This window comes from Ammodytes marinus (assembly GCF_949987685.1).
Source record: "Ammodytes marinus genome assembly, chromosome: 13".
Taxonomy (NCBI): Eukaryota; Metazoa; Chordata; class Actinopteri; order Uranoscopiformes; family Ammodytidae; genus Ammodytes; species Ammodytes marinus.
The window spans coordinates 11,264,506-11,389,913 of NC_137217.1; the positions used below are offsets into that span (position 1 = coordinate 11,264,506).

Sequence of the window (125,408 nt, forward strand, 5' to 3'; positions counted from 1 at the left end):
TACATAAATCTGTGTCAGGATGATTGGTTTAGACACGCTGCATAAATAACCACATCTATCCAGGATGATCCCATGGTGCTTCAGAGCTGCCAACTCAGCTGGAGCAACGGCTACAGGAGACATTGCTACCCCCAAAAAAACGCACGCGTTGCGCACACACACACACACACACAAAACTGGGCTTAAATCTTAAAGCGAAAGAAGATGTGCAGTATATGTAAAAGCTCCACCAACTGCCTACACAGGGTAAATTAACTAGTTACGCAGCAAAAAGAGAAACCATGTGGACAAAGGACACATCCACTCTGTGTGGGCTGTGGCCCAAAACAGGGGAAAAAAACACAAGAGATCCAGATGTGTGGATGATTGTTGCATGGAAATAAAAGGGAGTTTAGATTAAACCAAGGAGTGAAACTTCACTGCACTAGGAGGACCTATGAAATGCCAGATCTCTCCATGTATAATTTAACGGTATGCTAATCACTTCCACCTCTCTCAAGCCAACTGATGAGATGTGTATCTGCAGTGGAGATGGATCTCAGCCTGCATGCTGCCATACTGTTGGATTAAACACTGCAACAAGGCCAAATCTGACAAACATCCCTCTCTCCCTTTTCCGTCATCTTTACGTCAGAGATATTATTGCAGCATGTTTCCAATTCCACGCTACAATATGAAAGAGAATTTTATTTTGTTTTGCATTCAGGCTCACTAGATTTCTATAGATGTATTTCTGCATTGGTGTGAGACAAATTATGCCATAATAATAATAATAATAATAATAATAATAATAATAATAATAATAATAGCTTTGTTTTATATAGCACTTTTCAAGAAACCCAAGGACGCTTAACAAAATGACAAGGGGATGAAAAGAAAGTAACATGAGCAAGGACTGAAAACATGTTTTAAATCAACACTAAAGACACAATAAAAACTGGTGGCTAAATTGAATGGGACAAAGTTAATTATAATGCCATCTGTGTTTTGGAATTGACTTCATTTTGAATGTGGCAACTGAATGCACACCACATGACAGATTATTTTGTCCCCACACGTCCCCCCGCTGTATGTTGGAATGAAGTTTGAATTATCGCTTCATGCATTTGACTAGCCTAGGAGAACAATATTTGTCTTACTTTTCTTCATCACAACTCCTTACTGCCGTTGTTAATGTAAGACAAATTCAAAACAATTAACCATGAGGATGAATGAAGAAGAACCCATCAAGGATTATACCCGGTAACATTTGCCAATAAATCATATATTTGTCATGAGAACTCAGCATACACCTTAAAAAAGGACTTTAAGGGGAGAAGACTGCATTTGCAGTTCAGTTCAACGGAATCTCATACACCCACTCTTAAGAGCAGTGTTGTTACAGAAGAGAGGGGGCTCTGTAATTGAATACATGAAGATTTAGCCCCAAACAATTCATTTCACAGGATTGAAGGTATCTAATTCTTCAATCATGGCTTGCCTGGATAAAAATATGTTGCTATACGTTTAGCCCGCAGACTATTTGTGTGTGTGTACAGTACATGCAAGAATGCCCCCAGTAAATCCCACGCACAAGCTGTTTGATTTCATACAGCTGTGCAGATAATAATATACTTCTGTTTTGGCATGAGATAAACAGATGTTCGGGGCTTTGTGACTCACACCTTGCTTACATCAGCAAACAGGACAGCTTCAGTATAGAAGTGGTTGGTTTCCCCTCAGAATGCTGGGATGTATCTGGCACATCATGACAACAGCAGAAAAGCAATCAGCTATCAGGATAAAATGATCTTGTTCAGCAGATGGCAGCCCAAAACTGTGTCACCATCCAGACATGGCTGTGCCGCATTGTGCTAAAATGACTCATAGCCGTTTCTGTGTAGGCTGCTTAAGAGACATTAGATATCTTGATCTCGTATGATCAGACATCTATGATGGAACACATTGAAACAATCCACCCAATTTCACATTGAACACTGTTTTAATCTCATTGTTGTCTCGTTTACATCTGTTCACTTTCAATTGTGGAAATTGTGTTGTAATTTGGCCTAAATCAAATTTTTATTAATCTCACAATGAGCCTGTTTGTGCAATAATGAAGTGTGCATTAGAATCGTGATCTGATTAATTTGGAGCATTTTTGCACATTTAGGGATTAACTCCTTCACTTGAAAGTAATAAATGCCTACTGCCAGTGCCAATAACATGTGATTATGATGCATCCTTGTTTACCATCTGTATTGTCACAGCAGATATACAGCAATGCATATATTCACTTAAACACATACACTATATTCTCAAGTCATACTGATAATAACAAATACATTTAACATGATTCTAAAAGTGTGTGAGTGCTTCCTCAGTTATCTACCAGCCAGGGAAAAGAAGCCCTGCTGCTAGTAAATCATAAACATGCTCAGGTGGCAGCAGTTTGTATCTAGGCCTATGTCTTTTTTTCTTTATTTTTTTGCAGCATGGATGTCCATGTCCCAGGGATAAATTTGTTGGACATAGACTTTATTAATTGCAGTGTTTCCTCTTAAAGTTCTTAATATTTATTACAATTGAATGACTCTACATACATGCATTTAAAGCAGGAATTTAAGGTTGAGTCAGCGATTCTGGAAATGCATGATGCATGCAAGATGGGACAGGGATCGGAGCAAAGCAAGCAGAGATACAAGACACACACACACGCACGCACGCACGCACGCACACACACACACACACACACACGGACACACACACACACACACACACACACACACACACACACACACACACTGATTAACCTCAGTGGGAATTGAATTTCTGAAAAAATAATAAAAGGATTAGAACACAAAAACAATTAGCCTACACGTGTTTGATTCATTTTCATTTGCACAAGTAAAACACGTAGACTGATGTCTATTATTAAAATGACATCACTCGATTTATTAGTCAAGCTTATGTGTTTCTGATGAGCACTGTGCCACAGCGCCCCCTATCGCTACCTAGTGCTCATAGCGGGCTGTCTGTCAGCAGACTCCTCCTCCGCCATGTTTGACTGTAAACATCCTGCCGATTTTAAAAGGACAGCGGTGAGCGGGAGGAAGGCGAGTGGCGCCATCTTGGCTGTTTTAATGAGTACAACAGGGGAGATTTGGCTGGGAGAAATAACATAATCATTGGATTTTCACTGTAAGAGGGGTACTGTCGGTAAGTTTGTTTGCAGTGGTAATATTTGTGTGGTGTTGTTTTGGGGTTACAAGACATAATGAGCATGCACGGTTGTGTTTATTTTCCGCGGCCTTCATTGTGTGATAAAGCCGTTAGCCAGCAGCTAACGATACAGTTGTGCTAGCAGAGGGAAAAAGTATTAGCAATTGTTAATGGGCGCCTAATTCCTGTGCGCTCTAGTGTATGCTCTTTTGCGAATTACCCGCTGTTTTCGGGAAGCCGTTCTATTGAGTTACTTCGGCTTTACCAGTTTTGCTTTGCACGCACAATTTATATTTTTGCTGCTTTTGTAGTTAGCTAGCGGCTAATTTAGTTCGTCCCACTTGATGGCGCCGACTATTTACTGGCGTCGACCACCCCATTGGCGGGTTTAATGCAATACACTTCCCTGAGTGAACACATAACCAGGCACACTTTCACAATAGGTAACGTATATATCCGTACAAATAAAGTATTTCTGATCCGCTTAAGTAGAGTGCGGGAAAAGGTTCGGTTATTACAACAGGCAGACATGTGCATTTCCAATGTTTGGCTCCCATTCCCTAACTGGGAAATAGGCGGAACTTCAGTGAAGTCAGCAATTGTTTTGATCAAAATCTCAATTTCTAATTGTTGTGACCGGTGTAGACCTTTTGTTAAAAACGAGAACCTATTAAATGTTAGTAAATTAGGCGGAATAAGAGACGAACAATATGTTTCGAGTGCGCTTCATCGATGTTGGAGCCAACGTTAGACCCTACCGACAGCTACATTTGCGTAACTTACTGTATAGAGGTAAATCTGAAATACAACCTACCCTCAACTTTATTAAATGTGCAGGCCAATAGATATTTTAACCAAAGATATCCGATATAACTAAAACCAATCTGTCACCTGGGGGGAAATGGGCTGAACGTTTGTCGTCGGTGTAGTGTTGCCTAATTCGCTATGAAACAATAATAAATAAAATGCCTTCCTTTTTAGAAATTGTTCAATCTGTAAACCCAGACTGGTTCTTGTATAACCCTACATTTACCAGCCAAGATGATTTGCATTTTTATTTGTATTTATTTATAGCTGTGGTAAGATGTTCTGATCAGTACTGGTCTGGACCAGAAGGATTTACCACCAGATTGCTTTTAACCTTCCGCTGGTATTATTTCTAAACCAGATATTCGTTTAGATTATTAAAAAAGTAAAAAAAAAATTTTTTTTGTTATAATTAATAAGCATCATTTGTAGCATCAAGCTACTGTGTATGCCCATTTGTTCAAAAAGTTGCCTTGTGTTTCAAACTGGGAGACATATTGCTGAATTTGGTCAAACACCACATTCATTCCTAAACGCCTCATTGCTTTGAGCATGCGCCTTGCCTTTGGTACTTTTTCCCTTTTTTATCCTGACCTTTTAGAATGGATCCTTTTAGTACATAAACTAAATCATTTATGCTTTACAGGTAGCCCATACAGCAGTGCAAGTTTGTCTGTGTGAGCCAGGGGAACCAGGGCAATGTTCTACGCCCACTTTGTCCTCAGCAAACGTGGGCCGCTGGCCAAGATCTGGCTAGCGGCCCATTGGGACAAGAAGCTGACCAAGGCCCATGTGTTCGAATGCAACTTGGAGAGCAGTGTGGAGAGCATCATCTGCCCCAAGGTAACACAACTAAAGAGCAGCCTCTGCATTAAAATGGCCCTGCTGCTGCAGGCCTTGTGTTCATTTTGCATGCTTGCATTTTGCTCACTTCCTGAGCTTTGTATTGCTTTTCCCTGCATTCTTTTTTCTGTTGCCTCCCAATCAGTACAAGTAGTTGTATTAAATATTTTCAAAACCCAAATTATTGGAATCACAACAAAAATGATGAATTTTAAATGAAGAATTGCATCTTAATTATGTCTTCAACTATGTCATTGCTACAGTTTAATTGCATTTAGGTTTTGTTTTTTTATAGAAACATGGCTCCTGCAAACACGACTTGACAGATTTTTTTCTGTGCGCTGTTCCTTTTTAGGTGAAGATGGCCTTGAGAACATCAGGTCACCTGCTCCTTGGGGTGGTGAGAATCTACCACAGGAAAGCCAAGTACCTGCTTGCTGACTGTAATGAAGCCTTCATCAAGATCAAAATGGCTTTTAGACCGGGTAAGGAGAACTGTCACTAGAGGAAAGAACTTTCTGTAGAAACCCGTTTGAGCTTTTTAAAGTGTTTATCCCTTCTTAAACCAGCTTGGTTATATGATACTGTAATGATCGACCACTTTGTGATACATTTTCCCATACAAAAACAACAGTTTTGTAAACTTTTCTAGTACAGCTGACTAAGTATGATTGTTCTTTGTGATGCTTAGGATGATTCTAGTCCAGTTGTGTGTTATAAGTACATTACTATTTATATCTGTTTTCAGGTGTGGTGGATCTACCCGAAGAAAACAGAGAGGCAGCATACAATGCCATCACCCTGCCTGAAGAGTTCCATGACTTTGACCAGCCACTCCCTGATCTTGAGTAAGTTAACTACATTCAGTGCTCGATGTCCTCCCCTCATTTCACATTTTTACAAGTTGAACAATGTATCGGTTTGTATGGCGAAAGCCTTGCTTCTGTCACTAGTGCTGGCGTGGTTCAGTTTGTGTCATTCAGTCATTAATGATTGTACATGTTTGAACCCCTTTTCAAACAGTGACATAGATGTGGCCCAGCAGTTCACCCTGAACCAGAGCAGAGTAGAAGAGATCACCATGAGGGAAGACGTCGGCAACCTCAGCCTCCTGCAGGATAATGACTTTGGTAGAACACACTACATACTATTGTGTACACTCATATCACCAACTACATACTGTATGTGGGGGTACTTAAAGCCTTTTCTCTGAAAGCGTTAATGTCAACATAAGTGTATCGTACTGCAGAGCCTATTTTGATTGTATAGTTTGTAGACAGATTACTTTCTAATCAGAATAATAGAGTTGATATGTAAAACAAAAGGCCTGCTATGTTTCATGTTTTATAAACGCATCCTGTTGTACTCTTCAGCTGACTTTGGTATGGATGACCGAGAGATGATGCGTGAAGCCAGCACATTTGAGGAGGATATCATGCATGGTGCCACCGCCTCTAACCTGTTGCTTGAGGCTGAGCCCGGCCCGGCTGCTCTCCCTGAAAAGTCCAACCACATGGAGTATGATGACTTTGGAGATGGCTCCTTGGGCAACACTGATGGAGGAATGTTGGGTGAGCACTTTTGTTTATTTATTATTGTTAATCTTAGCCTGACTATATTGTTCTACTGTTGAGGTTGTTCTTTGAGTAATTATGATTAGAGTGATTGTCTTTATTGTCATTTCCCAGTTGATAAGCTACTGAGCTCTGAAGATGGCGGTGGCATTTTTGACGACCCTCCAGCCATCCCAGAAAGTGTCATGTTGCCTCCAGACCATGGAGACGACGAGGATGACTTTGACAACCTCCAGTCACGTAAGTAAAGCAAAGTTATTATGTTTGCCTTTTTTCCAAAGCATAAAAAACAGGACTTCAATATTTTTCTCATGCATTCTCTCCATCTATAATATATGAATAATGTATGTAAAAGAGGGGGTACGACCAGAAAAATTCTCAACTTCTTCTTTGAACATTAACGATGGTATTTGAGTTACTTATTCCTGCTTATATGTTGCTAAGGATCCCATTTATTATTTTTATTGCTTATAAGTTGCCATGTTTTTTGTGTGTAGCTGGACCAGACAGCCCAGATTCTGGCCCAGTAGAACCACTGCCAGCAATGGCGGACCAGACTGAACAGACCACGCTGGTCCACAATGAGGAGGAGGCCTTTGCCCTGGAGCCCATTGATATCACTGGTAAGATTATCCCACCAACTTTCTGCAGACATGTGGTGTTTAAAAAGTAAAATTCTATTTCTATTCTGTACAGGTGTACACATATCTGTATTCATTTTTCATCTCTAGCATTTTTGGTGTCAAAGTAACTATCTAAATGCTTCACCCTATGCAACTTTAAATTGTGTTCAATGGAGCAAAGGCAGGAACTCGAGAATCTGTGCCTTCACACATTTCGCTGTGTATATTGAATGCTAAAGACTACGATGGTCTGATATGACAGTATATGTGTTATACACTTTAGATTGTGCTAGACGATTGGTCAAACCGTGTAGATTTTGCTTAACATTTTCTTCCAAGATAGCTGTCCCCCAAATGTCTCTGGCTTTGTTCAGCAGTTGCAGGCAATGTTCCAAATGAATGATCTGCAAAAACATCAACATCATTAATCTTTCATTGAAATACACCTGCCCTATGGAATCCTTCACACTATTGGACAGTGTAGAATACTTGCTGAAATGTTCCCTCCACGTTTCTAGTGAAAGAAACCAAGGCGAAGCGTAAGAGGAAGCTGATTGTGGACAGTGTGAAGGAGCTGGACAGTAAGACCATCAGGGCCCAGCTGTCTGACTACTCGGACATTGTCACCACTCTGGACCTGGCCCCTCCCACCAAAAAGCTGATGATGTGGAAGGAGACCGGAGGTGTGGAGAAGCTTTTCTCTCTGCCCGCTCAACCCCTCTGGAATGCCAGGCTGCTCAAGGTGAGCAAACGCTTGGTTATAAATATTTATGGATTTTGTAACTGTTTAAAGCTGACAGCTGTCTAGCCTGAAATTTCCAATAAACAATATTACCACTCGGGGGGGAACATAATGAGCAAGCCACACCGGGGGTCTCGTTCTCCACATAGGTCAGACCCCCACAGTTATAAGGAAGAGGAGATGGTAGATTTCTAATATTGTATCTATCATTGACATTCAGTTCAGGTTGTGGGATTTAAAATGAGAACAATCAAGGAACAGAAGGAGGAAAAAGTGATTGGTTTTTGTCTTCTCTATCACAGCCACACTCTACCCCTCCAGAATAATGAATGGAAAACATGTTGATGCATAATTCAGCAAAACACTTTGCTTCTTGTCTAGCACCCGTCCTCCCTAACAGTCTGTACATTTCTATCACTCTACTTACTGAAGTATAAAATCTGCAATATTTTTCATTTGTGTTTTTTTTTTTCAGATGTTTACACGTTGCCTGACGCCTCTGGTCCCGGACGAGATGAGGAAGAGGAGAAAGGGTGGTGAAGCAGACAGTCTGGACGAGTTCCTCAAAGAGCTGGAGAACCCAGAGGTTCCTCGAGAGGAGGCCATGAGTCAACACAGAGATGTTATTGGTGAGTGGTGCTGGATGAGATGAGAGCAGGTCAAAGCTCACTGCAGAGACGTCATCAGTGGCTGTTAGAAAACTCACACTTCAAACATTGTATTAACAATGTCCCTTATCCGTCCCTCAGACCAGACTATCATGGAGGAGCCCAGTATGCTGGCAGCCTCTGCAATGGAGGGCAGCAGGACGACCCTGGATGAGACAGTCATGCCTCCTCCATCCACTCCCCGCGGTGTCAAACGCAAGACCCTCGACAAAGAGGGCCCCCTACCTGTGAGTACTTCGTTTTTATTTTTCTGTCAACACGAGAGTTGAGGTTGCAATCCTTTTAATGTGGGAGGTGAACACTTAAGCAGTAGATGACATAAATGACTAATTGATTCACAATTCTTAAATGGTTTGCTATTCCAGACCAAGTTAGAATTTTTCATTTTGATTGGGTCATCTAATGTTGTTAAATGTTATCTCAGAAAAAATATAAAACCAGATGGGGATGTTTTATATTTTTAATATTAATTTCATCGATGAAATGGGATGAACACAAGACATAAATATTTCTGTTGCCTCCCTGGTGTGCTAATCTGATTGCATGGTGCTTTCCCTTTGTCAGATGGCTCCGTTGGAGCAGCAGCAGCAGGTGGCTGAGCGCTCCATCTTGTCTCAGAGGTTAGACATGCCTCAGGTGGATCTGCCTCCAGAGGAGAGCAGCCTGAACCTCACCCAACTGGTCCCTGAGCTGGACCTGCTCAATGAAAAGGACAAGGACGGAAAGAAGGATGATAGTGATGAAGAGGAGGTAAATGGGGCCACTTCTTTCTTTATTACACTGTTACAGACATAGTGGGTATTGTTTTTAAATGGTTAAGAAAGTGGTTGAGAAACCACTAACAATTAAGTAAAACGGAGCAAAAAGAAATGGCAACGCTTTTGGGTAAGATTCCTGGTAAAGATTTAGTTTAGCCTTCAGGGACTAGTGGTGTTGCTGCAGATTGTGTGCCAGTTGATGTTGATGCTTATGATTATGTCTTATCTTCCTCAGGATGAGGATGGTCAGACTGGAGACCAGGATCAGGAGGAGAAGAGATGGAACAAGAGAACCCAGCAGATGCTGCACGGTCTCCAGGTACAAAAAAGCTATTCCTATTCCTTTGTTCAAATCATTAAAAAAAACTATGTTAAGAACACTGAAAAAGGATTCATTGTAATTTGTTATTAAAGATTTAAACATGACATGATGTTTGTTTTTATCTTTCAAGTGCAAAATGAGTTTTGCTCTAGAGGTTTAAATCTGAGGCACTGTATTAAGGAACCAGATTCCTGGTATTTATTTTTCCCTTTAGCTGAAAGTAGGGGAAAGATGATCATCACTTGCATGTTATATTTGAACATAAGAGAAGTCAAAATAACTTAACACTTTGTGCTCCTGTCCCCATAGCGCGTCATGGCTAAGACAGGCGCAGACTCAATCAGCCTGCTTGAATTGTGCCGGAACAACAACAAGAAGCAAGCCGCTGCCAAGTTTTACAGTTTCCTGGTTCTGAAGAAGCAGCAAGCCATCGAGGTGAACCAGACCGAGCCCTACAGCGACATCATCGCCACCGCTGGACCAAGATTCCACCTTATTTAGACATTGGAACAACAGACAAACACTCTGCTTGCAACAGACCTACTTTTTTAATTACTCAACTTTTCTGCCTTTTTATTTTTTTCTTCCTGTCAGCCCATTTTCTTCTGGGGAAGGAGAGGGAGTAGTGGGGAACGGGTGGGAAGCTTTTTAAAAGTGGATTTTACTGTACTACAGATGGAATCATGCAGTATTCATTCGGTTCAAACGGAGTGAGGAAGAATGTTTAACAATTATATTTATAAAAAGCAACCTTTTTTCAGTCACCAATTTGTAAGCTTTGCTTAATTTCGTTTTGTAAGTTAAATTTCCAATGTGTGCTCACTGCTCATTCCATACTTTTTGTACCATTGACCCTCTCCCTCCTGAAATATTTCAGATTTTAGATAAAGAGCCCTGTATTTTCAAATGGAACCCCGTATTGACTACATGTTCTGGAAAGGTACTGTTTTATTGCTCAGAAGTGTAACCTCCCACCTTCTCCTTGTTGCACTTGTTCTTTCATGATAAACAAAAAGGTTAATCTGACAAAAAAAAATTGGTAAATCGTACATGGCATTAAATATCATGTTTCAGATGTATAATTCAGGCAGTTTATCAATTAAGTTTTATGTAATCTTTTTGTACCTTTTTATGTTCATGCTTATTCACCTATTTGCATTATGTAACTAGGTAATGTACTTGTTACAGTTAAGTTCAGTATCCCACCTTTTTAGTCTTCGGGTAACTTCTAGTTGTGATACATCTGTAAAGATTTGAAATAAAGTGTTTTAAGTACTTGGTGATTGGATATTTATTCATTTAGAATCAGAATTAGGTTTATAAGCAGGTAAGGTATGCACTCAATGAATTATCCATGGTCCGTTAATACAATAAACACTATCCACTAACATCGAGAAGATAAGGAAAAGCAAGTCAAAGAATATAAATTAAGAAATTGTCAAATTAAAATGTGTCAATATGTACAATAGTGCAAGAGTGAGCCATATTCTCAAAGGCAAATTATTCATGTGTGCAGTCTCAAAAGATGTTCATAAATGTAACTTAATAAGTGACATTGTTTAATGTTCTTTCTGAAACGAACTTAGTCTTAATTCACCTCTACCCAGTAACATAAGAAAACACTAACACTATATAATATAATTTTACTTTTCCACTGGTGGTAGTCCGGGTATGCAATTAATTCAGTAGCACTGAGGTGAGGGAATAGAGATTAGTGTTTTGATTACAGACTTTAGTTTCCAGTTTTTGCCCACCCATCCAGTTATACATTTCTATGCCACATAATAATCGCAGACTAGGGTCTTTATAATAAATCGCTCGTGTTTCTATGCCAGTGGTCTAATTAATAAAAATAAACTACCTATCTACCAAACAGATGTTGCGCTTTATCGCGATCCACAACGGTCAAAACTGGAGGGAAGCACACATAGCGCTTGTTTCTATACGGACAGTAACACGACCCACACATCTTTACCGGAAACGTCCGTCGCCGCAAACTTTCCTCCCTTTTTCCGCGTGCATCAGCTTGTGAATGGCTACTCGCAAAGAACCCTCTCCTGTTTCTACCGTTGCGATGGCTTCTACGAGCGGCACCTTGGACTCTCCTGTCAAACAGATCCAGATTGAAGGACTGGTGAGTGTCTCCTCGGCTCCGTGTTGCTACCCGACGTTAGCGGGCGGCAGGAAACCGGTTCCCAAGTGTTACTACTAGATGCTAGCTAATGTGTGAGCATAATCATGGCGGACAGATGATGAGAAGCGGTCCCTTGCACTGGCTTATGTCCGTGTGTCCTACGTTATTAAATCAAACACGGTGTTGACAAACATACATGATATTTACTGTTTTCCACCTCCCAACTAGCTAAAGGGATAATACTAGGCTAACAATGGTTGTCTCTCTAGTTAGCTGCTGTTTAGCTTTCAGGATGCTACAGAGGCGTTTCATTTATGCACCAGGACCTCCCCGGTTGTCTACGAAAGGAGTTCCATCTGGTTAATAATGTTGTTGCTCCTGCGTCCCTCTTATACAATCGTTATTAACCGTTTAATGTGAATATTATAGCTTTATTTTATTTATTTATTTAGATTTAACAGTGCTTATTATCATCAGACAAATTGCAGTAGGCTGAAGTTACTATAATTATTTGTATGCATTCATAATTCAGGTTTGAGTTTGTCATTTCGACTAAGTCCTTGGTTTTAAATACTCCTATGTGTTACTTTATTGATCCCTGTAATTAAAATAATTGTTTGATTAACGTTTGAATGTTAAATTAATTCAACAATATCTGTGGTAGCCTAAATGGAAACAAATACAAGCATGCGGACACATGTAGCCTATTTAAATTAAATCCAACTTTGTTTGCTTTTTTGTTTATAGATATTACATTCTACTGTTGAATCAACTATTGTTTCTGTGTGTTACTAGTCTTGTCAAGTAAATTGCTGACCTACCTGGAAATCGAACATCACACAGGCGAAATGTAGTTGTGTAGTACCTCTGTACAAACAGCAGAGGACAAACTTGCCTCGCTGCCACTATGCACATGTTATTTCTCCCTCCTCTTGCCCCCCCAAACTGCACTGGACAGCTCATTTGCCTGAACGCAGTAGCAGGACTTTAACTTGCCAGCTGCTGCCTTCCTTTTATCTTGCTCATTAAAGCTGCCCCAGAGACAGTCTTGGGCCCCGAGTTCTATTCTAAATATTTCACCTCAACCAACCGTGTATTACTTAGACCTCGAATGAGATTTGCTTAATTAATTTTTCAGCTTTTCTTATCAAGCAAACCTTTTTAATCGCAGCAGTTTAAAAAAACAAAAAAAAAACACACAGTTGAGATCCATTTAGTGTGCCACCTCATCTGGATCCAGGCTGAATTGTGAAAGTTGTCAATTTCATGTAGAGTTATGAAATGCGCTTCAAACTGAAAGCATTCGTATGCAGAGGTTGCACCTGCGTTGCGTCATGACCTGTCTGTCAGAAGTTTATCTGGAGGGGTTGCCCACAGACAACCTCTCCACTGCTGTGTGATGGATTCAGAAAATGTTTCCCTGCGTTTGAGTAGGTTCAGTGGTTTGAAGTTGCCACAGGAGCAGAGAGTTAGACACAGCGACGATGGCTTCCATTAAATGCCTGCTGAGATCACACAATAAATCTATTGTACGTTTGAAGACTTATTCATTTTATTCTGATGTATGAACCTCGTCATACACCAGCCTTGTTCACCTGCCATGCATTTAGGATGAGTCGGAGGCAGAGCCCGTTTAACAGGGCATGCGGCAATGTTATTGTACAGCTGTAGGGGGGATGGAAAAGGAAGGAAATATCTTTGTCAGAATTAGTTACATTTTAACATTTTGTTTGAGCAGTGGCAGCAGGCATTTTCTTTTTTTTGTAAACACAGTGTGCCAGAACTGTGCCTTCTTCCCCCTGGGGCTTTTCAACTTGCCTCAGGTCCTGTAGCCGGGGCTTGTCAGTTAGGTGTTCTCACTACATTATGTGACACAGATCAGCTGTAACACAAACAGACATGAGAGATAACTTACTACCCAGTGCACACACATATGTTACCATCTGTCCGGTGCACTTACTAACTACTGTTTTGGTCTATCTACCACTTCTTCATAATACAGCAGCTACCGTATTTTTTTAAACTTGTAATGTTCAAGATTCCAGTTAAGTGTGGTTTGATAATACACCGGTTAACCCCTTGAGCACCACTCTTTTCAAAAAATACAACAAAAGAGCAGCCAAGTAACCTGTTTAAGGCTGTTATCTAGATAACATTACACTGGATTACATGCTGCAATGTTCCCTGTTAATCCCTTGAGCACTCAAAAGGTAATTTGAATTCAGCATGGGACTGGACTCTGAATCTGAATCCAGTGCTTTTAGAAAGTTGCCGTTGCAAGAATGAGGCGTGCAGAAATAAATGGGCTACTGTTACTTCAATGTGCCGATTATATATATATATATATATGTATATAATCAATCAACATCTTCTGCTGCTATGAACATTTATTTTACTATGTATGCAGATCATCTCTGGGACCAAAATGTCTTTTACAATGAATTGACTTCTATCTTGTGTGTCTATCTGTCTTGTAGCCGGCGCTTGTGAACATTAATCAGGCCGCCACTCAAGAAACATTTTCTGCACTCTGATTTCAGCTGAATCCTCTGAGATGGAGTCATTTATCATGTAGCCTTTTCAGGAGTTGAAGGGCTCAACAGGAAATTGAGTCACTACAGGATTTGAAAGCATTCAGATTTGAGAAGTAGATTGGATACGGAAATCTGATTTAGTAAGCACATTTATTCTATTCTATACTGGATTCAGATTGGATAACATGCCATCAAACTGCAATGCCTCATATGAATTGGCAGCCCGCTGCTCTGTTTGAATGGAGATGCATTAGTCACGGACAATGCATTTCTGTTCTTTGGTAAGGCCCCATGTATAATCCTATATTTATAAATGCTTTTGCGATCTCTTACTCAAATCTGTCTTCTTCCCCAGTGCATACTATTTGTGTAATGTGTTAAAATGTTATTTCTCCCCCAAAAACGGCCTAAAAACAAAAGATGATGATGATGATGATGATGAAGAAAACATCCCATCAGTCCAACAGGTTCAATTGTGTAGACTGAAGTGGGAATCTACTATTGTCTTCCTCCATGGTTTCACCTGACACACACTCGTGTCATGTCCATGCCAAAGGGATATCTCCGTCAAGCAGATTACAGCCTAGCGTTGAGCATATGTTGGTCTGCACATCGTTTGCTAAAAAAAAAAAAACTCATTACGGGATTGTCTCTCTCCGTACTTTCTCATAACTTGAGCCTTGTTGTGGCGGGAATATGAGCCCTTCTTTTGTGTGAGCCAGAGAGAAGATTTACGATGAGAATTAAAGGCAGCCGACAGGGGATTTGGACTGCAATTGATTTTGCACAATTCAATTTTAAGCTTGTTGATTTATAATACGCTGTCCACATATCAATCTTGGGCCTCCCCACATGAGGTGGGCTCACCAGGCTAGCTGCTGGAACAGCTAGATCAATAAAATTGCATGCGGGTGACGGTGTGTATGAGAGAGTAGCAGGAGTAGACATTGCTGGAGAAATGTGTCTTACGTGTATGCGGGTTTGCATAAACCTGGAGCTTTCCAGGCTTTGCTTTACAATACCTGATGGCATTTACTCAGTACCAGGAAGCCATAACAACAAATCCTAGGCAACCCTCACTGCTTCCATCCTTACCTCCCGTTCTTTTAATGCAGGCACCTGTTAGTTTCAGCATTTCTGTAGTTTCAGGAGTTTTTTTTAAAAAGAATTGCGCTTTATTTACTTGACCTTCCCGGAGTTGTCTTTGGCCAATTGTCCGTCTCTCTCCCACCACCACCTCCTTTTGCCAGACGGACCAATTTAAGCGTGTGATGAACAGTTTGCAAAGAGTTAGTGAGCTTGAAAGCATTGTGTATCTGCGCTATCTGCTCTCGCTGATGGAGGGAAAGTTAGAAAAGCTATTTGCTGGCAGGAGAAGGAGCCAAAGCACAAATGGGATGAGGGCCTGTGTGTGTGTGGGGGGGGGGGGGGGGGCTGCTGCTTTGTACAGCGGCCAGCCATTCTGAGGGCTTCCACTGTAGCCGTCTTCTACCCGTGCCGCATCACTCCGTCCCTCCCTTCCTCCCTCACTCCCTCCCTCTCAACCTGCCTACCATTGGCTCACCTGTTTGCTCTCCCCTGGCTCACCCAGCCCCCCTCCTGCTCTCCTTGTCATCTTCTCCTTCATGCTCCTGGTTTCTTTCTTTCACATTTCCACCATTGCCTTCCCTCCTTTCCTCTCTCCCATTGCCCTGCTCCAGCGCTCTCTCCATGGCGTTCCCACTCTGGCGTTTTCCTCTTCATTGAGTTAATCAGCGGCTACACTGAGTCCTGTTGCCTCCATGTCACTACAGTTACGTATCTGCCGCCACCAGCGCCATTCAACGGCTCTGACCCATAGGCTGTGTCTTGATTCAGGTATTGCATGGGTATTGCAGCCTACGAAGGCTGCATTTGAAGACCGATTGCGTCATAGCGGCACGCAAAGGCTGTCCCGTTTGCAAGGCTCCTTGCAAGGCTCCTCATATGCGGCCGTGAAATGCAGCCTTCGTTTCACGGTTTTGAAGGCTGCATCAGATGTATCCTTCGTGGCCCAACATATCCCAAGATTCATTGCGTTTTTTTCAGAGATGGCATAAAATAAAATAAGAAATAACAAAACAGCAACGTGTTGCTCCATCTTCTTAACTTTTATCTTCCTTTCTTTTTTTCTTGTACTTTTTTTTCTTTTCGTCTGGTAGACAACTTATTTTTCTTTTTTCCTCCGTTGACAGGGCTGTCTCCGTTGGCAGCAATCAAGGTTGCTAGGCAGCACAGGAGCGGCGAGTCGTCACGCAAGGTAACGGCTTGTTACGTAAACCGGAAATGCTCGTAAACCGAGACCTACGGAGACCGTCTCATTTAACAAGGCTTGTTGGCCTTAAAACCGGCCTTAAAATCGGCCTTCATAGACCACGAGACTGCGTCCTACCAAGGCTGCAACACCTGAATCAAGACACAGCCATAGACTCTGTATACTCTGACCAGAGCTATTGCCTATTTGCCCCATATACTGTATGTTCTGTCGGCAGTGGAATCGAATCCAGCTTTAGCGTTACCGCGCTGGCCCAAACACTGCCATGCCGAACAGCTCAGTGTAAACAAGGCTTTATACTCCCTCTCTCTCTCTATCCATCCACCTACCCTGCACCCCCAACCCCTTCGGCCTATTGTCCAGACCTCCCACCCCACAGTCAGAAAAGCCAAAGCACGGGACGCAGGCAGACAGAAAACAAGATTTGTTTTTCTCCCCGCTCCACCCCATGTTGGCCCTTCTTCCCTCTTTCCCCATCCCCCTAGCTCTTTTACTTGTTGCACGACAGGTCCGGCACTCCATTGAAATAAATCATCTTCTCCCAAGGCGGATGCGTGCGCATGTGTGTGTGCGTGAGCCAGTGAGACTAGAAAGGGCTTTTCTCGGTGGTGGTGATGGGTGTTTTGTTGTGAGCATGGCCCGAGGACTACCACCCTGCTCTTGCGTGTATGTGTGTATTATTAATGCCTCTGGCTGTGACCTGCTCACACTGTTATCAGCGTGATTTATGCTCTCTTCCCTCGGAACTGTGCTTTCAGCTTCCTGTCCTTTTCCTTTTCATTTAGACTCCGGTGCCGTATTCTGTACTGTTTGCTGGGGGTTGCCTTCTGTTTTTGCTTGTCATTGTGGCTCACGATGGGTAGGTTGGTGTGTGTGTGTGTCTGTACGTGTAGTGTGTGTGTCCAGGAGTAAGCCATATCCCGTCCTTGCCGGTGAAGCAGCGTTAGAGCGTATACCATCTCCTCAATCATGTGGTGGCTTGTCCTATTGGCCCATTTTTATCTGGCATTAAAAATTAAACACACACAATGATGCATGGACACCCTGTCCAGATGAGGCACAGCGATGGGCTATATCAGAGTCCAAATATATCCTCCCAATGTACAAACGTAGCATTTTTCTAAAAGCTTCCCTAGCTTCAGGTAATGTTCTCTCTGTGTGCAGCGGCCTCCCCTCCCTCTCCAGTGTAAATTGCTAAGCCGTGCTGAATACCAACTGGGCGTTTGAATGCTCTCGAGTATGGTGATGCACCAGTGTTGAAGCCTGCATGTGGGGCTTTCCACTCAACTTAGCACTCAGCCACAGCCAGTGATTGTAACTTTCCCACAATGCCCTCTTAACACTGGTTTCTGTCAATGTTGTAGTTTCATGTAAGAGCTTAGTGATCAGTAAAGACTTGAGTGCCGAATGGTGGTTGAGAATTGATTATGCCATTTATTTTACAAGGGTAGTTTTGGTGATGTGGTAGATTTTCTGGAAAGCTGTGCAGTGCACCCACTCAAATTTGACTCCACCTCAATTTTGGGTAAAGACATAGATTATAAAGATGCCGTAGCCTATTTTTCCAAACGCAATATCAATTTATTTCCCACATCAGGGTTGCTTCCCTTCCCACTGGGTGTTTCCCTTGGCTGTGATTGACTGACAATCAAGGGCCATCGTTGCTAGGAGGCACGAAGTCGACCTTGATGTGCTCATGAATGGGGCAAGCCATAGCCCAGTAGCTATGAATATATGTATATAAGTCGATATCTGCTTCAAAAATCCAGTATTGGGTGGTTTGGTAATGTTTATATACTAGCTTCCCCTTGAAAGGAGGAAACTGGTTAAGCTAGCTCGCTAATGTTGTTACTGATTCCCAGTGAATAGATGCTACAAGAGAAGTATAACTGAAATTTCTTTGATTCTTTGATTACAATTTTGACAAGTCAGAGCAAACATCGTGCGTGCGTGCGTGCGTGTGTGTGTGTGTGTGTGTGTGTGTACTCGTGTCCCTGACAGACGGGTGCAGTGTTATAAGGCACTGGCGCCGCCAACGTTACAAAAATTGTGCCTGAAGCAATGTTTTTTTTCCCCAGAAAAAGATTTTGAGTATGACTTATTTATTTACTTTCCAGAGTGGAGGTGGTGAAACCAGGCAAGGTAAACCATGTAAGCATAGCACTTTTTAAAGGCTGCACACTGGCCACATAGAAGCGCTCTTGTTTGTGGGAAGAAAGAAATCCAATTTTTTCAATACAGTGAAGCAGTGTTTATGTAAGACCTGCACACCCAGTTCATCCATAAGAACCAAGACTTCAGAGCCAATGCATTGCAGTATTATTCTGAGCTGAACATGTGCTACCACATACTGGGAGTGAACTCTCTACATGTTTGTGATGCCAAGAAGTATTTTTAAAATTCAAAGAGTCATAACGCAGACTCTTCTATACCATAAAGTTGTGTGTCTCTCTTTTGAAAGATTAAAGCCCCCCCGCTGCACAAAGGAAAAGTTTGGAGCGGTGAAACGGCTAGTAACTGATTGAACTCCTAATAAACTATCTATATTTGAATTACTTTGATTCTCCACTGTTGTTTTAATATTGACTATGGCAGCAGTCTGACTTAGTGTAATGTATTAAGGAAAGTAAAAAAAAAAGGTTTTTCCTCATTAAATTAGTCAAAGCATATCATCTTTTTTTGTCAAGTTCTAATTGAACAGTATTTCATTTTTTTGAACATAAGAATACAGATTGATTGCACAGTAGAACAAAAAGCCCATTGGTATTAATTAAATAGTGTAAAATAAATCTGTAAAAGAACAGAGAAAAGGAATACTGCAGCGGGAGGGATGGGGGAGGGGGGAGAATAAAGCCAAGCGGCTCGCACAAATCAACATGACGAGCAGAGACGCTATTGAATTGGAAAACATAAATCAAAGGATGATATAATAAAATACCAAGCAAATTCTGGTAACAGCCACACAATGCACACACAATGGGGCACGATAAATAAATTGGGCCCGGTTCAGAAGAATGAAAAATAAAATCTATTATTTTTCTCCAGAGACTGTTATTAAAAGTAGCAGCAGCAGCAACAGATCCTCCGTTTGCTCGCCTCTGTTCTGCCGTAGTAGCACTTCAGTGATGGAGCGCTCTCTATGTCTCTATGTTTTCACAGGTGGTGCTGAAGATAATCAAGCACTACCAGGAAGAGGGCCAGGGCAGTGAGGTGGTGCAGGGCGTCCTGCTGGGCCTGGTGGTGGAGGACCGGCTAGAGATCACCAACTGCTTCCCCTTCCCCCAGCACACAGAGGACGATGCAGACTTTGACGAAGGTAAGCCCCAAAGCAAGCACACGCCTCCTTTCTGTTTGTTCTATCCAACCTCTCCGCCCGCAGCTTGAACAGTGCACACGCAGAGACGCAAAACAACATCCCCACACAGCCTTGAAGTTGCACCTGTTAAGGCACCGAATGCCTCTAAAAGCTTTCGCCTTGAGTTAATGGAGCGATGATGGGGTCTCAGTGCTCGACAATAAGGATTGCCCGACGTCCCGGGGCAATTAAAACGCCACGTCGGCCAGTAACTATGACAACTGGCAACCAGGAGTCTCGCTGACATTATAAAAAATAAAAATTATTAAAAATGTTTTATAGCGCCAAATACAAGTCATCTATCTATGGTCTATTTTCATAAAGAACTGATGCTGATTATTAAATAAACGTTAATGTTATTTATCTCTCCTCTGCTCCGTTTTGTGAAGGGGAGGGGGCGGCACACTTCCGCCGACACACACACATCTCGGCACAAAACCGGTGCGCGCCGCACTCAAAGTCAGAGAGATAGAGAAGAGAACTAATCGCATTACGTTGGTGTGTCAGAAAGTCCAAAAGCTAACTAGTAAATTGGTCGACCCCTACGGTCTGAAAATCAGCGAAAATATCCAAGTTTTTTAAATGCACCCAACGAGAATCTAGTAGTAGGGCTGGGCGATTAATTGAATTTCGATTTCGGTTACAATTTTGGCTTCCCTCGATCATGAAAACAAGATAATCGCAATAAAACGGTTATTGTGCGGCACGCCGGGTCATGTGTAGTAAATGCAGCGCACCATGTCATTATCATGTGACCTACTGGACTCCATAGCGGTAGGCCTATCGATAAGCTCAAACGTTACTGATTTCTGGGTTTTGAATATAGCGGAACCAGGTCCGTAGCCTGATAGAGCCGGCTTTCGGAACATAGACAGCGAAACTGAGTGCGTGCGTGCGTGCGTGCGTGCGTGCGTGCGTGCGTGCGTGCGTGCGTGTGTGTGTGAGTGAGTGAGTGTGTGAGATGCTGCTGGCTGCCGCGCGTCGCTGCTCAATTGGAAATATAGCCAATCTATTTTGTGTGAGTTAATGGGAAAAAAAATTGTTTTGCAGACTCTAAAACACATGAATAAATAGCTTAAGACTACTGACAACCCCGCTAAAATCCACTTCCCGTTCGGGCAAACAAAAAGCAATCTCAACTTGCCCGAACATTATTTTCACTTGCCCCGGGCAACCGTTATTGTCAACCCCTTTAGTTGTGTATGACTTCACATACCAGGAGGCAGTGGAAGCTTGAAAGTAAGCTAATGGAAAAGTGTTCAAAACAGCCTAAGCCACATTTTGAGATTTTGAATAACATAAAATCCAAAAACTTCTAAAACAGATTGTTGTAGGCCTAAAAAAATGTCTTACAGAAAATTGTTTAAAGAATTGCTGTTGTAAAAAGAATAAGGTAAAAAAAACATTGGTGTGACCAGTGTTTTTTAAGGGCTGTTAAAGTTCTTTACATGTCTCATTCGCAGTTATTGTATGTTCAGAAATTTTAAAACGACAAATGTTCCAACTTAAATAATATTTGAAAAATGGCCTCCACTTCCAGTATGACCCGTAACTCATCAATAGCACTGTCCATGATGCGTTTACACATTGTAAATAAGGAGCCAATATAAAAATTATTTGAACACCACAATAAAAAATATGTTTTTCGCGTGTTCGTACATCGTGAAACTCCATCCAATTTAGCGTTTTCTGTGTAATTTAAGTTCTGCCATGATTAATTGCCAATTTCAATGAAGACGGTTTTAATTAAATCTTGAGGGCCTGAGTTGACTTACCGAAAACACCGAAGTGGGGAAATGTCTCTGAAAGCAGTGTATCGTTTTGGTTCGAGAGACTTTGTAGTTTGCTGTTCTGTCATTGGACAGGTGAGTTTTAAAGTTCAGTTTTCAGACCTTGAGTCAAACTAATTAGTTTACACTTAAAGAAAAAGAAGCAATGACAGTACAGACAGAAATAACTAGTCCTTGAAAGCAAAACTTGTGGCTCAGAGCAAAGATAACCTCCAACTCTAAACATTTGACAAGAAGCAATATAATGCAAACATTTGCTGGTTCTCAGGATGTGTTTTTAAGAGAGAGATAGAGAGGTTGGCGGTCACCATTCTCAGCCCACTTCAATGCCACAAACTGTAAAGTAACAAAAGACTGTCGCTTCGAGGAGGTGCGGTAAGGTTTGTATCAACAGCTCGCTGAATGTCGGTGTGTGTTTTTCTCGGAGGCGTGTGTGTGTATAAGATGTCCCCAGGCGCCTTGTCGACTCTTAACTGAGCTAACTAGGTGCTGGGTGTCCTACGCTGTCAGTGGCAGGGTTGATGTGTGGGGGCAATGCTTCATGTATGGAAGCGCTCCAGTGTTTGTGTTACAGGTGGGGGGGTGCCAACGCGCACAGGATTAAATGCATTCTTTATCCACACAAGGGCGCTTTATCTTTCCCCTTCCCATCGGCTTTCACAGCGAGCGGCGTGTCCTCTGACCCCGGCCCTCCCTGCTATATCAAGCCTGGTTGTTACCCCCTTCCCGTTAGCACATCAAGACCCGCTGCAAGCCAGGCTGAGCGCATGGAAGGTGAGAAGATGCGGGAAAACACAGGAAAGGGAGAAAAATCCAGCTCTGACGGGCCTACGCCGCTAACAAGCAACTGTCAAAAATGTTGCCGGATACACAGGCAGCAATGGCGGCTAAAGGTCATTAGTGTCGGGAACAGCTCACTGTATGTGTGCGTGTGTGTTGTCTATGCGGGTGAGATTCTATAGCTTGTTGTGTTGTTGACTTTTGATGTGCTGGATTTCTTCCATCCGTCAATCCTTTTTAAGTTAACAAGGGCTTTCCAGAGTAACCCCCTTTTGGAAAATGTACAGAGCTTCACCAGGATTCCTCTCAACTCGGCTTGTGATGCAGCTGCAATATGTGACATGCTTCAGGTTATCTGTCACGACTGAACCAAATCCAAAATGGAAATGTGCCAGGAGTCTCCCACGTTGTGTATGCGCGGTTTGTTGATTTCAAATCTAGAACGGTACAGCACACATGGCTCTGTGGACCACAGTGTGTTTGCAGAAAGGAGTTGCACTCACGATTTCCTCTGCTGTATCACAGCTATATACATTATTAATTACATAAATGGGAAGAGATGGATTTTACGTGTGTTCATTTAGCTGACTTTGTTCTGATACTTGAATTGTCTGAATTGTCCACCCACACCCATCTGATCAGCCAGAGCTCACCCTCTCTACTGTCTAGTCTACAGCATTTTCTTCAAGTGTGAATTGGACTTTAAAACAATCGTTTCTTTAGAAAGAATCTGAGAACGTCCCCTCTGAGCATTAATATTTTACAGGGCCAGAGCTGGACCGTTCGTTGCATAAATGTCAACAGGCCACGAGTGTCTATCCTCTTCTCTTATCGTATCCTATGGGATGCATTTCTTTTTTGATAAAGTGGTTGATCGATTTAAACTTTTATTGGCTGGAAACCACATGCCTCCAAAATAGTGTTTACTGCCACATCAATAACGACAGACAACAGGGCAGTGACACCTTGATTAATGTTTTGGACAGTCCCCAAAGAGGACGCACTTCTCAGTAAAATACTGCAGACTGGCAGGAGCAGGGTAGCTGCCAGGAGCCCAGATCCAGTATTTTCACTAGACAGTTGTATGTTCCTGCAGATAAAATAACTTTAAGTAATGCCTTTTTATAGTTGGAGGAGTTGCAGTCGAGGCCAGTGTGCTTTGGAAGTAGTTGCATTTGTTCTGCTAGTGCTGAGTCCACAGCCTCTGGAATTAATGATTCATTCTGCAGTCTTATTATTCTCTCCTTATGTACAATGCTGCTTTTTTTCTGAAGTGGATAGCCTGAAGTAAGTTATATGATTGGGGAAAGTTGGCAGGAGAGGGGAGGGAAACGCACACCCACACACAAAAGCACACTCACATTCACACTGTTCACAGGTTCACCGTGGAAGCACAGCAGGAGTTTTGATCATAATGTTGTTGACCGTAGTGTCACTTTTTAATGAATTTTTCACAGAATTTGGTTTGAGCCGTGTTTTTCTTATCAAATTAGCCCTCGCTCTAACTATTGTACTTCTGATACCCATCAATTAGTTCTTACAAGCCTTGATAAGCCTTAAGATTAGGCTTTAGAAAGACTCAGCAGACCAGCACGCATTCTCTTCACCGCCAATCAGACACCCTGCTCACGTTTGTGTGTGTGTGTGTGTGTGTGTGTGTGTGTGTGTGTGTGTGTGTGTGTGTGTGTGTGTGTGTGTGTGTGTGTGTGTGTGTGTGTGTGTGTGTGTGTGTGTGTGTGTGTGTGTGTGTGTGTGTGTGTGTGTGTGTGTGTGTGTGTGTGTGTGTGTGTGTGTGTGTGTGTGTGTGTGTGTGTGTGTGTGTGTGTGAATCATCTTACACCGACTCATTGCCAGCTAGAGGCCCCTCGGATCAGAATGACTCCTCCAATCTATCTCCCAAGGAAAGATGGACAGGATTGGCAGCTACGTGACTGTGTGCCTTTTGTGTGTGTGTGTGTGTGTGTTTTGGAGCTAGCACGTCTGTGTGTCTGCTATGCTGCGTTTTCATCAACAGGTGCCAGTGTGGAGCTGCACACGTGTAGGACAGTCATTGATGGCAAATGTGACCAATATGAGTAAGAAAAAGACGAGATAGGGGGAATCGAGCGTGAACACAGCAGAATGGACCTCAGTTAAAACTTTGGCTGAACCTCAGGCCTCCTATATCCCATGTCCTTGCATACTCTGTCCTTGTATCAATGACAAACTGTATGGAAAGATACATGGAAAACTGCAGGTAGGTGTTATTTGGGCATTTAGTGCATTGCAGGCACGCAAGAAGCATCTTGATAATGTGCTTTGGCCTTCTTTTGTTGCAATATCAGCGATTAATACAAATGAAAGGCAACTGGCGATCCAATTGAGATTCAACACCAACGGTTGACTCTCTTTGGCTCTTACCGACCTCTGCACCCTGTCAACACATGAGCTATGCTTTTTTGGAAATGTCAGCGCACTTACTAGGGGTGGGAATCTCTTGGCACCTCACAATTCGATTCGATTCCGATTCAGAGGTCAACGATTCGATTCAAAATCGATTATCAACGCATCTCGATGCAATTATTTTTTTACCCACATACCCATGTGTGATTTTCAAAAATATATTGTATACTACTGAGTTTTTTACACAGTTTGCTAATCACTTCCTACTTTTGTAATCATTAAATACAATCAACAGATGAATTGCCTTCCCTAATATTGTATTAGAGAAAACGCTTTTCTTGTCACAAGTATGACTTTCTATGAACAGTGCAATAATTAATGCAGCTGGCATTTCAACACAAAATATGGAAGTATGTAAAAACTAAACCAATTCAGTTTAATTTTCTTTCTACTCTTCTACTTTCTATAGGATTTATATTCTATTATTTTCTATGTCATCTCAACACAAAAACTATTGCTTGGAATTCAGCTCTCATACAAAAACAGAAACAAAGCCGGTGCAGGTCATATGGTTTGCTGCTCTCAGCCCTTTTGTCGCCACTTTTAACAACTCACACTTGTGTGGTGTGCATGCGTAGTGCGCAGGAAATACTAGTATTTACGTATAAAAAAATTATTCCGATTATTGATTTATCTGAATCGTTCGAGAGAATTGCGATGCATCGGAGAATCGATTATTATTTAGCACTTTCAGCGTTTGACACTGCGTGTGAGCGTTTGTCTTCATCCTTTGCGCCATGCACCTTCTTATTCTTGTACAGCTGTACAAAGATTTTGTCTCACTTTATTTAATACTCTTTCGCTATCCACTATATAAAAAAAAAACACAAAGACTGTGGGCAGTTACAAACTAATGCAAGCTGATTGCTCACTGCCCAGTATCAAATAGTATAAATTGACTTAAGTGAGGAATTGTTGGAAAGAAGAACAGAGCTCAACATCTAGCCACTGAGATCCAGATATTTGTCATTTGAGATGGACTAGGACTAAAATATGTTAGGTTAAAATTAGGGCTAAAATGTAAATTATATCTTGACCATTAATTTTGAAATTAGAAACTAGATAACTATTTAATAGGGCTGGATATTGGCAAGGACCTCACAATACGATACATATGATGTATGATCTATACAATATATGGCAGTTGGCTTTTTGAGTCAACTGGTTACAGAAGCGAAGGTTGTAGTTCCTAACAATCCATCGGGAAATCGATACAGATATCGCAAAAATAGATATCAACATATTTTTTCAGCACAGCCCTGCTTCAAATCCCTAGGTTCAGCTGTTGTAGTTGCGATGTATTTGGGTTGGATATGACTTAATAAAATAAGTGAACACAGCAAACCTCACCAAATTGTTGATGTCGGTTGGTTAAACAACTGATAAAATGTAGCTCAGTGCAATTCACAGGCTTACAAAGCATGATTGGGTTGCCTGTCTGACTCGTAAAGAGGGGATTATATCAAACTAACCGTTGCTCAGTTCCACCTTTTGTAAGCGTGTTTGATATTCAACCCATGTCACTAGTATTCAGCAGCAGCAGGAGGAGATATCCTGAAGGTAGAACAAAATTAGCCCGCTCTTTCTCTCCCTTCACCCTCAACCACTCTCCCCCCTCCCTTTTTCCTCCTAATCACTGCAGGTAAGACAGCTGCCTCCACCCATCTCACACCATTTCCCTTCTTCCTTCCTTCAGTGCTTTTCCCCATCCATCCTTTTCTCTCTCTCTCTCTACCGTCACTCTGCACCACATTGTATGCATTTATGGAGGATTAGTGACAACCTGCTTTAAGAGAAAAGTGATGTAAGCACCCAACCACTGTGTTGTGTTGGGGTAATCATGTCCCAGAAAGGAGGTATTCATTTAATGCAATTGGAAAAGGAATGGGTTTTCCGTTTTCTAAGGTTTTTTTTTGGGAAGGAATCAGTGAATCAGTGCCACAGGATATAAAATATTTGGAGGATTAATTGTTTTGTGCCTATGCTTTGAGGGGATGCCCTCACTAAATAAATTGAGGGTACGCCCCTTGAAATTTAGGAAATTATTTGACTTTTGAGGCAGTATTAATGTTTGAGTATATGATATAAAGTCATCTTTCATGCATTTTTTTTAAATAATTATATATATATGCGCTTCAACGGTGGAAGGACTGGGCTTGGGTTATGCTTCCCATTGGCTCAGAATGGGAAGAGTTGTCACACTGGTGAAGTAAACAAGTTTTAAGGGTGCTTGTTTTGCAATGTATCCTGATTTCAGCAATTAGAGATGTGTTTTTGTTGACGGGCCCCTCACTCAAAAAAACACAATGTTCTTTTCTCGGCCAACAAACATTTTATTTTGACATGACAACAACATACGACAAGGTTAAAACTATTCCAGGCCTAACAAGACAACTAATTAAAAAGAGCACAGAAAGTTAGCCCCGACGTATAAACAAACTGTGGTCATTAACTGAGGTTGATTTTAGTGATTGGCACCCACTTTTCACTTTATTTGTTGTTTATGTCACTCCTGCTGCCACTGTTTGAAATGCTCTGTAAACCAATTAGCCGAAGTGAATATGGTTGTGTTGTGGGATTGAGATAAATATCTGCCTGCAAGGGAAAATCTGTCTGCTGAGACTACAGAGAACTGAGAGGAGCTGAACGACTAGAGACGTTTCCCCGTCTTCGACATTTTGAAACATTTAGTATCATTAACAAAATGTTGTCTCATTAGAGACACAGAATATGCTATGTCAGTATTTGCCATCATTTAAACGTTTAGTGATTTCACTGGTGATTAGTCATCTTTAAAAACAAAATGTGTTGCCCTTTTAAAAACCTTCAAGAATCAAGAAAATGTTTTCTATTTATATAATTTAGCAAATTTTACTTGAATTACTTTTATTGAAGCTTTTGAGCATCTTGGCATCTACAAAGTCATTAACAAGTCAAAGCCTCTTGCACGCTTTTGGGTAAATTTCACTCTTCTCTCGCTTGTAGAACATGACGAGTTAAAAAAAATGGTCTGATGTAAAAATCCCACAGAATCAACTGATTTTTAGTTTAATTCAAGTCTGTGGCCCGTTGATTTTTATTTTGTTTAGTTGTAACAGCCAACTTTCTGTCAGACACTGTCTGTCTTGGCCATTAGTTTTCAGCAATTAAGAGTAAGTAGAGTCCATCATTGTACCTCATTGAGAAATAGGCATTTTCTTGTCAAACACCTATAACTAATAACATTAACTAGGGCTGCATTCCATTTCTAGGTGCAGTTTCAAGGCCTCGCCAGTACACGTGCTGGCTCACTGGTGTGGTGTACTGCAACCTAAACACAACAGAGTAATCGTTAATGTAATTAGTGACACCTGCTGTGCTTTTTATGCTGTGAAAGTCGAAATGTGCGCTGTTAAAAAGGGTCTGTACCTTTTTATGCCTCTGGCTGAAACATAACTCCAAAGCATAATAAATCCATTGTAATGTTTAACAGTTTCGCAAGGTTTGTTTTCTCCCAGCCATACATTTATTGACTGTGGCCAAGAAGTTCAATGTTTGTTTCATCTCTCTGAAGCACTTTTCTTCAGAAAGCCTCCGCTTGATCTAAGTGTTGTATACTGAAGGCATGGAGGCCTTCTGATGGCGCTACTATGTAGGCCATGTTAGTGCGGGCAACATAGCACTAGGGGTGTGCAGCCTGGCTTTTTAAAATGACTCTCTATCCAATCATTTAATATATCAATGGGTGCCCACATTACTGTTACATTTCCTTTTGTCATTTTTCAGTCTGCTCCAATAGACAATAAAAGCCATGATGACATTTTTGTTAGAAAACTCAAAAGCAATGTTGTACACACATAAAAATCAAGCATTCATTTTTATTTTCTTCTATCTAAGACATTAGTTAATGATGTAGTATTTAGTAGTCATGGGATATTGCCAGCCCTGTCTCTAGTTGGCAAAAATTTGCCTGCTAGATATATTAATCATATCTGAGCTACTATCAATGTCTTGCTCTTCATCTATCCAACCCACATGTTTTCCTGGCACTATCTAAAAATGTGTCTGTTGAATGTTTTCTTTATGAGAAAATACTTGGCAGTTTAGGATTAGACCATTATCTAAAATTCAATTTAGGTGGCTTACTACAGTAGCTGGCTGAGCCCAGTTGAAGCTGTGCTGTCTGAAAAAGTATTTGTTAAATGAATTAAACTCAACCTCCCCTCAGTATTTTTGTTAAGTGTCCAGGGGCCTATCCGAAACCTTTTTTTTGCATAGGAAATTTCCTTTCCTATCGAGATGAACCGGAAGTACTCGGCGGATAGGTGATCCGAATTCTCCAAATGCTTAGGAAAGGCATAGGAAAGGAGCCTCGATTCATCCTTTAACCCTCCTTTAGCATAGGTTACTCCTGACCAACCTATGCTAAAGGAAAGGAGATAGTGGTATCCCATAATCCTTTACGGCGGCAAGATTTAAAGCAACAGGCCACCGCCAGAGTTTACCGACTCTACACGAATACGAACGAGAGGTAAAACAGAAGAGAGGAGAGGAGAAGAGAGGAAGATTTAACTCGGCTAAAACAAAATACCCCCCCCCCCCCCCCCCACACACACACACACACACACACAGGCTAAAGAACTCATAAAAGACCAACATCATAATAGTTATTTTCGTAGCACATAATTTACACCATAAGAAAATAAAATACCAACTTCACATTTAATGAAGTTACTGGGGGCAGTTCATTTCAACATCAACACAAGTGTAGCCTCTTTTTATTCCACATGTGAATTGGGATATATGGGAGTGATTCTCACTCTGTTGGCGACAACCTGATTAAAATCAATATGAAAAGAACGCATGGATCAAACGAGCGCTTGTTGTGGTCAATTTTCGGAGAATAGGCTATAGTGTAGTTTCACGCTAGTGACTCACGTCAGCAATACTCGCCGTCGCGCAATGACGTCGGTTAGGAAAAGTGGAGTCGAATTCATTTGAAACAGCGCTGTCCTTTCCTATGTTCGATAGGAAGCACCTTTCATCTCTCCTTAACCCCGATGACGTTTAGGGGTTAAGGCATAGGAAAGGAGGCTTATAGGTTAGGAGATTGGACTTTTCGGATAGGCCCCAGGTCCTAGAAAGGCCTTGGTAGAGGAAAATGGAGCCCTTGGTGGAGGGAACTTGTATTGAGCATTGTGTAAATCATCGGCTGTGTTCGGAAAGCCATACTAACGTCCTACTCTTACTCATTTTGACTTAAATTTGAGTATGTGACGGTTGGGTATGCAAGTTTGGGTATGTGAGAAATTCACGGATGAGTACTAACTTCCGGGAAGATTTTGGGTATGGATCGATTGTATACTTTTCCTACTCAACCGCCCCACAATGCATCGCGTCTTTTCAAACGACAAGGAAGGTTTTTTTTTTATTCTTTATTTACAATTCTGCATTTCCTGCACAACACAGGACTGTATGTAAAAAATCTAGTTCTATATCTAACCTGTGGAGGGCGGCAATACGCTAAACAGCGTCTAAACGGCTGGAATCTTATAAGAAGAAGAAGAAATTCTTTATTGCTTGAGTATACTTCAGTGTGAATGTTTCGACGCACCTCGCATACACAATCGGTATGTAGTATATAGATGTTGAGTATGTAGGACGTTAGTATGGCTTTCCGAACACAGCCCTAATCTCAGCTTTGACTGTGGCTGGAAGGGGAAAGCTGCAGCATCTGCTTCAGTTTAGTTTGGCTCTTCTTCATCTGTCACTGTCCTTTCAATGGTCCTTTGACACATTCACTGAATATTTTCTTCCTCTTGAGATTTAACATGGTTTTGCAGTCTCCTCTTCCTTTCATTTTCTTATGTCTCCTTCTGTCTGCAGCAGGGGTTTTAATTATTTATGAGATCACTTACCTCGCTCTTTGTGTTATCAAGGAAACCAAATTTGAAATGGACTCGTCGCCAGGCTGAACTAGACTAGGCCAAGATTCTCAAAGAACAAATTAATACATACTTAAAGGATACATATTTAAAAATATCTCTCTCTCTCTCTCTCACACACACACACACACACACACACACACACACACACACACACACACACACACAGTTAGACTTGAAATTTCTCTTATTTAGATGTATAATTTCCAATTTGTTTGCTAGAACATTTAGCTAAGCAAATATTATGAAAGTCGTTGGCCAGTGTGCACCGGAGGGTGTGTTTTGTTGAAACAATTTAAAAAAAATTTAATCTGCTTAAACCAAGGCAGCGCATTGGAGTTGAAAACCCAAACAGAACTAATTAAGACCAATTACATCAGCATTTTCCTCCAGTATGGTGTGCAAGGTTAGTGCTTGGTTTTTGGAACTTTAATTTTCGTCAGTGGCAGACATTTTAACTGTGGGTTAATTAAAGTCAGGGGGGGATTACAAATGTGTCTGCCAAGATCTTCCTGCTCCTCGGTGTATATATACTATTCGGTGTGTGTTTTGTGTTTAAAAAAAATTGTACCTCTCCCATTCTGATAGGGTCTTCTTCAGGGTTAGACCTTCAATAGATCACGCTTACCTGCCCCAAATGGGAAATTGATTTCCTCCATTTTTCTGTGGTCTCCCTCAGTGAGTATAATTAGAAATCATTTGGCAGCCCACCTTCAAGGGAAATATATAAACTCTGAAGATATCATGTGCACTGGTATGAATCACACCTTATGTGTGCCACTGCCCCAAAAAATAGTCACATATTGCCCTGCTCCATGTCCCCGATTCCCAATCAGCCTTTATCCAATCAACCTTTCCGCCCTATCTGTCTATCTGAACTCTGTCTCACTGTAGCACAGATCTGAGACTGGCTGTTAGCAGCGAGCCGGCTCTGCGTCTGCTTTTGAATGCTCACACCAGCGTAATAAATCAAGAGTGTGGGTCCCCCGGGTGCCGTCACCATCGCCATCAGTTCCACTGTTTTATTCATCCGCTTCTTTGTCTCATCACGATTCTGGCCCACATTAAATTTTGTGTGTGTCTGTGTGTGGAATGAGGGGAAAAGGAGGGGGAGGAGGGGGTCAGAATGCATTACTGCAGACTGCTGCTAAGCCAGGTGGGCTGGAGGGAGTAGCAGAAGGGTGAGAGGTAAAAAAGGAGAAAAGAATGTGACAAGGATGAGAGAAACGAAGGAAAGAGCTGAGGATGGTAAGGGAGCGGATCAGGGAAGGGGGGGGGTTTATGAAGGAAAATGAACGCAGCCAAGCAAAAGATTGAGAGTAAATGCAGGAAAAACTAGTGGAGAAAATATGGACACCGAAAGTAAACCGCTTTGAGAGAGATGCTGGTGCATACACACAGTCGGTGAAAGATGTAGCAAGGTGATAAGTAAGGAGAACAATAGCAATGGTGGTGAGTCAAGCTGGCTGTGATCAAAAATAGAGGACCAGTATAGGAAGAGCTTAATTCCTCTTCTAATGTCTGTGATGGCAAGGATTTTTTTTTAATAAATAAAAGTTTTTATTTTAAATAGAGAAACCAGATTCTTTCACATCCAGTTGCCTATATTTTATACTAATTAAGATTCAACCGTTTTATTCTTGTTCAAGTGTTGGAAAAATTCCAAATTACTGTCATCTAACTGCCTATGCAGAACATGAACAGGGGCTTTACCTTCTGGATGCCTGAAATATTGCCTCTCACTTTACTACTCTGCCGAGTTAATCGCCAATGTTCCTATGTTTACTCGTGCAAGTATGACTGTAAACTTTTTTTTTTACACAGGCCATAGGGGATACTGCATGTTTAAGACAAATGATGTGGAAGGCTTATTTTCCCCTGTATATACACTGAGGCCCTGTATGGAAAGGGAAGCTACACCTTGAATACATGCATTCAATGTCAGTAACTAGCGGGGATACGAGGGATAATTGATGGTGGAAATGGTGAAGAAATGTATGGTATGGATTATTCTCAATAATGTACCAACCAATGTTTCTTTCCTAATTAGTTTGCAGGTATTTAGTACACACATTTTGAAAGTCACTTTCCATCTAATGCAGGCATCTGCACCACTATCTAATTTGAATGCCATGGCTGCATTCATGAAATGTAAAACGTATCTTTTCAGGGCAGTTTTTATAAAGACTAAATATGATATGCAGTTCAAAGTGAATGCAAACGTATGGTACTCAGTACACACTTTACGTACACATTCTGCCGTTCCTATCTTTTGCTAGTAGACATTGACAAGGAGATCAAATGACATTGTTCTTTGCCTTTCTTCATTTTGAGGATATGTGCACACGAGCAAACAAACATGCACACACCATTTCCCCTTCCACATCATCTCCCCATTCTCACTATAAAAACGAAGCCCTGTGACAGGCTGCGCTGTCAAATGTGCATATGGTGAACTCCTCGCTGTGTTATGCACACAAAGCCACCTCTTCACTATGCTATCGCTCTCCTGTGCATCACCGACTGTGTTTGTATGCCTCTTTGTGGCCCACTGTGCGTTTGTATGTGAATGCGCATGGAAGGCAGGCACACTCTCTGCGGGGCTTGCCTAACTAAGATTAATTGCACCTAATCCACTGTGCCAGGTGGAACATGGACCACGATGGGTGCGCTCGCACAATCACACAGACACACTCTCAAATAGGCACACACATCCCATTACAGCCTTGCTGCTGGAAATTAGCCTTGTGCCTCTCCTGACACGTCGGACCAGACCACAACTCGATACCACCATTTACTTCCAGACAAGTCCCACATTTATCACTGTTCAGTCCTTCCAACAGTTGAACACGCGACCGCTGGACAAAACGCCATGAAGGAAGGACACGCTATCTGCTCTCTCTCACATCAGCACCAGCTGACCTTGACTATATGCAGCAATAAGGTGTTGTCCTCTTTTCTCTTTAGAGAAGGAAAGAATGTTCGTGATGTCTTTGAAAGCAGTATCCACCATGCAGCATGTCTGCTGGAAACATGTGCGTTTAACAGAACTAGTGGAGGATCAGCATTAGGCGTACAGAGCAGGCTACTAAGGTAAAGTTGGCTACAGAAATAAACTCTTTTAATAACCAATTATTTGGTAGTAGTGAAGAATCCTTAAAAAGAAACCTGCATATTATCATAGCATAAGCCTGTTGATTGTTCAGTCAGCGTACACATCTCCTGGTTAACGATGCCTTTACATTTTGATTGAAACTGAGTTGGTGTGCTGGAAAAGATTATTTGAAAATAAAATGTGGTTAATCGAAGTCATACGATATTATTGTTAGTTTCGTTGAAATGAAAAATACATGGTACAATATCGAAATGGTCATGACTCATCATTTTCTACTCTCCACTTACTGAAGCTAATTAGAAGTGCTGTCATAGGTCAGCCTGCCATTGTGCCATCTCTTCAAACACACACACACACACTAACACACACGCACTCATGTGCTCCATTTAGTGGGCTCACTTAGCAAATTGCATTCACAGATGAAAGACAGGCGTTGCCTTCCTTCCTTCCCCTCCTTGTACCTGTCACTTAGTCCTGTGTGCCTCTTTTGCCTCGTTTCCACCGAGTAGAGCGGGTCGGGTCGGAGCGGCTCAGAGCGGGACAGCTCACTTTTAAGAATCTCGTGGTGTTTCCACCGCCGACCCTACCTTTACTGGTAGGGCGGGGTTTAGGCTGGACTGCGATAGCCGCCGCCAGAATGTGGGTCAAACTATCGGGCTGTGGAACAACTGTGGTCAAGCCAGCGATCTCTCGTTTTTGCTTGGTCAAACCATAGATAGTAGGGTCAAACCAGCCGCTTCTTTATTTATTCCCCGTGTTGTTGTGAGCACAGAGACGGCTCGGTGCAACTGATAGAGACAGTGAGCGAACAGCGCTGGCTGCGGCAGCTACGTGACATCGTAGCAGTGGGACACAGTGCAGCCAACTGATTCATTTAATGACGAGGAAAAACACTACAATAAACAGTGCCGCGCTCACATTTTCGCCAAAACACAAGACTCTCTTCACTCTAGCCGAGGTGACTACACACGGCGGAAATTATTCTTTCGACCAACTGTGGTCAAGCAAGCGGTCTCTCGCTTTTGCTTGGTCAAACCAGCCGCTTCTTTATTTATTCCCCCGTGTTGTTGTAAGCGTGTATTTACTACTATCTATGGCGTAAAGACACAGAGACGGCTCGGTGCAACTCATAGAGACAGTGAGCGAACAGTGCTGGCTGCGGCAGCTACGTGACTAGCAGTGGGACACAGTGTAACCAACTGATTAATTTATTGACGAGGAAAAACACCATGATAAACAGTGCTGTGCTCACATTTTCGCCAAAACACAAGACTCTCTTCACTCTTGCCGAGATGACTACACATGGTGGAAATTATTCTTTCGACCAATCAAATGACGGCAGTGTGTAGCTCCGCCTTTTAGGCACCCTTTCAGGCGGCTAGTACCCCTACAGAGGAGTACTGAGATTAGGAGCGGCTCAGAGCGGTTAGGTGCGCTTAAACCGTACCCTACCCAACTTTTAGCAAATGAAAAGCCAAACTACCCGGACCGAACCGCTCCGATCCGACCCGCTCTACTCGGTGGAAACGAGGCATTTGTCTTCTCCCCTTCACCTCTGTCTCTCTTGTGTCATGTATGATACAATGATGTTAGGTGGTGGTTGTCCGTGATGTTGTGACTCTGTTGTCTTGATCTGCACATCTATATTTCCCTTAATGTACCCAATCAGTCCTGTCAGATGAACTCATGCACTCATTTATCAATGCCTTGTGAATAATATTAAACACCTATTAGTTACACCAAGGTGGCTATTGTTATATACAGTAGGATGTTTCAACCAGTGTAATGTTTCACATTACTTTCAGATAACTATCTCAACCATTTATCTATTGCTATATGCTAATTGTTTAAACTCTCAATCCCTTAACTTGGAAATCAAATATATATATCTTTTTATATAATATTTTTTAATAATTGTTTCCAATTAGTGAGCTACTCTTATTTACCCTTGGTTGAGAATTGAAACTTCCTCTTTACATCTATTGTCTGGTATTTTCTTAAGTTTTTTAAGGACGGCTACTAAGCGAAGCCCTTTCTCACAACCGTGTGTGTGTGTGTGCCTGTCTTGTTGGCTTGAATTGAAAAAGTGATAAATACAAGGCTTTTGTAGGTAGCACTTATGAGCTCGCTCAAGGGCAATGTCTGTTAGCTGAAGGCCTAATAGGAGTATTGTGTTGTGCCAGTGGGACTCAAGCTAAACACGCACAGCCTAACGAATGAGACCTGGACCTGACAATTGTTGAAGGTTTCGTTTTCCCTGAATGTAGGATGTACGATTTTCAGACACCTTTTGTCAGTGCCTTTTTTGATGTTAATTCAGTTACGCATGAGTAGTGTGGGTGGGAAATATTAAACATTTTGAGAATGTCAAATATGGTCTGAGCTGTACACCTTTTCCTCAAGGATGCTAGATGCAGATACTGCTATGGATTTACAGATGTCAGTTCTTTATTGTCCTTGAGATACATTTTTTTTTCCTTTTTTTTCTTTCTTTCCAATCTTTGTGGAGACATATTTTCCACTTTCTACCTTGATTATATTTCAGTCCTCGGGGACACCACTTTCCCCTCAAAATTGAATTATATATCCCCTCAAATAAGAACTCTATTGACCCAAAAAATGCGCAGGGCAACAATGGAACACCGGGTCCTCAGGAGTTGAGTACTCCACAGTTCACAAGTGATTTGTAATGTGATGAACGGGCTCAGAGGAGGAGGAAAGCGCATTAACATCATCAGGTATTCTGTGCTGTTGTTTAGGGAACCCAGAGGAATTGCAAGGTTAAAGGAGGCCGGGTAAACAGGCAAGCTACAGCTCAAGAGCTAGTCTCAAGGCCTTCAAACATCCAGATCCACTTTGTTCCCCATACCAAACAATACCAGATGTAGTGTCTTGTTATACGGGGTAAAGTCAGCCCGGGTGGCTTCAAAACAGAGGCTTACACTCAGTGTTGACTGTACAAAACAGCTTGGAGCATGTGTCGAGATATAAATGAATGTCCGGGAAGAGTGCAGAGGAAAAGCAGGTTGCCAGCTGTGTTGAATAAAGAAGAGTCAAGAAGAGTGTAGTACACTCATTAAATTAGGGTGGGTTAGGGGTTGCTGAGCCCTTGGGAGTAAGAGGGGGAAAACAAACTACACCCTTCTCCACTCTGACAGAGTCTTTAAATTGTAATGCGTCCAAACATTTGTTTTTTCCTCTGGCTCTGAAGTATTTATGACACGCCAAGATGTGCATGCTTTCCTGTCACCACCGAGCACCAATGGAAAAAAGTTTGAGGAAGTAGTCACTCGGAAAACGCCAGCAAAACTATCCATCAACCATGGCGACAGTTGTGTTGAATTTGAGATGCTTGTTTGGTCAACTGATTTAAAAATTTATTTTATATTTATGGGGAAGCAAAACTCATCTCATGACATTTCCCATGCTCAACTCCACTACTATTGTTCCGAGTGCAGTTCAATCACAGATGTATGGTGTTGTTCTGAACCCAGTATTTTGTGTTTTTTTCCCCACCTCACTTTTCCTCTTAAACTGTCCCTCAAGGGTCCATCTAGACTAGAGTTTATCATTCTACCCTCATTGCGAGTAAGAGTTTGGACAATGTATTCAGGTTTTTTTCTGCTAGAGGTCTGATTGGCCCTTCTAACCTCATTTTCGACCAATTACATTTTTTATTCACCAAATTGAGGACCATATCGCAGACATTTTACAATTTAATTATATTATTCATCTGCTCAACTTGACATTAGTGGATATAAACATTGGCTCGTGTGTGTGTGGCCGCAGTAGATTTTCCAGATAAGGCCCTGTCAGCCTGTCAAGGTGTTTAGAATGTGTTGTGGCACACAGATACGTGCAGCCCCACATTCAGAGGCACATACACACATATGCGGCAACATATTGCTCCCTGTGCTGAGATGTTGTGGCCTGCAGCAGCATGCAAGGTCTGATGCAGTTCACCTCTTGTGTCATTGAGTATTAGAGTATGGACTATCTGTCCGGTTTATTCCAGAGTCATACACACTGACCACACAGGTCGGGCCTCGTTGCTTTGCACTCTTAACAATACTGCCCAAGGTGAGGAGTTCCAAGCTGATATTACATCCACCATACACACACACACACACACACACACACACACACACACACACACACACACACACACACACACACACACATCTTTTTAGATATACAACATGCAGTACATGGCATCCTGAGGCTTCGAACTCCTAAAACTTTGTCATTGTATATTGTGCTTTTCCGTACGTTTTGAGTAACACACGCACGCACACATGCTCGGAAACACATTCCTGCACTACCACATATTGCACTTTCACAATCGGTATCCTTCTCCTTTTTTGATTTTCCATACTGATCCCATGGTTTCACACATACTCTTTTAAATACGCATTCATTTTTGTCTTCGCCTAAGACACACACACCATCCCCTTTCCTGTCTCTCTCACACTCACACTCACACACACACACACACACACACGCACGCACACACACACTATCAAGCAGCGCTAAGGGAATGGGCAGACTCATTCCCTGTCTGGCCCCGGGACCCAGATTGATTGATAGGAGAGGCGGCAGGGCAGCAGAAATGAGCGCGGAATAGCAAACGGTGGCGCATGCTCCCACCGCTGCACCTTGATGATATTGTGTAAATTGTCTATTCTCTGGCTTGTGCTGCCTTCTTTAATGTCCCAGAAAATATTACTGGCTCATGGTAATGCAACAATGGGGAGCAAGAAGTCCAGTTTTCCTCTTTGAGCGGAAACGAATAGTAGACGTCTACACTAACATCTCACGCTGAGACCTACATTGTGTGGGATGGTTGAGTTTCACCCTGGACAGGACATTGTCTTAATTGTATCATTTGTTATTTGGGAGCCACGGTGGCTGCTGCTAACAAAGTTTGAGAAAGAAGAAGGACAAAAGAGAAAAGGAAAAGCAGCACAGATCTGCTGTTATGTACTGGTACCGTAATCCCAACTTCAGATGGTCACACAGTTTGTATTATTTTTGTTTGCGGCTGCAGTTCTTGGTTTATGAGCAAACAAGGCAGTGATTCTGTGGCATTTGAAGGGCCCTGTGCGCTGCTGTAGATCTGTGGTGAATGAACTGGCCTGCCTCTGTCGTTTTGTCTCTCCCAGCCATCTAAATGTGAGTTTAGCTATCACGCTGCTTGTCGGTCGGTTGTCTGCATGTTTCTTCTCTCTATTTGGTTCTGACCCGTGTACAGCGTTTGCTGTAGCTTGTTATCCCGTCTGCCAGTCTGCAGTATCTCTAGTGAAAGCAGAGTGTCATACAGATGGATAGAATACAAGGTAGTCTATTTATTGCCTGTAGAAAACCTTCAGAACCCGCCCCCCCCCCCCCCACATGGTATTTTCATATATTGCGTGGTGTTGTGGATTGCAAATCAATTCAAGGACTCCCAGCTGGAAATATGTGTTGGTTCCATGTTCCTTTACGTATTCTGTACATTTCAAATTCCCAGAACTTCAGAAGTTCTTTCATAACCTCCAATAGATCCACTCAATCCCTCAAATTCAATCTTCGGATGCTACACAAGCGGTCAGAAAATTAACCTAGATGAAACACCTCAAGGACACCAAGAAGAGCATAGCTTTTCATTTAATCAACAGAGCTCCATCGTGAATCTAGACGTTAGTATCAGGTGAAGGAAAAGCCAAGGACTTTGAAGTCTAAATAGCCTGTAAATTAGAAAAGCAGGGCCAGTGATGCTACTTAGAAGACATGACGGTGTAAACTGATTCAGCTTAAGACGCGGTTCTTAAAGCAGTGGGATATTTGGCATGGCTAACTTTGTTAGTGGTTGGTTTAATTGCACTCACACAGGCTCAAGTGGTGTTCTTCACCCACCCTCTTTACAATTAAGGTAATTAGGTAACCTCCGGATTTAAAGGTCACATATTATGCTAAATGCACGTTTTAAATGTGTTCTAACATATCCATGGATCCACGGTGTGCCTAGAGACTGCCAAATTATTAAAAAAATAACAATCTCTCCTTTTCTCACTCTCCCCCTTTCTGAAACCCCCACCCCTCCCCCCCAATATACTCCAGTCAGAATTCTCCTCGTTTCTGACCTCAAAAAGCTTCCACTGTGCAGCCCACACCCCTATTTCTTATTGGTCCACGGCCCTGACAGACAGAGGGCGAGGCGTATCTGGCTTCGCTTCCGGACAGGGGGCGGGGGGAGCTCAAAGATTGTATATTTACGAGGGGAGCTGCAGCTCTTTTTAAAAAATAGGCCATTGTGATATTAGCTGAACATCAGCATAGTACAATAAATTATCTGAAAGTTTTTTTCAGCAAACAATTAAAGAAAAACGTATTAGGGACCACTAAGACCATATAATATGGTGTATAATAGAACCGAAAAGTGTATAATATGGGAGCTTTAATAAAAAAATGAGTTGGCATTTACACTTCCATTTCACCACGATTCATAATACAAAAACAATCACAACAAATACTTAAGTGCATCTTAAACAAATTAAAGACATTTCCGAAAAGCATCATTGACTGTTAGCATCGACGTCCTGTGTTGCTTCATTTATAAAAAAAATTTTTTTATGGTGCAAGTAAGTGTCACACAAAGTTCAAAACAAGCCCAGAAATCTGATGCATAATTGATGAGTAAATACGAGAAGTTGTAAATAAAAACAAAAACACAATCCATCTATTTTGTTTATAATAAGGGATACATCTAAAAATATATTGTAATGTACTCACATCAAGGTCCTATAGAACTGGTGAGGGAATTGAGGATTGGATAACGGGAGATACAGCTGATCGGTTTTCCTGCCTCTGTTGTCAATCCTGCAGCCTTCAGCTTTCGCTTTAGAGACAGATCACTTTGTGCACAGTTTTCCTGCTAATGATAGGGGTGCTGGGGCAGGTATACGCATCAGTGGCGCCTGAGAGGTAAGTACACATACTGATTGGCACAGAGGTGCAGAAGACCGATACAGTAGTTAGGTGGCAGGCAGGCTGCCATCCCGCTCCATTGAACTCCTTGTGTCATGGGGTCCGCTGCGAGCTTGGCCCTGGGCAGAGCCACACTCAAACACACTAACTATTTAAGTCTTATCTGCTCCCTAATGCGCTCCCCTTTGCCTTTTTTGTAACTTTTCTTACCCACTCCGCGCTTTTAAATCTCACTTTTTCTAATTTTTCAATGTAGACTCAGAATTACAAAGAAGACACTCAAAACTTCTCCCACCTGCTGACCCCACTAGCAATTTTTCCTCTATGGAGTATACTTTACTTTTCATTGTATACATATATCAGTGATTCTTGAGAACCGGGACAAAAGGCAGTCTTCCATATGTAACTGCTGTAATGTTTAAAACTAAAAATATTTAAAATTGTATATGTTATTAGGGATTAAGAATAGAATGTCTGGAGCACAATTATCCCCTTAAATTTAATTTGATCATTATTATGTCAAATATATGACACTTGTTATCTTCTCACGACGTCCAAAACAGTGTGTCCTCAGAGAAGGTTTCAATCTTTCATATGCAATTAAACCTCTATTAAAATGCACTTGAATTATTAAAAATAGCTTTTTTTCATCAAAAGCAACACTAAATAATCTCTCATATCAATAAAAACAGTTTTTCTACAACACATTCATGTTTTATAAGGATTCTAAGTGGTGGGACCACTTTACTGTATGTCAACACCGTCAGACATTTCATTATGTAAAATGTAATAAAATCAGGCGAAATAAGGGGCAGCTGTCACTTTGAAGGACCTCTTGTCAAATTCTACCTCTGCAGAGTACATTAGAGTCAGACAGGCTCTGTTAAGTGTTGTAGTTTTAGAATATTTTACATTCCGAATCTTGAAAGTCCTGTGTCACAACCATGATATGTCAACACCGACTTACAATTTCTGTTAAGTTATTTGAAATGTTTTGATAATTTTATTTTCCTGAAGTAGTTCATACTAGCACCTAACATCAACTGAAAAACCAAATGGTTTCTAGATAAATTCCATTTGGTATGTTTAAGAAACGTTAAATATGTCAACACCGTCGGACAGGAAATCTGACTGAGTTGACATCTGACGGTGGTGATAGGCCAATGATGTAAAAAAAAACTAATGCTGGGAGGTTGTGTCAAAGCTTAGCTCAGTAGCTTAGTATATGTTGGATACATACATGTAATTTAATTTTTTCAACATTGCACCCTGTTTTGGCTCACTTCTCAAGAATCACTGATATGCTACTCCATTTAGGAGTCACAGCTTAGAAACACCCACCCACACACACACACACAACCCCCCTCCTCATGTGGTTTGTCACACAATTGCTACACGGTCTGCAATCTCTCGTTTCTCCCCGCATACGACCCATCTTCCTCAATTCCCACAGTTTCCGTCCCATCTCTTCCCCCATACATTCACCCATCCATCTTCCCTGCTTGCTTTTGTCTCTCTGACCATGTCAATCACGATATAAAAGGCTAGATTAAACGGCTAGATTGGTACATCCAGTCCATCTCGGCAGGATGGGCCGTGAATAGGGGGGCCTCTCCGCCTGTCTGTCCTCATCCAGCGCTCCCATCCAGATGTTGTTCAAATTCAGAGGGACTTTGTCAGGAGGAATGAAGCCCCTCAGCACAGCCCTTCTCCCCGCGCCGCACTCCTGCTGCAGGGAGGTTGAATGTGTAATTGTAGGCCGACCGAACAGTGTCGTTTGTTTTTCTGTGTGGCATACAGCAGAGGCAGTAGACCTAATGACAGACAAAGTGTGTGTGTTTGTGGGAGGTGGATAAACAAATAGAAATGATAAAATAAAAGATTAAATCCAGACCCTGCTGCTACTGAAACCTCATTATATGTGCTACAAGAACTCTGGAGGTCAAATTCCTAAAAGGGACCAACTGCAGCTTTAATATATTTGGAATGAAGGCCATTAGAAAGAAGCCAAAGGAGAAATTTTAGCTTTTTTAATAAAATGAAATCAAGTTTTTGTACCTCTTTTTTTCCCTCTTAACTTCTCCCTATTTCATGCGTTCACCATTTTCCTGTCTTTCTGACATGCTCATCTGTCCAGCTTCTCTTTTTTCTTTCTTTCCGATTTGCGCCATCTCTCTTTTCCACCTATGCTGTGGTTTGTTCTCGTTAACAGCCCAACAGGAGAAAAGATGTGCCCTACAGACTGGGATTCCATGGGACCACAGCTGCCCAATAGCACCCTGATTTATCAACCTCCTCCAGCTAGGCCCGCATGGAGATGCTGTTTTGCTCCCTGGCTTTGGGTTGTTACTGATAGCCGGCGTGGCAGGTTGTTTATATTTCTGGCTCTGCGTCCTTAAGTTGTGTCTGGCGAAATGAAATGGCTCTCCTCGCAATGCATCCATCCTTCTCTCTCTCCGGTAGCTGAAGCCTGTCTGTGTATCTATCTAGCGGCCCCTTTCTATCTACCAGGATCTATTTATTTACTAACATAAGGAACCAAAGGGTGACTTGTGATGATTCCAGTTGGTGTTTGTATTGGACATCTCTGCAACCAACACTTGATAACAAAAGCCTTTTAGTTTTTTCTCTGTTTCAAAGCCTTTCTCCTTAATTTCTTCGATTCTTTTTAGTTATTTGTTTTTGCTGTATTTCTCATGTTTGTCACATTTCTGTTCACCCACCATGTCCAATTTCCAGATGGAGACTAGATATTCACAGATCGAAAAAAAAAATCGGAATTAAAATGTTTCTTTTTTTTCCCTCTTTCTGTCCCATTCCTCTGACTTTCCCCTCTCTCTCTCTCTCTCTCTCTCTCTCTCTCTCTCTCTCTCTCTCTCTCTCTCTCTCTCTCTCTCTCTCTCTCTCTCTCTCTTTCTCTCTCTCTCTCGCTCTCTCTCTCTGTGTGTGCATATAGTCCAGTACCAGATGGAGATGATGCGTTCTCTGCGTCACGTCAACATAGACCATCTGCATGTGGGCTGGTACCAGTCCACCTTCTATGGCTCCTTTGTCAGCCGGGCGCTGCTCGACTCCCAGTTCAGCTACCAGCACGCCATCGAAGAGTCCGTTGTGCTCATCTATGGTAAGTAAACTTCCACAGAATACTGGGGAATGTTAATAGATTGCTTTTCCCTCATACCATTGCCCATGATATCCTACCCAAACACAAGACACAAGAGGACAACCCCCAAAATGTCCATAAGGTGGAGACTGTCACTCCACGTTAAAGAAAAGATGGCATTTGTCCAGACAACAAAGCACCATTATGCTGAAAATACAATCTGTTAGTAACCAACCATGGAATAGTCTCCTTATCTTTTGAAATGTTTGTCCATGTTGAAGCAGAAGTGAAGATCAAATACCATTACAAATAACTTAAGTAATCAGAAAGCCTATTTTTGTTGGTAATGTTATACCCTGAAATGTCAAAAGACAATAAAAGCAATACCAAGTTTGAGTTCCTAAATGACAGTAGAAGTTAAGGTGTTTTTTTAATGGCGGAAAAGGGCAAGTGGTCACCTAAATGTAAACCTGTGAGCAATCCGTGTGTTCGAAAGACCAAGACTATACATTCATCAATTAGTACAGGTCTCTCCATTACAAACTGGGAATGTATTATTAATCTGTAAAAGAACAAGAATGTATAGAGCAGAACCGCTGCTTTTAAAGTTCACCTGTCTCACAACTTTTCCACCACTTACTGTTGACCACTTATGACAGAAATTCATGCTTTTGTAAATTGGTTCCAGCAGAATAGGCAAAGACCTGTAAGGAATTCTATAGGTCTAAAAACAGCACTGTTGCTGAGGAGTCTTGATATTCTGCTCTGGTTAGCAGTGCAACGGATGTGGTAAAATATTTTTTAAGGTTCACACAAATGGTTAAAAAACAATGCTTACATTTCATGATAATAATTGCTTGTGTCTTTATGACTTCAAGCAAAAAGATGGTCTTTTTCATGATAGTATTTTTATCCCGTATTTCACTTATCATCATGTGCATGTATAAGTGCATCATAATGTTCATGTGAGTTTGCCTCCTTCAGTTTTATAACAAAAAAAGCAAAAGTGAAAAGTACGGCCAAGTGACACAGAAAGTCACACAGTGTTTCATTAAACAGTTAGGTGTTTATCCACTCATCCCAAGTCAAGACGGAAGAGACAACTGGAATTGTCATTTTAAAAATAAATAATAAAAAAAACAGACTAACAGCCCCGAATTTCATCAATGTTTCACTGTTAGGGAGTGAAAAGGAACTCTCCCCTGTTAATTCTCTCTTTCGGGGTTGTCGTATTCTGAGAATTGATGGGCAAATATTAATTTTAACACGCTGACATATGAACCCCTCTGATCTAGTCCTGCCAGCCAGTGAGCCACTCAGCCGTGCAGTCAGCCCTTTCTCATTTGTAACGAGGGCTTCTGTTAATGTCAGTCAATAATGCAGCGCTTAATGGATCAAAGGACCTCAGAATAATTGACATTTTCTCTGTTTTAAAGTCAAAAGGAAGGAAAATTGATTTTGTTTTTGTTTCCGTCGTCATTAGCGCTCCTTTCTTTTTATGCTGATGAACGAATCAATCAGGTGGCCAACTGGCGAGTTAATAGCTTCCGTCCAATGACAGCTTGGAATTGGAGTCGGTTGTTAAACCGATTGGTTAAATATGTTTGCCATGACAACATGAGGGGAACAGTTGAAGAGGTCAAGCTGGGCAAGCACAGGGCAAAATTGGAACAGCTCTTAGCAAGTTCATAGTTTTCAGGTCAGGGACTTAAGAGTCCAACTGGTCAGGCATTGAACTTCATCAGAAGCAAGCTTTTAAGTGTTATACCATTCTTAAATTTGCTATCGTTGTTTACAAGATGTAAAGGGGCACTCTACTGCGAGGTCCAGTTTAATTGTAATGACGATTTTTACTCGGCCTGTGCAAACACGTGTATGATCAATGTCTTCTTGTAGCTTAGAGGTTTGAATAACTAACCCTGATGAAGTCATCAGGAATGCTGTCATTTCAACAAGAAGCTTTCACTCTATACAGGACACTAGAATTGAAGGAAGTGGACATTTAGGTGTAACTGACGATTTGGTTAATCACACTTGGTAGTTGCATTGTGGGAACGGTAGAACCCAGTATATGTGGCCCTTGCTCCATACTAGGGAGTAAAAGTCAGTATATGTCTGTCCCTGCTGCTTCTTGTTTTCACCATTTGCTGTTTTATTCTGTCTGTTGTAAGTCCTCAACTTTATGGAACTGCGACGTTAATTCCCAGAGTAGCACTTTTTTATTGATGATCTGAGTCTTCTGAATGAGACCAGAGTTTACCCGAGATGTAAAACGGCACAGACCTTGGCAATGCGCTGTCAATTTACTGGAGAACTAGATCTGTGAATGTGGTTTCTTGAATACAGAAACCCAACAGAAAAGGACCCCGGTAGATTATTAGTCTGTGTCAGCAATGTGTGCACCTCCTTCAGTTTGAATTTTGCTTTGTGAAATGTTGCAATCCAAATGATTGTCTAGACAGAACTGAAACAAACCCTCTCCCTGTTTTATAGTATGCAGCTTATTTGCATTGATTTACAGAAAGCCTTTTATATATATATATATATACTGTATGGAAAGACTGACCCGTTCTCTACAATGGTTCTAGCCTTTCCTTGTGGGAAGGGTAAGGTTTCCCTTTCATACATCTAGAGGCCTTTAGGAGCTCAATCTAGATGCCGTGTTGAATGGATAGGAGAGAGTTGTCTTGGCTGTGTTGATTGGCTTGTTTGGGACTGGCCATGCTGTTGGCAAAAGGCATCACAGTTGGCTGTTGTTGGGAAGTGAACAGGGCTTTGGTGGCTGTCATCTTGTCTGAGCCTTTCTCTCTCTAAGGATGAAACATTATTTGTATATATTTTTTTATTTTCATGTACATTCTGTGCTACTTTGAGGGAAATACTTTGATAACCCAGCAAGGTAACATATAATAAGCACTGGACTTGTAGTGGGGTCAGTTGGAAGCAGTTGTTCAATGGAATAGTAATGGATAACCGTGAGGACCAGGGAAATATGGGATGCAGAAACTCAACAGCGGATGTTCTCAAAACAGCCAGACATGCTTAAGCATCCTTTAGGCCCAGGCACTTAACCCATGACTCCTTCAGTAGATGGCTCAGAGCAGGCCAGCAGTGGAGGTCGGATGGTGTATTAATGGATAAACCTTGATATGTATCCAAGTACTGCATATAGAATATACTGCCTGCACTGGATTATTCAGACTAAACCCAGGAATGAATGATGAATTGATTATAATTATAGGACAAGTTTAATATATATATAATGATATAACATATTCTATCTCGCTCTCCCTCTCTCCATTCTAGACCCAATAAAGACGGCCCAAGGTTCCCTGTCCCTCAAGGCCTACAGGCTTACCCCAAAACTCATGGAGATCTGCAAAGAGAAGGATTTTACTCCTGAGGGGTGAGTAGCTCATAGCGGCGCACACACACATAAAGACGCCGTTTGGGGGGATTTCACCTAAAAGTGTAGATGTTCACACAAGAAAAACTCTTGGGGTTTTCATTTGGGCCTTAATATGAGCACATGGGCTGCCATTGGTTACTGGCATACGGAATTAAATGTGTGGCCTCTTCACTCCTTTGATTTTGCTAATTCAATAGATGCACATATAGGCTTGTGCATCCACCAGGGAGGCATTACATAGCAGGTGGACATTGATGCTGATGATGATGATATATCGGGTCGCCCCTGCCCGTCAAACAAATGTACCATGTTCCTGCCTCTTTCTGACCTCCAGGCTTGTGGTAATTGCTTTTAAATTGCAGCTAAAATGAATATAATGAGGGGACTATTTTTCCCAGGCTGGGTAGTCGAAGTGAGCAAACTGACTAATGCGTGAAGAGACACACACACACACACACACACACACACACACACACACACACACACACACACACACACACACACACACACACACACACACACACACACACACACACACACACACACACACACACACACACACACACACACACACACACACACACACACACATTGTGAGATGTATGTTTTTAAATCCCCTAAAAGCAAGAGAAGGGACATTTCAACTGCATCATTTCATTTCTCTTTCCCATTTCCTGTGTATTCCTGCACCAGTGTGTGTCTCTGTTGCCAGCCACTCTGTTATATTGACCCTGTGTGCTTGGACCCTGTAATTTCTGCAGCTTTTTATTAGTTGCTATGATTTATTACAGCACCTATCTGTAGTTATCAGTGTTCTGAACAAGGCCATGATTGAGAGAGGGCAGCTCTGGGCAGGAAAGGACAATATCTCCACAATAACAACAATCTTGCCGCTATCCTATTATTCTCAGAATAGACTGAAAATCAGTATACCAATATTTCATGCAAAGATGCAGAACTTCAAAAGCCCCTCAGCTACCCCTTCGCCTCAACAAGGTGCTGGGGAAAAAATCAGTGTTATGTTGGTTAACTTGATGATACATATTTCTTGAATATATTGGGCACCTTTTTTTGAAAATAAAAGGCAGGAATAGATGAATGCTGAATAGAGCCATCCCTTTGAACTACCCCTCCGAGTCTGCTACAGAGGCAGTGGTCAATAGCCTCCACTTCGGTACACAATATGAAGCATCAAATTATTCGGCCGGTGGAGTCAACCTTTGGCTTTGTCCAGCAGGGCCCAACTTGGGAAAGAGCATGGCATTATGTGTGCCAGTGAGTCCAGTAGGGTTGAGCAATTTGTCCTGCCTAGAATAAGCTTCCCTTTCCTGATAGATGCCGATTTAGATTGCTCTGCAAGCATTTGAATAAAGTTGTTATATTCAGAAATGTCAAAAAGCTTGACATTGTACATTTTAATTAGCTTTTATGTCATATATATTTCCCTTAATGCTGTTTTTATTAATTCAGAGGCAGGAGTATCCACTTCCTTAGCCTCAGCTTCCTCCTAAATGTGTCTGTTGACAAAACAACCTTTTCAAAAATCAGATGATCCGCCACATCCCTATCACAGAGGCTAACGTAATACGAACGTCTGTGTCAACGGTACAGTGCACACGGTGGATTAACTCAATGAGTGTATTGACCCCATAACAAACGAGACACTTTTAACAAGCCAACATTAGACATATACAGACATTAGTTTGTAGCTTGTGCACTGTGGGAAAAAAAAGTGACAGGCTGAACCAAGACAGTGGGTCAATGCTATTGGATTTATGTGAGACATTAAGCAAAGTTTAAAGTTCCATTTTGTGTTAACAGGCCCATTTCAGAGATAGAGATAGAGAGAGGCAGGGAGACACAGCTTTTAGCTCCTGAGGAACAAGAAGTCGGTTAAATATCTGTCGGTGCATTGCACACTTATCAGCAGGGCCCATAAAGAGCCATTAAGGCTACTGAGTGTAACATTGTTGGGGACGGGCAATTTGGACATCCTTTCACATCACACTGTTTTCAGATATCTACATGCATAACGTTTTACTTTTATTTGGTCGCGGAGTAACGCCTCATTGACAACTTTTCTCTACAATCATGTGAACAACAATTAATTGTGGTTATGTCAAATGCAGACCTGAAGGGATCCCGGCTCTCAAATAAACAGATTGTCTTAGAACTTGAAATAGTAATTGCTTGGCCCAATCCACTCTCTTTTAACTTACGATTTAAGTCATTTTGTCTCTGACGCCACCTTTTTTTAATGCACACAATGAATTGAGTGAACAGTTAATTATTTAACACCATTTTGGAATTGGCACAAACTTTGCAGTCCTCTGTAACATATCCTAATGTAACCTATGTTCTCCTTTCCCTCCATCTCCAGGTTAAAGAAGGCTAACATTGGCTTTGAGAATATGTTCGAAGAGGTGCCTATTATCATCAAGAACTCCCACCTCATCAGTGCCCTGCTGTTTGATCTGGAGGAGAAGTCCACCGTCCACGACAAGCACGAACTGCTCAACCTCTCAAGCAGGTCAGACATGAGCGCATGCAGCCATTAACCAGGGAGGCTTAATGCTAGAGACCTTGGTTGTAATAACGTTAAGTCTGATTGCAGGTGCCCCCTGCTATCTGCTAGGGGTGGGAATCTCTTGGCACCTCACGATTCGATTCCGATTCAGAGGTCAACGATTCGATTCAAAATCGATTATCAATGCATCTTGATGCAATTTATTTTTACGTACATACCCATGTGTGATTTTCAAAAAATATATTTATACACATATCTCAGTTTGCTAATCACTTCCTACTTTTGTAATGATCATTAAAGACAATCAACAGATGAAATGCCTTCTCTAATATTGTATTAGAGAAAAAGCTTTTCTTGTCACAAATATGACTTTCTATGAACAGTGCAATAATCAATGCAGCTGGCATTTCAACACAATATGGAAGTATGTAAAAACTAGTGGTGGGCCGTTATCGGCGTTAACGTGCTTCGTTAACGCAAGACTCTTATCGGCGATAAAAAAAATATCGCCGTTAATCTCTTATTCCACCTCCTGTTCGGCTCAGGGGAGATAATAATAGCCGGGGGCCGTTGTTGACACTTGAGGAGCCTTTATTCTCTCACACACCCGCCGCTCTCTCTCTCCATCACTTGCCCACGACACAATCGGGTATTGGAACGCAGGGTGGGTGTGTGTGGCCACCGGTCGCCACGTGACTATAAGTTTCCAAGTTTTAAACACTTCTATCTCTTCAACGTCACCGTACCCGAATCCTAAATATCCCCTTAGCAGACGCTATATTTCATCGGGGGGAAAACTTTGTTTTGCGCCACAGTTCGGCCGTAATGCTGCTGCTGCACACACACACACACACACAGACACAGACACAGGCGCACACACACACGCTGCATGTCAGAGAGGGGCGCTACCAAAAAGACGAGAGGAGCGGTTGGAGCAGTTGGAGCGTTTAGAGACACATGCGTGCACATTTATTTACATAAAATCGCAATCGCAGTCATTTGTGCAGTTATGTAAAATGTTTCACTAAGGAAAATTACAGAAAAAGTAACGCACAGTGACTTTGATGAGTAACTTTAATCTGATTACTGGTTTGGAGATAGTAACGCGTTAGATTACTCGTTACTGAAAAAAGAGGTCCGATGCCGGTAACGCGTTACTAAGTAACATCTTGTTGAACATTATTTATTTTCATCACCAATTATCATAGTAGAACAGCTTCCTCAAGCAGATGAGCCCCTGGTCTGATGCGCCACAGCTTGAGAAACACGTTCTCAAAGACTTACTTTGAGTCATTATTTAGGAGCACACACATATTATGAATGAATTCAAATGAGACATTTTAATCTAGATTAATCTAGATTAATTCCAAAATTAATCTAGATTAATCTAGATTAAAAAAATTAATCTATGCCCACCTCTAGTAAAAACTAAACCGATTCAGTTTAATTTTCTTTCAACTCTTGTAAATCATGTTTCTATAGGATTGTGCAAAAAGTATGGCTTGGAATTCAGCTCTCAGACAAAAAAAATAATGAATTCCGTTTATTTATTTATCTGAATCGATTCGGAATCGTTAGAGAGAGAATCGCAATGCATCGAAAAATCGATTATTTTTCCCACCCCTACTATCTGCACTAAGAACATTTCCAATAATTTTTTTCCCGGGGTACTAACATTCACAAGATGTTCATGTGTGGTAGCAATGTGTGGCTTTGCCTACAAAATGTCCTCTATAAAATAAATATATCCTGACCAATCCTGCTGGAAATGTTCTAATGTAACACCGACACTGCAGGCAACATGTATGTGATCTAACAGTTTTTACCACTGTAGTTAATCAGGAGGGAAATAGATTATTTCTCAAAGTGTCCCCTTCAGCACATCTACATCTATGAATACTGTCTTCTTAAAAGGAATGGGATGGGTTCGTGGATTCCTTTTTTTGTGGACTTTTTATTCTGCATATTCTGTATGTTGTCCTCGGCCCAGATGTCAAGTGGACATCGGACTTCAGAATTCCAAATCAGTCCTCTACCCCTCATGTTAAACCTGTTGTTATCCTGTGTACTCTCAATAAATTCCCTAGGGGACTAGCTCAGAACAGTTGATTTGGTCTGCACCAGATTGATGCGTTCACAACTGCCCAAGCCAAACCGCACCAGGTGTTAGACTGCACCGGGGTTCGATTTAAACAGGCTAAACTCTGCACTTGTTAAAGCACCCTTTCAAGCTTTTAAACCATGTCATGAGTATTTCTTTAAACCTACAGGCTACATTCACAGACATGAGTTAAAGCTACTTCTAAATTAAAATTGATTTGACATTAGAGCACTACAAGGCATTAATCTGTGTCTTCTACACTATTCTAGTGTACCTGATTGGTTGGAAAGACCAAGAGGTCTATTGATGCATTTTCTACCCACCGTGCACTTCTTAGGAAGACTGGCTTCATTTTATCTTTTTATTTTATCGCGCTGATTCTAAAATAAAAAAAGACCAAATACAACAAAGAATGTATCTTATTAACAACAATTGTTTGTGTGCCTAAGCTCACTTCTGTGCTGCTGTCTTTCAAACCAAATTTAAAACATATAGAATAGCCATATTATTGCATTGGGTGAAATATTCTTTCATTAATAACCACAGCCAGGATAGTTTAATCTGAAACCCAATATAGAGGAATAGCAGCAACTGCATTTTTGATCCCTGCAAATGAATGATCTCACTCGTCATTCTGTGTTCACCCCGCTTTGTTAGTTTCATTTCCCATCTATCATTAGGTGTAGAAAAATGTAATTAAAAATGTACAATGTCTGGGTCAGACTGGGAACATTTTCACCAGGTTGAATATGTAGCTGACAACGCTAATGAAGAGAGGGTCAGATGTTGTCATGTAAACTGGAATACTCTGGAGAAAGAACAACACACTGCATAGCATCAGCTTCACTGGCCGTGTTTGCTGTAATGAAGGAATATGTCACCCACTGCTGCAACCCTATGGCTCTTTTGTGCGGTTTTATTAGTATTTATAAGAGGATAATGGACTCAATGGTACCAAGGCCCAGGCTATATGAGGCAGTGGCTGCACAGACAATATGTATCACTAGGACAAATACTTTATTGATGTTGTTAAAGATCAAGATTTTTGAGATAGATTATTTTATCTGTCTTGTAGTACTGCAGACACATTGAAAAACTGTTGGAAAATGTGAGATGGTATTGTGGATTTTAGAGTTACACCAAAAAGCATTTGTTGGGTTGATCATATCTATACACACAAACTGCTGTCCACAATACACATTGTAGTGTAGAGAACAATTATCTGACTTCAGGAACTCAATTCACCTGTGTGTATGTATTGAATGTTTGGTTGGGATATAAAGTCCATAGCTAAAGTAAATGCCACGTCCAGATATACTCAAAAATCACTCTTAAGAAGTGGGACATTCCATCACTTAATGAGCACAATAGGAACAAATATCAGCCCACTATAAAAATTCACAGGACTGTCTGTTAGAGTCTCTCATTTAGATCTCGGAGGCTCTCAGCATCAGTCTCAGGAGAATTTATCAGCAATCATTTATGGAGATAAACTGCTGCAAGTGGAGCAACAGCTGTGAAGACTCCCAGGGGCCAGGTGTGAGAAATGATCACAATAACGACTCGAAGTGCTGATTTACACACTGTTGGTGCGCAAAAAAACACACCGTGCTTGCTTACACAGTAGCACATCCGGAGTCGTTACGATTTTTCTCGTCTGTGTACGGCCGCACAAGTTAAGTCAGGAATAGAATGAAACCCCCTATGGACAGAGCTATGTAGAATGCATGTACCCTACCAACTAATCTTTGCACCAACACAGCAATGTGAGAAAGGATCAACTAGACTCAAGGAGAATACCCCACCATTTTGCATATGTATTTCCATTTTCCAAATGACTACTCTGAAGTTGAAACATAGCTTTTGATGTGACCGAGAAATGAGGCTGACGCAGGGCTGGCTCTCCCAGTAGGTTTCCCCGCGTGAATTCCGGGACGTCTGGCAAGATGAAATTGTTTTGTGAAGTTGTCCGATGGCTGCGCTGCTCTGTTCAGTTCTTCTGTTGGATTGTGGTGCCTGTCTCTCTACATCTTCTAGTGACAGCCCCACCCTTTTCTCCTCATTTCCAACCCTTCAAAGAAAGATAACGATAATGGCTTTTATTTAATGTTTTTCCTTTTGTCTCATTTTCCAATCTGCGGCCCCATTTGTCAATGTCATGTGCATCTAAAGGCTGAGTGACTGCAGTTTCACTCCGGCAAACAGGGTTGTTCTTACCACAGATGATGATGTTGATCGCGGTGATGGATTGCATGACTGTAAATTTGTAGTAAAGTTATGTAGTGTGTTCAACACAAACAGCTTTTTGAAATGCCATTATATTTGCAATGTTACAACGCAGTCGGTCTTCATGTCAGGTCTCGGAGCTTTTTGTGTGTGGGGCCATCTTCCACGGTCTTCACCCGTCATGGAAATTGCCCACTGTGGAGTGGCTTCCATTTGTCATTATAAATCGTCCTTTAAACCTCATATTTACTTTCTTTCATCCTGTGTGAATGAACAGCTTGTCAGTCTATGACCTGTCGCCTGATCGCTGTGTTGGATGGAATAGAAATGTTGGATAGTGGAAGTATATGTAAACACAACTTTCTGCTTTGCCGGGAATTCCCCCGATGATATGAATACAATAAAATAAAAGTGGATAGAGTGCAGGGGAAAATAGACTAGAATTGGAAGGCTTTATGAGAATGAGAAGGCAAGTGGGGACCATGCAGAGAGACACAACTGGGAATGGGGTCACAAAGGAGGTAATGGCAGAACTGTTGCCGTAAATGCAATACACTTTGGGAAAATTGACAGACAAACCTCATCCAATGGCATGGACTTTGAGAAGAGGTATTTTTGGTCAACACATCCAATAGTAGTTTTTCCTTTTCAACACAAAATTAATGGTTTGTAAGGTATGCATGCACATAAGGAAAGGAAGGGTGTGAAACCCAACATAAATCTGCCAGAAAATATTTTTTTTTGGATGCCTTTTTAACAGCAAGTTTTTCCACCAAGATAATATTATAAACTCATGTCAGGACATTGTGGTATCAAGGTTTCATTTATTCTTTAAAACATTATTCTGCTGCAGAAGCAAGCCAAGGATCCATATTATGCCTCAGTCTATCAGTTAAAAGGCCTCCATCAAAGTAAAACCTTCATTACAAGAATTGGAAGTCACTTTCTTGGCAGCTTTGTTAAACAACTCTTGTCTAAACTTTTAACTTTTTCCATTTACTGACGTCAGCCCATTTTTACAGTTTTCAATACAGTTTGAGTTGTGTCCTCTGTTGGCCTGTGCAAATATAAAGACACAGGTCTGGATTCCCATGCATACTGTATGGGCTGCCATTCAACCTGGCCTTAAAACGGAATCAGTGATGATAGGAAATCCCCTGGTAGACTTTGATTTCTAATTCAGGATTGATTTTAATGCCTGCTGACCTGTTTGAATAATTTAACCCTCTGGAGTGTATCACTAGACTTTGCATACTAGTGTAGGTTGCATTATTAAGCGTGCAGTTTTCCAACCATGCATAAATTACATGTTTTTGAGTGTTTAGAAACGTATCCAAATGTTGTGTGCACGATTATGTGCAGTTGCTTGTTTTCTTTAGGAATATTCTGTCTTTTCTAAACAAACTGGAAGGCTAACACACTAAACATCAGATTAAATTTGATTTAGTTGAAATATCAGTCACAACAGCTAGTAAGTTGATAAATCTTTAGTGTTTTCCCAATATCAAACTAGTAAGTAGTAGTATGTGTCAAATACTTGATTTACACAACAAAATCCAGTGTACTGAGTCACTCACTCACTCACTCACTCACTCACTCACTCACTCACTCACTCCTGTTCAGTCCAGCTCAAACACACAACACATAAGCGACAGATGTTGTGAAGGATCACACTCTGACTTAATGGTTTCCTCTTGCTTACATATTAAATGCATAGCCCACAAATTAGCCTGCATATTGCTGGATGTGAAATAGTTTTAGATAGGCTTTCGTCAGTAAGAATCAATTCTGGCACAGTCTGAGGGACACAGTGGGGAAGTGTTATGGCGGGATATGGTCCTGGGCCATCAGTTTTCATGTTTACAGCTCTGACACTGCGGTGGAGTGGCTGACAAACGGATCACACTACAGTCCTCATAGGCAAACATGATGGGAGGGGAAATGGCTCACCAGTCTAAACTGAAAGAAAGACAGACTGAGCTACTGAAAATCATACACTTTTCACACGTGTTTTTATTCCAAAATGTGAAACAAGTTGTGAAAATGTTACTCCGAACCCTTACACAATATTAGTCCACATACCTTACATTAACACACACCTCATGCAGGTGCCATGCCAAACTGTGGATGGTATTACAGATCCTCAAGCATGTGAGAATTGCATTATAAATCATCATCAGCTGTGTTTATACAATTATCTGGCTGCATGTGGTTACATTAGGTTTTCCTCTCTGTGCGATGCAAGCTTAAGGGACTTCATTTGTATGTGTGTTTGCATCTAAATGTGATTTGAGTTGAATGAGGGCTGATGTCAGCTGGATACTAAGTTGATGATCATAATGAGTGGCTTTAGGATGTGAATATTTACATATGTATGAATTTCTCTGCACACTAATGTAATTATTTAAGTTTTTTATCTGGCCAAGGACTTCACACATCCTGGGATCTCACAAATTCTTTCTGACATAATTACTAACAATTAGAATACATTAGTATGTCGTTTAAGTGCTTGCAGTTTGTTCATTCATTTATTAATTGCAGACTAGTTTAATAGTGACTTGTGCAAAAGTCAGAGTTACATCTCCTTTGATGTCATCTGATTGCATCAGCTAGTGTAATTGCTGTTTTGGAATTATATAATTCCATGATAATGCCCTTTTTTAATGGCACACCCGTTCGCCTTCATAGCATCAATAATACTGCATTTGTTTTGTGAAAATGAGTGTTAAAAATGTTGCGTGCATGCATACCTTTCCTTTTGATGTGATTGTGGAACTCTAAGGCCCTTGTAAAGTTGTACAGCCATTGTTTAAAGTAACTCAAGGGGACATTCAGTAGAGTTCTCCCCGCAGATGAAGCCTGCAGCAGCAAGTTATGGTGCTCTCACATTTTCTGTGCTTTTTAAGTGGATGCTTGTTTCATAGCGCCTTAGACTAACAGCAGGAGTCTGAAGTTTTAAATATGAAACAAATTGGCTCAATTTGACAGGGCGATGTGTTTGCCTCGGGTCAACTCTGGTCGAACTGGAGCCTGTTTATACCAAAAATCCCCATACCAGTATGAGAGATTAGTTAATAGAGGAAGAGGCAGCAGCTGTGCAGATGGTTAGTGGTAATTTATTTTGAGACGTTGTAGAGTCTAAGACTTGGAAGGTTATATAATATTATTTTTTTTTTATCATCTTTCAACAGAAGACGGAGAGTGTGACAAGCGAGGAGTAAAGGAGGAATATTGATTTACAAAATTGCTAATTGGAAAAATCTCTCAGCAGAGAGGACACTAACTAAAACCACCCAAACCATTCTCTGCTCTTCCTCCACATATTCACACAAACAACTTCACAGTTCACACGCACAGAAAACACTTAACATCAGCAGAGTGTACACACAGCCAAACCATACACAGTGCCTGGCAGTCCTTGCGGGTACAATAGTCATTTAAATAAACATTCAGACTCTGTTTCTCTACACACTATACATGTTGCATTATGTAGCACCCAAACATTCATAAATGAAAACAATATGATTCCACGGAGGAGTGTACAAGAGGGAGCAGAGCACACACTGCAGCCTTGTCAAGGTTGAACTAAAGGCGGTAGCAAGACATTCTGTTACAAGAATGGGGCTCATGGGAGGAGAGGGAAGAGGAATGCTGCTGGGGTTGTGTGTTTTAATGTTGTCAGCAAGGCAGTGTTGGGAGAAAGAGGGAGGCATGTGAGACCAAAGCAGAGAGATAGCACAGGGGGCCAAAAGGGAAAAGGTCCTTGGGTCTGTAGTTCTGTCAAACCACCGGAGAGAGGTTTCATGTCAGATGTCTCTTTGGGACACATGAGAGCAGCATATCTGGGAAGAGATGAACTTAAAAAGATAAGGTCATGGTTTGGCAAACAAAGACGGTTGGAGAAGAAATGTGAATGTGGCGTTTTTCAGTTTGAAACCACAGGTCTCTTAAGGGACGTGTACAAAGCTCAGACTCGTGCCTAGCCACTGTTTTTCCAATCATAGTGGTCACTAGTGGATGGGAGTCTCATGGGCTTTACGTCAACGGAAGGAGGTCCAAGATGATATTATTTGGGGTTCATAGAGGGAAGTGGCTTCACTACAACCCCACTGAACCCTTGTATAAACAAGTGATCTGTATTATAACTTGTTATCGTAGACCTTTTTGAATGAACACCTGTCAATGAGTGTTCTTGTTTTTATCTTCAGGAATTGGGATTTCCATGTGCAATTTGGCTTCAATCAAGGGCATTTCAACTTGTTTGGTCTACAACATTTACACCTGTCAAATTTTATAATTTTTATCTCAATGTGAGCCAAACCAATTGTATACAAGCAGATCACGTTCAAGTAAAAATCAGGGAAGAGTTGATGATAGACATGCTTAAAATATGGTGTTCTTGCAACGAGCACACCTTGTCAATACTTGTACATTGCCCATTTTATCGCCATTGTACTGATTATCATAATAATGTATGGTTGAAAGGAGGAAGAAAGGGTAGTGATTGAGTCAGGGATATGATAGATTGACTGCAGGGTTCCTTGTTGATTGGTGTCTTGGAGTGGTCGTAACATCCCTCAGTCTTGATATTTGAAACACTGTGTTTTGCAGCCACTATCGCGTCATTGTGAAGGTTTGCACACTAGGCAGGTAGGGCGGTTGTCAGTTGGATGTGGCTCAGGAGGGCCAAAAGGAGCTTCCAATAGTGACAGGGTATGCGCCAACCCCCAACCCCCCCTGCTCCTCCTCCTCTCCACATATATTGAAGTGCTGAAGGCAGTACAAAAACCCATGTGAATGACCTGCCAACATTTTCTCTTCCAGCAACCACTTGGAGAAGAGCCTTCAGCTTCTGATGGACAGAGTGGATGACATGAGCCAAGACATAGTCAAATATAACACCTACAGCCGCAACCTGAGCAAGCAACAGCAACAGAAGCACCAGGTAACTGTCACGCAATGTGCACGCACACACACACACACACACACACACACACACACACACACACACACACACCCACATAGTTTAATAGATTTTATTTGGACATGGACATGACAATGTCATTGGACGAACCAGATGCATTGTTTACAGTGTATTAGCATAAATGCTAGTTTACAACACCTGTCCACATGCACACGCACGCACGTGAGCAACGGCAGTGGCTGTGGCAGCAGAAACAGCAGCTTAGCAGCATGGCTATAAGGGAAAGGAACACACAGAGGCACACACACACAAATGCACACACACACGCATTCGTAAATAGAAACGCAGCAGGAAAACAACAGGTACATTTCTTTCTGCCTTGGACACAACCATTTGCAGCTATAATCACAGCAGGCAAGCCTCAGAAGCACCAGCTAACACACAAACAAACACACACACAAATATGTTACCCCAGGCGAACACATTAGTGTACAATGCACCCACTGAGGAACACCAGAAGTAACTACATTAGACAGCAAAGGTTAAAAATGTATAAATATTTGACTAACATCTATATCTACAGTTTAAGTATCTGTTACAACTCTACTCACATTGAATCACCTATATATTCCTTTGGCAAACTAATAGTACTGTAATGCTGCATTCACACATACACAGCAGTAGGCAGTCTTCGTCCTCATCTGTAGCTCTGTGGGTACGTGGCATTTTGCACAAAATTAAGCAGCAGACAAGACTGACTGGCGGTGGCATTACAGGTCTTTATCTAGGTTGGAAGCAAACCTCACTCCACCAATGGAGCACAGGAGTAAACAACTCTGTTCTGTTTTTTTATAAACATAATGATTGTAATGTTGATTTGAATGCCAAGTGATTAGGCAATTGGACCCAAAGTAAATGCTATGCAATCACACGTACCTGAATAATGCTCCTGTTTTCCTGTCAAAAGGTTTGTAATGTTTGTCACTACTTGGGGCTACTTCTGTGATAGTCAATCATTTATCATAATGTGAAAAGGAGTGTTCAGATTTAAGTTCCATAACCAGACATACTCGTCTTCAAACACTTCTGACACCCAGGGAGAGCAGATGCATATGGACTTAAAGATATGAATAATAAATGGAGTCCTTTTTCTCTTTAATGAGTATCTTTTAATGTACCAGCAAGTTACACCACAAACTCAAATTGAATTTATTTGGTGGCAGCAGCAGTAACAGACTCACAGTCACAGTCTCACACATACTCATATGTGTTAAAAGACTCAAGAACACACACACCACCTACGAACACAAACTCAGCCAAAAGCTACAAAAAGACCAGCAAGATGTACACACAGATGAAGTCAGCCACGTACCATTTGCAACTTCAAATTTAGCTAGCTGCATCATAAACACAAAAGCACACACACACACACACACACACACACACACACACACACACACACACACACACACACACACACACACACGTGCACGTGCACACGCACACACATGTGTGTGTGAACTTACTTGAAGTCTTGAGACTCGAGGTGACTCACTGAAAAACTATATCATTCTGTCATAATTCCCTGAGAGTGGAAACCAGAAAATGTGTGCAATATTAATGTTAATCCGGGGCTGAGTCATCATTTTTTCAGGCCGACGGCTGATGCAGACGCAGTTGTCACACACACTTGGCTGACTCACAACAAACTTGTATCTGTTACCACCACTAGTCCACCATATGCACACAAGTAGTTTACAACCTGGACCACAGAAAGAAAACACACACCTATATACCCACATATCCGCGGGGCCAATAACCCACACTCCAGCCATTATGATCCATCATACTCCCCTACAGACCTTACTATCGTAATAGCCTGCAAGCCGTACTCCTCATACACACGCACGCGCATGTCACACGCAATATCACAAAGAAGAGTGCTTTAAGGGTGTCTACTTTTATCATTTTTCACACACTTCTCTTCAATGAACAAACCGCGCACACCGAGACAAAGAAAGTGAGCCTCCATTACACCTTTCAGACATCTACAATACCTGCTCCATGTAATCTTGTACTGTTGACCCTGCTGCTTCCCACAGAAATGGAACCTTATTAATCATCATGGAAGGGTGCTGTGCTCAGAGGGCTCTATTGTTCATGTATAGCTCTCAAATATTTGGTAAATAGCGAGGTTCAAGGCAAATCTGTGACCTAGTTAGTCTTTGGATCAAGAAATGAATGTCTCACTCGCTCTTATTTATTTTCTATGTTCTTTCTCTTTTCCCATCGACAGAAGCAGGCAGCCCGTTGCCTAAGATTAGATGCGTTAATCTTATGAACCAAGGAAGAGTGATTTATGGATAATGACACAATTCAGCGACCATTAGATGATTCAGCAACTCTTTCCAAGTCATTACTTCTAAACCATTTAATTATTTTTTAACGCAAGTCAAATCCTGGAAGGCATTTGGTTGTAGTCGGTGTGAAAAAGACACATAAAGAATGTGGCGTCTCAGAAAAAGGTCATCAGTTAAACACTTTTAAGCTTTTGAAAACACCAGATGACAAGCAAATGTTTTCAGATTTATAAAACCGCTCAACTCACGTCCTAAACCCGTTTACCTTTTTATAGATCACAACCTACTAGAAATGTGGTGGCGCCTATGTGGGCTTCACAACGTAACGCCCATAAAAAAGAAATAATGAATCTAAAATATTCATTGATTGCACTTCATGAAAATGACCATGGCAAATGCCGACAGAAAGGCTTAAAAAGTCAATTTCACACAGTGTGAAAATCAAAATAGTTTTTGGGAGGTTGAAACAAATAAATACTGTAGAATGTTGTCTTGTGGACGCAGTGTGGGTGTTTCAAATGCCAAAAAGTCGTTCCAGTGGCAGCATGTGGCAGAGGCTGCTGCTCAGAAGGTCACACAGTGGCCCACATAAAAAAAATAAGTGGTCCGTCGTAAAAGTTGATGCCATAAAGTGCATAACCTTACACAGGCAGAGTGTTGGTGCCACGGGCAGGGGAAAGCGAACAGCAGAGTTTAGCAGAACATATTTCAATGTTTGTTTTGCAGTGACGGATCTCTCACTTTGTACAGTATTTACGATCCAAAATGTAGATGTTTTTTGTGTCACTGCAGGGAGAATCAATTTAACAAGTTTTTGTTTATTCAATAAAAGAATGGCTTGTATCCAATTTTACAATCTAACTTTTCATATATGACACATGAGAAGTTATATTTTAATTCATGCAGCACAGGGCTGATAGTTTTGTATGCGTTTTATTCTTCTGCCATCAGGGTCTTGGTTTCTAATCCTGGTCAAGTTTGTTCATTATATATCCCACCTTGCCTCTAAAATGTAAATCCATTCCCCCAGAACAGAATATTCCTAATAGTGCTCTAATCCAGACATCAAAATTGTTTGTTTTTTTCCACAATCAAACTAAAGCCAAACACGGCTTGTTGTGTGAAATGCCCAGCGTGAAGGCTAGCGGCTCCAGTAGCATACTGAGGGGAGGCTTCCCTGCAGCATGCCCAGAAAGGCTTGTAAAGGTAGACAGTGAAATAAATACAGCCACATACATAGAAAGTACTGCTGCAGTCTGTAAAATAACTGCAACCTGGGACAGCATTATTCTCCACAAAGACAATGACCTCAGACATAAAGCCAAAGCTCCAGACCTCAATCCAATCCAGTCCTTCGTGTTAGGACTTTAAAAACTGCTGTCCCCTCACAGTCCCCATGCAACTTGACAGAGCCTGTACAGCTATCAGATAGGTTTAGGAAAGGGTTCACCCAATGCTGACCTAAAGGGAGTTTTTGTTGTTGTTATATTTGTATTTCATTTCAATCAGTAAGATTTTTCACTTTGACATCTCCTTCCAGCGGGGGTAAATATCTTGTTTGACACGGTATTATTATATTTACATATGGAAGATGGAGCACAAGTGCCAAATAGTTTTTGTTTGCTTTATTTCCTCAAATTTGCAAACATTAGCATTTTGACTATACACAGTTGTGCTGTGACACATTGGCAGAAATTAAAAAATGAAAAACTGGAGGAGTAAGCACTTCATGTATTGTTTATCTTGGTAATATTTTGTCAGCCGCAGTCACCCGTACAGGTGCATTCATTGTGTGTGTAGGAAGCACTCATGTAATTTTTTTTCCTCCTCCTCCTCCGACGCAACCTCCCCATCCACCGGCCTGTGTCAGTCTCCCCCATCTCGCAAAATTAACAAGGCTTTTAGGTTCTCCGGAGGCCCGGCACCTCCCTGATTTACCGACCGTCAGCCCTCCGCAAATCACTCCATTCCTGTCAGCACTTATAACTCCTCTCTTTCAGCGGGGCTCCCCTATCTGTTCTTTCATCATGGCACTTCTTTTTATCTCACTTCATTCATTTTACCTTTTCCATGGCCCATCTTTCTTCATCTTCATGTTTCTCCTCTTATTACTATCCACTGCTACCTTCCACTTCCACTGTCTGCATTTCTGTAAATATATTTCTTCTCCTGCTGTGCCTTTTTTCTATTCCCAGCTTTCTAACTTCATACCTTTTTTTTTTCCTCTCACTTTCTTTACTCCCACACCCTACCTCTCATCCTGTCTTCTCTCATTTCCATCCACCGGTGGCTTTTTTGGTCGATTTTTTTTTTCTCTTTGACCATAAATTCCCCCGTTCACACCCCCACTCTCTCACAATAGTATTTTCTTTTTGTTATGGTCTTTTTCAAAAAACACAAACTCAACCACAACACACGCCCCCGTCTCTTACGACACCCCTATCCTTCTCTCTGTCCCTTCCTCCCTGCAGTACGTCCAGAGGCGGCAGCAGGAGAACGTACAGCGTCAGACCAGAGGAGAGGCCGCTCTGCCCGAAGAGGACATCACCAAAATGTTCAAGCCCCCCCAGCCTCCACCACGCATGGACACGCTGCTTATTGCTGGTACGCACACACACACACACACACACACACACACACACACACACACACACACACACACACACACACACACACACACACACACACACACACACACACACACACACACACACACCCTTCCACACAGAGAACCCTCCCCCCTCCTCGCTACCAAACCCCCATCAGCCGCCTCTGCTCTCCTCACAGGGGGCTCAGGTTCTGTTTTGTAATTATCTCCACCATTATCTTGAAATTACATTAATTTAAAGTTTATTGACTCAATCTCCAACTCCACCGCCCCCCTTTCCCGCTGCTCTCCTCCGCCTTCCCGACAATATTCTGATCCTTGCCTTTACCTTGTTCCCCCACTAATTTGATGTTTTGCTGTGCTGCCCCCCCACCCCCTACCTCTCTCTCTATTGTGTGTGTGTGTGTGTGTGTGTGTGTGTGTGTGTGTGTGTGTGTGTGTGTTTCCTTCCGTGGGTTTGTGTTTTTGTGTGGGGGCGCTTGTATCCATTTGGCATCTCTCCAACAGGGCAAGTTAACAACTACTGCCAGAATGTGAAGGAATTCACCTCGCAGAACCTGGGGAAGCTGTTCATGGCGGAGGCTCTCCAAGGCCACAACTAGAGGAGAGAAAGAAACGGCAAGAGAGAGAGAGAGAGTAAGAACCACCACTGCGACAGCTGGAGGAACGACACGCTTCTCTTTGAATTCTTAATATGTATTCATTGTTTTTATTCCAATCTTGGATACAAAATTATCTTTTGAAGAACACTTGATTTGTGATTTGAATAAAAGTGGTGCATCTCTAAGCAGTGTCTGGCTCTGTGCTTATTTTCCACAGTTAAACCCTTATTTTCCTTTTGGTGATAATTGCAGCAGATTTTACTTGTGCATTGTTTTTTTTTTGTTTTACTCTACATAAATGGTTGGTTTTGTTCACAATATTAATATTCTGAAATGTGGCCTGCGCACAATACAAAATAATGATACAGTACAATGGCGTTTAATTCATCATTTTATTGCTACCTGCTATTCATCTTGCAGTTCAGACATCAAGCAGGTCTATCCAATTACTTGTGGATTTGGTGAAGTGTAGGTTTGCATGGTGGGTGCATTGATATCCTTATAAACAGGAAAAGCAGTTAAAGTTGAGCGTTAATATGAAATGCCAGCTACATGACTCAGCCCCCTACGGTCTCAACTGCACCGAAAAGACTTTTGATTGTGTCTTCTCTTCTCTTCTTTTTCTTTTCCCGAGGTGAAACTTTACGACACACAGGAAGCAATAAGCACCTGTTTATTTATAGGATGCAAAAATAAAGTCCCTACTCCGAAATTTGTCTTGAAACAATTCCTTTTGTATTGTTGACTTCAGTTGCCCCAAAACCCCTCACATATTTGGTAACAAATATTTAAAGATTTTAGCAACAAGGGAAGGGGACCAGTGAAGTTTTTTTTTTAATGTATTCATCAAACATTTAAATATATATGAATAATAAATAGGAACCATTGCCGATGTATTCATCTTTTTATTGAGTCTTTTGACCTTTTTTATTTTTCTATTGCTTCTAAAGTGAAGGACAGAAACTGCCTTAGCAGTATTGGTCTAACTAGTAAAATGGATTTTCTTTTTTGTGACCAAGAAATCAATGAGCCTATTGAACTGGGCACATCGTAAGAGGCAAAGTCTCATTATTGCATTCAAGTTGCTGCTGTTAGTCACCTGCCTGTAAAAGTATAATCATTCTTTAGAATAGAAAATAAAGCATTTTATTTTCACTGTATTGTGCAGGATAGAATACAACGAAATTAGGATTGCAACAAATGGTTGCTGCATAAAAGACACATTGCAAAATAGAAAATCCTATAAAACACACATTGGATACAGCCTTAAAACACCAGCATACTGTAACAAAACATTGCAAGAAACATTAAAAAAAAAATACATTCGACAGTGTAAAAGAGTGCCAGTCAAAAAATGATAAAGTTCCACAGTGTCTGATTGTCCAGTGTGAATGGCTTAACCGATCAGTCTACAACCATGCATTAAACAAAGGGACATTGAAAACTGTATAGTCTTGTTGATCAGGTTTGCTGCTTTCCAGATGTGAGTTACTATTTTAAAATGCTGTTGACTATTTTGTCCACAATAATACCCATTTAGCTGATTCCACATATATATATGTATCATGGTGTCAATAATATATATATATATTATTGACACCATGATACTGCAGGCTGCCCTTGAAAGCAGCATTCCTGGCTGCATGAAGTTGCTGGAGTGTCCCTCCTCTCTAAGCTTTGGCTCCTGACTTGTGAACGTGTAAAGTGGTCGGTGGGGTAGCCAACCTTCACAGTAGGGCTGCAACTAACGATTATTTTTATTATTCGATTAATCTGTCGATTATTTTCTCGATTAATCGATTATTAATCGAGTAGTGTTTTGGTCCATAGATTGTCAGAAAATGGTGATTTTTTTTTAATAAATTTTCAAAAGCCCATGTTGACGTCCTCATATGTATTGTTATGTCCAAAACACAAAGATATTTCAGTTAACTGTCATAATAGGATTAAAGAAACCAGAAAATATTCACATTTGAGAAGCTGAAATCAGAGAATTTGGACAAAACGATTAATCGATTATCAAAATAGTTGGCGATTATTTTAGTAATCGATTAATAATCGATTCGTCGATTAATCGTTGCAGCTCTACTTCACAGTCCTGTCAGTAATAGAGGTGCAATGTAAATGACACATGATTTTTCTGAGAAGACATTTCTCTTTCTGTATTTATTACCAGAACTTAAAAAGGGCTTTTGTGCTCATCCTTTTGATTTCTTTAGCTTTGTTGTGATGTTTTATTGAGCTGGGAGCTGCAGCTTTGACCGAGTTCTATCAGTAGCCAGTCCTGTGAAGTTTCCTCGAGCAAGAGTCTTTTTAATTGACTCCATTGTCATTTTACAAGTTAATTGAAATTTGTCTTGAAATGTTATTTGTAGCATTCTCGGAAGGGGACATAGCGCATTGTCAGCCACAGTGCAGCAGGTGCCTTGCTTAAGGACACATTGGTAGAGATGGTGGGCACCGTATAGCTGCCTTTAATAGTGTCTGAAACGCTCTGGATCCTACTGCATGAGATCAGCTCTGTGAATACCACACATGTAACTGTGTTAGCTGTTGTGGTGATGAGCCCATGCAGAGTATATCGCACGTATCAGAATGTGCCACTTATAAAGCACAGCTCATTTGTGGAGCTTGTCACCGGCATCCGCTCCTCCCAACAACAGGAAGCTGAATGATGGCTCTCCTTGCTCCGTTTAATAACCAAGCTGCCAGTGTGCGGATCATTGTAGAATAATTACACTGCAAGTTCATCTGGCTGTGTGTGTCCGTTGTTTTTCCCCTCGACCTGTGGTTTAACAGCATCATGTTATTCAGTGGCTGATGTTATTTAACTTGTCATCAGCGTGGTCTGGACTAGAAATAACTTGTAGTGTTCCCCCCGCTTGTCTTCAGCGCAATGCCATTAACAATAATTACGAGTCAACCAACATGATGAACAATTGCAACAGTGACAATCCAGCCGGAAATGATTTTCTCCTCAAATCACACCGTGATTCCCTGATATCCTGATATGCTTTGGATAGATGGGATAGCTAGGCTAATTCGTCACAGAGGGCGTTGATGTTTATCAATTAAAGCTATAGTGCGTAACTTCAGTCACCCCACGAGGAATTAATTAATTAATTACAACACTAGCCTACTTTTTGTTCTGGAATGTAAGGTAAGACTTCTCTGATCACACATGGATTTTATACCTTCCGATGTAGGCTATAGCCTACCTATAGGCTCCGCTCCTTCCAGGTAGGCATATTTTCAGTAGAATCAACAACTGAAACATTTCTTGGGCTATTGGAATTTTTCTGAGCTCCTGCCCCAGTGTCAGGCGGTGTCACGGGGACACCAGTTTTTCAATGCTGCAATACTGAGAAATAGGCTACAGATAATTGTGTGGCGCTTAATCAACTCAACTTAACTGGAAAGGACATGCATTTATAAGACACAGTTTCGCACTATAGCTTTAATTCAGGTATCTGCTCATTTGACATGCATAGGCCTACCTGTGATGATGCAAAAGGCATCTCTCCCCTAGCAGGTATCGGCTATTGACTGGATTTTGAGTAGTGTCTTTTGGCTTAAGCTGAATATTTGTTGTTTGTGATTTCTTGAAGCTGCACCATAGGGTAGAGTTGCCCTTGAGATATGACTGGGGCACAGCCTCCCCTGTCCCTAATCCCGAGGTGTGAGAGGAATTACAAAACCTTAATTGTCTGGCCCTCAACCACGAGCATTGTGTGAAGCCGCCGAAGCCTGGCCTCGCCCCTGCAGAGTGCAAACATGGTTGTAGGCTTTTTAAAACAAAGGACAGTGTTTTGTTTTGCGTGGAAGGCAGTTTGGACTGAATCGTTGAGTCATGGCGGGTGAACTTCAAGGGCAATAGACTGCAGGTGCATCATGACAGGTGAGTCAAAATGGTGTTTTGCTTCCACATTATTCCATATTCATATAAAGTATGACCTCGAATGTTGACTGTCTTGTAAAGTTGATCAATTATTTACCATTTACAAGGTTAGCTAGGAATGTAAGTCATGATGTGTTTTCTGTGATTATACTTTGACAGTTTACTTTGCGTTAACAATAGGATATAAATATGTAAATATTAAATATATATATATAAATGTTTGTTTTCTTTGTCTTTTAACACACTGCAGTTTTAAGCAAAAAGTAGGACCTTTTATAACTCCTCCTATGAAGCATTTACAATTATGTAAGGAACACAGAACAGTATCAAATAACTCATATTGTTATATAGCCTACAGCAGTAGGCTACACGCATGAACAGTAGGCCTACAATGTGTTATCAGACACATTTACACGTGCAAATCATTCACAGGTGAGTTTAAGTAGCCCATATTCCTTCTCCCCCTACAAAAAGTCCTAATTATACATGAATATGTAATGTAAAATGTAAATGTCAGCAGCATTTCTTGTGCCAAACTCTGCAACATTCATTATTGTGCAAAGTGAAGGTCCAACATCGAAGTGAATGAACACATTTCATAGCTGGGGCTTTAAAATATAACTGCATTACGGTGTTGACTACTTGTACTGCTAGTTTCATATTCTGCTCGTAAATGCAAAACATGGGGGTAGCAGGAAAGTGTTACCGCATTATTTTTCAGTTTAGTTCTTATTTATGTAAGCTGCCATTGAACAGAATTGAGTGGTTTGTCCATCTAGAGAGCCAGCTGTATTCTGCGACAGAGAGATTCTGCTGAAACACACTTGGCCCCCCATATGTCCAGACACTTCACCTCCTGCGCCCACTCGAGGGTCTGATGTGGATTCACAAGTGCAGAGTGTTTTTTTGCTTCATTGTGCTGCTCGCTTCTGAAATGTTAAACCGTTTGGAAGAAAGGACAAAATTCATCGCAGCAGCTGCATCTGCCATTTTTCTCTCCCACACTATCCGGTTCAATTGACCATAAGACCACTGTGAGTCAGTAAAAATGAGAATGACATCCTCAAAAGCAATACAGATCCCCCCTCCTCCCCTATCCAACCAACCACACACAGTGTAGAAGCCCAGTCTGTGGTCCTATGACACAACGCTTAAAGATAAAACTTTCCTGTAAAGTGATTTTATTTGCAATCCCAAATTACTATTATTTTGCTTCATCTTCAGCATTTGCCCTCAGCTATGTGTTTGAACTGGGCATGGGAACCGAATGAGGGCTTTAGCTGAGTAAACAGCCAGGCGTTTTGTTCGCTGCAATACGAGGAAATACTTAATTAGGATTATGGGATTTGTCTCTGCACCTTCAGATTCCTGAGAAGGAGGCTGCTAGATGTCAGAGGGATATAAGTTTAGTCTCATTTAATCAGGGAGTGCGGCCTGCACAGCCCTGACCCCTGCAGTAATTTATTACCGCTCCAACACAAACACACGCTCCTTTTCACCATGCCTCTGTCGCCCTGTCACTGATGATAGAAGAGAATCAGCTGGCTCAATATAATGAAACCAGTTATTTCCCTGTCAACTCTGGATACTTTTGTCTTTTATTTTTTTTGCTCTCTCTCTCTCTTTTCTGTCATAAAGATATTGCCATGGCAACTGTAGACCCTGTAGGGAGTAGCTGTTGAGGATGTAAAGTAGTTCCTGTGGAAAAATAATCTTGCAAATCCTCCAAACAAGAGCAAAAGAAAAAAAGGAAGGCACGTGCAGTGGTAGGATGCGGTGTGTGGGTGTGGTTAGGGGAATTTAGCATTTATGGGATTATCGGACGCAACCGACGTGTGAATGAATTTATCCACATACCAACGGTCTATACCTCATAGTCACTGCAGCAGCTCATTTCTCTGGTCAATAGATCAGCACCGTGATTGGCAACTGTATGGATTGAGTGCTGTGTTCTAGCTACAATTCGTCTCTGCCTGCCACCCAATTCGACGGCTGTCACCCGGCAGTGGCACAAATCCCACAGGCCATTATGAGGCTGGTTTAATCCCCACAAGAGCAGCAACACAGAAGCCTTTTGAAAGAGGGTTTGAGAGCATGATACCCTGTCTGTCACATGCATCCGTGGGCTTCAGGCAAGGCTACAGTGCATTGTTGTCATCCCACTCCATCACTTATGTCTTGTCTTATCCCCCCAAGTCACTGAGACAAATGCACTGGATGTCCTTCTGTTGAAGATCAATCACATGTTTCGTGTAGGCCTAATCTTGCCCTGTGTTTTTCTCTCTCTGCTATCAATACTCAGATTTGGCCTTGGCAGTAACACACATAATGAATTGTGTTTTTATTGATGCCTTGATTCCGCAGGTGTGGATGGATTTGCAAAAATAATTGCCTTTAGGTCTATTTATTTAGTGCATGAGTTATTTGTTTGTTTTTCATTCAAGGGTATTTTCTGGTATAAGTGTTTTTTTTATGTAGACTTCTACTGCCTAAAGATTTGGCATGTGGACTTAGGAGTGGATATATTTCAAAATTTCAATTTGGCATTTTGACAAATAAAGATAAGAAAAAAATCCATATCACTCTCTTATCTGTACGTTAATATATGAAGGGACAGCCAGGAGCCAATTAGCTAAACATTACGCCTGCATGAAAGTGGGAACAACTTGCTGTCAAAAGTTAATAATAATGAAATAAAATAAAAACACGCACATTGTATTGAAATTGTTTAATTTGGCAATTTTCATGATGATAAAAGTTTAGGAAATAAACTTTTTTTATCCTCAATTCACCATTGGATCAAAACATGCAGGTTTTAGGGATTTACATTGAGATATTTTTCTCTTTGTGAATTTCAGTGTCTTTGTTTGGACACACACACACACACACACACTTTTTTTTTAAACACTACAGTATGCCCTCTCTAAGAACCCAGAGAAAACATTTTTGCTAATCATTGATTCATGTGGCCTGCAGTGACATATGTAGCAAGGGAGTGCAATATCAAACCTCAGCCTGTCATGAAACCAATGGCATATGAGAGAAAATGACACCAACTATTACAGCATGAAACATTTCTAGACATTAGTGCAAGGAACCAAAAGAATAATAGAAAAATGTGGTTTCTATCATCTATTGGCAGCAGGGTCAAAAAGTGTGGTTTTAGTGGAAGCCCTAAAATGCCCTTAGGAGGCTATTAAGGTGGCATATGATTATACAGTCAATTAAAGGGTTATTATATGTACTGAGCTTAAAATACATAAATTAGTCAGAAATCATTTGCCTTTGCCAAATGTGATGCCATTTGCATGAACATAGCCTCAACAGTTGTAAAATGAAAAACCAAAATGTCCGTATGGCTTAGGATGCACAAAAGGTTAAACAAGCATTATACAACATGTCAATATATATATGCTTCCGGGGTACTGTACTAGGTATCATTGATATATTGTCTTTCTTTTGCTAAACTAAGCTTATCGACTGCTTCTGGATCTAGCTCTGTAATTAGCATACCGATGTGAAAGTGGTACGAAATGACTCATCAAACTCCTTGCATGAAATTATATTTCTTTAAAAGTCTGCTTATTCCTTTGAAAAGCTATAATCAGTATTGTTAAATTAAAGTCACACTATGTTGGATCATGGGAACAGCTTCAGCGAGAAAATGCTCGGCGGAGGGCAAGGAATAATCATGGTCCTTCACGATGGCACAAATAAAACAATACCTTACAACAAGCAATACAATTTATTTTCAGGAAGTAGAGGGGGTGAGTTAAACGGTACATTACTTTATTAGAATTGATCATTTCTCTAATTTTGAAAATTGTGGTGTACTCATAGTGATCAATAGTACTTAGAGAATCATCACCCGTCTTCTCTTCACTTCCCCTTTAAGCTCATTGCTCTCAACTTGAATGCCCTGGTTCACTCTCATGAGTATTGTTTGGAAACACATCAGGCAGCTGTTATCGTCATTAAAAAACCAAACCATACGAATTACTTAAAGGAGCTATAAAAAAAATTAAAAAAACACCCCCAGCACCAAATGACAGACAGAGATAGTTAGCAATTAGCAGCTAAAGATTTCACTGAGATGGTGGACTGGAGACAAATAGCCTACAGACACATAAAAAAAAGAGTGAGTATCGAATTGTGGACAGAAACACATCTCACAACTGAAGGCAAATGTTGCTGGGTATCTGTTAGGTGTTTAAAGCCAAAATAGCCATAACAACTTCAACGGGTAATGATACGTTCACAGCTTTTTCTGCTGCACCAAACTCGATTTGAAAAATCCGTTATTATAGGTTTAAAAGTGCAGGCACAGTTCCAGTTGTTAGGATTTATGAAAAACATTGGTATTACGAATTTACTGAATCCAACTGATATCCATGCAGTAGTTATGAAGAACTTCGACCTCCCTTCATGTGAGTGGATCTCACCCCAGCTTCTGTACCCCATGGGCTTCAGAGACTCTGTGCAGTGTTGATCTATAGAGCTAGTACGTGTGCAACATAGTCAACAGGAGCAGGATGAGCCCTTAGGTTGTACATCAGACACCAGCTGTGTTATGGATCAGTTAAGACTGTATGCTGCCCCTCTTCTTGTTTAAAGTTTGTATTTTTTATGGAGCACACATACAATTTGTGGCCCTCCTATTACGATGCTTTATGGGCCTGTTGCGTTTTATGCAAGACTAAAAACTTGCCTACTGTCATCCATCATGCATTTTTTATTTATTTTTGCTGGCTTATCATATTTTCCCTCTAATGATGAAAATGACACTCAGAGTAATTCATTATAATTCATGATCAGCTTCTCACTCTTCCTTTACGTCTGGAGATGCCAGGTTACCATGGTGGGTATGCGTGATGGATGGGGATGCTTGTGACCCACAATAGACAGAGACCCACAATTAAAGTGTTCCTTATCTCCCGAACTGTGTGTCTCAAAGATAAATGCTGATAGCGCCCGCCTCCTTTGATGCTCAATCATGCACTCCACGCCTTCGATCTCAGCTTGTGTCCTTAGAATGACTGATGTGCATTTTAACATTTCCCTCGCTTATGTCAACATTCCCATTCAGCAAGGTTATACATTCACACGTCGTCACTCTAGGCTCAGTGTAGCCTGTGTGTGTTTTACACAGACATTCTGCAGGGATTCTCAGTATCTCATTTTACATTGTTTATTTTCATGCTGCGTACCAGCAGGACTAGTGTACTGAAACATTCTTTTTATGTATTATTATTTATTATCTGTCACATGATACAGGACATGGTGTAACAGTCAGTTTTATAACATGTAGCGCCACTGTTACAATGGAAAATGTTTTACCTTTTAAATATTTATTTATTTATCTGCAATATCTTTGGTTGACTCATATTTATTTCTTGTATATTACTTGGCTCTATCCCAAATTTCATATTCTGGACTCTAAAACAACCCTGATATTGATAACGTAAAAATCATTCTTGAACCACGAGTGTGAAAAACATGTTTCAACATTGCTTATGTATCCTGACTGTGGTCTCAGGACTTATGTTAAACCCATTAAAAGTTTGTATCTGCCAGCCTGAGTTGTTTCGGTCCTGCACTAGATTTTATTTTAGCTAGCCTTTCTCTTCCAGGGGAGTCTGTCTCAATACAACTTTCCTAATCATCTCTGGTGGTCTATGGTGCTGGCCAATCCTCCTTATAATGGAATGTCCTTTTATGGCGCAGTAATCTTTACTGATGGACCTGCACAGGCATCCTGCGTATCCCCCAAGGCTTCATAGAGCTGCTGATGGTTAGCCGAGTCTGAATTGCATCGTGGTTCAGATCGTTGGATACTCTACTTGAGTGGAGAGAGCTCACTCAGAGAGGAAAGTATTGAATATGATGCTTCATTCAAAGTGGTAATAAGACAGCTCCGTCAATTTAATTGGCTTATTGAGAGTGACTTGATCCTAATATCTTCTATATTGGTGCAATGCACAGCGTGAAATGTTCTATGCATTCTCAGCTAAGCACTGTCCAATTACGTGTATACTGTGAAAATTGGATCAAGGCTCCCCCTTTCATTCTTGATACATTTGTGTTCATCCATCAGCTTATTATCTATTTTTGACTCCCATCGCAAGAAGTTGGACTATACAAACATGAACAGCCACACAGTGGATGTCATTTGTTTCTGATCTCTCCTCTGTTTGAAGCAAAAATAACTACGCTGTTGGCTTTTAACATCTGATTGATGTCGAAGTGATTTTTCTGCTTACTTGACTTTTTTCAATATGTGTTACACACTGTTAATACAGGTGCAAACTGCCAGAGAGGCACACAGAGTAGCTGTCACTGACCTATAAGCTTTGTCAACTACCACATTACCTATAATTAAAACAAGGATTTAGAAGCTGATTTTAAATTGTGGTTGTTCCACCTTGAGCTTTAGTTTTCCTTCCCTGGCGTGTTTTGATTATAACAGATGTTGATGCCTGGGCCCTGAACCTTGTCATTTGGTGTCCATTTATTTTGTTTGCCGGGAGCAGCAGGCCCACTGACATTCAATCACATTATTTTGGCACAATGATTTGCTGCCTCCACCTGTGACCTGAACCACACATAACACACAGTGCATGACAAGCGCTGTGTAAATCAAAGCACCAGGACACATATATACCCATTCCTAACTGAATCTCATGGTGAGACCCTGACCGGCATACAGAGATGATCTCAAGCACATCAATAAACACAGCAGGCAGCAGTGAGCATCCAAACATTGCACATTTACCCCCTACCTGCTGATATTTTAATTACATTTCTCCCAAGTCACCTGCAGGGAGATGCTACGCAGCTTGGAAGCAAGCGTAGACCTGTCATTGAGGGAGAGGAATAGAACGTAAGCTTATATCAGCCATAACAGGCTTTTGTCAGGGCATGATGGCCTGCAGGTACATGATTCAAAGGCATACTATGCAGGATATAGAATAGTAGGGCAAATAAGTGGGGAGGAGGTGGAGCTAAGTCTGGAAATTGTGTTTACAAAACATAACCAATGCAATATGCAAAATACAGCCAGAGGGGGGGACTCTGCATATAAACACAAGCACACATTTTACTTTGGCATAAGCGATCATTGAGAGGGATTATTTTTGTGTGACTCAATCGTTGTTTTTTAAAGGAATATCCTGCATATTATGCCTTTAAGGTAAATCACATTGATGCTCTCAAAACACCCTTCTGCCATCTAGGTACGAGCCAAGGCCAAGCAGTTGTAAATTGTCTCAAGTGTCAAGCTTTTTCCACATGGCTTACCTTAGGCTCAGTTGAAATAATTTTCAAAGCTGAAATTGGTCATTCCTTTGCTTGTGTCCTTTCACTCCAGCACCTCTAAAAATGGTCTGTGGATGTCATTCACAGGCTTGTCTCCCTGTATTTGGCATGGAACCTGAACCATATAGTCAGAAAATAAAAAAAATCTGAATTTCTCAGCCAATTTAGAAGCAGTTGGCTATGCTGCACAGGGCAGATTTGACATGGTCTGTGCACAGAAACGGGCCTTATCTGATGTGCTCAGGCTCGGTGCAACTGGACAGTTAGTCTAGGTATATTACCAAGTACCACTGTACACTGAAAGTCAGTGTAAAATGTGTAAAAACATTCAAGCAAACTTGCCTTAGTGCACGTAAACCATTATTCACATCCCATTTACTGGTGTATAGGATCATTTAAATGATAGATTATGACCTTGTAGAAACCCAAAGATAATTGCTACAGTGAATGATGAAGAATATAGTTTGTTAGAAACTTGTAAGATCTAACATGAACTGTCAAAGAAACTCTTTAAAAAAGTATTAAACATTAATATGAATGAATTATGTTCTGCCTTTTGTTGAGAAGGATGTCCTTCTGTATACAGTGCATACAGAAAGTATTCGTAGCGCTTCACTTTTTTCACATTTTGTTATGTTACAGCCTGGAATAACTCTGGATTGAATACATTTTTTTCTCTCAAAATTCGACACATAAGAACTACATAATGACAACTTGAAAAAAGTTTGTTTGAGATTTTTTCAAATGTATCAAAAATAAAAAGCAAAAATACAATATGTACATAAATATTCACAGCCCTTTGCTCATTACTTTGTTGTGGCACCTTTGGCAGCAATTACAGACTCAAGTCTTTGGGAATATGAAGCCACAAGATTGGCACACCTATCTTTGGCCAGTTTCACCCATTCCTCTTTACAGAACCTCTCAAGCTCCATCAGGTTGGATGGGGAGTGTCAGTGCACAGCCATTTTCAGATCCCTCCAGAGATGTTCAATGGGATTCAAGTCTGGGCTCTGGCTGGGCCGCTCTACGACATTCACAGAGTTGTCCTGATGCCACTCCTTCGATATCTTGGCTGTGTGCTTAGGGTCGTTGATTGTCCTGTTGAAAGATGAACCACTGCCCAGTCTGAGTTCAAGAGCGCTCAGGAGCATCTTCCAGGATGTCACTCAGTGTAGAGGGACGGCCAGCTCTAAGAAGAGTCCTATTGGTTTCAAACGTCTTTCATTTACGGATGATGGAGGCCACTGTGCTCATTGGGACCTTTAAAGCAGCAGAACTATTTCTGTACCCTTCCATAGATCTGTGCCTCGAGACAATCCTGTCTCGGAGGTCTACAGACAATTCCTTTGACTTCATGCTTGTTTGTGGTCTGACATGCACTGTTAACTGTGGGACCTTATATAGTCAGGTGTGTTTCTTTCCAAATCATGTCCAAGCAACTGAATTTACCACAGGTGGACTCCAATTACAGTTTTTCACAATTGTTTAAACACATTTTTTGGAACATCAGACACAATGTGCACAATCTGAAACTAATTTACCAACTGCTTAACCAATTATGCTGAACTCCAAACACATTTCCTGCCTTAGACTCATTTTCTCATTCCAAAACACACATTTTTAACAACACTTCACACAATTCTCTATATCTTGCACAATCTTCCTGAATTCTCTCTTGGTATTCACACAGAACACACTGCCAATCAAATTTCTAAACTCAAGAGGCTTTTGTGCAGTTAGCTATAGAAGGGTCAGAGATGAGCTCCTGTTTGCTGAGATTTACAGTAGACTGCACATTTTGGTACAAATACAATTTTTGCCGAATACTGTAAACACAAACAGTGAATGCTATGACCACAGCATCACAACCTCTAACTTGTGTAACTATACCCTAAACCAAAGCACCAACCCTACAAACACGATATATGCTTTGCACTGTGTTTGAAATTCTCCAAAACACTTCTTGAAAAAAAATTAAACTAATTGAATACCAATCAGTCTAAACCTTAGCACTACAAATAGACCCCAGGTGAGCTCAGCTCCTTTCTGAGACAGTAAGAGTCAAGGAAAGAGGAGGAGAGAGAGCGACAGGAGTATGAGGCCAAAGAAGGCAACAGACGGAGACACATACAATAGGAACACTATAGTGGACCATGTTATAGATCATGAGGGAGCCTGGACAGAGAGTGCAGCCCAACCTGAGTCGCTCCATAATTAGGAGATTTAGACTGGATATCAGGTGATCGTTTCCCTGTTGCTTCTCAAAGGATGACATTGAGTGTGATGTTGATGAGGCGATGTGGCCAGAAGCAAACAGGAGGCGATATCCATAAAAGGATTCATAATCCAACCACCCAATTCCTTACAACTCTGTTTTTTTACCATTGTTCACTAATTTTACTGTAATTGTTTCTTAGTTTATACTGACACACTGAATTGCTTGAACTGCAGTCCTACCTATTCATTGTGTTTGTTTGAAATGGCAAAATAAACTATTCTGCAACATGTGTGTTAGCATTTGGCAAAAAACGTAAAGTATTTGTTGTTACTGTAGGTGAAAGTGTATGAACATGCAAAGGCATAATTCTACTGATGAAGCATTCAAATAATGTTTTGCATTTATACTATAGTGTTTTCCATTCTGCACACCAGTGTTCAATGAGTGCTATAAATGTTTAGTCATATGATGTATGTGTTTGTCATTTGAAAAGAAAACACCATTTAGTGAAGAGTTAACATTGTTTTGAGGGTAAAGTGTGCTTTTGCAAGAGAAGTGAAGGATTTCACATTTTGTGTTTGAGTTTTGAGATTTGTTTAGGGTTTTGAAAAAGTGAGTTAGTCTATCAGGAAATGTGTTTAAGCAATTGTGAAAAACTGTAAGCTGTAGAAACATCTCAAGGATGATCAGTGAAAACAGAATGGACAAAAGCTCAATTTTGAAAGTTTTCATTATGGGGTATTATCGTAGATAGTATATAAAATGGATGTGGTATCCGGGCTGACCTCAGTTATTCCATCTGCAACCAATCTTCCTGGCCTATGCGCGTTGCCACCTTGTCATAGTTTGACCCCGCTTCATTTCGTCTTACCGAAAAAGGGCATTGATATGACGTCGGGGGGGAGGGAGATACGCCCATCTAGCTGACGTATACCTCCGAGGCTAAGTGAGGGCCAGCGATCTGTCGCTCAAGAGACCGCGTCCCTAATTATTTGTACATTTTAACCTCCAATAGTTTAAAAACTAGCATAATCCAAAAAAAAGAACCCCCCCTCAGTGCTGTCATGGAGATATGACCTAAACATGCAGACCGTAAATAGGTTTATTAATGCTGTTAAAACAGCCAATTGACCACTGGAGTCAATTGCTCTGTTTTGGTACCACCTTTTGGTGGCCACTCTGTGAATTACATTTTGTCACTTCCGCATTGGATGCTGGTAGAACTCACTGTGGTTGGGGCTTGGGTATTATCTGTAGGATTTTGAGGAAAACAACTACTTTTAATCCAGTGTTATTCCATGCTGTAAGCGTAACATAATGAAATGTGGAAAAAATTAAACGCTGAGAATTATTTCCGTATGCACTGTAAGTGACATACTTTCCAGGTATTTTGAGTGCTGTAAGTAAACGCATAATATATGTATAAGGTTCACACTGAATGGCAGGGCATGTCTATTTCTATAGGCCGTGCAAAGAGCATTTTTGGGTTAAGTGATTGTGTGAGAATTAGCTGCGCTGTGGGAGGTCAGTGCTTGTCACATTTTGACACTTCTCCTTCAACAATTTGATCTACACAAACCCTGGCCCTGACATCATGGCCAGTGATTTTAGACTGTATATCACTCCTAACAGGAATCAGATGGGAAACGACATCCAAGCCATAATATTGACTCAGAAGATTGAGTCTTCTGGAAGTCTGGATTATCTCTACAGTCATACTGGTTGTGAATTTTAAAAGCCATTTACACCGTTTATGCATGTACGATTGCTACCACTTATCAGAGTCAGCCATTTAATGTTAATTTGCTGTGTTATTACACTTCCTACCCACTGAGCCCATTAGAGGGGCAAATGGTAGAAATAGTAAATTTGAAAATGTGTGAAACTCAACGCACATGGATTGGGACATCAAGCACACATATTAGTTAAACTAACACCACTTGCAAAGAAGGAGCTCCGGCAGAAATGGGACTTCTAAGAGGAATAGTTTGAAATTTAAGGAGATTTACTTATAAGGGCCCGAGCACCGACTGGTGCGAAGCCCTATTGAAACCGCCAGGATTTTTATTTTTCTTCTTCTCTATTATTTTTAGTAATTTTTGGCACTTTTGAGCACTTTCCCGTCGTGCAAAAGTTGAAAAACTCTGCAGGCACGTCAGACCTGCAAAAAATTGCTACTTATCAGTGGTTTCAAAAGTGGCCAAAAACAGTTTTTCAGGAAAAGCATGCTCAAAAATTAGGCTAGAAGCCTGAAATTTTAGGACATGTATTGGCCCGAGGCGCACCTACATACAATTTTATGTCCTAGGCCAAACTCAACAGGAAGTCGGCCATTTTGGATTTAGTGCCTAAAATCGGCATATTACAAAATTTCACATATCGACAAACTCGTCCTAGAGTTTTTACGCCAGGGACGTCGAACCACATCTCAAATATTCAAGACGCTTGCCCGATGTTAAATTGCGGAAAGATTTCAAATTTACAATAGTACCAGGGAGCTATTGGGGGTCAAAGTTGACGTAAACATCATAAAAAACGAACCTCATGAAACTTTAATTCATCATAACTCAGGCTGTGTTATACCTAGCTGCACCAAATTTAAACCCCAAATGTATCTTTGCAGGCCCCACAAAAAAGCCTCTTGAAGCCGCGCCCCAAAATCAACCGGAAGTCTTTTAATTTGAAATATGTGAATTTCTGACTCTCAAATCATCACAATGTTCAAAAATTCACAGCTCCTAGCAGGAACATATTTAGCAAAACGAAAATGATAGGGACACTCATAAGACATGGGAGATACACCAAAAAAAGTTTTGTTCGATTCCGAATAACTATGACGAAATGCCGGCCAATATTCCCCAAAATTGACTCATATGTCATAACTGCACATTACTCTGCAATCAAAAAAAAAGTGTAAAGTGGACTTATAACAACTTTAACAAAAAAAAATATGATAAGCTAAGTCCTCCGACAAAGAAGATGATATACCCGAAAGCTCGTTTTATCCGGAATAACCGTCTTGCAGCACCGGTGTTCTGACATTTTCTGCTCCCTCGTCAGATTTTGCTACCTATCAGAAAATGCTACCCTACGTCATGGTAGCGTATAGACAATTACCTCATCAAACGATGCATCCACTACAGAATCACGTTATTTTACACCACTACTCACCCTATGTAGGCCTACACACAGTGTAGCCTACACTGTAGGAATATGGGGAGCATATTTTGATGCTGTTAGTGTTTAATAGCCTATATCAAATTATGCTACCCTATCAGAAAATGCTACCTCACGTAATTGGTAGCGTATTTGATCTGTAGACCCATTAACTATCAAATAATGCTCCCACTACAGAATCACGTTACTTACAACACCACTACTCACCCCATGTAGCCTACAATGAAAGCTGTATATTTTTATGCTACTTTATAACGTTATTATAGATTTAGTAGGGTATAATGTGAGATCAATTGTCTCTATCAAATAATGCTCCCACTACAGAATCACGTTATTTTACACCACTAACTATGTTCACCCCCCCACCCCCCACCACCGGCGAAAACTTTCTCCACTCCGAGTCTGGTAAAGTTAACACATAGAAAAGCCTATCATTTTATTTCTATATTCAGCAGCAAAGCCAGTGTCTACATGCTCACAGGTCAAAAGGCACAATTTAAACATATGTGTAGCATAATTACGCAGTTAAAAACATGTTTTGAAGAAAATACTCGGTAGCAAAAAAAGGTAGCAGAATCTGACGGCTGCTCACGCAGGATTGTTATTTTCGGAATGCGCATGCGCAGAACCACTAGGGAGCAAAATCTGACGGGTAGCAGAAAATGTCAAGTCACCGGCGCCTCATTCGCCAAAAAACAAACCTCATGAACCCTTCAATTGATCATAACTCAGGTTGTGTTATATGTAGAACCACACAATTATATACAGCAATGTACAATCCCAGTACAAACAAAAAAGCCTCTTGACGCCCCGCCCCAAAGTCAACAGGAAGTCTTTTAATTTGAAATATTCGCCAAACAAACAGGAGGTTGGCCTAACTCCACCATACTCTGTCTCATCTTCTCCAAATGTTTTATGGTTTATGAGACCCAAGGCCTGAGGAAGCCCAAACACTAATATTCCTAGAAAGTGAGAGCGCCACCTGTCAAAACGCCTTCGCCGTAGCTTGGCGTCTTCGTCAGTAAACAGGAAGTAGCTGTAACTCCACTATACTCACTCTGATCTTCTCAACATTTGATATGCTTAATGAGACCCAAGGCCTGAGAAAGCCCACACACTAATATTCATATAAAGTGAGAGCGCCACCAGCTGGGCAAAGCAAATATTGCATGTTGGTTATTTACCTCCAAGTCCTACACACTTGATCAAATCAACCTCAAAGCAGCTCAGGGAGGTCTAGAGACAATGATACCACGGGAAGCTGGTTCTATCGGCTCCATGGCCTTTGTAGCAGCCAGTTAGCTTATCTTACATAGGCTACTGGAACAGTGTTAAGAAGTTAGCCTGGCTTTGTCTAATGGTAATAAAATACTCTAATCAGTTGCTCTATAGGTCACTAAATAACATATTATTATCTAGGTTGTTAAATCCACAGTTAACTGAAGTGTCATTTTAAACACTAGTTTTCTAGCTATATTAATAATTTAACAGCAGGTAGTTTACAGTGGGGCTATTATGGCGCTTTTCCACCACACATGTAGCTCGACTCGACTCAACTCGACTCAACTCGACTCGACTCAACTTGGTTTGGTAGCAGCACGGGTCGTTTTCCACCGCAAATAGTACCTCCTGAACGTGGGCGGGGTTGTCGTAAGCCTACTCCGGAGAAAAGTAGCAAAGCAGAAATTACGAGCAGTTGTTGCACTATTAACTGAACCAACCGCCAAAAACACGGATGAATTTTTTTTTTTAAATACCCCCCTTGTATCTGTTTGCTAAAAGAAGTAGAAGAATATTGCTACGGGCCATTAAAAGGGATGCTTGTTGTCCCGATGTGTGACTCTGCCACACAGTCAGCTGTAGGGATGCGTCACGTACATCCCTATGCACGTAAAGTTGACTGTTTAGTGCTTGTTTCAGGATACGTGTTTTCAAATGCAAGCCGTGTCTCAGCCTGAATATTTTATTGAGGTAATCAGCTGGCTACTATTTAGCCTAGCTGCTAGCTGCCCTACATGTCTCCTCTCGTTTGTTAAAAGTAACTTCCCCAACAACCAACACTGGGTGAGCTTAGCGAATATATGGAAAAAAAATTCGGATCTGTGATGCAAATCAAATGAAAGAGAGCCAGAGTAGGCTGCACGCGGCGTAAATACACTCAAAAGTCCCGGAGAGTTGGGGAGAATAAACAACAGAATGAAGCCGGTAGTCTCTGGCCAATCAGAAGCGTCGGCAGACGGCCGGCCACTGATTGGCCAGACAATAGTCTCTGGCCAATCAGTGGTCGGCCGTCTGCTGACGTCACCTTTTAGCATCGGCTCAGCTCGCTTGGAACCTAGAGCGAGGCGATACCAAAAAAGCAGCCGCTACCAGGTACCAGGTACCATGAAATTGCGGTGGAAACGCCAAAAATGCGAGTCGAGTCGAGTCGAGTTGAGCTGATACCATGTGGTGGAAAAGTGCCATAAGAGCTCTTTCACTGAAACAGCTGCCTGTTGCTGAAAGTAGCACTAAGAGAGTGGTAAGAGTTAACCAAAGCACTCTAGCAATACATGGAAAGTCATTGTAAATCTTTATAAAGCCGATGGGAGCTACAGATTAAGACCATAATTCTGTTTAGTTTTAAAACGACAAGCAGCTCCTTTCACATTGTCAAATTCTTTGCACTGTATTAAACAAGTATTTATGATGATTAAAGTCACTTTAACATTTGAATAAGAGGAATTGTGCAGTGTCTCATCTATACACAGCTCTGACTGGCCAATCATTAGTCTTTCATGAGCGGCATCAACAGTGTAAAAGACAATATGTTTTCAGCTGGAGACACCTATGATACATATTCTAAGCATAGCTTAGTGTGGTCCACTTGCCCAGTTATTTTCAAACCTTTTAGTTTCCTTGCTTGGTTACTTTTTTTGCTACTTTAAAAGTGGAATCCGACACCTTTCTGGGAGATTCAACTTGAGCTGTCATCTGGCAGCATGATGTTATAATTAGTTTTTCCTAAGGTTAGCCCCTTGCCAACGGTCACCACAAAATACTTATTGAGCCAGGCAGCTTAGAGCTCCCTTTATTGTGTAGTAGAAAATTTGATGGCGTAGGTGCAGGTGAAAACCCTTGGTGTTTATCGACTGATATGAGTGATACTGATCTGAAAGCAGTTATTTCCTCTCCAACAGGCTGTCATTTGGCTGGCTGAGTGAATCCAGCTTGGGCTTTAGCCTATTCTTTTACTGCCAGACGTTTGGGTGATTAGTGCTGTGGAAGTCTGGGCTCGGCAGCTCAGTGCTATTCCCTGATAAAAGGGTCAGGCTCAGTCACACACCCACCACCAACCTGCCCTGCCACTTAGCAGTGTGTGTGCTGTCGTCCTGCTCACAGCAGCAGCAACACCAGCCCACTCTCCCACCTCATCCTCCCAAAAGCCTGACAAATCATCAAGCAGATCCCCTTTTGCAGCTTCTCATCGACCACGTTTACATGCACAGCAATACTCTGATTTTATATAAATATATTCTGAATAAGAAAAGTAAACAGCAGTTTCTGCTCACCTTACTCAGAATAAGCTCATAGTTGGAGTTAGCCATAACCACATTAAGACATGGAGTATCCCGATCTTAGTCGTGCTCGTGTTATTTAGACATGCAAACACTTTATTTGAACTGAATATTCCCACCAGAGTTTTCGCTGCATTTTATCTGCATTTGCCGCAGTTTGCTAGACAGGCACTGGTTAACTGCTGTTATACTAGCGTGTGCATACCATTGTGTAAACTTCCTTCAAAGAAGGGGTCTCATTTTTGGCTGTCAAATCAATGCAAGATAACGATTACGACATAAAGAGTGTTCATTTCCTTCGAGGTATGGGAATTTTTGCTGTAAAAACACACCCCGATGTCTGACATCATGACACTTTTACCACTACTAGTGAATGTTGCTGGTTCACTCAGAATATGCTGATTGACATGTAGACGTGAATATTCATAGCTGCTGCACATGGAAAGCCTCATTTGGAATATTGTCTTAACCGCAGTATGGGTACCTTAATCAGAATATGCTGTGCATGTAAACATGGTCTTTGCTGCAATGCATCTCTGCATCGGTGCAAGAACATCTGCTGATTAATCTAAGTCAACATCAGAGCCAGAAATACAACATTGCAATCCCCCTGTAGCCAGCTTCCCTTCATTGACTCCAACAGTGAGAAGAGGCCACACAGAGGAGGGCAAGAGTTAGTTAATTGGATATTATTGAACACAAGTAGAGAGCTAAAGGAGAAAATAACTTTAGTTGGTAATCGTGCAGTCGCAGCAGAGATAAAATGGATGTGATTCTCCCATCAAAGAGCAGGTTTATTGTGTCTGGAATGGCCTACAAAGGATTGAGATTGGAAAAAGAAATGGGCTTTTCATCTTTTTCGCAAGATGATTTACTGCACTGATATAGTTTCTAATCAGATTGCACTGGTGTTTTAGGAGCTTTTAACATCAAATCTCTAATAAATCCGCCTGATAGTGAAATTCACCGGCAGATGTAGCTAAGAGCCCCAGCATTAAACAGGGTCGCCGCCTTGAAACATTCACTGTTTGCTGGATCCCCTGTAAGCTTTTGCTGCGGGAAAATGCTGCAGTGCAAATGTAAAATGAAGGAATTAAGGGTACTGCTGCCTGGTATTTACAAGAATTTGAGCAAGATTATCTCTCTTGCGTTATATTGACAATTTCAAGTCGACCAAATAAAAGGGACAAACATGTAGCCAAGATAAAATAATTAAGATTCAATCCCAAATTTTAAAAAGGATTCATGTGCATGTATAATTCCTACACAAAGGGCCCCCAAACAGTGGAATTCTGTATCCATTCTAGAGGCAACATCTTAAGCCTGAACATACACATCTTTCCATGCAGGAGGAGTTCAACACAGAGTCACAACATTTAGAAGAAGGAGCAGTTAAAGCACCCACGGAGAATGTGCACAAGTCCTTTGCAGCTCTCCTTGAAGGCTACTGGAAGGTCAGCAGTATGATGTTTTTAATCTGTTAGTCCTCCTACCTTCACGACCTTGAAGACACACCATGAATTTCATTAAATGGTTCTTACGTTTCACATGACAGTCCCAGTTGCCGTGAGTTCCCCCCAAGAAGTTTTCTCTTAAGGCATTGCATCGCTCACAAGCTAGAGAATCCATCGCCATTACAGGTGCATTCTGTTACTAGAATTATTTCATCAAACTACCCAAGTGTTTGAATAATTGAAACTGAGTCAGGCCTTCTTGGAAGTAGGTGAATTTACTTGCAAACAGCATGCAAGGGTCAAACAACAATGTACCGCAAGTGGGCTTACATGATTGAATACATCGAATGAACAGTGTACAGAGATTATATGCAAGAGAAGTTGGTGTGTGCGCAAACACATACTAAGTTTGGTGTGTCCAGCCCGTTTTGCTGGCGAAAGCAGAAATGTTTTTAATTAGGTTCAGATATTCCCAGAAATTCATCTCAGCTGGTGTTATCCTTCATACAATGTCTGATAACAGAATATGGGGAGTGAAATTACTGTGCACATGAATGCGTCATACCTCTGTATTGTGCCAAAATCTTATTAGGCTTCAAGGCTAAACAACAAACTTGTAGCAAAACTGGGACAAAGTTCAACAGCCAGAAAGCATGTATTGTGCATTAAAATATTATACAATAAAGCAAATTAAATTCTGTTAACATTCCACCCTTTTTATAATATTTAATGCAACTTTCTGCAACACTTCAAAGCAAAAGGGCAAAGCATATGAGTAAATATATTTCAGTCAAGCAGAATAATATCAAGTACATCAACATCACAGTTGTGAAAATGCAAGTTTGTGTACTGGTGCTATATCGTCTATGTACAGTTTCAGAGAGGACAGTCCTTTGCAGAAGCCAGGGAACAGGAACCAAGATCGTCTTGATGGTCAACAAGTCCTTTTTGTGGCATTTTGACGCAAAGTGTCCTTCATATCACAGTCACTGGGGGAATGGTTATGTAGGATATTACCATAACCGATTCAGATTGTTCCTCAGTGTCCAATTGTCCTTATTGAAGAATGGTCAGCTTCGTCTTCTCCTTGCATCTGAAACAGAATGAATTTGAGCAGTAACATGTTCTCAAAAGAAATGCTCATCATTCTGCCAGGGTTGTTTCTAAAATATCATCCTATCCATTTTGCTTGCTTTAGATGTCACAATTAACGCACAACAACATTTTAGGATAGGTTTGATTTCATTCTTCCACATGGTTGTCTGTGTTTGGGCAGCATTCAAGCACACACAGGCAGTCAGTGAGACAGGCCCTCCCTTTTCTGCATGGGACTGAATCACACACACACCACATTCCTGAGAAGCTCTCTACTTCTCCAAATCTGACATGGTGTTATAGTTTGTTCTTCAAATAACAAAAGTTAACATGTAGGTTAAGTATAGGTGTCTTTACAGTTAACCAGTTTTTGAATCAATTTATATCAACAATACACATTATGATCATATTTTCAGCATAAAAATCCCCTTTAACTTGTAATTCAAATCAAAAGCATTGAACAAGTCTTTTCAGTGAACATTTTCATAAAAAGAACACAAAAGGACGCTTTTTTTAAGTTTATGCTGGGACTTCAAATGATTGACTGCACCTTTAATCTTTAAGGTTCACTATGGGGCTGGAATTGGCAAGATATTCAGCTCTAAACTTTAAAGCGTTTAGCAATTTAGTCAGAACTCTGGTCATCTTTAGGAGACAAGCATTTTATAACCCATCATAACAGCATAACAATTGTATGCACACTTACAAAACCTTTTATCTCCCTTCCCCTACATACTTTTTCTTTCTTTATAACATCCATAAACAATCAGTTCCAAACAATCTTTTTCCTCTTACACTTTCAACAACATTCTCTTATTCATCTCCTGGGCCACCACCTCTCTCTGATTGATTTTTTCCTTCTCTGGGATGGGGGCACTTGCGAAGCCAGTGATCATTCTGGCCGCATCTGAAACACCCAGTTTGCCTTTCTTTCTCTGTGGCCCCTCTCTGTTTCCCACCTCCCCATTGTTTCTTATTAAACTCTTTTTCTCTGCCTCTTTCAGCTGTCGGGTGAATTACCTCATTGTTAATTACAATCTCCTCACAGGCTGTAACTAGCTGCCGGAGTTGAGATGTTAGTTCTTCACTTGTCTTAAGGAGGCTTTTAAGCTGGTCTTTGCTTATTTTTATATCAAATGTATCCATTTTACAAGTAATTTAATTTTTAAAATGTAAAATCTAATATCAAATTACCCAGTAATCTATTTAAACAGGGTGAACACCCCTATTCCCTCCAATTGATTAACAAAATTCACCAATTTAAAACTAGAACACCCTATGTGATGTATTCTAAACAAAACAAATAAGTCTACTCTGCAGTTGTAGACTATTGACAAACATAACAAAACAAAACAAATAAACAACCTGTCATAGACTAACTCCCTGGAGCAGTACTATATCCCCAGGCTAAGTAACAACAAGCAGCCAGATATCAATTTGTTTCCATAAAACCTTCCCGAATTACAAAGAACTCTCAGTTTAATGGAACAAACTATATCTGTCAGAATAAAGGGACCACCCTCGACCCCACACTAATGATCATCTAATTACGTACGTGAGACTTTTGTTTTTGACAGTGTAAATTCTCAAACACCAAAGGCTGAGATAGGTTTGTCTCTAGTGCATCTCCCCAAACACTACAGGTTGAGATAGGTTTGTCTCTAGTGCATCTCCCCAAACACTATAGGTTGAAATATTTTTCTCTTTAGTGCATTTTCCCAAACACTACGATCAGTTATTCTCCCTTACGGTAAAACCATGAGAAATACTGCTTCATAAACTAGTTTATCTACCTAATACATAAAACAAAGGAATTCCTAATTCCTGGACAAAACAAAATCAGCTGTTTATATTCACCTGATTTCAAGAAAGCCTCGACTCGCTCAGGCTCTGGATTCCGTCACCCCTCTCCGTCCAAGTCGAGTCTGCTGACAGCCTCTTTTGTAGCTCTGTTCACTGGAGGTCTTTTGTCGAGAGTCGTAGACTCCCCCGTCGTCACGGTGCAGGCTCGTCTTGTCCAGAGAAGAAGATGTTGGATCCGGCTCGAAGGACCATTTGTTACTAGAATTATTTCATCAAACTACCCAAGTGTTTGAATAATTGAAACTGAGTCAGGCCTTCTTGGAAGTAGGTGAATTTACTTGCAAACAGCATGCAAGGGTCAAACAACAATGTACCGCAAGTGGGCTTACATGATTGAATACATCGAATGAACAGTGTACAGAGATTATATGCAAGAGAAGTTGGTGTGTGCGCAAACACATACTAAGTTTGGTGTGTCCAGCCCGTTTTGCTGGCGAAAGCAGAAATGTTTTTAATTAGGTTCAGATATTCCCAGAAATTCATCTCAGCTGGTGTTATCCTTCATACAATGTCTGATAACAGAATATGGGGAGTGAAATTACTGTGCACATGAATGCGTCATACCTCTGTATTGTGCCAAAATCTTATTAGGCTTCAAGGCTAAACAACAAACTTGTAGCAAAACTGGGACAAAGTTCAACAGCCAGAAAGCATGTATTGTGCATTAAAATATTATACAATAAAGCAAATTAAATTCTGTTAACACATTCACTATAAAGAAAAATATGACATTCAGTTCTGCTCTGAGAATCAAGGCTCAGTCAAACACATTCCCTTTTCAGAATTAATTTTATTGTTTCGTTTTCAAACACACACACATACACATAAACGTGCACACACACGCACACACGCTCAGTTCCATTAGTTTGGCTGACTTTTCAGAATGCATTGCTAAGCATTTTCTGAGAACGCCTCATGGTTGTGGCTAATTGATGCTGCAGTCGGTTCATTATTTTAGTCTCCCATGGCTGCTCAGATATCTGATTCATTCCTACACCTTGCATTTAATCAGTCTGATCGCACAACCATGGATCCCATCTTAAAGAGCCCTGGAAGTGGGTCTAAAGCCATCAAATTATGCAGGAGCAGGCCATCAATACTGTGTAAGGTGTATCACAAAAAAAATCATTTTTTTCATTTAAATTGAAATCCTTACATGTTGTTTATTTACAAATAGGAATGCATAACTTTGGGATCATTGTTTACTTGAGCATCGCTTATTCATTTAATGACTCAATGATCTAATGAAATTCCAATGTAAGATTTCAAATTGAGATTCAAGGATTGTTCTATGTCCCAGACACGCCAAATTTGCATATATTTTTTTAGTATAAATGAATGACGCATGAATAGTCATAGTGGTGAGTCAACAGCTGGGCCTCATTTATCAATCTACCATTGGTCTTGCGGCTGTGAGGTGGATTTCAAGAAACTGTTGGAGCCTCATTAATGGTGCTCTTTTCTCTACTGTATGCTGGTACATCAGGGCCAGTGTATTGTAGGATGGCATTACTGTTTGCTGTTTGTAATGCTCCCGAGGCAAGAGACCTTCAACTGCCCTCTTCAATAACCAGATATTATGCTGTTTGAGCTTTTACTATAGGCAACATAAAAATGGAGTACCAAAGTGATTATTTAGAATTATGACGGCAGTGGCGATAAACATTGGCCCCGTCCATTAAACAGGAGCGGCGAACAACAGAAAAAGCATTACAGCCTTTATAAATGGATGAAATACCTCAGCGGGATCACACCAAGCATATCCGAAACAGCCATTATTTAGTCCTTGTGTTGATAGTTTACACAGAACATCTATTAGCTATCCAAGGGACATCTGAAAGTACCCTTCAACAGCAGACGGACCCAAATGACCTCATTTGAAGGCATTATTCTTTGCATAACTCCCACAAAGGATGCATTAAAATGCTATGATCAACACGTAATGGACCTTATGCCACTGGCAAAATATTCACTCAAGCAACAGAGACTGTATGCCTCTGATAAAAAGCAGACAAAGAGAAAAAAGCGATCAGGATGTGAAAAAGAAATTACCAGCCACATTGATGGGCTCGAATAGAGTCCCAGAGGAGGAAGAGGTAAAATGTAGTACTTAACACACACTCACAGACACATAGATACAGACAGACAGACAGACAGACAGACAGACAGACAGACAGACATACACACACAGGACATTCAAACGGATCCCTTCATTACTTTGAGTATACACCGTGTTCCAAATTATTATGCAAATTGGATTGAAGTGTCATAAACATTTAATTTTTAGTTTTTCAATAAAACGTATGTATGCTATTGTGTCTCAGGGCACCTTGGATCATTGAAATCAATCTCATACACCTGTGATAATTAGTTTGCCAGGTGATCCCAATCAAAGGAAATCTACTTAAGAAGGACGTTCCACACTATTAAGCAGGCCACATGTTTCAAGCAATATGGGAAAGAAAAAGGATCTCTCTGCTGCCAAAAAGCGTCAAATAGTGCAATACCTTGGACAAGGTATGAAAACAATAGATATTTCAAAGAAACTGAAGCGTGATCATCATACTGTGAAGAGATTTGTGGCTGATTCAGAGCACAGACGGGTTCGTGCAGATAAAGGCACAATGAGGAAGATTTCTGCCAGACAAATTCATCGGATAAAGAGAGCAGCTGCTAAAATGCAGACAGGTAGACCAGCAGACAGGTATTTGAAGCCGCTGGTGCCTCTGGAGTCCCGCGAACCTCAAGGTGTAGGATCCTCCAGAGGTTTGCAGCTGTGCATAAACCTATTATTCGGCCACCCCTAAACAATGCTCACAAGCAGAAACGGTTGCAGTGGGCTCAGAAATACATGAGACTAATTTTCAAACAGTCTTGCTTACTGATGAGTGTCGTGCAACCCTGGATGGTCCAGATGGATGGAGTAGTGGATGGTTGGTGAATGGCCACCATGTCCCAACAAGGCTGCGACGTCAGCAAGGAGGTGGTGGAGTCATGTTTTGGGCCGGAATCATGGGGAGAGAGCTGGTAGGCCCCTTTAGGGTCCCTGACGGTGTGAAAATGACCTCGGCAAAGTATGTTGAGTTTCTGACTGACCACTTTCGTCCGTGGTACAAAAAGAAGGACAGTGTCTTCCGTAGTAAAATCATCTTCATGCATGACAATGCACCATCTCATGCTGCAAAGAATACCTCTATGTCATTGGCTGCTACGGGCATAAAAGGAGAGAACCTCATGGTGTGGCCCCCATCTTCCCCTGACCTTAACCCTATTGAGAACCTTTGGAGCATCCTCAAGCAAAACATCTATGAGGTTGGGAGGCAGTTCACATCAAAACAGCAGCTATGGGAGGCTATTAAAAATACTGTTATCATTGGGAGGTTTGTTCAATAAAATGTGAATCATACATTAACGGTTGATGACTTAAATTATACTGACTGTCATTTGCATCGACTATTCAGGAAAATCTGAGAAAAATATAATTTGCATAATAATTTGGAACGCACTGTAATGACTCTCCCCCTCCCACACACTAATCATTTGCACCAGCTAAACAAGTCATTCATGGTGGTTCAGTGGCAAAGATTATTCTGCAAATACACTGCTGATCAAGCTAGACGATGTCAGATGAAGGGTATAGCCATGATATCGTGGTTGCTAATTTATCCTTTGACATTTTGGGAGTTTTGCCGGTAGCTGTGTTTAGTGAATACAAATACTGTATAAACAAAACACTTTTGTTATTGCTGCAATTTTTCACAAGCCAAAATCAAAGATTAAAGACTTTTTCAGTGTAAACAAATGGTCTGCCTCTCTCAAAATATGCTCACAAACTTGTTTAAATCTGTGTTAGGGAGCACTTCTTTGCTGAGATAATTTTTACAACATATGTGGCTTATCAAGATGCTGATAAGCCTGGCATGATTATTGGAGAGGTGTGCTTTAGGCTGGACACAATAAAAGACCACTCTAAAATGTGTTCAGTTTTATCTTGAGGGGAGACATTTATCAGACACTGCTCACCCACATGACGCCATACACATTGCGTCTGCCATCTGCCTGGTATACAGTGAAAACCGGTATTCATGCGTGTAGAGAACACTTGTCCAAAGTGCCACACGCCAACGCATTTGCACTCAAGTCGGTTCTGACGACTGCAGTCAGGTCAAGACTCCGGTGAGGATGACGAGCATGCAGATGAGCTTCCATTAGATGCTTTCTGACAGTTTTTTTTGTAGAAATTATTTGCTTATAACAAACCAATTGTTGTATAAGCTGTCGGCTGGCTGCAGATCTTGCAGGTGAAGATGGCGGATGTGAAGGTCCTGGGCTGGGATAGGTACACGTGGTCTGCAGTTTAAAGGCCCGTTGGATGTACTGCCAAATTCTTTGTAATGACTTTGGAGACGGCTTATGGTTGATAAATGAACACTGGATTCACGGGTAACTGCTCTGGTGGACATTACTGCAGTCAGCATGCCGATTACACGCTCCTTCAAAACTTGGAACCTCTGTGGCATTGTGCTGTATGATAAAACTGCACATCTTAAAGTGGCCAATTGTGACCAAGGTACATGCATTCCATTTACACAAATTTAAACACATCTGTGAGAAAAAGGCCTTTTGTGAGCGTGATGAGAATTATTGCATATTATGACTCATGCATAATACTATACTGAAATATGAAATTCCTGTTTGTCGACTTCACCAGCTCAACATTTTGAAAGTTTCAGAGGAGCAAAACCGATTTAATAAATCAGTTGTTTGAAAATAGCTTGTAGCTAACAACTTAGAAAGAACATTACACACATACTCAGTAAAGGATTAATGAATAGCTGACGCGTCCTGAACTCCATGACGTCAGTGTCCAAGCAATACATGTAGAGTCAGCCCTAATGAAGACTGAAGCACCTTCAAATTATTATTGAAGTTTAGCTTCTTTATTTTTAATAAAGCCCTGGATTCCAAGTCCAAAGGAGTCCAACGTTTGCCTTTGGCTGCTTTTTTCCTTTCAATATTAAATCAACACATAGTTTACTTTTTTGCAAACATACCCAGTACCATATTGATCACCTTGAAGGCAAATATTAGGGAGTCATGAAGCAAAGTTTCTCATTACAGCACTCGGTTCATCGAATATAATTATACTGCCGGCACTTGAAAAGTTATTCAGCGATTAAGCCAAGTCGCGTAAGACGAGCTCAATTATCACACACAGCATGGACTGGTAGAGATACAGTGAAAATGATCACACCGCTCTATCTGTTCTTTAACATTGGTCATGTTCAGAACAAGCCCTGCCGCTGAGTTATTACTGAGTGAGTGCGCCTAATGAGCAGAGGTGAGCATTCCAGAAGTGAATCATCCCTTTACATACTAATAATATAGCTGTTCATTTCAACATGAAAGCGATGTACAGTATGTTCTTGAATCATGATCCAGCTACGTAGGAGGAGATTTTAAATTTAGAATAGAAAGCGGAAAAAGAACGGTGTTCAAGCCAATGAAATATTTGAACTACTATAGATGTGTGAATATTGGATTTGAGGAGGTAGACGTGAGTGCCATTTGGGTGGAAAGACAGGCATGGTCTTTAACCCACATATTGTTTCATTTCTTTTCACAGTTTATGCTCATTTACTGAAATCAAACTAAAAGGATGAAACAAAGTGTAAAAGGTCATCGATTGAACGATAAGGGCCATCTTTTTTATCAACAGGGAAATCGTATAAGTAAATATATTATTGAGACTATCCCGCCTTTTAAAAAGTTCATTCTGGTTTATCTGAGTTTAACTGAGGATCCGTTCAGGGGTGCGTCAGTCTTTTTTCCCCTTTCTTTTTCCTTTTTCAGATAAGCCAGCCAACATATCAGGCTGCAGTGTGTCTGTGTCATAATCCTTTCTTACTAACCTTTTTCTCTCTTGCCGAGTCAGCCAAAGCTCAAAATCTCAGATGATAACCTGTTATAGCCTCGACCAAAGTGCTGTGGAGCTGAATGGCTTCGCGCGCAATGGCTCGTTGATGATGCTTTGAACATTTCAGGGACATCCACAGAAAAGGGCTCTTTGGGTCCTTGAAGGGTATTCTTGCTATTATCAATAATGGTTTCTCCGACACAGTTAGTTCACATTTACAACATTATGTGCAGACACGATAATACCATGGTTAAAAATTAGATTTCATCTTTGACTGTCTCCCTTGTCCCGTCTGACTGAGTTCACATGCTTGCCTCAGAGTAGTTTGAGCTCATATTGAATTTAAGCTCAACTCTTGTGGCGGGACGAAGGGTGTGAAGAAAGAGAGAGAGAGAGATGTATACAGGTGAAACTCGAAAAATTAGAATATCGTGCAAAAGTTCATTTATTTCAGTAATTCAACCTAAAAGGTTAAACTAATATATTATATAGACTCATAGCATGCAAAGTGAGATATTTCAAGCCTGTATTTGTTATAATTGTGACTATTATGGCTTACAGCTTATGAAAACCCCCAAATTCAAAATCTCAGAAAATTAGAATATTACATAAAATCAATAAAAAAAGGATTTTAAATACAGAAATGCCGGCCCTCTAGAAAGTATAATCATGCATATGTATTAAGTACTTGGTTTAGGCCCCTTTTGCATGCATTATTGCCTAAATGCGGCGTGGCATGGATGCTATCAGCCTGTGACACTGCTGAGGTGTTATGGAAGCCCAGGTTGCTTTGATAGTGGCCTTCAGCTCGTCTGTATTGTTGGGTCTGGTGTGTCTCATCTTCCTCTTGACAATAGTCCATAGTTTCTCTATTGGGTTCAGGTCAGGAGAGTTGTCTGGCCAATCAACACAGTAATACCATGGTCAGTCAACCAGTTACTTGTGGTTTTGGCACTGTGGGCAGGTGCCAAGTCTTGCAGGAAAGAGTACTTCAGCATCTCCATAAAGCTTGTCAACAGACAGAAGCATGAAGTGCTCTAAAATCTCCTGATGGATGGCTGTGGTGACTTTGGACTTGATAACACAGTGGACCAACACCATCAGATGACATGGTGCCTCAAATCATCACTGACTGTTGAAACTTGACAGTGGTCTTCAAGCCCCTTGGATTTTGTGCCCCTCCACTCTTCCTCTAGACTGTGGGACCTTGATTTCAAAATTAAACGCAACATTTCATTTGGATCAGTGATGATTTGAGGTATCATGTCAGCTGCTGATGTTGGTCCACTGTGTTATCAAGTCAAAAGTCACCACAGCCATCTACCAGAAGATTTTAGAGCACTTCATGCTTCTGTCTGTTGACAAGCTTTATGGTGATGACAATTTCCATTTCCAGCTAGACTTGGCACCTGCCCACAGTACCATAAACCACTGGTAACTGGTTGACTGACCATGGTATTACTGTGCATGAATGGCCAGACAACTCTCCTGACCTGGGGCCTCATTTATAACGGTGTGCGTAGAAACCATCCTAAAACATTGCGTCTGCACAAAGCCAAAAATGTGCTGCGCAAAAAAATAATCAGATTTATAAAACTGTGCGGCGCACACTTGCACGCAATCTTCCCTTTATAAATACCCACCTGCGGTGAATTGTGCGCAGAGGATCTCCACCCCGTGTCCTCCCACTTCACCTCCCAGTTTCATCCCACAATCTACCATACATGGCGAATGCTGAATCGCTCCTGAATATGATGACGCTCTTAATAAGCAAGGCATTTTGACTGACATGAGGAGAAAAGGGAGGCAACCGGCCGCAAAGAAAGCGGCTGGGAAGGAAGAAAGCCTGTGACGTGCATGTGCTGCAGTAACTGTCACACAAACACACGCGCGCGCTTATCACATATCATGATTGGCACAGTCGTTATAGTCTTTGTAAAGCAGTTTCGTCCACCTTCGTGCTGTATGCAATATCACGTATTAGCGTACCTGTATTACTATATGTAGGCCTATATAAAATGGTGTGACAAGTGAAATAATGCCTATAGTCTATTCGAGAGCATTGTTTATCTCCCGTGAGATCCACACATTTCCAACAACGTCAGATTACAGTTATATCTTCCAGGGTGAATTGTTATGGGAAAGAGATGCGTGTAATGATTTGCTAAATTCACAACATGATTTTATCTAACGAAATATACAGTTTTAATTAATATCTGTTGGGCTTAACTTTGTACAAAACTACTTTTTACACACCTCTTAAAATTTGCTCTCCCGCTGGCCACTGACGGAAACACCTCCCGATGTATAGGATATTATTATAAAGTAGCGCTATAAGATTCAACGTATAAGATATAACCAAAACATGTAGACCTAGGCTACTTGATAAGTAATTCAACCTACATCACAACTGCATGCCATAGACTACAGTAGCCATATATTCGCAACTATAGGTAAGCTTATACATTTTATTGACTAAATAAATTGGGTGCCAAGCATCATTTGTCTGGGTTTTTCTGATGACTGAGCTTTATTTCGTGGTGTTGCCATTGAGTGTCGCTGATTCCCCGAGTCAGGAAAACCTTGCGGTAGCTCTACGCATGGTCGAAAGTTGGCGTGGGAATACGCACACTTCTCCGCAAAGAATTTTTTATAAATACCAACGTTTGTCACCGCACATTTCCCCGCACATTTCTGTCCGTCTACGCAAGGTTTTTGTGCGCCGCAAGCTTTATAAATGAGGCCCCTGAACTCCATAGAGAAACTATGGACTATTGTCAAGAGGAAGATGATACACACCAGACCCAACGATACAGAGGAGTGTAAGGCCTCTATCAAAGCAACCTGGGCTTCCATAACACCTCAGCAGTGCCACAGACTGATAGCATCCATGCCATGCCGCATAGAGACAAGAATTCATGCAAAAGGGGCCCAAACCAAGTACTTTGTACATATGCATGATTATACTTTCTAGAGGGCTGACATTTCTGTATTTAAAAACCTTTTTTTATTGATTTTATGTAATATTCTAATTTTCTGAGATTTTGAATTTGGGGTTTTTATAAACTGTAAGCCATAATAATCACAATTATAACAAATAAAGGCTTCACATACCTCACTTTGCATGTAATGAGTCTGTATAATATATTATTCTCACCTTTAAAGTTGAATTACTGAAATAAATGAACTTTTGCACGATATTCTATTTTTTCGAGTTTCACCTGTATGTATGAGTGAGGTATGTCTTTAACTGTTACAAGCTCATAGCCTAGTCCAACCAGACCATCGTACTTAATTTAATTTGTACAGAAGGTCTGGAACTGCTCTATTGGCAAACGTTCCTTTGCCAATAGAGCAGATGCACTGGAACACAGACAGGTCGGAACTCTGAAATACCAAGTCGGAAATTTCCGAGTATAAAGGAACGCAGCATTCAACTGAAACTGGAGCGCGACTTTGACTTCATCGTTCTCAGCCACTTCCACTGTTCGCTGATTGGACCGCCAAAAGTCTGGCTGGAGAAGGAACCCATAAATACACTTCAGCCCCAGACAGAAGTAGGTAGGCGGGTTGAGCCAGGCTAACAAGCTCAGAGAGCAATCCACACTCTTACCATTTACCTTATTTTATAAACAGAAAGTCATACAGTATATATGGGGAGCTGTTATGATTGTTCATTTGCTGTTTTTTGTAAGATGTGTAAGGTTTTGGCAATGCTGTTTTTCACAATTGTCATGCCAGTTAAGCTTTTTGAGATGTTTTTATTTTTACGAAACACTTTATTTACATAATTTTTTACAATTCAACAGTTCAACAAAGTGCTAATGTATGAACATCCCAGTATGTTTAAAAATAATTTATCTTATAAAAATGTGTGCAAAAACCAACTCTTCATCGACAACTAAACAGACAATATCATTAAAACACCAGCGCTGTTTAAAAGCTTCCAAGTCTCTAATGCTTTTATAAAATCTAAAATCCGGAGAGAGCGAGCGAGAGAGAGAGCAAGGTAAAGGAATAGAGTGCCCTCGTGCTCCTAGACACAGATGGACAAGATGAGAGGGGAACACAGGCACAGCTGAGGCCATGCTGCGTTGAGTATCATAAGACCAGGAATCAGTGCGCCCGGCTCTGCACTGATGACACTGGCTTTACAGCCACTCAGTCATTCGCCGCTCAAACCAGGAGCCCTGGGGACGCGACTCACCGAGCACAGTTGCATCAAGATTAAAGGCACTTTCCCCCTCTCAGATCAAAAGTTTGCTGGGCTGTGCCAAAAAGTGTCTCTAGTGGAGTTACGAGGGTACAATTTCATAAGTACACAAAATGCCCAAAGCCATTAGCAGCCGGAGGAATGAAGCTCCATTCGCATCAAAATGATTTACATGTTCTATTGAAGCAAAGTTTATTAATTATGTCTTCCATCTGCTCGGGTTGAAATCTTTTGGCGGGATTGAACCAAAGTCTCAGTTATCAACTTTGACAGTTTGCTCAAAATTATCTTAATCAGTTGAAGCTTTACGTCATAGCTTTTCATAAAGAGTCTGGGATTTGACATGGATTGGTTTGACCCACTATTATTCTGCCATTCTTTGCGAAATCCCCTAAGCCTCATGCATACAAATTGTGTTTCACAAAACCTTAAAGAGGGACAATTAATGTAATCATTTAATAGGAAAAGGGAGAATAAACATTTATGGAGTCTTGTTTGTCCTCCTTGCACCCTCCTTGTTAAATGCTGTGCTGTACGAGTGTGTCGTGCTAAATGTTTAGAATGGGAAATGTGAATATTGCCAAAATCTCTCTGTATTTGCACTCCCTGTGAAGAGTAGCACAAAGCATACCTGAACTGTATGGAGCACAGAAAGACTGGTAATCTCTCAGCGAAACTTCTGCAGGGAGGAAAAGAAAGCACTCAATAGCATCATCAAGCTCTGATCCATTTTGTAAAGGGGAGGAATGAGAGACCAAAATTAACACATTGCCTAGACCTCGGCCTCAACAATAGCAGGGAATGAAAGAATCAGTGGAGTAACAACTCGACAATAGTGACATTCTCGAGTAAAGTCCACTGCTCGGGGTTTATCTGAACGTTTGTGCACGTTATGATAATAGTAAGTTACCAGAATAATCGTAGGCTACAGGCTGGAAGATACAATACATGTTAATTGAGGACAAATTGATAGTATTTGAACATGCATTGATATAGAAAAGTTTTGATTCAAAATAGTGCTAGAAAATGATACGAAAGGAATTCTTGCCTCCTTCACCTCGTTTTCTTCCTCTCTTGACACCAAGGGAACTCTCAGGTAGTCAACACAGAGCAAAGTAACTCAACAGACCGGAGCTGGTTTCCAAGGCAACAGTGAATGCCCCCCCTCCCCATTTGGATCAAATGGCTACTTTCCACACCAATATCCTCGCCGAGACTGCAGAGCTATGTATATTTCAACATGTGTTAGGAGCGCTCAGCCGCCCGCGACAAAGGTGACCACTACGCAGGGGCTGAAATAACAGGAAAACCCCTGCACCGCCTCATTAGAAGTATCACACTGATACAGATGTTGACATTTCTTTCTGCAGCGCAGTGTCATCACTGCCATCTCTCTCTGTGTGTTATGTCATCCTGTTTTTGTTTTCCTTGCACCATTATCCTCAACGTGTTTGGTATTTTCTTTGTTGTTTTGTCCCTCACCTGCTCCATTTCTCGCACTCTCCGTCTCCCTTTGCCTTCTCTGATTTAAACTGTCCTCAGGTCAGCCAAAGTCAGTTTATGAAGCCTCAGTGCCCTCCCAATCTCTCTATATATAATTAGTACACCATCCTGCCAAAAGAGAGGAGTTATCTGACACCAGCTGTTTTCAATTCCAAAGTTTGCCAAATAAGGGTAAAGGTCTTGACTGATTGATTGATTGATTGATTTAATTGGCCACTCTAACTAATGCCATTCATCAGAATTAGAATGTTCCTGTATTTTTAAAGGTCACACATAATGCACATTTTCAGAGTCAAAAAGTTTAATTTAAGTTTCTACTAGACATTTTTTTCATGGTGTAGGGTTCAAAAAAACATATTTCTCAAAATACCATTGCTGAATCTCCTCTTTACAGCCACTGTCTGAGACACTCCTGTCTCCTGTTGCTCTCGCACTTTAGGAGTATCTAGCCACACCGGGCACCCATATAAATGTCTTCAAACCATGATAAAGTATTACATGTTCCATAATAGGGGACCATTAATATCCAGATCAAAGATGCCATTAGCTTGACATTAAGACAACAACACTTTTGCTTCATCAGGACTATGTTGTATGTTCATTTCGGTGCCACCCCCTGCTGTAGTCGCGTTTGTATTTTGACAGACTGATCGCTCTTCATGACCGATGAAGCATGTCCGCTCGCGGATGCTGTTCTGTGTAAACCGAGAGGAGCATTTCTCACCGGGCTGTGAGTGACGAGAACGAGCACGACCGTCTCGAGGAGCGCGCACACGAGTGCTCAACACTCGCTCACGTGAATTTTGTTTCAAGTTAAATGCAAATGAACACTGTTAATATTCCAAAAGGCTAACGCTCTTCCTTGACTGTTTTCAGTCTGTGGTTCTCATTGGCCCTCATTTATCAAACTTGCGTGGAAACTGGTGCAGATTCTGGCGCAAATACCTCCCTACGATTTATCAAACAGTCGTATCTCGCCAATCTCATCGTACGCCATTTATCATTGATAAATGCGCAGGCTGAAAACGATCGTATCACGCCCCTATATTTTCTCAGTTTAGAGGCCTCGCCCAGAGGTTTTACGACATGGATATGCGCATTACGGCACATAAGAGGAACTTCTCTGAAGTAGAAATTGACAGAATAACAGCGAAAGTAGAAAAAAAAAAGTTTCATTTGGGAGCATTACAAGCTGCATCAAAGAAAGACAGAAGGCAGCAGCTAGGAAGGAAATAACTGCTGCGGTCAACAGCGTTGGTGTTGACAACAAATGATCTCCAGCTGAGGATTTTGCATTTTAGGTTTACATCAGTAGGCTACTATCGCTCAAATGCTAGAAAACAGCATATACAATTATATGTCGCCATTTCTTTACATAGATGAAGAAAAAGTGGTCTGACTCAAAAATCGCCACTAAAAAAAGCGTGTTGCTGTTCTGAAATGCAACCAACTGAGGGTGCGGGCATAATATAAGGGGTAGAGGAGAAACAGACGCACCAACTGTCCGGTAATGGTCCCCATAAAATAAATACAGGTCTGCAGAGATTTGAATGATTAGAATGTATTGGCCCTTTTAGATAGCACTACTCAAAAGGGTTGTAAAAACTAAAAATACTGCGTTTTACTGTATGACAGCACGAGTGGTCAGCCCGGCGGTCAGCTGCACAAGCCGACCCGGCAACGATCAGCTGTGAGAGCGCCCACCGTCCTGCTCCACCAGCAGATCGGAAAAACGTGCCGGTTAACGGTGGAAATAAATCGCTCGCTTAAGCGATCAATGACACATTAAAAGAGGAACTAACATCTAAAACAGGGGTCACCAACCTTTTTGAACCTGAGGGCTACTTCATGGGTACTGAGTCATACGAAGGGCACCCAGTTTGATACACTCTTCTGAAATAACAAATTTGCTCAGTTTGCCTTTAGTTATATATTATTATTAATGATTAATGATACTCATTTATGTGGAGACACTGATCATGTTAATGATTTCTCACAATAATTATCAACAATGACTTAAAAAAGGTGGGAAACAGATTATTATGCTATTTTTAGAACAGGCCTGCGGGCGCCTCATATGGTCCTTGCGGGCTACCTGGTGCCCGCGGGCAATGTGTTGGCCTTACGCAGTCCCATGCAGGGCTCCTAAGTGGCCTGTGTGCGCACTATTGAATCAGCTCTCCTACTACATAAGCTGCACAAATTTAAGTGATTAGTATATTTATTTCGGTCTGAGCAAACACTGCATTTGTATTATCTTCTAATAATTGTCCAACAAAGTCATCGGCTACCCGGCACAGCCTGCACTGCGAGTCCATGCTGTTTACAAACTTGCGTACACGAGCTGAGAGCTGGCGTGGGATTTGAGCGTATCCTACGCTCACGTCCATATTGATAAATGCCGAGATTTGCATGGAAATGTACGTACACCCATTTTTCTGGTCTACGCACGGTTGATAAATGAGGGCCATTGGGTGTACTTATTCCCTTACTGTAAATCCAATACTGCATTTAATTTCATATGGGTGTATCTATTTTAATTTTAAGGTGTTGTATTGTTCAACATATAAGGACTCTTTCTTATCAAAATGATTACTTTTAGCTAAAGTTTTAAGATGGAGATTACATTACCTGGTAGTCTTCACATTAATCTCCATTATTATATTGTTTGAAACAGTATTGTTGTATTAAATAGTATGTAAATTGTGTGAATTTTATTTTATTTCAATTTTAAAATAGTTTATTTATAAGTTACTGGTAATTATATTGTGAAAGTTAATTGTGTTAAATTTGGCACTGGATATAAAAGGGCATTATTTTTTGACTAAGTGTGTGCAATTTCAGGCTTTAAAGTACCAGTTTAAGTACCATTTAAGCACCGGAACCGTTTCAAAAGTACCGAGTAGTAACCGGTATCGGAAAAAACCCAACCGATACCCAACCCTAGTCTTGAAGGCACAAGTTGCATTAGTTATATACTGTAGAATGAATATAATTATCTCAATCTCAATTAAACTAGTACACTAAAATGCTACTTACACATTAATATATGACTAATAATAATAATATTAAATAATGTTTTACTTTTCATACCTGATTGTACTTATATTATATTACTATAGTAACATTTTAAATACATTTTAACCTTAACTTGTAATGGATTATTTGCAAGTGGGTTATTAGTACTTAGTAAACTGATAGAGAAAATAAGCTTGAAGGGCCGTTTAATTTTTAAAGAGATTAGTCCAATGTTCTGACATTTCAAAATGAACTTTCTCTTTGTTTAACTTTCCTCAGGTTGAGTCCCTGTCCTCCTAGGTTCCAGTAGACAAACAATCTAACTGCGATGAAGACATTGTAATTTGTTTGCATCCTAATGACTGTTGCCCAAAGCTATTTGCGCACTTTCCCAGCAAGCCCCATGAAGGTCAGAATCACATCCCAGCAGACGTTTAAAAACAGACTCTTCTGCTTGGACAGTTGGCCAATGAGCTAAGCACAAAACACACACGCACACACGCACAAACACCATTCCTTTTTTTCACAAACCAATTATCTTGTATAGTTATCTAGTTGTCATACTTACATTTATTGCTCTCCTTAGCTTTCTCCTTGACAGTGGAGCACATCAGTGGGTTTGTTTCCTCAGGCAAACCTACTGTGTCTTCAGTATCAGAATGTATTTCCATGTTGACACGTTGGCAGTGAGCTTTCAACAGTGCGGAGCATATTTGTTGTCTTGTTTGCTGTTAGCAGCATTGCTGAGACACTCTATATTGGCTTTTATCATTATGAATATGGAGATTGAGTCATAGTGATGTTAACAATCAGATAAATCAATCCGCCTCTCGTTATTATGCCTGAACAGATGCATCTGATGTGCAATTGATGTGCCCATCAACACAATGCTACTAACACTATTTAATACTTGTCAATCTTGGTGCATTCTGTTCCTACATAAAAAGCCCTTCCTACCATTTTCCCATGTCTATGCGTTGATTGACACCAAGGTGATCTAAAATCCACCATTGTACCTGGCTAGGGGCTTCTTAATCAAAAAAGACATTTTGGAATTTGATATTGAGGTGCTGAGGTCAAAACTAATCTAATCTGTTTTTTTTGTGTGTGTTAATACTCAAGCAGGCTAAATTAGCTTAGGAGCATGAGAGGCCAAAGTCACACGCGGTAAATTAGGACAGACATAATGATAAAACTTTTCATGTTTAATTAACCACAGCCTAATCTTCATATTCTGCAGGCGCTTTGGGGCAAAACCAGACCTACTTGCCTTAGTCTGTATTGGATTTAAAACACAAAATAACATAATCTCTCATTAATCAACAGCTCCATTTCCACAGTCCAGGCAGAACACATTTGTTATATACCACACACATCCCAATATTCTAATATTTTCTTCTATATGTTTAACGTAAACCTTTGAATAACCACATTTTTTAAGAAATGACCATGATAATTTTTGTTACACCACACATCACACCTTTGTCTGAGCTCACTTCAGGTTCTACTTTACACTTTAAAATAATGCATATTTCGTCGATTATGTACTTTGTTTGTGACCCCTCCCATCAGGATATGAAGGTTTCAACATAAAGGTGACGACTCAGGACAAGTTAATATTGATTTGTAGTGACCTTTTCACTCACATAAGGGGACATGTGGATCCACACAATGTCAGTAACCCCCCCCCCCCCCCCCCCCACCACACACACACACATACACACACACAGCATAACAGAGCCACCGGATCCCTTCTCTGTATAGGGACCAAGCATTCAGGGCCTTTATCATTCTCTTACAGTACGCCACACATAAACTTGCCTACTTGTGGAGAGAATGGTGAAGCATGACTCATCTGATCATGTCAATTTATTCCACCTCTGTATAACGGTGTCTATGGTTTTTTGCACCACTGAACTCTCAAATGTGCATTCAACTTTGTAATGAGAGCTTTGCGCACCCCTACTATACTGTCCCTCTCAATGTTATTGTCGATAGATTGTTCTTCATGGTTGCACAATGCGATCACATTCTGCATTGACTTTCTCAGTCACCTGGGGAAAAGTTGCTCTATTTTTCATTACACATCGCACTAGTGCTTTTAAGCATTCTTCGGTCATCAAAAATGCACTATCAACCACACTTTCCGACCCTATCTTATGCAACCTGATCTTATAACGTCTTTCTCATATGTCTACTATAAAAATCCCATAAAATCTTTTCCTCTTGCCATCTTGATACTCAGCATTCTGTTCAAACACAGCCCCCCCCCCTTTAAAAGTTGCACTGCAGTTTTAGTGGAGGGTGATTCGTTTTTATTTGCAGAGCCTGCAGTAAGTTTACAATACATATTTCCTTTACATGTCATTCTTAGTAGTGAATAATCATATAATCATAATCAAAACCAAATCATGTTTACCAAACGTAAGACTAGAATATGTGTAGAATGTTTGTGGTCCCTCATGCTGTGAACAACAACAGTGAAACTACATTTCCAGGTAGCTTTCTAACTTCAAACAGTGTTTCAGAGAGTCAATTATCTTGTGAGGAGAGTTTGTTTATTCAGTTATGAGAGTATACCTTAGAACATATTTACTTCTCTGACACACCCAAAGTTGACCTAGTGCACCTTTAACACACCGCATGATTGGATGTACATTGCTGAAATGTTCCATGCAGTAAATCTGTGTGTAAGCATTTGCATGTCATACATTAACAATGACTTTTCTACAAAATGAGTAATAAAACAGAAGTCTATAATCATCCTGCTAGGCATTGCACGGTGCTTGCTGTGGTTGAGCTTCTTATACATTCCATGGACAGATTCTGTTCAGGCAGTCGATGCATTCTAAGCAGCTGCTTGCTGTGAAAGGTTTTGATGAATCCTACAAGCAAATGGCTTTCATTTTAAACAACTTTTAAAACACTGTGAGATTAGAATTCTTCTCAACCCCTCCCGCCCCCCCTTTAATTATTTATTGAATCTGGCCTGTTTTGAACATTTTGTAAGATTGATCACACATTTTAAAAGTATTCTTACCTTTTCTTTCTATTTGTAATAGTATTTTGATTTATTGTCATGAGGCTGTGATGCTTCTCTCACAAGCTCTTTGACTGTTTTTTTTTAACCGAAAGATAACTTCCTAGGTCTTGGGAAATTTATCTTGACACTCTTTCAAAACACAGAGGCCAGTATATGGGGAAAACCGTGTGCATCATATGTCAGTTGGTAGGAGTCAGAATAATGGACAAGATCCCTGTTACACCAGACTGCAGATGTCTACAAGCACCTCTGTGGTTTTCTAACTGTAGCTCTAAGTCAACACATGAATTATATATTCCTTGACAAATCTCCTACCCCAGTGCTTTGCTCCAAAGTTTGAAGGGAAGTTTGAAAGTCAGCATATAGTCTCACTCACATGGGCTACAAATGGCTATTTATCCAAGTGTAGACACATTGCCATTCGGTGCAACAAAATTGTACATGGTAAAGCAAAGATGAGTGACATTATGTGACCCTTATTTGGATTGAAATGGAGGATGAATGGTAGATGGTTGCATATCGGCCTGGAATATTTTCAAAGCACAACATAGCATTATAAAAGGGTATAACATTTGACAACACACACTCACACTAATATGTTGACCAGAAAGTTTTTCTCAGAATAGCTTGCCTTCATCTAATGTGCTCTCTTCTTTCACAGTGAAATTCAATAACCACAGTCCGGTAATTGCTGCTCTTACATGGAAAAAGCCGGTTTTGTTGGAAGTAAAACTGTGTAGACTAAAGCTTTTGGGAAAGGTGTATGTGATACAGGATTCCGATCATGGACATGGCTGTGTACCAGGTGCATTTACTTATGCAGGGACTGTAATTGCAATGGGTTTTGGAGACAGGGTAGAGAATACAGCAATCTAAGCAGGTGAATTGGCATCTTTGCCATGGCGGTGCTGAGCAGACTGCTAAATAAGGTTTTCTGTTGTCCGGGAAAAAAAGCCGTGACCGTAGCAAAGGGAGAGAGAGAGAGAGAGGGATACTGAGGAGTAAGGCCATCAGAGAGAGAGAGAGAGGAAGATAGACAGCCAACACGGAGGAGAGAGGACAATGGAGGGGGCGAGGGAGGGAGAGTGTGAGACGAGCACCTTAGAAAATCAAGCAGCCAGTCTATTCCCCGGAGAGGCAGCAAGGCTGGCTGTGGCTGACTGATCCAGTGCTGTGCTGCACCGTGTGAAAGGGGCCAATAACAGGCTGAGTAATGGGATTGTGCCACTGCAGATTGTGTGTGAACAGGTTGGGTCCTTGGGTGTTCCCACACGTCGCGCTAGCACTGGCCAGAATAAGACCGGACTGAACCAGAGCCAAGCCCTGCCTGTTGCACTCAACATCTCTAGGCTCACTATCTTAGTTTAAAAGGATAGGGCTGGGGGGGTATTCATTCTTTGCCACGGAGTTCCCTTTTTCTTTGTGAAAACATGGAAAATTAAAAGCCAATCAATGAGCCACCTTGTTACTCTTCTACACTCCAGGCAGTGTAAACAATCATACCAAAAGTGTTTTTATCCACAGCAAAAAATAGACCCCGGCAATTAAAAACAGTTCCTCTTACTGCTACATGTTTGCTGAAAACAAATCGTGTCTATAGTTGTTAGGTAATGGCTTTAAAAAAAAAGAAAATCAAAGAAAAACAAGAGTGAATGAAAGAACAAAGTCAATCCAACATGCTTAATGAGTTCATGATTCCACTTCCTCTCCATTACCACAATTGATTTCATTTTTTGTTTCATTAGTAACTGCTAGAATGTACCATTATAAATCATGTATTGTTCTCATTTTGCCACCACTGGGACTGATCTGTATGCTCTATCCCTGTGGTAGGTTTATCTGTAATAAGATCCATTAATACTTGAATAGTTGTTGTTTTTTGTGGCATGAAATTAATTTTTTGTATCCTGTATGCTAAAAAGGCCTTATAATAACCACATCAAATGCTTCTGTGAGCAATCATGTCGGCTTTGTGTTTGTTGAGTCATTTTCGGAGCACACCAGGCTATCTTTGACTTTCCTAGCTTGAGCGTTGTCATGTTGTTTCACATAGTTTAGCAATACATCTCTGTGGCGTAGCTTGCTAACCAGCAGTTTATTTATTTCTCTCTTTGTTTTTTCTAATGTGTTATTTTTTTGAGCTTGGTTGCTATGAATCTGGCTGTGAGAGAATTCAAATAATTTTGTTGATAGCAGGAATACATTTGCCAAGATTGGGACTCCCCATTCATTACACAACACAAAACAATGTTCAGAACTGTTAATCTCCCACACATTAGCAGAAAGAAACAGTCGCCGATGCTACAAGGGCAGAGTACTCACGCTGAGTTTCTTTCCCTTATAGCTGTGAATTAAATGGTTATTCTAAGAAGGTCCCCATCTGTCTGTGTGTGTGCCGGCCTGTCTTAAGGGATAAGATCATCTTCTGAAGTGAGCCAAGGGGCTCCATATTGATGTGTGGTTGAGTTACTGTAGTTCACACAATGTCAGTCTTGATTAGTGACTAGAGTGCTCAACAACCGCCCGCCCCCTGCTTTGAAGCCCTTCTTGCTCCACGTCCTGCTGGTGCTTTAGCTCACATTTAGCACGTCCTATTCCATTAGCCTCACTCTGTCCCTCACCTTGTGGCTCGGCTCAGGCTGCTGCCGTCCGCCCTCCCGCCTGGCCGTTTCCATTTCCACCCGCTCCCCCTCGCTCCTTTGATGTTTGTCTGTCGCACCAGCCGCTCTCAGCTGCGTGTGGGCACGTGGGCTAAACGCATGAGTGTGTGTGTCAGAGTGCAGGAGTTAATTGTACCGATGCGATTTAGCTACACAAACAGGTGTACATGAGGTGTTTCTAATGTCGCTTGGCTCAAAGCACAGATGAAGACAGTGGTGTATACAAACAGCCCATGCCAAGATGAATGTGTTGCCAAACGTATAGCTGTGTGTGTGTGTGTGTGTGTGTGTGTGTGTGTGTGTGTGTGTGTGTGTGTGTGTGTGTGTGTGTGTGTGTGTGTGTGTGTGTGTGTGTGTGTGTGTGTGTGTGTGTGTGTGTGTGTGTGTGTGTGTGTGTGTGTGTGTGTGTGTCATTTCCACACAACCAAAATGCATTCTCTGCTGGTCTAGATGATGAGTCAGAGCAGGCTATACAACATGGGGATTTGTTGGGATGAGATGTGAACAGTGTTGATCTAAGATTATTCAAATGAACATCCCACTTGCTGCACATGTTGAAAGGAGAATATAATTCATTGGCGAGCCCCCAAAGCCACGATTACTGCTTGTGTTTTGCCTGTATACCACGTTTAACAATCTTTCCATAAAAAACAAAATACTCTCTATGTCTTTCCGCTGGTAACTGCCGAGATCAGTCTCTAGAACTTCTTCAAACACCTCCTTTTCCCCACCATATTTCAGGCTTCTGACATCTCATTACTTTGGATTAACTATCACAAGTGCCACCTCTGACAGCACTAAGGGGGCTACAGATGATGGTCTAAGAGTTTATTCATGCCCCGAGGCACATTGCTCTTACCCTGCCAAGCTACTGAGGGATGGAGAGGAGCCACCCAACAGGAGAGTTTGACTGGCTGCAACTGCCTCAAACCGGATTTCGAACTTGACCTCAAAGCATCTTGTTTGCAACAATTGTGTTTTTATTCCCAATGATTTCTGTTTCTGTTTGCATTTAATGGCAAACAGATCTGCTGATAGGGGAGCTGAAAAAAAATCTGTTCTGCCAAAGTGTTGTTTGTGCATGAAAGAGTAGCAGTGCTGTATTGTTGAGATTTAAGTGACATTTTGCTGAATACATCAACTTACACATACATCTCTGAACTCACAGAAAATGTTCACCTTAATAGCTCTTAGCGGGTTTTAAGCACATTGTTATGTTTTTTTCCAGGACTCTCAGTTTTCTGTTCTGTGTGTTTCAGTGCAGAGCATGCAGACGTATAAAGCTTTGATAATCCCCGCTACCTGCCAATCACTATACGGCAGGCACACATAGTTAACTGTTGAAAATAGTGGAGCATTTGGCCACTGAAGAACCTGATATGTTCCCCTGGAGTTGGTAGGGACCAAAACAGAGGTTTGAAATAGGATGAATGTTGAACAAATGTAATATAGTCTTAAATTCATCATTACACTGCATCTGCCGAGTGTTAAAGTAAGCCAACTGTTTTCCTTTCACATTCACTGTAACAACCTAAGGGGATGATATGTCAAAGATTTGTTTACAGCTTGTTTCGCTGCCCAAATTTATTTCAATTAATGTAGGTTTAAAGGGGCTCCCACCAGATTTTACACATCAAAGTCAAATTACTAGGCGTGGGGAGTAATACACAGCCTGCGAAAGCCTATGTATAAGAGTTTGATCAAGTCTGAGAAAAATACTTCAGTGATCATATAACAATTTAGTTTTTAATGGCAAAACAGATGAAAAAATCAGATTGTTTTTGTTTTAAAGACATACTGTAGGTAGGTCAAACGACTTAGGAGAGCCTTATAAAAGATGCTATTCAGTTTCATTCTGGGAAGGGTACTTTGGACATACAATATACACACAGGATATCGTGGCCTCTGCTGAATGCCTTATGCCCATTGGTTTTCTAATCTGTCTCTTCTAAGTCACCCAACTCAATGGAAGGGTTAGGCAATACCATTGTAAGTTGCAGGAGAACTGTTTGAATCAGACTCATCATGCTACATGCAGTTAACAGTCGCGGCCCACCCAACAGCTAGTAAATGTTGAATTCAAATGTCATCTCTTTGGACATAATTGAGACATGATCCTTTTACTTTGGCGGTCCGTCTACAGGAAGTGTGTGTCTCTCCATGCAGCAGGAGTCTGTGGTAATTAGGCTGGTAGGTGGATACATTTCATTATGCCCAGAGAAAGACTTGGCTAAGCCCTGTGTTCCCCCCTGTAATCCCTTCACTGCGCTGCCCATTATGACTCACTATACCAATCTGCTATACGGAGAGTCATCACTTTTCTCCAGCCACAGCGGGCCCTGACGAGACAGGTGCCCCAGGCATACTGACATCAGCCCACGTCTCTGGTGAATGAAGTCTTCTCAGCGCAGAGCCCGAGCCTCCTCCTCTCAGCCTGAATAGGGCTGGAGGGAGAGCCATTTAGTTCCCCCTTGTTTAAAGATAAGATAAGGCTAACGACTGTAATAGCTCCGCAGGGAAACAGATACTCAGGATAATAGAGATCCACTGTTCCCTATCAGTCCAGGTATATTGGACAGAGCAAAGGGTTTTTAGCCGCGGAGTAAAAGCACTGATGAGCCCATACTGCTTTTTTAAAATTTTTGCTCCTTACCAATCGCTCATCCCTCTCTCTTAATCTTAATTAACCCTGGTACTAGGAGGAATACATGTCATAATAAAGGCAACTTTTCGAGACAAATGATGAAACTTGAGAGTGCTTTTTAGGTTTTTCGTCTTTTTCCACAGTCCAAAACTTCTGTGGTCTTTTTGTTTCTTTCTCTTCATGAATCTTTCATGGAGAATATAATAGGGTTCATCCAGTCAAAGTCAAAACTCTGCAGAACAGTTTTATATGCAGAAACTCTCAGGGACACACAAGTATATCAAGCATGTCCCTCTAAATGCCAAAGGGCTCAGAGGGCAACATGCCCCAGGGACAGAGATTTTTACTTTTTTAAAAGATCATTTTGAGCCCTTGTTTCATGTGACGTTTTGTCCGATGAATACTGATTGTCAGCCCTCTGCCTTCATTACGCTTTAACCGCACCATTTTCAAAAAACAGTGTGCTAAATAGCATCAAATAACACCAACAGAGTCATCACTCACACCCTGCATGTTTTTCGAAAGGACACCCACACCCAAGGAAATATCCAGTCAAAATAATTTACTCAATGTTAATACATCAAATGGTGCAAACAAAGACAGAATGGAATGGAATGGAAAATTATAATTCAGTGAGAGGGCTTTGTTTTTAAGGGTTTAAGGCTGTTTATTAACAAAAGGCAAATATTGCCAGTAATGTTGTGAGGAAAATTGAACTATAGAATTTTTTCTTTTTTTTCTTGGGCCCTGTCCTTGTCTGTGTTTTGTTTTAAATGAATGGACGCCTCATTTCAAAATGTTAGCTGTGGGCAGGAGTAATTATCCTTCCAGCCCAAACCTTTTACTTTGCATGGTCAAAGCCTGTGTGGCACCCTGAAGCTTTAGTATGCCACCAACCAATTTCAATTTTGGCACTTTGATAATTTGTTCTGAGTCCGGACCACAAAAGATCATTGTCGCACAGTGACTTTGACCTTTGAAAGGGCAAATCATTATGAAAAGGTGGCATCATCTTGCATGCATTTGATGTCACTGCTGCAGACTTACCTTCTTTTATAAGATATAGGCACGTTATAAAAATAGTGTGATCTGTATCTCTATCTATCTATCTGTATGCACAGAAAATGTATTCACCGTTCACAGCAGGTTTCGACTAAGACCCGCTGACATTGTTTGACTGTTAAATTCAGAGCTTTTTTCGTTGCTCCTTCGGCTTGCTGTCTGTTTTTTTCTCTCTTTCATCTCTGGAGAATCGCATTGGGATGCCTTGTATCTTTGTCTGATTTTGAGATGAAGCAGTTTACCATCTGACGTCAATTCCAGGAAAATCTCAAACCCCTCCCTACATCTTTTCATAGCTTCTGCTGGTTCTGTTTTTTTTTTAAATCTTTGCATGGCGCATATGAAGAAACGTTTCAGTCGCTTTCAAGAGTGTTGCACTAGAAGCTACAAGTGGCGTCATGGGACACTCTTCATGAAGGGTTTTGCACACTCACCCACCCATCCATAATGATCTCCTGAGGGCGTGCTATGAGATCTGTGTTTTCTCTGCTTTACCACCTTCACTTCTGCACCATTTAGAAAGCCTCTCTCATGAGACGCTGGGCCAAGTGAATAGAGCTGAAGTGGTGCCACTCTGGCCTGATGGATAATCACAGAGCACATAAACCTCCACTTTCTTTTTTGAAATACTTCATTCAATCTTTGCATGGTATTGAAAGGTTCTAAACCGGGCCTAACTAGTAATGATGAAAGTGTAGAGTAAATGTCAGCACTATAGGATTTTGTGTCTGCAATTGTATGCTGCTTAGCTTACACTGTCACTGTACCATGTGTGCCAGACACTGCCATGCCAATGACAGACGAATGTGACACCCAGCTCATCCTGCGGAAGTCCTGTACCTTGCACCAAGGGTAACTCAGGTGGTGGAGCATGCCTCTGTGCGGTCACTCTCTTTACTCCATTTCAAATTGTCCTCCGCACTGTGTTGCATTGCACCACCAGGGACAATGGGACACTAGCTGGGATTGGAAAAATAAGAGCATGAACTCGGGGCTGAGCACAATTTCAAGACGAGTAGGCAGCAACATGAAGGCCACGGTGTGGAAGGCAAGTCCATGATGACTTGTATTTATGTGTTGCTGTTTTTCCCCCCTTCAAATCAATAACCCTATCAACTCCCTGGTTCCTTTTATTTTCAGAAATTGTTCATCCTCTTGGGGTTGAGAAGCAGCAGGTTTCTACCGTGTTATAGTTTAACTCTGCTAAAGTATTATCATAACTTTGAGTTACGTGTCATTTCAGTGAACAAACGCGACCATAATGAGGAGGTTGGCGGTGTCCATTGGAGAATAGTCTCACCGCATACTCAATCCCTGCACTTCCTTCTCAGGTCCAATACTAAGTTATCCTATTCTATGTGATTTTTAATGCTAGTAAGTAAGTAAGTAAGTAAGCTTTATTTATATAGCGCCCTTCACAGACCAGGGTCACAAGGCGCTTCACAATACACATTTTATACATACACTCAAACACCGATGGCAGTAGCTGCCATGCAAGGCGCTAATGCTGATTTCCTGTGTGGAAATGCAAATGTACAGCCCCCTTTCTTTACCACTCTGTCATCACTCAATGATGCTGCCACTTGTTGCTGGTTATTAAGTGGCCATCTTTTTAGATAGTAGAGTAGTCCCCATTGACTATATTCATTTACATTTTTTTTCGCTTTCTTTCAATTAGGACAACCTCAACCGCTATGCAAATCTCTGCTCTTACAACACATGGACAAAGGCAGAACCTTCCTCCCTTCCACTTCACTCTGCCAAATACAGTATCTTTAGAAATGGTCAAATGTAACCAAACTGCATCCTCACACACACAGTCTGCCACCTCGCAGCTGCTTCTCCACAAAATGTGACCAAGCTATTGTTCACATGAATTCTGTACTTGAAGCTTGATAAATTCCACTTATTTACGCTTGCTTTTATTGTCTGCATGATTTTTTACATTTTTCTATTCTTAATAATTTTCACATTTAATGTTAATTGTTTGAATGGTGGTCATGCCTTTCCACCACTGTTACTCTCTAAAGCTTAGTTTTGTCTGGTCATCAGTAGCACCAGAGGCCACCAAAGTCTTACTGGCCACCTCAGGTAACTCCCCGAAAATACTGCAGTGTCATCCTTGGAGACGCCATTTTATTTAAGTTAGGTCCCACTACAGCCTGTGAGAAGCTTGGTAAAGTCTCAGATGTACTGAATTACATGTCTTTAGAGCACCAGCTAATGTAGGAAAAATATTAGTTTATCCTTATGAGACTTTCCTACAATGCACCAGACATTACTGAACCTTGGAGCCAAATGAACCTCAAGACAAATCTCTTCTTTCTCTCATTAAATTCCACAAAGAAGACTAAACAAGAAACTAGAAACTTATCCCCACCATTCATCAGAATCAGCCTGGTCTTGGGTGCACAAACATTTGTCCCATAAAATGCTTGATGAAAGGCTCTAAGAGGTACTGGCTTGGACTGATTGCATATGCACAAGGAGATATGGTGAATTTACTTAGCCCACAGGGGAGTGGTGCTCCCTGTCTGTGTAATTCTTTGATCACCACAAGACACCAGCAGCACTGGGCTTGTTCCCCATACCTTTCACTCAGCCCTACACCACAGGAATATATTAGCATATTATGTTATAAAAGAGCTCTTGCCTGTAATCGCATGGCTCTAGGTTAACAATGTCTTTAAACAAGTTTGTTTTTCTTTGGTTGTGTGTGCTATGCGAGGGTTGGATGAAAGATGTGTCAGCTGGCCTTGTTGCTCTTAGCAGCTTACTGTCATCAGAGCATTGTCAAGATGTTACACAGCACACAGTAGCTTAGTGAATAATTAAGACCTGGTGCCATTTGGCAGACCTTTTTAATACTTTTCATAAAACTTCTTGCAGCTTGGCTTTAATTTACATGTGAAAGGTTGCAGTGCACATTCCCATAAAAGAGACCCACAAACTTGACATCCAATAATTCACATTCTGTATATATAAAATAATCCATCCCCAAGTTATTTTATACTCATAATATGTGTATTCCTGTGTATAAAATGCTCCGCCATAAGCAAATTCAAGTTTCATAAGCTTTGTTTTGAGTGTGAAGGTGTCACCACGCAATAATCAGCCATTAACTCAATATTCCTCTGGCTTTTCTGCATGTCTGGTCTTTTGAGTGTCTGTGTTGGGACATTTGTGAAGTCAGAAAAATGAAGAGTTGCGCCCTCATTGTAAGTGCAGCACATAGTTTATTGTGTCGCATTTCTAATGAGTCCCTATATGCAAGAGAGAAAAAAACGTCCAAATGTCAGCAACATCAGTCATAAGATGGAGCCTTAAACACTTGAAGGATATTGACCCGCTGGCATTTCCTCATGTGCTTGCAAAACGCTGACCTGTGATGACATAATAGATTTCACAGGATTTCATCACGTCCCTCAAAAGACCTGCTTTTGAACATGTGTCAGAGTTATTACGGTTCAAAATGTTTCTCAACTTTCTACTCGGCAGGAATAAGTTGACTCTCGGATTCCCCGGCTTTGTTTTGCATCAATATTTTGAGCACTTCAAATGAGAGCAGTCGATGGCAAATTGGATGTATTCAGTAGCTCAGTGTGATGACTCGACCCCTGCTGTAAGACCGTCATGCTAGGACAGAGAAGACCATGAAAATATTCATCCACACACAGCTTGCTGCGTTCACACTTAAGTTGAGGACATTGCTGAATGGTGGAATTGTGGTTGGGATGAGGAAGGTCGATAACTGTCTCATACTTGGGGCAAAGATGGCTAAGGTCACACCTGTAATCATGTGGGAACAGCACAGTTCATTGACACAATGATGGGATTTCACACACATACTGTCAGGATTGAGATAGCAGCTGATTGTTCCGTATGGGAAGATGAATTTGGGCTGTCATGAATGGGGCCGTCACACAGATGGAGATATGCACCAGTTGTCACATGCTTGCTAAGGTCAGGGCCCGTCACCCTGTCAGTGGGGTTTTGTCCTGGTGGCTCTGATGTACAGTGTCGTGCGAAAGTTTGTGAACCCCTTGAGCCTTTTGGAATTTTATTTATTTTAACCATTATTAATTCAATTTTTTCAATACCAGTATTTTTTATATTAAATAACAGATGTTTGTTTATCAATTCAACATTTTTCTTTTCCAGAAATCAATTGTTAAAACAGTTAAAACAAATTATTTGACAAATGTTGTATGTGCAAAAGTTTGTGAACCCTAAGCTGCATTGCTTAAATCGAGCAAGGTAAACACAATCAGGTGGGCCAAATTGATTGATGAAATAGACCAATGTAATGAGAGATCTTTAGGGAAGAAATTGGGCGCCACTAGCTAAAACAAAGATAAAACCAGGTCAGTTTAGGCCCACCAAACTGAACCCATACAGGTCAGACATGCTAAAAGGGAAAGAAATCTCAGAAGATCTCAGGAATAGAGTTGTGATGCTGCACATTTGTCTGGGGACAGCTATAAATTAATTCAAAAAAAGTTTCAGCTCCATCGGTCCACCGTGAGGCAAATCATCTACAAATGGAGAGCTTTAAGAGTGACTAAACATCTGCCTAGAAGTGGACTTCCTTCAAAAATATCTTCAAGCGCCACAAGAAAAGTATTTTTTTAGTTAAAAGCCAACCCACACATTACATCTAGTGATTTGCAGACCTCTCTTGCAACATCTGGGACAGATGTGCATGGTTCCACAATAAGAAGAAAACTCAGTCAACATGGCTTTCAAGGGAGGGTTGCTGAAGAAGCCTCTGCTCTCAAAAAAGAACAACACTGCTTGTCACAGCTTTGCCAGAGAGCACCTGGAGATACCTGAAGTCTTATTCTGTGGACAGATTAGTCCAAAATTGATCTGTTTGGTCATAACCAAAACCGCCATGTTTGGGCAAAAACGCAACTCTGCCTACCACCAACAGAACCTTCTCCCAAGTGAAGAATGGTGGTGGCAAATGGTCTGCAAATCTCCAGATGTAATGTGTGGGTTGGCTTTTACCTGAAAAATCCCTTTTTTTGTGGCGCTTGAGGATATTTTTTAAGGAAGTCCACTTCTAGGCAGATGTTAAGTCACTCTTAAAGCTCTCCATTTGTAGATGATTTGCCTCACGGTGGGCCGATGGAGCTCAAACTTCTTTATACGAATGTATAGCTGTCCCCAGACAAATGTGCAACATCAAAACTCTATTCCTGCGATCCTCTGAGATTTTTTCCCCTTTGAGCATGTCTGACCTGTATGGGTTCAGTTTGGTGGGCCTAAACTGACCTGGTTTTATCTTTGTTTTATCTAGTGGCACCCAGTTTTATCTAGTGGCACCCTCTCATTACATTGGTCTATTTCATCAATCAGTTTGGCCCACCTGATTGTGTTTACCTTGCTCGATTTAAGCAATGCAGCTTAGGGTTCACAAACTTTTGCACATACAACATTTGTCAAATCATTTGTTTTATCTATTTTAACAATTGATTTCTGGAAAAGAAAAATGTTGAATTGATAAACAAACCTCTGTTATTTCATATAAAAAATACTGGTATTGAAAAAAATGTATTAATAATGGTTAACATAAATAAAATTCCAAAAGGCTCAAGGGGTTCACAAACTTTCGCACGACACTGTATAAGGGCCATTGTAAACTAGCAACAGATAGAAGCAGTTCATCGAATGATGAATTCAATATATAAATAATTGAATAAGAACATTAAAAACAATTGGGTACCAGATTTGAAAATATTTTTTTTAAATGTTTTGGCTTCTAAACCTCTCGACCACTTACAGGTACCTTCTGGAAATGGGCTGCAGTGGTTCTGGAAATTCATTTAACAATTACCAGTTAACATGTATGTGGTTGCATATTGCTGTTCCAATCTATTATTTTCACCTACTATCCCTTCCATCTCTAAGCTGTATGTCTATTTCTATCTATTTTCCAGAAAATCGAAAAAAAATAAAAGGTTTTGCACATCAGCCAATAAAGCTAATTCCGATCCTGCAGTGGATGATACAGATATATATTATCTATTAAACTGTATGAACTGCTTTATTAGCAAAGTATTACTTCTAGCATTTTGTTACAGCCCATACAGCCCTCTTTTGAATTTAATGAAACACATTCTGTAACTCATTGTGGATAATGAGCCGGAACATATCTTGCTCTAACAACACGATATGCACTTTACAGACTAAGAAGACATTTGAAATCCATATATGTGTGTGTATGTGTGTGTGTGCGTGTGTGTGGCTACCTGCTCTTTTGCAGCCTCTCATGTAGATGATTCATTGTGGCACCTAGGTTTTCACCAATGCTTCTCTGTCCACTTCACTCCAATTATTCTTAACAAGTGTTCACTTGGAGGTTATCATTATGTCAAACTCCCCCCCCTCCCTCCACACTCTGTCATTTCAAGAGCAGTTTTTGTCTTCCTTAAACTAACACTTCCCTGTTTCTGCACATTTACATAACAGTCTGGTTAGATGAAAGATGGCTTTAATGACCCGTCTGCTAATAACCCAAGCTCCATTCATCCATAATGTTATCGTGTTTGCTTCTGAAAATCTTCAGCTATTACGGTGTTGTTTGATCTCCGTCTTCTGTACCCCATAGCAGCATGTATGCCTGGGAAAGAACAGTGGTTACCTGCCAAAATCAAGCAGTGTTTGGCTTCGTCTTTGGGACTGCAGAGGCAGACAGTACTAGCGTCCAGAATCTTGCTACAATGTAAATAAGAGCCATTAAAGCAAAGACAGTTGGCTTCATTATTCTAATTAGATTGTCAGATAAGGTTTATAATTAGTTTTTCTAAAGAATTGCGAATTTAGTTTAGTTAGTTTGCATTTGTTTTTGCATATATATACACTGCAGCCTATATTGTAAAGTCATGGAAAACACTATTGTTTTCCCTTTCTCTTGGGTTGCAGCCAAAGCAGAGCTTAATTAATTCCAAATGTAAGCATATGTGTAGTAGCACAAAATAGGTATAAAAGAGAGGGACTAATGATATTGTTAGTAGAATGTGACTCAGTAATGGTGCAATGGTTCAGTGTATTGGCTAATTGGTACGTGTTCATGTGTTGCCTCAACAGTTTAAACATCAAAGTCCCACTGCTACATCCACGCAGGTATTAAAAATTGTGAGTATAATGTGTGTCGAACGAGCTAGCTTGCTACGTGACCACTGGCAGAATCATGTTTTTTCTCTCTCAAAATCACTGCGGCAGTTATTTCTGTAAAGACTTCATTTGTTCATGCCCACTCAAATTAAATAGATCCATAGGAAACCACGGCGTTAGATTCTTCCAACAACCTAATTTTATTATTTTTTAAATTGGATGTGATTTATCTGCACTGTAACACGTCTGTCATCAGAGGCTGCTGGAATACTTTTAAGCATCACCAGCAAATCAACAGTGGAAACTGCATCAAGTACAGCGTGTTGGTTGTCTGTCATTTATCTGGATCACACATGTACATGTTCTGTGTTTTGTTCGGTGCTTGTGCAGAGCATTTATTTATCGCACTAAACTACACTGAGCAAAATCTATGTTGGGCTCAACTGCCTGGCACTAACGAGCACATTTAGTGAGCTGTTGTTTCACTCGGAAGAGACGGTCCTCTTTTGATCTGAGCAATAATCTGTCTCTCAGAGTCTGGGAGCTATTTACAGAGGAGATTTATCTCACTGATTCTCTGTGTACAATGAAGCATCTGCTCCATCCAATGCAGGTAGAGAAGGGCTGTTTCAGAGACAGTGTGCTAGTTCTTCTCAAACACAAAGAGGGAACGAAAATCTATTAATAGTCTGCTGAGTGTCCTCTGTATGCCGGTGGATGTGTGCAAAGCTCCTATCAACGAGTTGAAGTGGGAGGACATCATCCATTTATGAGCATTTCACTCCTACATTGTTGTCAATGTTGCAGTGAAAAAAAAAGATGACACAGGAGGAAACTTTTATCCATTTTCTATCGAACACAACAGTGTTTTCATCTGCTCCGCTGTGACTGCAAATAAAATGAAAGGGCAATGAGTGGAGTTTTCCGATGGATTTGTCTTTGTCTTTTATCTCCCGGCCCCAAAGTGAATTACAGTAGCCCTGAGCAGTGTTTGGCAGGCCTTGGGATATTCCCAGGCAGGAACAATAGAGGTCAAGGTGTGAGAGCAATGCCGTAAGCACAACTTGAAATTCTGCCCGTGCTTCTCATCCCACAGGCTTGCTCTCTCTTCCACCATTTGACTCCTTTTTTAAAACATTTTTAAAATCCCTTCTTATCAGCTCGTATTATAATATACAGTTTGTTTAGTTTGCTTAGCACAGTACAGTTGGTTTACATTTTGATATTTCCCAATACATCCCAGTCATTCCACTAATGTACATGATGTCACAGTCTTAATTATATTTATGATATGGAAGCTGCAAATATAATCATTTATAACATCCCCACTAAACATAAAGTAAAAGCAACTCTAATAATCAATCAGGGTAACATGAAAGAAAAAACAATACAAAAGTTCACAAAAAAAATAGAACATTCTCTGTGTCCAATTCGTGCTGTGTGCGTGTGTGTTGTGTGCGTGTGTGTGTGTGTGTGTTTGTGTGTTTGCTTGCTTGCTTGCATGTGTTTTTGTGTGTGTGGGAGTCACACTGGTGTTTATGGTATCTGGCCTGAGCCTTCCTCCAGGCAGTACATTCAGTTAGTAAAAGAAAGGTGGTGGTGCTGCAGCTGCTGGGCAAATTCCCCCGGTGTACAGTGTGGACCAGGGTTTGCACAGGGCGGCAACGGACTGTACAAATTGCAGCCCTGAGGTCTCCATCAGACACCAGCCTCCTGCCGTGCGGCTATACTGTGGGGGGGAGAGCTGTGACAAAGGATTAAGGGCAGTCAATTTCAATTTCTGGCGGGGCCTGGTAAGAAAAACACATTACTACTGTGCCATGAAGAGTTCTTATGCCTCTAACTGGCCATTATATACTCATCTCAAAGGAATTGAAACATACCTTGTAATATATTTGAGAAATATGTTATATATCAATATATAATTTCACGGCTGTTATTGTGATGGTATGGCCCACTTGAAATGGTTTAGATTTATCAAACATGCACAGTAATGGCTGTATTAATGCCATGTTCTGCCTTCAGTCCATTTGATACTATATTATATTCAATCTTAAAAACTGCAACAATATCCAATATATATCTTAAATATGAGTTAAATTGACATTGTATTCAATTGTTATATGCTAAATTGTTAAAATAAAATATATATTTTTTTAATGTTAAAAAGAGTCGAATCTTTCGTCTGATGATCAAAAATGACCTATAACAGCGAGACCATCAGCGAAATCAACGCTATTTTAATATTGTTATTATTAATGCTTTTGCTCAGGTCTGATCTCCTGGGAACTTATATAAACCAATTTAAGGCTGGCAGACCGAGACATCCTGTGTTCCCCTAACTGTCCTTTATCAAAGTTGAATCTGCTTCACCATAGCCATATTACAAAGCCACTTTAAATAAACTGAATATATTTAGTGTTGTTGCATTGAGTTCCAATTGTTTAAATCAACAACAGTTGCATTTGCTCTGTTAATATTTAGAAAAGCCATCCAAAAGCTGTATCAATATATTATTTTCATCAATATATAATTGTCATCCCTGCAGAGTGCAGACAGATGGTGTGCATGGAGAGAGTGGATGCTCATGCATTAAAGGTGCTCACGGTAGAAAGTGTGCAAATGTTGGAAAACATTTTCAGTGTTATGTGCTGGGTGAGCAGCTCTAATTGGAATACATGGAGCCACTGTGTTTGGATTCATCTTCCATGTCTTCCATTTATCATCCATGGGTGTCACACGTGTGGCGATTCATATTAAACCCACAGATCTCAGCCAGACCAGCAGAGTAGCAACAGAAAATACGATCCCTTACTGGCTTCCCGCCCAGCAAAACAAGTTGGATTTAATATTTTTCTTTTTGCCATTTTTTCACCTGATTCCAACAAGTCTTCGGCACATTACAGTAACAGATTTTGGGTCAAAAATCCACATAGTGACATTTAAATTATTTACTGTTTTAAAACCTTGCCCTACATTCCTACTCTGCATGCTGCCTTTTACTTTTCAAAATTGTATTGCATAATATATCGGCACAGCCTGCCTGATAACTGTCATGAGTTACATAAGATGTGCTTTGGGCAGGAGGAGACACATGTGCACCTGAGCCTTTGTAATGTTAAAGAAAATAAGGAAGTACTCTTCAAGCCCCCCATAGCCACTTGTGTGAAGAAAGCAATGTGTGGGCAATCAACAGACGTGTTGAGGCAGCATGTAACCATTGTTACATGGTTGGATAAGGGTCTCATGTCGGCCTTCAGCAAGCACTCAACTTCACATGCCAGGATACAGCTTTGTCTCTTTGTACATTAGAATTTGCATATTTGATGTCACAGAAAAACTGCAGTGTTGTTTTTAATATAAATATTTTTTTTAGATGTGTATTATAGCTTCGGAACAATTACTTAAACCAATATGAATCAAAAATGTATGCAAAAATGTAAATGCTATTGCCACAGTTCTGAGAATAATGCAAAAGGAACTGGAATCAAACAGTTACAACAGTGACTATATTTATAAGAACACACAACAGCCTGCAGTTGGTTTAAAGCAGTACACGCTAGATTAAACCTTTTAAGCTCAGACCCTGATTCTGAAAATCACAGTTAAGATGCCTGGCACAGAGTGTAGTAATAAGTCAATCTTGTGCTTTTGGATTTTGCCATCTGTGAAAACTCTCTGACAGTGTTTACATTTGAATAGCATCAAAGAACAAAGCTTTTATACTAGTGTTTGTTCTGAGTACTTGGATATAATTTCTTCATAAGGAAGCTTGACTTTATGATGCTGGTGAACTAGTTCTGTGTGACTGTCACAGTGGACTCCGCTGTTCTCCAAAACTGGTTTATTCATGACAAGAGTGAGAGTTTATCGAAAGTGCAGGTGCATAGCTTAACCTTAACAAGATGTTAACCAGACCATGGCTGATAGCAGCGTTTTCCCATGCATGTAAATGCAACCACAAGGAAGGGTTCTGGGTATAAGTCCAACTATTAAATATTCATATGTTTGACACACTGCATGGCGCTTTGGAGAAAATACTCCTTCGAAGAGTGAATGTAGTGATACACGGGGCTCCAAGTGGGAGCAGTGCCAAACACCTTCGTATAATTCACACGTCAAAACAAGTTTATTTATATGGTTTCCCCTCACAAAGACCTAAACCTTTCATGACAAAACAACAGATGGAAATAACTCGCACCCACAGCCCTCCATGAAAAAAGGATGAACCTCACCAGGAAAAAAACGTAGGAATCTTTAGAAAAGTCAAAAACAGGGGTCCTCCTCATGGGGAGGACAGGTTTGAAGAGGGTGGGCAAAAGATTAAGAGCAGCATAAAGGAAAAATACATTAAAACCTTGGTAAGAAAACCTCCCCTTAAGACAGCTTGTGTCGTGGTGTTTACCAGGTGGAGAAGGGAGAGAAACAACAGACGCAGGTGTGGAGAGCAGTTTATTAAAAGGGTTTATTGTAGAGTTACTGGGATGACTGAGGCTATACATGATAGGTATGGACAAATGGCTGTGGCAACGAGGTGGGAAGCAGGGAGCAGGCAGGCACACACACACACACACACACACACACACACACACACACACACACACACACACACACACACACACACACACACACACACACACACAGGCAGGAGAGAGATGATCCTGCAGCACACACACACACACGCACACACACATAGGACAGACAGGTGGAGACAGGCAGGGAAAGAAACACAAGGAAAGGAATTATCTCCTGAGAATAATATACCTTATAGCTAGGATGCCTGAAGGGTGTGACTTCCACTAGCAGCTTAGACAACGATCCAGGCAAAGAGTGGGTGAAGAACCGAGCTGGATATAGGTATACTGCAAGATGATGAGATGATAGGAGGCAGGTGTATGGGCACGTGGGTGATTTGGGAT

At 41.0% G+C, this 125,408-nt stretch overlaps 2 protein-coding genes across 2 annotated transcripts; both read left to right on the forward strand.

Annotated features, from left to right (window-relative positions):
• Window positions 1–3,064: 3,064 nt before the first annotated feature.
• LOC307259053 (double-strand-break repair protein rad21 homolog A-like) lies at window positions 3,065–10,807 on the forward strand. Its single transcript, XM_080038776.1, has 14 exons — window positions 3,065–3,198; window positions 4,655–4,851; window positions 5,207–5,336; window positions 5,600–5,699; window positions 5,875–5,981; window positions 6,225–6,422; window positions 6,540–6,665; window positions 6,923–7,048; window positions 7,567–7,790; window positions 8,266–8,419; window positions 8,540–8,685; window positions 9,023–9,208; window positions 9,452–9,535; window positions 9,848–10,807. The coding sequence occupies exons 2-14, from the start codon at window positions 4,708–4,710 to the stop codon at window positions 10,037–10,039; spliced, it is 1,917 nt and encodes a 638-aa protein (XP_079894902.1). The 5' UTR covers window positions 3,065–3,198; window positions 4,655–4,707; the 3' UTR covers window positions 10,040–10,807.
• Window positions 10,808–11,534: 727 nt separating this feature from the next.
• Window positions 11,535–64,916, forward strand: LOC307260102 (eukaryotic translation initiation factor 3 subunit H). Its single transcript, XM_080040235.1, has 8 exons — window positions 11,535–11,672; window positions 19,659–19,815; window positions 43,828–43,995; window positions 47,281–47,380; window positions 49,764–49,913; window positions 59,062–59,182; window positions 63,993–64,125; window positions 64,637–64,916. The coding sequence occupies exons 1-8, from the start codon at window positions 11,571–11,573 to the stop codon at window positions 64,729–64,731; spliced, it is 1,026 nt and encodes a 341-aa protein (XP_079896361.1). The 5' UTR covers window positions 11,535–11,570; the 3' UTR covers window positions 64,732–64,916.
• Window positions 64,917–125,408: the final 60,492 nt, after the last annotated feature.

Coding starts and splice junctions, on each gene's coding strand:
- LOC307259053 (XM_080038776.1), top strand. CDS start 4,708: ATGTTCTACGCCCACTTTGTCCTCAGCAAACGTGGGCCGCTGGCCAAG. Junction 5,337..5,599: donor CAAAATGGCTTTTAGACCGG/GTAAGGAGAACT, acceptor ATCTGTTTTCAG/GTGTGGTGGATCTACCCGAA. Junction 7,791..8,265: donor GGAATGCCAGGCTGCTCAAG/GTGAGCAAACGC, acceptor TTTTTTTTTCAG/ATGTTTACACGTTGCCTGAC.
- LOC307260102 (XM_080040235.1), top strand. CDS start 11,571: ATGGCTACTCGCAAAGAACCCTCTCCTGTTTCTACCGTTGCGATGGCT. Junction 49,914..59,061: donor CTGCTCAACCTCTCAAGCAG/GTCAGACATGAG, acceptor TTTCTCTTCCAG/CAACCACTTGGAGAAGAGCC. Junction 59,183..63,992: donor AACAGCAACAGAAGCACCAG/GTAACTGTCACG, acceptor TCCTCCCTGCAG/TACGTCCAGAGGCGGCAGCA.